Source organism: Micrasema longulum, unplaced genomic scaffold (assembly GCF_059751315.1).
Source record: "Micrasema longulum isolate JH-2025_06_02 unplaced genomic scaffold, ASM5975131v1 h1tg002780l, whole genome shotgun sequence".
Taxonomy (NCBI): Eukaryota; Metazoa; Arthropoda; class Insecta; order Trichoptera; family Brachycentridae; genus Micrasema; species Micrasema longulum.
In genome coordinates this window covers 1-108605 of record NW_028279906.1, presented here as the reverse complement: position 1 = coordinate 108605, position 108605 = coordinate 1, and the positions used below count along the sequence as shown (strand labels likewise).

The window sequence follows — 108605 nt, the reverse complement described above, 5'->3', positions numbered from 1 at the left end:
TAAATGAGTTTAATTATTTCAACTGTTAGTAAATGCCTGAAAATGTTATTTTCAAGGATATTTGCCACAAGGCAAATACAAATATTAAATCATATTTTATCTATAAGCCTTATCCTACCATTCTGAAAAATAAATAAAAAACAATATTTGATTTTATTGTTCAAGGGAAATTCCAGAAATTTAAATAAACAAATGCTTGATGCGAATTTGATACAGACTAAATACTACACTAGGAGCTTAAATCTAATGAATGTTCACCTGGATACTTTGTTTTTTTTAAAAATATTTTTAACATACCTACAAGTTATTTTTAAAACTTTTGTAAACAGCAGCTAGCGGGTTCATTGCTACATAGCAATTTCTTTCAACCAAGGAAATTCTTACAGATCTAAAGAATTTTTTACATCAACCTCAATTGCACCATCGATTCCACTGATCACTTTCTAGGTGAATAATATTTTAACGGTCTATGGAATAGCTCATTAAGAACTACTTCCTGGGGTTAGATATGTACTTTACGAGGGCTATGGGCTGTGTTCATATTGATTTGCTGCGATTTTTGTTCTTAGTGTATATCATATCCAGTAAGAATTTTCTTTGTCTGTTGTTATTCCATTTCAATTTAAACAATATCATCAGCAGAAATTTTAAACGCTGTAAGGAATGGTGCAAATTTTTCAAGATTCTTATTTTGAAAAATGAGGTTCACTGCTACATAAGCTTTTAATATCGATAAAAAATAGAACGTTTTAAAAATCATATCTTATTTTTGTTAGTATTATATAAATTAAAATTTTCATGGTATGTTTGTTCTAACATATTAGCAAAAAAATATATAATGACCTTTTTTGCCTTTTTTACAAATAAATTTTCGTTTATTGCAGTATTTATAATTTCGGCTTTCTTTTTTCTTTTCTATGCACACAAAAAAAAACAATATTATTCTTACTTTGTTTTTTATTTTAATGAGTAAACAATTAAATTGTGTAATAAAAAAATATATATGTACATTTCAGCTGCTATGGTAAGAACTCGGAACACATAATATTACGAGAAATAAAGACTCCTTTTATACAGCTGACAGAAAATTTTATTCAGTCCTTTAAACTAAATACATAATATATACACAAGGTTATTTCTCATTTTTGGAATAAAGATTTGTTTCTGATAATCTTAGATTTTAATACTAGTTTATACAGTCATAGCTTAATCTAACACTAAAGGGAAGAAGTACAAATAGTATGGAAACCTTCAACAAACGTGTACACATAGTTCAGTTATTGTTAAGGATAAATATAATATAGTATATGAGTAAACTCGTAACATAATTATGACAGTCTAGTGTACTCGAATGACACTTTTATGATACATCAAGATTACGGCTGTATACTTTATATAATGATTAGGATTAAAAAATATAATTTATTATGTTACAAATTGTATTTTTCTGAACAATGATTATACCTATTCTAGGGATATTTGCTTGGTCTATTTTCCAAGTCCAAAGTGAGGATTAAACGCAACATTGGTTCATGAGGTTTATATGACTGAATGTTGCGTTCCTTACTTATTATGATCCAATCCAATCCGTATAATGCACATTGGTGTAAAGCTATTTTAATTTTTCTAGTTGTTTAAAGTATTTATCAAATATAGATAGATAAGAGGAATGAATCAATAACGAGATTGAAATGTTTAATGAGAGAGAACAAACAGGAAACCCCAAAGAATAATTATTGTATTGGCTAAAAAAAAAGGGAATACATTTTGATCTCAACAATAATATTTCTTTCTAGTAATGTAAACAATTTTTAAAGGAATAAAAGAGGAGCAAGTGTAGTTTCTCGGACAGCACACTTAAACATTCCATTATCGTAGCTCTCACGACCCATGCACATTTTGTGGCAGGAGATATAAAAGGTTTGGGTGCTTGCTGATTTCATCTTCAAGCCACGTTAATTTCTCCACCCCGAAGACTACTGTTGAAAAAACTTGAATTGCCATATTGCATCTGAAAAATAATAAATTGATCAGTATTTTTATATTTCATATAATTTACATTTCATGGTTTTTCTATATTTCTTAAATTTTGCCATATTCAATTCTGTAAATTATTCGGGTGAAAATTACCTGATTGTCAAAGTCGCTGTCATCTTCGCTGTCAGTTTCAATGTAGTAGTCATCGTCATCTTCATCATCCTGTGGACTAGCAGTATAACCGGCCGCCAGGAGCTGTTCCCGGCCGAGCTGGAAGGCCGTATGGCCGGCGTACGTCCTCGCTCCCATCACTACCAGAGGACACTCCTTCACGAGATACTTGAGTAGACTGAAGTCTTGACGCTCTATGGCCAAGTGGAGAGCTGTGCATCCACTCTTGTTTTCCTGTAAAATAACCATTCTGTTAAGGAATATTGAATGTCATCCGAAAGCCAGAAAATACAAGAAGAGAAACATTATTTTATCAATAGTCTCTTTCGATTAGAATATTTATTTTTTAAATAATTTTAAAAATACATTAAAAGTTGTAAAGTAAAAATACATATTAACAATTAAAATGAAATGTGAAACAAGAAACTGCTTCATAAGTACATAAAATTATGCATGCTTGAAATTGATTTAATAACTTAGATTGGTTTAATTCAACCCATATAAAATATGGCGTAATTTTTGTAACATTAAGGTAAGATGATCAGTCCTACGCTTCAGGTACCAGTCCAGGGACTATGAAATATTCTACGGGTTTCGTCGTGACCGACACCGTCAGACTGGTAAGGTATAAACTATTATAAAATACAAGAAGTACCATAAATATGATTTGTACTCACTGTAGCATTAATGTTGGCTCCATACCAAACAAGCTGTTTTATAATATCAATGTGACCTCCCAATGCCGCCAGGTGGACACAGGTTTCACCTGAAATTAATGAAAAAAAAATATTTAAAAAATTGCAAGATTGAGAAAACAAATTTGAAGGCGTCAGTCGGACAGTAGTAATAATAATTTTAAATATATCTTTATTACTACTGTAGATAACTTTACCATTTTCTTATAATACCCCAAGACATCGTAACACCATTTCCAACTATACTACAATTTTCAAAAGAAAAATTTGTAGACCTATTGGTTTTCTAAATAAAACAAAAGGTGTTTTTGACTTCGATCTTTTCACCACCAAAACATGCTCGGTTTACTTTTTGTTTTTGTATACACTGCTAGTTTAGATTTTTTTTGTTGTTGTTTTTGTGTAATTTATTTAGTCACGTAAATGCCAACTTTTCTATAGTCAATATTACATTTAATCTTATTAATTCGTTCATAGTACCTTTACACTATCGTCTATTTTAATTACCTATGTATTTCCTATATGCTACCTAAAATAAGATTATGAAATAAAATTTGTAACAGATAACAATACGAACATTTAATTGTACGGAAAACATCTCTAAAATATACGAAAAGTTAATTATAGCGTCATCTTTATTCATTTTCTGCCTAAGTTGGACAAACAAACGTATAAAATGACGAAATAATCACACGAATCACCATTCGAGAGATAAATTATGACGTTACTCCTGACATTATCACGCTTCACACTAAATCCAGTGAGTATTTAAAAATGTAAATATTGTAATTCTTTAAGAAATCGTAGCGTCTTTAAAATAACAAAAAAATAAAACCCTTTTCTTAGTATAATGCAGCATATTAAAAATACCTAAAAAAAACAATAAACTTCTTTATAATTTGAGGTATGTAGTCATTGTAACGCTTCAGCCCATAATAAAATTTAAAAATTACGAGTAAATAATTATCGCTTACAGTTTTACCGCCCGCCTTAAAATGTGTTCCATTGATATTGCTGGTTTTATAATAATTGTATAATATTAAATTATTTATTTTACTTTAAATATAAAAGCAGAGAGACCATATTATACTTATCCCTTAAAAACATGTATTATATGTCTGTTTGAATTATTTAAATACCAAAAAATTTCATATTGTTATTATGTTTACATAAAAGCGTAAAAAAAAAAATAACACTAAATATATGATCGCCTTTCCAAAATAAAATATATTTTAAAGAACACACATATTATAACATAATTTCAACGCGTATCTTAGGTAAGTAAAATTGAGCCAATTTAAAAAGATCCTTATTTATCTCGAATACATTTGTACGCGAATAGTGATTTTAAAAATAATTTTACAAAAACCACAGTTAGCAAGTATGAAGGTATTCCGATAATTCTAAAAATGCTTTTAAGTAGCAGTGTGAAAACCTCAAAATTATATTATTGCCTAAAACATTTTCATATTGAATATAAAAACTTTTACAAACAAAATTTGTAAAGTTAAATCGTGCTAATAAAATTTAAAGTACTATTAATATTGATGAATACAACATACATAATGTGTCTATGTGTACATCATAATATGTATGAAGATTTATAAGCTTAATATGTATCTTGTATTTTATTACTTTTTAACTACCTATATTGTACAAATTGGCCGTTAATAAATAAATAAAACCAAAATGAAGAAGCCCTAAACTTTAAAATCACCGGTAAAATATATTTATTATATTCAAATGATGGCGTTTGTAATTAGTGACCGACCGAAGCTTCGGTTTCTTCTTCTTCAAACTTCGGCTCAGCCGAAACCTGCGGTCGGTATGTGTCGGATTACGTTCGGCTGTACTCGGGTGCATCTTATGCCTTAGACTCGGCCGCGTGACCTGTAACCTGTGACCTTTAGCTTGTTTAGGATTTCGGCCGGTGAGTTTTGTTAGTTGTCACGTTATCAGTCAGTCAATCAGTCAGTCAGTCAGTCAAACCAAAACGCGCTAAAAAATAAACAAATGTATGCCTTTTATATCATTGTGTGTTTTATTTAGCACTTATTTTAATGAACTCGTAAAGTTTCACAAAAAAAACGTATGGTTTTGGGCGTTTTAAAGTGACTTTTTAACTTATTTAAATAATTTGCGGCTTTGGTTTCGGCTGAAAATCTTGTTTCGGGCGGTCACTATTTGTAGTATTAATATTGCGCCGCGTCGGTAAATAATAGGCATAGGTAAAATTGGACGATTGAGCGATTTGCCGACCGCGCCCTTTGAGTTAGTAGAGAGCTCTGCCTCTCAGAAGACCACAGACCACATAAGGCAGCAATGGGGGACGGGAGCGTCACGAGGCCGTGAGTCAGGATTCGGGAGTCCGGAGTCCGGATCGGGAGCGCGCTATTTCCGTGGCCAGATTCCTCGGCATTCCTTGAACTATTCCTGGACGGGGGCGGCGCTTGGCAACATTGCCCACCGGGGTTTCCCGTAACACGTCACGGGGAAATTATTTTTAGACGCCAAAAAATAAACAGCATTCCGGAATAGAAAAACCGAGCAAAACAATCCATTAATTTAAAGAATTCAGGCATTTACATGTAACACTAGGTACGACTAATGTACGTCTACTAACCACGGAATCTAGCACTCTATTACCACCCGGTCCCAGAACAGTGAAATAGCAAATAATAACCATCCAGCTATGTAAAAACGAATACTCCTGCCGAGTAAATGACGCCTGCATTTTTTTTCACTGCTGGAGTCGTTTCAAAAGGCTCGATTTGTCTCATACACTATAACACAGTACATCATAGCACAAACTATGGCTTGCATGAACCAATATTACGATTGTGTCGTATTGTAAACTCGAGACAGGATTTGAACAATCATTAAAATAGGCCGATCTTGTCTCGAGTTCGTTATTTTTATGCCCTAGCTTTAATTTTTTTAGTTATATTTTATTTTATTCCTACTTGTACATAAAAATTGGAGCATAACTAAATGTACTGTATGAGTCTGCGAATAAATAAATAACACTAAATCAAAAAATTATATTTTCTTTTATTGGCCAATCGACAGAAGCCCTTGACATTGACGTATAAAAACGCAAAAAAAAAGTATAAGGTTAACCAAATAGCCTAAGAGCCTGTAACACGTAACAAAATATTACAAGATGATTCAGCTCCAGGCAGATATGGTATTGGTGGTTATTGTGCTATATTATTAGTCAGTGGGTAGTGGGTACATATCGGCGGGTTTATGACACAAGTTGGTAACTACGAATTTTGGAAAAATGAGACGTCTTCAGAAACGGCATCGAATAATCTATGTTTAAAAAGTAAATAAAAATATTTCATATTTTGTAAATACAAAAAAATAATATTTTATAATATTGAACTCGCAGTTTTATTGGAATTGTTGATTTAGGATTATCTATGAACGTTAAAAGTGCAATATCTCACAACAAATAAAATGTGGTTACCAACTTGTGCCGGAAACCCGACGCGATATTTACAATACGTTTTCTTAGTTTAGGAAAAATGCTGTATTTTTCTAGGTCGACGACACTATTTTTCATTTTGCAGATATCATAAGCGACCATTAAAATCATAATTTTACTTGGCAATGAAAACTATCCCTACAAAAATGTAGAAAATTTAAACCATTTTTATGAAAGATTGCTAGCAAAAAATAAATACTTGCTTGACTTACAGTACAAAAAGTTATATTTATGTACCTAGTGCTTTCTGAACAGGTTAAATTAGGTAATGCAATAATTATTTTTATTAATACACGACGTCAAAAATCGACCAAATTAATCATACGTCTACCGACCTTCACTAGTAAAAATAATGAATGCTTAACACAAAATAGATAATTAATTCTATAATATTATATTAATAGGTTTATAATGAATTATCTCTAACTAGATTAGAGGTCAACGAGTGAAACTACGGAGGAAAAGTCATCAAATCTCAAAACTAAATATTATTAAATATTATATTATAAATATTATAAACATAAAAATACTAGTTACATAGAAGTGTGTAAGAAATCGAGCAGAAATCCAGTACCGACTCTGCAGGCCCCCCAAGAAAAACCAGGGCTGTCTCTACTATTAAAATCAATCAGTATATTAATAAATTATTATATGGCAAAACCTCAAACGATAATAAATGTGAGTGTCGCGTAATCTCCACAGATTTTCACTCTACATATATATTCAAGGATATCCATCGATAGTTTAAGGATTAAAAATTCAATTATAAATCATTTTTGTTAAAAGTGTGAATCAAACAGATTTTTACTGACTTTTTTGACATTAAAAATTACACATCGGATGGTAATATTTATGTATTTTAAAGGGTAATATTTGCGTTCTTATAATTTACCCAATAATATAATTTTTGGGGGCCATTTTCGACGAGTTGTAATTATCTCACAATTATAAAATAGGAATAAAGTATGGGTGGGGGTGGGTTTCGAACCTCGGACCTGTGATCCGTGAGTCTGCGACACTAGCCACGGGACCACAACCCGATTAACAACACAAATGAGAATAGTAAATAAGTAACAGGAGAATTTCATTTTAATTATTATTACTCAATTAAAAAGGTCAATTTAAATCTTTATTATTTAATACAATTCTCTTAAAATTTAAATAAACTGACTTTAGCTTATATTTAAGAAATTACATCAGTAGTTTGTAGTAGGAAAAATCTCGGGAGAAACATCGTGATTAATTTGTTTTGTTTCGAGCGGAACACTCGTGTACATTATAACGTTTATGTACATTTTTTATTTTTTTTGAAAATTTATTTATAAACCCTTACGGATTATTACATTCATTTTACATAAAATAATATATACATTTTTCATTTATACTCTGTTGTTCAAAATAATATTTTTTACATCTTTTGAAAAGTTTGTCTGAGTCTTTTGTTTAGTTTTGTCTGGTAGTTTATTGTATAATTTCAGTCCCTGGTTCATTAGTCTTGATTTTCCTCGTCTTGTTTTAGAAAGTTGTACATGGTATTTGTCTGATATTCTTGTATTATGTCCATATTGACTACAATTTTTTACTAGTTTTAGTTCTTCGTCTACAATTACATTCATAATATAATTCATAATTCATTGGAGCACATTTTCTGTTGCGGGAAATTCGTGAAACATCGCGAACCCTGATCGGCCGGTCTATTTGCGGTGGCGGTGTGGCGCGGAATGCGCGCCCGACGCTTGTTGCCCGCGGCCGCGGCGGGGTTTTCCCAAACACATTGGCGGGGGAGTGGGTGGTGGCGCGAGGGGGAGGGGGGAGAGGTGGAAGGGGAAGAAAATTGGCGGGACGCGCGCCGCAGTACTTTAATGAATATACATATTCGTAATAAAAAAAAAATACTGGCATTGAAAATTTTATTACCGTATTTTGCGGACGATAAGACACATCGGACCATAAAACGCACCCCAGTTTTTGGTTGAATTTTCGGAGTAAAAAAGTGCGTCTTATGGTCCGAAAAATAGGTATTTTTTTTATTTTTTTAAAATTACTAATACCAATTTAATTGTGAAATAAAAGTCGAGCGGTATCAGGGCCCTGATTACAATGGAAGGTTAACAGAGTTATCTTTAATTGCCTATTAAGTAAAATCAAATTTTCTGTACGAAAATGTGTATATTTTTATGACTTGCTATTTAAAACACGTTCAATTACGTATTACCGACAAAGATCGTACAAATTTCTATACAAATATTCACGCATATCAACGGAATGCTTTGAACGACGTCACTGGTTCATATGAACCAATCAATGCTATGAGAGCTGTGAAGAGTATCCGGTTTGCTTACCGTAAACGAACCAATCGGGAGAACTGACGGAGAAGAACCTCTGACGTCACACGCGGAGTTATTTCAGATATACAAAACTTCAAAAAATCATAGCGCTGATATAAATAAATAAATTTAAACATTATATTGTGTAAAAGGGGAAAAAATGTTTTAACAGATATTCAACAAAGTACATTATTACTATAGATGAGACGTTAAATAATACGGTGAAAATACAAAAAATAATGATTATAAATACGTTTTCAATGTTAAACATTATAAATATCATAATATTCATTAAAGCAGTATCGGTGAGGCTCTTCCGTTTGTACATTATATTATTCTTTACTCATTTGTCCACCTTCGTGTTTGCTTACCATGCAAGAGGTCTAGGGTTCGGTTCTCGACGTAGTTGACATGAAACGTCTATTATTAAAAAGTCTTCCTACACTAGAATATTTCATAGTCCCCGGACTGGCACCTGAAGCGTAAGACTGATCTGATCATCTTACATTTATGTAACAAGAATGATCAGATACGCTGGGGTTGCTGTACCAACACAGTGCCTAGCCAGCATTAGGTACGGAAAGGGAATGATGATAATAAACATATACAGGTTGTTCTTTAAACCCTGTCACATCCGAAACCACGATGATCAGTATGAACAAGAAGACATATTAGCATATAAAAAAACAATTTAGAACAAAGATTTTTTTTAAATAAAATATTTAAAAAACAAATGGTAGCTTACTTCTGCAGGGGAGAAGCGAGAGGGGCGTGGCCGCGCGGTCGGCGGTGTATTAGACTCCCCCCCCCTCCTCGTTTCTCCCCTGCAGAAGTAAGCGACCATTTCCTTTTTTTGATATTTTATTTTTTAAATTTTATTCGTTCTAAAAATTTATTTCAATGTGCCAATATGCCTTTTTGCTCAAACTGCTCATCGTGGTCTCGGATGTGACAGGGTTTTATAAACACCTGTATATTATGAAAAGTTTTTTTAAACTTTTTTTTATAGTTACTTTCCTGGAAAAGACATTTCATTGCTTTACATCTCAATGTGTCGGGTTTCTAGGGCTGGATGAAGGAGGTAGAAGCTCAATTTCAAAAAATAATCTCTGGCTTAACAGAGAACATTTATTTCAACTAATTTTTATAAGGAGTTTTTGTAAATAACTCATTTAGGAATTAGTAAATCACAACATTTTGAAGACGTGCTAACATTAAGCAGACAATTGACAAAGAACGTGAATGCTCAAAAAAGATAATAAAAGTAACGGATTGTTTACTTTATATTAAAAAAAAAAACTTATTAAAAATACCGAATTTCTTAATTCACAGGTTGGATTGGAAGGATTCATATAGTATTTGGAAATTGATAGTGGTTATTGATTATATTGTATATTGATTACACGGTGTAAATGAATGAATGTACGAAATTGACTACATCATCAAATATTTCAATGTTTGTTCAGAACCAGTGGAATAAAAAAAAACAAGTAAAATAATCGAATTGTTATGAGATTGCTTGATATGACTTTTTCCATGCGACCCATTGGCAAAAAAGGAACTTGATTTTTTTTGTGAAACTGGCCCTCAGCAATTTTGTAGCATGATTTTAATGTGCATTCGTATGGGTACGTTCAACCGAGATTGGACATGTTGTACCCAGTGCCCAGTACGCGATATCCGAGTATAGCTCACGGATGGCGTATATTTAGCGCGAGACATCGTCTTGTTGCATTCCCAACATCCCAGCGAACAAATAATAGCTCCCGAGACACGCTGGACCCGAGATCAATGGGGCGGAAGGCGGAATTACTGATGGAATCTTTAAGTAGAAATAGTATAAACGTAAGAAAGGTTGACGCTATATAAATAGGTTTCTTAAATAAATAAATGGGTTAAAAAGACTCGAGAGAAACAGATATTTAGAAAGAAAATGAATATGGAAGTCAAGTTTAGATGGTTTATAGCGGATGATTAACTGGTTAAATTGTTACAATCTGTGTAACTTTTACCATTCTGCCTATGTTTCAACTCTAAATGTTAAATATATAAGACTAGTAAATGTAAATAAAGAAAAGACAGGTGACTTGTCTATAAGAGTTTGGGCACAATAAAGTTAAATTTATACTACTACAACATACTATTTTCTGCCCTACACACGAAAAACATAATTTTGGACGTGTTGATCTCATGTAAATGGTATTTAGATGCATTAATATGTGATATTACGGAAAAAAATACAAAAAAAAAAACGACAAAAAGTATAGCTGAAAAATTACTTAAAAAATATTTTTTGGTGGCCTCCTAAGATACAAAACATAGGTTCTAAAAAAAATCTTTAAGTATCCATTCAAAAATTGAGTCATACCTACCTTAAACACACCTACATAATTAAATATTTTTTCTTACCTCGCAGTCTTGTTAGTACACAATCTGATATTTTTGTTTGTAATAATTTAATTATAAAATTAGTTTATTTTTATCATTTTGGTTAAAATTAGAATAATCCTAAAAATGAATTTTCCGCGAAGTAAAATAATATGCATGCATTTAATATTTAATACTGTTTTAATAAAATAACATCGATTTCAACGCAAGAAGCGAACTCAACCTACCTTAATCAAAATTCAATTAACTTCCATTCCTTCTATTGAAGTTTTTAAATATTATGAACTCTTACATTAAATAAACAATGAATGCTTTACTAATACAACGAAATTTAGAGCAGTGTTTAGTATTTAACGACAATATTATTAGGGAATATTCCACGAAGCCTTAATATGGGCACCGAGTTGACTGTCAATCAACTTGAACGCTGCCGTTAATCACTATAATAATATTTTAAGTAGGTAAAGGTGCCTACAAACATACCCGATTTTAATTGTCGCCGATACGTGACGATCGTCAAATGACGAGCATACTTGGAAGCCATGAGTCAAAAATCAAGCGTATCTGGCAGCAACTTGAAGATCGTTAAATACATATCGTCGCTTCAGATCGTTTTTGTCCAACGGACCAAAACACAAATCTACAGAAATAGAGCTTTAAAGTTTTTTTTTACGAAATAGGAATAAATAATGAACTTAAGACAACATTCGTTAAAAACCCCCCTTAAACAATTAATTTTTTTTTTTTTTCATTTGAATTTTATAAATAAAGGTTTTCTCAGAACTCTGTACAATTAACTCAGTTTCGTTAAAAATGGTCTGTTGGACAAAAACTAACTAAAGCAACGATATGTATATGTATAGAATTAAATCCAATAAGTGTTTTATTTTGGATGCCTTGCCAAACTTTAATATGGAATTCTACCAATTATCTGCATATAAAATCAATAAATACTTATGTACCTAATAGAATACGAAAAGCACTATTAAACAATCATTACAGGAGTAATCAAAATAACTTTTTTTTAAGGAAATACCTATGTATTTGCGTCCTAATAATTTACCCAAATATTTCGATTCTGAAGCTATTTTCAAGATGAACATAGGAAACAGGTTAGGGCAGAGCGGAGTTCGAACCTCGGATCTCCATCACTAACACATGACTACAGGCCGTTTTAACCGTACCTACATGCGGATGCTTCAACATGGTCGGCCGTAATGTTCAAAGATTACAATCACAACAGTCATTAAGTCATTGCAAATTTAGAGTAGGTATTTCGTAGAATAACAATTTTTACATTCCTTTTATTATACGATGGCGTTGGTTTTTATAAAACTCGTATATTTTCTCACGAAAATTAATCATTTTAACCACAAAAAGTACAGTACGCTCGAGGTTTAGCGAAAACTACTATCAGTCACTACATACAGTTACTAAGACTTCCTATTTTTCCATAGTTATGTGAATTTCCAAATGATTAATACATTTTAACTAATTAAAAAAACAATGAAAATATGAAGTGAAATAAATTATACAAAACAGAGAATGTAAGTCTAAACAATACTTCGTAATATGATACACCAACCGCACAATACAAAATTTTTATATTATAGAGATGGCCGAGTCGGTGACATGCGAATGGGAAAGTTCGGTTCGCTGCCGTGAGAAAACTTTGACTGGCTGAAAAGTAACATGATATACGAGTAGTTGTTTTAGTATATCGAGTTGTAAATTAAATTAATACCCACGTGAGATGGAAATTACATAGTTAGATCGATACACATGGTAAAACATGGGTTATGTCCTTAGAGTAATAACCTAATAGACCCCATATGGAGAAAAACCATTATGTGATTATTGACCACGAAAAGTCGCACTACAGATTACAGCAAAACAACGGGCCGTAGGCACTTGGGTTGAGAATTGCGAGCGCAAACCGCAACCGTCCATTACACGTTTGTTGTTAAACTAAAACCAAACCAAAAATTTGGAACGCCTTTGTTCTATGCAATACAGCTTAAGGGCTTCTCTAGAGAATTATTACTCTGAGGTTATGACATTAGTGGTTTTGCAAAATCCCAAGAGAAAATATCACCACATCGCCATTGTCTTGTCACGTCATTGATGGTTCACAGTACAAATACAAGGTTGCCCCAATCTATCGGTAAAACTTGGCGGTTTTTCCGTGACAATGACTTAAATAAATAATAAATGCATTGGCAAACAATATCCAATACATTTTCAATAACCGAGGAGCGTTCTTATCGTAAAATAACATTTTATCATATCGAGGATTTATGGAGGTAAAGGCTTTATCGGGAAAACCCACTATTGCTCAGTAATCACTTAGATAAGGGAATTTCGTTGGAAAATTAAAAAAATCAACTGTTATAGTATCTACTTTATATAATTTATTATAGTTTTAGTATAATGTGTAGTTAATAATGATTATTTCGTCGGTATTAAATTGAAGGATACATACCTACTTACATTAGACTACGATAAAATAAAATAAAAATTACACTTTTTTTATTCGGAACTACAAGTAGCATCTTTCAAAAATTTTCAACAAGAAAATATTGTTAATATTGGCACACAAGCTTACCATTATATACATTATTTATGTAGGTTCCATGTATCTCCCGCTAAAATAAGCAAATTTATCGATTTTAAGAATATAAATAGCCAGTTGTTGGCAACAAAGGAACAGGTTGTGGTTTCCAAACCGGTCGACATAAGTAAAGTGATAAGATATTTATTATAAGATTAAAATGGAAAACTATCGAGTGAAATCTTCAAATACGGAAATATATTGTTAAAATATAAAGTTTATTAGTACATGTTAAAATGTTTCCATACCCAGTCGTTGATGGCAGAGACTGTAGATTATTGTAGGTCAGCTAATTTCGTGAGGCCCGCTAAAGGAAAATAGCTATAAGCTGGAAGGTAATGCGAAATATGGCACACTATTTCATACAATCTGGCGGAATGTCGCGGCTTGCCGATGAGGTCATTACTAGAAATATCCAGAAAGCCCGTTTTTTTGCGATTTTTCATCATGGGAATGCGCGAAGCCTCAATAAACCTCGAAATTGTTTTAGAATAAAAAGTGCTTATTATTGGCCAGATCAATACCTACATAATATAATACATTTATTATTTCATGTGTTTGATGATTGGCGTCTATTTTGGTTTAGTTAATATGAACACAGAAAAAAGGTTCATTCGCAAACATTTGTAGAAAATTCAGATATTTTGAAGTATGTGAATATTTTACTTTAAAAGCAAAAATATAAAAGAGTACTTAAATACTATATAGATTGAGTGTGGACCATTTTTTAAGTGATTAAGTAACGAACACATGAATTAATATGTTTTAATCGTGATTTCTTATTTAAATTTAACAAATGTAATACAAAATTGTACAACATAGGTTGTTCATAAGGATGCCCATTGTTTTGTCGAATAAACAAAAACGGAAACTAATGAATAATTTACCCAATAGATTATCTTATGTAATACATTGTTTTTAATTTGGTGTTCGGTATATTTTTTACTAATCTATTATTCTTAAGACACGCCGACACGCGAGTCCTTAACATATATGTAGATATTTACGTACGCGTTTCAATAAAACGCGAGCAGAAATACGAGTATCTAACAGGTGAACCACAGTACAAAGTGATTAAACTTAATTACATAACAATATTTCGAGTTTGTCCTAGTGTCATCGAGATTAACATAATCGCAACAGAGAAGACAATTGGGAAGGATCGTTAGGTAGGTTAAGGTTTTGGCCACGTAAACCAGCAAACGGCAGGTCACGAGCCCTGTAAATGTCTAGACATTCATACCCTCATCTCTTAAATGTTCTCCGTCTCTTATAATATATATAATGTTGATTTTGATTTTATATGTATATTTAAGGTCTGGTTTCAGAATCGATATCAAGTAGTCGGACACGCATTGATCTGTTAATTCCCAATTGACAAACACCTACGTGCTACAGGACACGTATTCACGTGAAGTTTTGTATAATTAAAGCCGGACGCATTTGATTATGTTATCTCTGGCAATTTTATTAATGAAAGTAAATAATAAATTGTACAGAAAACGCAAAAATTCATTTTGAGTGTCAATTAATAACAACAAAAAGTAGTCTAAACTAAAGACTCGATAATCGACTGTGTTAGAGTTATGTGATTTATAGTAACGATGCTGTCTTCATTATCACCCCTATATGTATATCATTTTTGAATAAACTTATTAGTGATACTTAATAATTTATAAATATGTATTTTAACAATTGTAAATTGAAACTTTAATCTGTTTACTAAATTATTAAATATTGTGCCATTTAGTATTACTATTTTTTTTTTAATCAAAATTAATTACTAAATTGAATTACGAAATTAATAAATAATTGAATTAAAATTTTAGATACATGATCTTAACTTTGCTACACACGTATTATTAAATAACTTATTTGTGTTATATTTCTTGATTTGTATAAATTTTAATTACGTATTTTGTATATTGATGTGTAACACATATATTGATTTTAGTATAAAGAGTCCCGACTTAACACAGAATTTTCTAACAAGTCGGGACATGAAAATTAATAATTGTTCTATAATAAAATGATGTATTGTGTGTATTAAATAATAATTAAATAGTCGGGGTCTACGTTCAAGGCGCACGGAAGGAATGCGGTAATGTGTTTCGACGCTGTTCAGTCGAATTTCGATAAAATTAGTGCCCCGATATTAGAGAATACGAGTTTAGATAAAAAATAACGAGCTCTTTTTTATCTAAACTCAACCGGACAGCATCACAACTTACAACCGCATTCTTTCCTTGCGCCTTGAACGTAGACCCTGACTACATGTACTAGGTATCCTATGAGTAAAATTTCCCCGACGAGGAAAATTCTAAGAAATGTTTTTTTGGAATCGGTAATACCTCCCCGCAAGAGGAAAAAATGTGGGAAATACATTTATAATGGATTTGAAACCTTTTTTTTTATTCAAGACATTAAGTAAATATTTTTCATAATTTAATTGGAGTGATCAGTAACTTAAAACATTTAAATATGATATAACTAATGATAAAATATAATATTACTGTCGTGAAATAGGCAAAAAATTATGCCAAGCCACACGATTATTGAAGGCGATTTAATGAATGTTTCTAGTGTTTTTCGTCGTCTGGGAAATCCCAAAGTACACATTAAAGTAACGTTGAAAGTTCTGTTCATTAGGTCACCTGTTTGCTTTTGCATATGAGCCCACTCAGGCGGAGTGAACTGACATTTTAAAGGTGAAGTAAACTAATTGCTTATGTTACATTTCTGTAATCATTATAATCTAAAACCTTTTTTCCTGGTTCTTTATGTAAAAATCTTCCTAGTTAATTAAGAATATCAAAACAATTTGGTAAAAAAAATAGGAAAAAAGCTCAAGAGTTAAAATTTTCAATGCAAAGGTTTTCAAATGTTGTCAGTTGGTCCACATCACTTGCAATGTGCTCGCAATATCATATTACAGTAAAACGTCGCGAAGTAATATGTTGCAACATTAGCCATCGTTACAAAAGAGTCGATTAAAGATTTGTTTACCTATCATATTGGCGTGATTCCAAATATTATATTTTTTAAATGTAAAATATGATATTTTTTTAATAATTAAAAAAACATTAATTGGCTCTTCTGTAAAGTTGGCTACATGTCGCTTAGTATTTTTTGCCTTTCCACAGTTGATTTTTTACCAAACCCATTCTTTAAAAAATACTAAAATAAATCAAATATGTCCGTACATACAAAGGTACATCGGCATCTACAAGGTGAACCATATTTAATTGATTTTATTGTTATTACAACTAGCATGCGGGGAAAATACGATAAATAAAATTTATATCCGTCAGTGGCTTGCTACAAGGACGAGGTACAAATAATTAGAACCGTCATTAATGATTCGCGGTGGGAGTTTTTCCGAGTGACGATGATATAGGTGTAGAGATAAACAGTCTAAAACCTGGCGATCGCAACGGGACGGTTTCGTGGAAAACGACACCAGCTAATCACTCTTAACCTCACAAAATTCCCACTGGGTCGACAGCCGATAGATGATAGACCGACATTCCATTTGGCGGACGGGGGCAGAGCAGAATGGGCTGACCGCAACTCTCATTTCGGAGAATTAGGAAACGCCGCGTCGTGAGGATCGAGGAATCCCGCATGATTCCTCGACTGGTAACTTCGGATGATAAAAGCTACAACCACGGAAGTCGGTGTATTCCAACTAGTTCCGTGTAAGGAGAACCGACGAACATTTCTGACTAATTTATCTCCACGAAGCAATCAATATGATAAAAAACAGTCAATCCAACGCCACTGGGTTTCCGAATGTTGGTTATTATACAAAGCAGAAATACCAATATTTTAGTCAATTTCGTCGAAATAAGTCTACTGCAAGGCAAGACTACTGGAAAAACCTCGGTTTTATAGCCATTATAATATTTCCGCATTTTCCTCTTAAAAAATGTTTAAATTTGGTTTATCCAAGTAACCAGGAAAGGATGTCAAGTCAATAGATAAAAAAGAGAATAAACATGACTTTTTATTTGAAAGTTACCAGGAAAGAGCATTAAGTGACGATACTCGATGCTGTTAACTATGCACGACATAGATATAAAACAAACTAAGAAATGACTGATGTAAAAACTATGTTAATTATGTACGTAAAAAGGCTAAACGCAATCGAAAATAATCATCATAATCTGAGTTTATTACGTGGAAAACATTTTTTGTAAAGAACATTTTTTATAAAATAAATTGCGTGAATTCCACAAGACGATCTCACTAAGACTCAAAGAGGCTAAAAAATCAAAGGTGAACATTTCCATATAAAGATTTTTGTTAGGTAAAGCATGAATGCAAACAAAACAATGGTTGTAAATGGCCATCAGTCATCATAAAATAATGTGTTCATTCGGTGAAAAACTCGCTTCAAAAGTACAAAGAACGATCGATACATGGCATGCCACAGTACTTATTAAGAAAAAACATAATTAAAATTGGTAGCGGTTCAAATCAGCCGTGTTTGGAAATATATAAGCGTATAAACATACATTATTTATATAACCGCGATTTTCTTCTATAATCAATTTATTAGGATAGGTAAACAATAGTACTAAGTCATGCATAGGACCTAGAAGCCGCATCATGATATTTATTATTTCATGTTACAATAGTACGCGCATTGAATTGAAAATATGTTTTGGAATAGATAATCGAGAGCGTGAAAGTCTTGAACATTTAGTCCCCAGATATTCTAATTTTCGCTTACATAAATACTATTTAGTAATTTATTAAAAATATATTTACAAGAGGTGGAAAATATTTTATTTTATACTCTGCATACAAAAATATTTCTTTTATTATGTATCGAGTATTCATTATACCTATTATTTCGTCGGGGTCGTAGAACAACGACGGATGTGCTAAAAATGCGACATTGACTTTCTTTTAAATTTGATCTTGAATATTAGGGCTATATATTCCGGGTTTGAAAAAATAAAATATATTTTATAACTAACCCAATTTCAAAGGATATACAGAGGGTAATCTTATTGATTGGGCATAAGATAACAGTAATATAGTCAAACAAATTAGATTTTTCACTTTTGTAATGAGTAAGTGTGAGTTCATTATTTAAAATGGAAATTTTGACAACTCTGATTTACTAACCAATGTGAAGTTAGCAGAATTTCAATGAAATATTGAGATTTTGGTCAGTCGCTTTTGAGCCATTATTTTGTCAGGTAGTGTTTTGCTTTATGGGTGAAAATTTTTTTTATCATTTTTTTTTTTAATTAAAAAGCAGAACTATACATTTATGCATGACTCTGCTCTATGTCTATGTTTCTGCATATTTGAAATCAAATAAAGTTCTAGTTTTACCTTGGGCCGGGAACTCACCAGATTTAAGCCCTGTTGAAAATCTTTGGGAGTTTATGAAGAGGGGCATCGCAAGAGACATGATCACAAAAAATGTCCAATTAATAGAAATGCTTATGAATGTCTGGCATACAAGAAAATGCCATAAAATGCATAGAAAGTATGCCAAAAAGGATTGAAGCTGTCATTGCTGCTAAAGGCGAAATAACTAAATTTGAAATAAATTGACCATAATCTCTAAAACGTACAATAAAATAAAAAGTATACGAAATACATATGTTAAAATGCCTTAGTATTTAAGTGATATTGAACCATTTGTATATAAAAAATGCAAATAAATCTATACAAACCTATAAAATGACTTTTTTTAAAAACCAAATTGAAAAATGTGTAAATATTTCTGCATTCATAATAATAAGATCACCCAAAAGTGTAAAAAAAAAAACAATTAAACCGCTCTCATGTAAAAGTGAAGAAAATCACATGCTGGTAAAAGCTAATTTTAAATACGTAAATCTGGTGCATACATATGAAAGTACCCAATAAATATGAACTTAAATAAATTTAAAAACATTAAGAACTGGATAAGATTATAATGACGTAAAAAATATTCGACTTTTGACATTTGTGGATATATTACAGATTACAGTGTTATAATATTCATATTTCTACACAATATTAACTCATGTTTGTTGTAGATAACTACGTACCTAATTAAATTTTATAAATTAAAAAGTGATAAATAAATCACATTTATTATCTACGTCCATTGTTCGAGAATTTGATTTAAAATTGTTACTTTTTAAGCAACAAATAAGAAATACTCATAAAATCTAGGAATTTTTCATCCTGATTTGCGCACAAAATACTTGATCAACTACACAGAGACGGTATGTTCTTGGCAGGTTTGGATTTTCATTGACTGAAAGGAAAATCTCAGATGGTAACTGGAGGTGTAGATTGCGTGTATTAATGCCATGAATGCGGATAACACGAAGTTACAGCTCCGTTTCCAGGGGGATTTTTTACTCAGTCTTTTGAGAGTTAAAACCGAATTTCCTAACATTTATTTACGGTAGCGAATTTCGGGAAAGATTACACAATAATAATGATCGAAAGGTCGATTATTCAAACCAGTTATGCGCATCACTATTATTGGTAACTGTGTATTCTGCGTTCACCGAGGAAGTGATGCCAAGTGAAGCTGAAGGCCGTCAGTGTCGGCGTATACCACTACTACTACTACCTAACTTCTAACTACCTGTCTACTCTACGTTTGTTTGGAAGAAAACTAATTGATCCAGGCGGGGAATGGCGAATGCTAAACAGTGGCCACGAATCAATTTTATCGTCTATAAAAATTACGCGTATGAAATTCTAACTAGTTCCTTAGTAACGATATTATTTGTTCATCAATAGCTAGACAGTATTTATTTATTTTATTGGGGAATTCGGGAGAATAAAATCTTTTGAATTCCGGATACACAGAAAAATGCTCAAAATCGCTTGTAGAGGCAGTTCGAAATAAGATCGTTCTACGACAACGCATTAAAAATAATCTAGAATTACTTGGCATTTGAAAACTAGGAAGCTGCAATACTTTGACCATTGATTGAGAGGATAAAAATATCAGCTCCTATAATTAATGTTTCGAGGAAGATTACAAGTTAGAGGAGACCACCGAAGGGTTTTCTGGCTTCGGAATTTGAGGCAATGGTACGAAAAGAGTACCACATCACCGTTTAGGGCTGGAGATGACTATAAAGATCGCCAACCTCCGCAGAGGAGACGGCTTTTGAAAAAGAATGGTAATTTAACAAATAAACATACTTTAAAAAATGTACAATTTGTAGATATTTGTCGATACTATTCCAAATGCATATATCGTTTACTTAAAAATTACTCAGGATAACGCATAGTATCATAAAATGTTATAATGCGAAATAATTTTATTTCAAAGAAAATTACATTTTGTGTTTGATTTAAAATAAATAAAATGACATCATGAATCGTATTTCCGAGATTTAAATTAAGAATTGGGAGATTCAAACAAGTTGAATATACCTAACAGACTGCCGCTGGCTGCAGCATTCACAGTATTCCGTACCTACTGCCTACTGCTGCCTATGGACAAAGGTCAACATCGCAGTCATCTACCGCTATAATAGAACTATGAATGTATAGACGGGGTGCACGTTCGTGACGTGCGCGGTAAGAGGTGCTCGCGGGGTAGAAACTCCCCGCTCCCGTGTCCGTGTCTCACACTCGGTGGGCCCTTACCATTAGTGCTGTTCGTACTGCTTTAATGCGCGTGATCCATTTCTTATTTCTAGCATAGTTCATACGAGTCCTGTTCTATTCTAAATATCAGAAATATGCAGTTATAGTATTGTATTAAAATAGGTACTATAAATTAATAGTATTGATCAAAGAGACAAAGGAAGCGGGAACAAATATACGGAAAAAAAGTAATATATCTAAAACAGCACTAACAGTGTAGCTATGCTTTTAAATAAATAAATAAATAGCTAAATATTCTAGCCACGATTTTGTTTTATTATACATGAAATTAATATTTATGTATACAGTATGTAACATTATTTACGAACATTTATTAAATTATTTGACCTCAAAATTCGTGCATTAAATATTAACAATATGATATTGTTTTTTGTCATTATAAATGTATACATGAAAACGTATGTATTTTAATAAATTCAATCAATTTTCAATAATAATCAAACATGGAGTCAAAAGTGTTTAAAAAGTAAAAATATTAACGGTTTCGCTAAAAAAAGTATTTTATAACACTACTAATAATAATAAATCTTTACTAACCATATACAATGTGATAAATGCAAAAATAAAACAAAGGTTAAATGGCGGACTCGTATAAGTAAAAAAGGTTAAAAACAGTAAAAGAGAAAAAATAATAATTATAAAGATATCTTTGGATGAAAAAAAATGTCAGGAAAAAAAGTGCACAATTCGATTATACGTAATCATTATTATCCTCTGACACAATAAGCGAATATCATAAGCATATATTCGTGAATATCGATGTCCTCTTTTTTATTGAAACTCAACCGGGCAGCGTCACAACACTACCACATTCCCCCCGTGAGCTATGAAGGTAGACCCCGTCAATCATACCTTGAATAGTTATGTATTATTTATTTGTCATCAAAATTAAAATTTAAAACCCTTTAATCATGGGTAGGTATTCTTGTTAGTAATTAATGTAATAATTACATTTATCGTTTAGTATAACCGAGTGCAATAATCGGCCTGAACAACATCTCCTTGGACGAAGAGCGGCGATCGTAGAACAATTATCTGCCTAGAGGTGCATAGCACCATTCGTCGAGGCCCGAGTGCAAACCTAACGGATAGCGAAGTTATTACGCCATCCATCGCTAATGGTTTAGGAAAAACCAATGATGGCGATGTGATGAGGATTACAAAGGCTACAGCGAATTGTATTATTCTACATGAACAAGTAAATCGCCAGCTGCTGCTGCTGCCAGATGCCAGAAGGTAGAAAGTTGCTAACTAGGCGACGAGGGATCGTATAACCTCGCATTGTTGGTTCGTTGGTTTCTTTACTAAGATAAGTTGGATTTTCCTAGCGCGCTGAAAAACTAATCCACTAAACGCAATTCGATATTTATTAATAAAAAACTAGGAAAACAATAATTTGAATATTATAATATTCCAAGTTCCAAGGAAAAAATCATTGATAATACTCGTGCTCACAATATTATATAGCTCGATATATTTTCCGATACTATAATTTTCACGTTACGCGCGCGTATTATTTACATTATAATGCAATTTATTCACGTAGATACTTAAGCGAGTGGTGAATGCCGCTATATTTATTTAATCATAATGAAATAAATAACTCAGTACATTCAATCATACATGTGCGAGCAGTAAAGTAGCCGTAAGGTCAGTACGGTGGAATTTCCCGAAAAGCCAATCTGAGAGCGAGGTCGCTGGTCTCTACCGACTCTACTCTACTAGTAACTAGTAACCAACTGAGCGTGGTTTATCCGTTGAAGTTCGAACGATAGATAAATTATAATATCATGTTATGTCGCGATTACTTAACGAAGAGAATGAGATATGTCGTCATTCGTCATCAGAGAATATGCAATGTCGAACATGAACACGTTGGATTATGACGTTCTACAGAAAGGTGTCTTTCAGCGTGACATTCAAGCGAGTGGTTGAACTTGAAATGGAACGGAAGTAAAAAGTTTATTTAACGTACCGGACCCGGTTTGGTTAGTGGAAAATCCCGCCATAACTTGGCTCGACTCGGCCTGTGGCCTGTGCAGTTTGCTAGAGATACCAACTATTGAATATTGTACCTACACTACACCTACCTACAGCTTCTCACACCGGTGTGGTCCAAAGGCCTCCTCGTCGGAGAGGAGTGAGGAGGGTGCGGCTTGTAGCCACATTACCTCTGTTCTGAGCCGACCACATCATAGGTAACAATGTACTGACGATACCACTAGTACAAGAATGTGCCTACACGATCAAAATATAGGTACGAATGTCTTGACTGTTGAAAAAATGGCGAGAATAGTTAGGAAAAAAGTTGACCTTGTATAAAAAAATGCTAGTAATAAAATACACAATGTTGCAGTAATGCTCAAACACAAAAAATAGTGCCAAAAAAAATAAAACTTGGTGCCGGAAAAATAATTTAACAGTGGTAGGATTGGCTTGGTGTGAGTGTTTCAACAGTTTATAATTTATCAAAATAAATGAAAATGACAGAATACCGCCGTCATAAATCGAATACAAAACTCGCCACAGGGCACTATTTTCTGGTAATATCGATACTGCTTTATCTGTTCTACACGGCAGACGCGATCGCCACGGCATACAAAAACAATTCTCGCATGAGAACGCATTAAAAAGAAATTTTACATCACCACAGAGAACAAAAACAAATATGTTGTGATGCGATATGAAAACGTTCGGTGGTAATATAAAAAACATTCATAAGTAGGTTTCGCATCAATTCGAACGGTGAAAGTATTCCGCAATACCAAGTCGGTGGACAGAGACGGGCGAGGAGCGCGTGCGGCGCGTGCGGTGCGGGCGGTGCGGGCGGTGCGGGCGGTGCGGGCAGTGCGGGCGGTGCGGCAAGCGCGTGTCGCGTCGTGGAAGCCGGGCTTTACGGTCCGGTCACTTATTTCATTTCCACTAATGGAAAAATCATTGTAACAATAATGATCCGAATATCTGAATATGTGCCTTTAAAAAAAAATGTTATTTAAGTCCCGAATTGAGTTGTAGTAATTCCTGGGAATGTAATTCAAATATATTTTTACTTTGTTTTATGACTTGTAAATAAAAAAAAATATTTAAAAAGGCGATTTTGCACTAGAATATTCTATAGTCCTAGGACTGACATCTGAAACGTAACTTGATGTAAAAAAAATGGAAAGGGAATAATATTATTTTATTGAGTGAATAATGAACAATAAATAATAAATAAAAATATTTTTAATGTTTTGTCTTATTAGGGGATTTTCAAACTACATTTGTTAGTATTTTTGAGTCTAACTTTCCGTCAGCAATTCTAGAAGAACACTTGCAGACTGAAGCTTGTTCCACTTCCACAAACGTTTCAAAAAACATATTTCTAAAGAATTCCCGTCTTATTCATAAAAAAATATATTACTGCAAAACAAAATACTTCTGAGACCTTTCTAATGACTTAAACTATTCAAGGTTTATCTTCCTCAATAAATTTAATCAAATGTGACATTATGCGGACAAAAAACGATAAGCTAGTCTTGGCTCTTGCTACTAGAAACTCGAGTGTGGGACTATTGCCCAGTTCTTTGAAACATAAGAAGTAGTACCTACAATGGATGCAAAATAAAATAAACATCTCAAAAGTATTTGAAACAGCATACAATAATTCACTATAGACGACACTTACAAAAATATTACAAAATATATTATGTGCATGTCTTTGCAACGCAGCAATGCAACACATTTTAAAATTACGAGTAGGTATTAGGTATACAAAAATAAATAGTAAAAATATAAAAGGCATTATTTTTAATCTTTCATACCTGAATTAATTCCTGTGAAATAAAAAAAATATTTTGTATTATGTACTCACTAAAGGAATTATTTGAAATTTTTTGTCATATTTTAAGTTTGTTTATTTATTATACTTTATAAAATATTTAACATTGACTTTCAATAAACAATGGGTCTTATACTGATAATGAATCCAAAGAGCTTATGTAACATTTGTTATTATCTTACACTATATGTTTATTCGAGTAAATAAGCCAAGCTTAAATATAAGCTTGGCTTAAATATCATTTGAAAGGACGACAGGAATTTGCTACAAAACAAACAAATCAGTCAGAGGCCAGCTGTCAAACTAAAAAATGAACTTTTTCGTGCAATGTCGATTACCAACATAAGCATAAAAAATAGAGACGTACTTAGGGACACCAGTTATTAAAAAAATAAACTCGGCACTTTTTGATTTCGGTAGGTATGGGAGTAAATAAAGCTAAAATATCGTGTATATTTGAATGAACACCCGGGCTGAAAAAGTTAACCTGCCAAATCCTCTGAGCGAAGTTGATAGTGCTTCGAAACGGTTCTCTACAAAATATATTTAATTCAATAGATTAAGTTTTGTTAAATTTAGTTTTGGCCCAGACATATTACTACATTAATAATTCAATACCATTCCGATATTAATTTTTACTTACGTTGTTATGTACGGTTGGAAAATACCAAAAGGTAGGCGGGAAAACACGCCACTTATGTCAACAAATTTGACAAGGCTAGATATCACGAGTATATTGTATTTTCCTCAAATAAATACACTAACAACATATTGTTATTATGTATTACCCATCTGACATCCCCGAGATTATTGTATGGAATATAAAAACACCGGTATCAATTAATTAGGGCAATCCTATTCGATGAGAACACTTGTATCATTACAGTAATAAGCGGCGTTACGTAAGTTTGGAGAATCCCAGACATATTTTAAAATAATTAGTTGTCATATAATATTTAAAAAATTAAAAATAATGTTATTGAACTTTCAGTGGAAGTATCGTGGACTCACGGATCAGACATTCGAGGTTCGATCGCGCTCCATCACACTCGATTCCTCGAAACGTTATCTTGTTTAATTTATTTAATTAACCTCTTCATGCACAGTGGCATCATACACGTGACGCGAAATAAATATTTATTCCATCTGCCGGACTGTAGCACTGACTATGCACGACACTCTTTCCTTTAACGGGACACAAAATGCCGTGGTCTCTTCGAGTGAAACGGGAGGCTTCTGATATCTATCAATAGTCCGGCTTCTCTTGAATGAGTTTTCTGTGGTTTTCTCTTCACTAAGCAAATGCGGAGAAGTTCCAATAAACGTACACAGATGAAATTCTCTCTCTTTTCCAACACTTCTTAGTTAGCCAGGAAACAAAATCCACTTGTGAAATAAAAACCTAGTACATTATAACCAAGGTCAATAATACTGTTACTCATATTATATATAAATATACAGGTGTTCTTTAAACCCTGTCATATCCGAAACTTCGATGATCAGTATAAGCAAGAAGACATACTGGCACATTAAAATAAATTTTTAGAACGAATAAAATTTACAAAAATAAAATATTTAAAAAAACAAATTGTTGATTACTTCGGTAAGAGTGAAGCAAGGAGAGGGGAGGGGGGAGTCTGATACACCGTCAACCACATGGCCACGCCCCCCTCGCTTCTCCCTTGCAGAAGTAAGCAACCATTTGTTTTTTTAAATATATATATTTTTTAATTTCTGCCTTCTAAATTTTTTTTTAATATGCTAATATGTCTTCTTGCCCATACGGATCATCGTGGTTTCGGATGAGACAGGGTTTAAAGAACACCCTGTATACGCAAGCACACATTTAAGAATGTACCATAATTTAATATAATGATTTTTATTTTAAAAGTTCGCAGGTCTGTCTTTCAACCCTATCTTTAACGTGTTATTTAATCATTGTTGACTGCATGTTTTTATCAAATAAATAAATACGATACCGGTTACTTTTATTTTTTTTTTCCAGAAGTCCTACAATTTTTTTTTATAAATGCATAATGGTATCATTATGATTTCTCTGAGATTTTTTTAAAATATCAACTAAATGACGGCAATAGCAATATTTTTTGGAAGGATTCATTTTGTTTGACAAGTGTAACGGTTTTGTGTGTTTCAGTGTGAATTTATATGGGAAATCACAAACAAAAAAAAACTGTTGGAAAATGTTGAATTTTATTTTAATGTTGTTTATATTAAGTAACTAATAAATTAACAAAAGAAAATTTTATCTAAATTGTTAATTCATGCATGAAGAGGTTAATTTTTAAAAAAATGTTTACGTTCTTATGATTTACCCAAATGTTCCAATTTTTGGGGTCACTTTCAACGAGTCGTAAATAACTTACTATTAGAAAATGAGAATCAAATTGTGGTAGAGTGGGGTTTAAAACTCGGACTTTTGGTCTATAAGTCCGCAACACTAGCCATGGGACCACAACCCAGTTCTATGAATGGTGTTTTTTTTATCTTCTCCGTTTCAACAGAGCAAGTATATTAATAATCATAATCGTTTCTGTTTCCATTTTCATTTCTGCACCCAGTGGTGCTTAGGGCACTCCACCGGAGCTCCAATCGCGGAGTATCTTGATAATTTTTGTTAAAAATAGAAGGCGAGGTGAAGCTAGTTAAAAAAACAACGCAATATTGCAGTGTAAAATCACCTTCAAAAATAATATTTAACGTCCACACTGCCAGAAATCGAACCTAGGACCTCAAATATGGTAGGTAAATGCGCCAACCACTATTATACGTGGCGGACTTATCTCCACTCGATTTCTTTTTAGGGATTTTTACCCGAGAGTCCCACTCTCGGGTGAAATATAGTATCTCTCTTATAGGGCAAATAAGAAGAACCCTGCACGTGAATAGTTTATTTCAAAAAATGCATTATACATTTTCAAATATACGAAAAAAACTATCAATTAAATGGCACGCAATATAATGATAGCATAAATGAAATCAACCATAAGTCATATCACAAAATAATATAGGTATAATGATGTACTAATTATCGAACATTTAGTTAATGATATTCTGACGTATATGGTATTTCCACATTCTACCAACGTCAACTTTCCTCATTATAAATATTTATTTTCATTTTATACGTGTTTCTAGCCGTCACGAGCGTTTATTTTCTTAATTATTAGAAATGCGGCACTAATCAGAATAAGTTATAAACTTAATTTTATAATAATTCTTAATTCGTTTATTAAAGGGTACAACAGTGTTTTTCGACTAGTGGATCGCGAAGCTTTTCTACGGGGGGTCGCGGGTCCATGCAAGGGTAAGAAAAAAAGTAAGGGATGAAAAACTGGCATCCTTGGGAGGGGGGTACCGCCAGATCTTAATAAATCGAAAAAAAAAGAAAAAAATATATATGGATTTATATATTGTTAATATTTTCTTTTAATTTTATATTATCATATTTGTGAAAAACTTTAAATGGATGTATGAACTACTTTTTAAACTTGTTTATCTACTTATTTATATAATTTCTGTTGTTTTTCCCAATATATAGTGGTATTTTTCTAACCAAAATCTTCGACGTTCTATTCCCTCTGACAACCCCTATTTGAAAATAGCGTGATGATAATAGTAGTAGATCATTAATTTTACTAATTTTATGCAAATTTACTGGTCGATTAACTAGAGCTGGCGCGTTCGCAAAACTTTTTTGCATACAACGCATTTTAAATCTACAGGATTTTATATTCAATTTGAACTAAATGTGCTATCTTCAAAAAAAATCTTTGAAGAATTAGATGATTTTTTATATTTAAAAAAATACAATGGGTTAAGAAAATGTAATATATTAATTTATTTTTAGACGAGTAAATTTTTATTTAATATTTCGTGTTCATCACTAAATAATAAAAACGCTAGTTTTCTGTCGCCATGTTCGGCAGAATTTTTTTTGGGAGCGACACGTTGGCCACGCGCGATGGTGGGGGTAATCATTGTTCCGCGGAGATAGCCTGCCTGTCTATCTCGGTAGTGATGTCACAGGACAACGCTTTGTCCTACAAATTTTTGTTTACACGTAGACAATGGTTGAGTCCTGTACTGAGTGTCGTATCTGTTAATAAGCGCATGGTATGACGTCGTACGGCATACACATTATGAATTACACTTTGTCTCTCTCGCGCTCAGACACCCTTATGAGCGTGACAGAGACAACTACAGCTTTGTTTGTTGCTTATGATATGATTATAAAATATCCAGATCGCTCCTGCGTTTGTTCGCACCGATCAGTAATCGGCCATCGATCAACCGACGCGAACTTTGATTTTGGTGATCCGTGTTTATTATTTATTGGTTTAGAATAAAATAATATGTGTTTGTGTAAGTTTTGCGAACGCGCCGGCACTTGTTAATCGACCTATTCATGATTAGATTAAATGAAAAAAACATATTTATAAACCAGTGTTTTTAATCTATATACCTATACATTGAATATATATTATTATAATTTACTATTAAGAATCGCAGCAAAATTCAGACGAAATTTATATTATTATAATTTACTATTAAGAATCGCAGCGAAATTCAGACGAACGCAAAAACATCCTGTGTATATTTTATTACCATATCATTAGCAACTAACAAAGCAATAAGTTGTTTATGTCACGCTCATAAGCGCGAGAGAGACAGGTATTATTTTCATAATGCGTATGCCGTGTGATGTCGTACTATACGCTTATTCAGATACTACGCAATGCGTTTGTGTAAGTTTTGCGAAGATGCCAGCTTAAATAATCGATCTGTAAAATATATTTTTTTAAAGCATTGGAATGAAAAATTATGTTTTTTTTAATCTACATTATTATGTCGGCCGCATCTGGCTCGTAAACTACAATGTGTCAATCATGTCTTGACATACCTTGGTATAAAATCGTCAACGGGAATTTGAAATGCTGTAAGGCAAACCGTGTAAATTGTTCAATAGAGGGGTAAGAAAGTTGAAAATATAATTTTTTTGTTTGTCAATATGTAAATACATAAATCCAAAACTATTGTTATTTTAACAAAAAAACTATTTTTTTAATCTATAGAACAATTTGTCCCATACAGCACTTCAAATTTCCGTCAGCAAAATAATTAAGATCAAAAACTAGGAGAAAACTCACCATCGTAATTTTTCTGGTCGAGGGCGTGCGGCAGGGAGCGGGCCCCCGACAGGGGGGGAAGAGGGGCCAGGGGGGTGGTGAGGGCCAGAAGAGACTTGATGTCTCCCGCGGCCGAAGCGAGGTGGAGTGCGGTGTTACCTTCCGCATCGCGCGTGTTCACCTGTCGTGTTAAGATAAATAATACAGTTATGTGTGTGAAATAGAACCAGAACTCTGGACGAGACTTGAGTGTTTTCGACTCGATGACTACTCTAGAATAAAAAGACTGAAACATAAAATCGAGTAGACAGAAATCCGCCTCGTAGTGTAGCTGTTGGCACGTTTGCCTATTTATTTTTTTATTTATAATTTTTTGCATAATTATGTATATACTTATTACCAGGGAATCTATATTAAAGTAGTGAATGCAAAATAAATACGGAGCGTCCTCTGGTTGGGACAGTTTCCATCTAACATAACTCAGCCTGATATTCAGCGGAGATTTCTATTTATTTATTTATTTATTTATTCACACTCTTTATCAAAATACAATTCCATATTCACTATGAAACAGTACTTCATAATTTTCTTGTTATATTAATTCTCCACAATATTTTATTATTTAATTTATTTTAAAAATTATTTTAAAATTAATGATTTTGTTAAAATTATAAATAAATTTATCAATAAAACTTCTTGGTTTAGTTTTACTTATTTATTCTGTTTACCAACGTGCGCTTTCGTCTAAGTAGGCATTTTCGAGATTTTAAAGTTTTATTATTTCTAATTTTATCAAGAGGATTTATACTATGGTGTTTTATCAAGAAATATCAACAAAAAACATCAATATTATTTTTTAATGGTTTTAAAATTCTACTGAATGTATTATATAATTTTTAGGTTAAATTTTTGTTTCTAAATCTTGGGTAAAAAGTAATGCATGTTTAAAAAAAAAAACAATTAAACCGAATCGGGTTGTGGTCCTGTGGCTAGTGTCTCGGACTCACGGATCAAAGGTCCGTACTTCGAATCCCACTGTAACCCAACTCGATTCCCATTTTCTTATAGTGAGTTATTTACAACTCGTTGAAAATGGCCTATAAGTTTTGTAAAAGGCAATTTTGGCGTATGTGTTAATAAAATAAATAAAGTCGATTTTAAATGAATAAAAAGTACTTACACATTGTTTACGAAGAAAACCCTTCAACACAATTATATTCGTTCACAAAATCATTAACTCTAATAAAAACACAAAAAAAAACTTCTTTAAAGCCAACCCGAATACGATTACTTTTTAAGAGCCAACTTATCTGCTACACGCATGTTTTTTTACTTCCATTTAAGTAAAATTATTTTTTCGTTCTCTTATTTCTAGTGGTGTTTCCTTATAATATAAATGTACAGCTCGACGCATCAACGAGTGTCTTTGTCTTCTTGGGAAATAGCAGCGATATCTATACTTCATATTTATATTTTTTTTATTCCATTCCATAAGGCGCTACATGCATGCTTATGGGATTTGTCTCTCGGTGACTTATATGATGGGCGTCGGAGTTATTAAAAAATAATGGTAATAATAATCTAATGTGGCGTTATTAAATGCATAAAATTACTATAATGGACGTAGGCTATTTTGCGATACAAGTAAATACAGTTAATGGTACTTATAAGGAAGAATACCGATATCCGACAAAGGCCCTCCATATAATTTGCCAAACTCACGGTGAACTTAGCAGAGTTAATTTCTATAAAAATCGCGATACATGAAATAAAAAAAATGAAAATTTAGTAATTCGTATATTATTAATTTTTTCATACGTTTTCGAGAAACTTCGCTATACAAATGAATGCTCTACTTTTTACCGCGTGTGAGAAAACATTTTTTATATCCAATTTCCCGTAGCACCGAACTTGCTCATTGACAAACTGACAGCGTAGGTACAAAAAACGCCGCATCATAATAATTGTAAACGAGTATTAGTTGAGGTAGGTCGGCAGGTATTGTGGTGTGGTACTGTGGCATTACATTTTCAAAGACTTTTTGACAATGAAATTCATTGTAAGGTTAAATCATAAATAAGTATCTAGTTATTAATTTTCCGAGAATCCGGCGATGGAATTTGAACACTCGCTTATAGTACTTGTTACAATCGCAAAATATAGTCCCCAAACACATCTGACCTTCCGAGAATAATTTCAATAGGATTTAAAGTCTCGGATAACAGAAGTTGAAAACCTACTGGATCGAATTAATATGACATCTCTTTCCGTGTGAAATGGAACCATAATTCTGGACAAATGCAATTCACGAGTTGGCTACTTTCAGGTAAAAATCCTGAAAAAGGAAATCGAATGGAGATAAGTATTCAAAAAACGAATTGCTCTATTGATGGGCGAATTCTGACTTGCATTCGTACGGTTTCTGTGTACGTAAAATAATGAATGGGATCTCGATCTGAGGTGCGCCCTGAGCCCTCTCGTGGGGGTGGGGTAGAGCGTAATTAGTACGTAAATTACGTGCTGGCAGAGCCTGTCTACCCCCGCGAGAGCGTTTACAATACCAGCCTAGTTGCTCAACCGCAGATGTTTATCGACGTGGTTAAAAGTCCTTGAACAACTTGACCGTTCACGATGAACCATGATTAATTTAGAATTTACACGTAGGAAAACGTAAATATTTTGAATTATAATATTTAATACTGCTGTAATACTTTTTTAAAAAAGTGGCAATATTAAAAAAAAAATCCCGATCGATAAATTTTAATCAGAGTTCCATTAAAATCTCTAAAACGATGAACAATCACAGTGGGAATTTTTTTTATCGCGTCGATATTTACCGGCAAATGCAACCATTGTGATTGAGCAACTGAGCCCGTATTCTATTAAGTTTTCTGTATGAATTAAAACTAGAATATATTCACAATATTTTTCCGGATTTTCTCAATTACAGGTTACCGACGAAGATACTTTGAACTTTCATACAAATATACACATTTTCGTTCATAAATACCGTCTTGATATGTACCGATAAAGATAGCGTTCATAATCGCGGCGCAGGTATAGTTTTTGGGAACATACAAATATACATAGATTATATAGATTACCTGGGAATAAATATGTAAGTATATGCAATAAATACGTGAATGTTAGACAGTGTGTTACGTGGCCACTTAAACCAGCCAATGGCATGTCATAGCTCTGTAAATATTTAGACTTTCGAATTTTCTTCTCCATCTCTGTTGTAATACGTTGGGTTTGTTTACCTTGGCCCCCGCGATGAGCAGTCTCCGGGCAACGTGCGACTGGCGAGTCAGCACGGCCAAGTGAAGGGGGGCCTGGCCGGAGTCGTTCCGGATGTCCAGCAGGGCGGCGTGGGGGCACACGTGGATGAGGGCGAGAATGGCTTCAGTCATGCCGTGGATGATGGCTATGTGGAGTTGCCTGCGAACAGCGAAACGTAACAAACTGTGAGATATGATTGGAGAAGATCCGCACTCTCTTCAAGTAAAATTAAGTTTTCTATATGAAAAATAGAATATATATACCGTATTTTTTGGACCATAAAACGCACGTTTTTGTACTGAAAATTCAACCAGAAATTGGGATGCGTCTTATCGTCCGCAAAATACGATACATTTTTTTCTAAACATGTTGTTCAATTACAGGTTACCGACGAAGATGCTTTAAATTTTCATACAAATATACACATTTTCGTACATAAATATCGATTTTACTTTATGCCGTCTCGATGTGTACCGATGAATTTCGTTTGTAATCACGGCCCAAAATGACTAGCCATTATTTTAAATATAACTATGCAAAATTACCAAATAAATTTAATCGTCAACCGGTTTCGTGAACGGGGCCGTTCCTTTGTCAAGGGTTAAAAATAAACTTGACAAAGGAACATATTTAACATGCAAAATCACAAAGTCAGTGCTTCAAACATTAACTTTTTTTTATTCAGAAGAGTTTTAGAGAATTTATATCAAAATGTTGTCAATTTTTTTTTTTTTTGGAGTACAACAAGTAAGCTAAATACTACATTAAAATGATTAATGAGGGCTTAGAAGAAAAAAAACATTGGTAGATTCGTTTGCCACAGACAAAATTAAAAAGATTAGTTGTAATTATTTTTTGTGACGAACAGCAAACGTTACTCGTTACAAGAAGTACCTACTTCGTTGTAGCTCTAAAAAAAGAAGTGAAAAAATAGTATTTTGGTGTTCAAATGTCAGTTTAGTCAAATTTCATGCCTTTTAATCTTAGTTATTTTCTTTGACAATTTAGTTAAAAGTTATTATATAAATTAAAACACAAGTTTCTTCTTATCGTTCCTTTCCCCGGCGGAGGTTGGATATCATCGCAGCAATGAGAAAGTTCAATGTTTTTATCATTATTTTTTAATAGACTATCAAAAAAATAAATTTTAAATATATTTTTACGTATCGTATTATCATTTCCATGATGTTTAAAAGTTTTGTAATTTTGAAATTACTCCGCCCGTGAAGTCACAGGTTGTCGTCGGTAATTTGTGACGTCACTTAAAAGTAGAACCCCGTAGCGTCAATATACACTCGCTAAAGTTGAATAAAACGGCTACCCGGACACCGGAAATCTATCACAACACATAAAAACGATGTAATTGATTTATTGACTCCCAAGAACCTGTGAGGTAGTTTACTTTTATTAAAATCATATTTTTTTACGCATTTTTGAGAAACATCACCGCACAATTAAGTGCTCTAATTATTACCCCGCTAAGAAAACATATTTTATACCCAATTTCCCGTAGCACTGATTTTCCTCATTCTTACTTTGTTTCCAGCTGACCTGAACAAGGGCCGAACCAGTCTCGCGAGTTCTTCTGCCAAGAAATGCGCTAAAAAAACTTTATAAAATAAAAAAAAGAATCTGATTGGTGTCCCGGGGGCGCGGTAGCGTCGCGAAGTCACGGATCAGAGGTCCGAGGTTCGAATTCTGGCCTGCAACTTCTTTAAAGCAGATTAGCATTGATAATGAAATCAATTTTTGAGAAAATGCCTTTATCATAATAAATGACAACTTAAATTAATGTACGTATTCAAATATAACCAGAAGCAACGCGCAAGTAATTAGAATGAAGAGGATATGCTGTGCCAGACAATTTTGATGAACATTGTTTTTCTATCACTCTCTCGCAAATGCCTTTCTGATACTGTGCGAAAAAGACAACTGCACGTTGGACTGATAATGCCTATCAAAAATCGACAAAATCGACGTTTCGTAGTCCCGTTTTCCGCACCTCAAAACTGAATCGATTTTGTTGTTTTATTTTTTAAGAAAGTTAAGTAAGAGTATCAGAATTAAACTTTTTGTGTCGGTACCATTTGCGTTTTTCAAAAATAGTTCAAATAATATTTCTGTAATGAACTTTCGAAAGCGGCAGATAAAATTGGGCGCTTTTAAGGGTCTTTGAGAATGGTTTAAGAAAAGCCAGACCGCGTTTCCTCTCGAGTCCAAAATTAGTTTGGAATCCTATTGCGGGTACCGCCAGCGGGTATTGGTTACAAAATCGTATGATGGTAATGCGCACGTATAGCCCAGTCTGCTTCCCGGCGATAAGATAATCAAAACCTGTCTGGGAAAACCCGGAGAAATAATGGGGTAGTGAGAATTCGCGGGCATTGCCCTTGGCTCCTCCGGAACGCTCGGCAACAGGCATAACATACCTACCACCTACCCACCACCTGCCTACTGTAGCTGCTAACACAATGCACAATAGTGGGAACTGAGAACATCGCCACGGTCTGCCAATTAACACTGCCGAAAAAACCCAACCGATGCGCGTGAACTTTACAAGCAGAAGAAAAAACTTTCCAATTTTGTATCATAATACATAATAAAATATGTACATACAAAATATACGACTACAACATCTTGTATCAACTAAATGAAGTTTTATTCTAATAGCGAGTATGTATACCATTTAGTTTTATCCTCAATTGAACATAGTTATGCAGAAAGCAGCCAGCCATATAAATATAAAATTGAGATAATAGCACTTTTGTGAAATGAGCGAATTATCAAATCTAAACAACAGTTGGAATGTTTTTGACTTTAAGAAATGATAAACAATGAATACATAAGTTTTTTTAAATATTACAAACAAGAATCTAATTATGTATTTGACCAGTTTTCATGGTTTTTAAAAAACCATAAGATTTTTCCAGAGATGTGGGTGTTTTCTGCAAATTGAAAAATGCTTTTTCGTGATCGACACCATTTTCATAAGGTGATTAATACAGTTTTTTGTACGAAAGTGGTCTGGCTGTTTTTAGCAGAACATAGAATTGACCTTCCTGCACCCGATAACATCAATATATCATTTTCAAAATTGTGGACTGGCTGCTTTCTGCATAACTACGTTCAATGATAAGTCTTTTTTTTTTTCACGATCCGGACCGACCGACCGAATCACGACCGGGAAAACAAAGTTGTTTTTTTTTTAATGCGTAGGTAGGTACTTGTATTTGCGTAGGTACTTGTAATTTACACAAATATTTTAATTTTGAGGCCATTTCAGCGAGTTGTAAATAACTCAATATTGGAAAATGTAATCAATTTTAATTTTCGTAATAGGAATAACGAAGAACAAAACTGTCATTTATACACAGCTTGATAAAACAAAAACATGAAATTTGTGTATACTAATAAAAAACCTTAATATCAATATTGTCACCTTTAAAGTAATCACCATTGGATATAATACATTTATGCCAGTGTTTTTCCCAATCCTTGAAATGATGAAATCAGGCGAGTGTGCACATCTTAGTCAAGTATAATTGATAAGAAAGGGTCTCCGAGATGGTTTGGTCACATAGAACGAATGGACGGCGAAAGAATATATATGCCAGGATAGACGTGTGTGGCGGTCTATTCTCTCTGCCTACCCCTACGGGTAAATGGCGTAATGGTAGTAGTGAAACATTTCTGGAACGCACATTTTGGTAAGACCTTCAGTCGTCTTTAATTATTAAAAAATTTATATATAATTATATATGTGTATATTTTTATTAAAATAACATAAATTACTTAAGCCACATATCAAACCAGGGTCCCGATTACAATGGGAAGTTAACATATATCTTCAATTTTATCTACAAAGTAAAATTGAGTTTTCTGTGTGAAAAGCAGAATATGCATACAATTTTTTCTTCTAAACATGTTCAATTATAGGTTACCGACGAAGTTTAAATGTTCATGCAAATGTACTCACTTTCGTACACAAATATCGGTTTTTCTTTATAGACAGTCGAAGATAACTCTGTTAACTTCCCATTGTAATCGGGGCCCAGGAAGCCTCGAGCTATGGTTTGACATTATCAAGGTATAATACACTCCAATAGCAAGAGTATTTTTGTCTTCACTGAAATTAAATATGTCAGTTTCCAAAGTGACAATGTTCAGCTGCCTGACTGCTCTTCCAATCGGCATAACCAGAGGCAGAATGGTTTTGGAAGCTGGGAGATAAAACAGTATGTGGTAACGCTGGCGGAGATAACCACCAGGAACATAAAAAATGATACGCTCTAAAATGCCTGAGTTCTCGATGAAACCCCTTATCATTCTGAAAAAATAAGTCCGTGTGAACCCGTCCCTTCTAAGTTGCAAAGGTTCAAAATTTTTTTCTGAACCTTTCTCAGAAATTTTGTCTACTCTAAGTCGCGAAATGTCGTCCTTTTATAGTCCTCTTCATATTTGGGAATAGGGAATAGTGGCAAGCCCGGTAAATGCGGTGGCTGGGCATTGCGGTCTAGGTTTTTGTCAAAAAGTCGCGAGGCGTGAGCAAAAATTCAAATTATTATCATAAAAAAACAGAGTTTATCAATGTAGATAGAATTTAGGCTCTTACAATGATGTGCTTAAATTCAAATATTTCGTGTATTTTTTGATCAAATATCATGTTGTTTACCTTTTCCCCTCTTGAGCAATTTACACCCTTACAGCGATTCATATTCTTGCCGACGATATTTTGATAGATATATTTTGTTTTCATGAAATATATTTTTTACTTATTACACCAGCGCCGCGATTATGATGGGAAGCCGAGGACGTCATACCTTCACCACGACGGTATAGTTGATATAGATAGATAGATATAGATATAGATACCCTACCGACCCCCCCCCCCCCCTTAAAGTTTTAGGTAGGTACATCGATATGTAGTAACAAGGGAAAACGTTAGTCACAGTATATATATATTTACGCACTACAGTGACAAAGATTCATTATGACGTCATAGTTGAAGACAAATTCTTCCGAGCGATTACGAAGATACACTATCGACTCCCCACTTTCAAGTTTTGGTGTGAGTACATCGGTTTATACCGACGGGTCCGGTACCCTTCGATACGCATATCTACGTATTAAAAGTGTCAACAAATTTATTCCACCGAGCAATTTTTCCTTTTATTACGATTTACTTCAATTTTTAATCGTTCTAAGGTTGGCACGTTTTTTTTTAAAAGCCTATTAAACATATGAGAGAAATACGTAAATTTCGGATTCTAATTGAATTCTGACATAACTGTCAGTTTTGAAAACGAACGCCTAGATGCATGGCTAGATTCTGACTTATTAACGTATAAGAGCATCTAGGCATAAAATGTTGCGACTATAAAAAACAAATTTAGTTATTATATTTTTCCCATCTGTTTTACAATCTTCCCGAGTGTACGTCCCAAGACGTTTAAGGAGCCGGCTTTGTAATCGCTCGGTAGATAAATACAGACGATCGTTAAGCATCCCGTCTTGGTAATTGTCAACAGTCATGTTCAAGCGAGCATTTTTTGCTTGAATTAGGATTTATTGGAGTTAATAAACGCTTTGAAGTTGGCTCTTTTTATTACAGAAGCCTATTTAAAATATAAATAAGAAATATTTTAAAATTTAATGAAGCAAGGAGAGCGGACTGAATTTTTGGGGTCATTGATTGGTTGGATTCGATCATATGACGTCGAGATGACAAGTTGGTAGAACATACCGAGGTAGATAGAGATAGTAAAAAAGTTAAGTGTACCGTTTCGATATGTACAGATGAAGATAGCATTCATAATTGCGGCACTGGGCCCGTATTACAAAGGGTAGTTAACATTTATCTTTAATTTTATATTTTAAAAAAAAAATAGTTTTCTGTATGAAAGATAGAATATGTGTACATTTTTTCGTAAACATGTTACATACAGGTTATCGACAAAGATACTTTAAATTTTCATACAAATATACACATTTATTATGGACGGTCGAAGATAACTCTGTTAACTTTACATTGTAATCGATGCCCAGAGATGGGAGAACATTTTAAAGAAGAAAATATCATGACCTGGCGTTGCCTAGTTTAAGTGATCATTTAACACATTGCGTAACATTGACCATTTTGCCCATGTTTATATATTTACATTTTTCTGATTCTTCCACCGGTTGAATTTTGTTAATACGTCAATCTTGAAAACTTCCTAGGAACTACAGGCCAGTAGGTACTCGTCTACAAACATTTGTCAATTTTTATCTTGATAAAATCCACTGCTCTCGTGTCCATCGAATAGTTTCCGTATTATTATTATTCAAAATCTTCCTCAATCAGAATAACTTCCTCGTTACAATAAACGAATAAATTAATATATTCAGAAACAAAAAATCATGGCAAAGTCAATAACCATAGCACATTATGTACATAAGCAAAAGTGGGTGGCAGATACTTAACTTGAGTTCGATTCGCCAATATTGATTTAAAGTTGTGTTTTTACCCTACTAATTTTAATCATAAAGTACGTATTACATACAACACAATACGCACCCCCAATAGAAGACATAAAGACAGTTTACACTATGGTATATGTATACGCACCTAATTTAGTTAGGTGGAGAACAGGCGGAACGCGGAACACACACTGACAAGGATATTATAGCTACGTTTATTATATTATTTTTATAAATGAAAAAACATATATTTAAAAAAAAACATATTGAAAAAAAACAGTTACCCGAACACAGACGCAAGACGAGAATGGCAACTAGGGAACAAATGAATATAAATAATACATTATAAGAAATAGGTTTCGAGAAATGTAGTAGATAGTATACTGTTACTAAATATGTTGAATTATGTATAAATAAATTAAAAATGTATTATTAGTTTTTTTGTACTTCTGGATTACCTTTTTTATGTGCAAAGATGCCAAGGCTACCAAAAGTGGCAAGAGATAGGTGCACGGTATACCTAAGAACATACAAAACGAAGGCATGGGATGCTAAGGGGTCTGAAAGTTAAGACTTCTCTTGTTCTCATGTACCGATAATATATCGAATTATCGAGATACGCTACAAATTGCCTATGCAGTGTCCTATGCACCTGCGTGCGGATAAGGGAATGACAATATTTATTTATTACGAATTAAAGGTGCTATTTATTTCGCTTTCAGCAGAAAGTGCTTCAGGGATTATTCGTCGCTTTGCCATGCCTAAACAAAAATTTAATAAATATAAAATCATTTAATATATATTTTCTTAAATTGTTTAATAATTAAGTGATCAAAATATTTTTGAAATGCATAAACTGCAATATTTCTTTGTATCTGGACTGGTGCCTGAAGCGTAAGACAGATCGCCTTACATTTCAGATAACAAAAAAGATCCATACACGCTGCAATTGTAATTTTAATGCAGTGCTCTATGCACCACCGGGATAGGGAAATGATGATGATGATGAAACATAGAGACTCTATAAAACATTGGATGCAAATTCAGACTTGTGAATTTATAACCGAATTTCTTAAAACCAGTATAAATTCATTATGCACATACACCTTTGTAATTTAAAACAAAATAATGCAATTTCAATCAAAAGTAAATAAATATTTTAGGTACGTACCATAAATAATAATTTTCGAAACAATTTGAAATAAAGACGTCCATTTTTCGAACGCGGTTTTAGTTTTCAGAATTTTCAAGAAAAGTGAAAAGTCTATCACAGCGTACGCGACGCGCTCAGCACTGAATGCGAGTATACGTTGTAAGTAAGTAGCTAGGTTGTACTCAGCTGAATGCAAATATTCAAATAAGTCTGTGCGAAGTACATTACCAGTAAGAATATATGGTTTCATGATTGGTGATCTTGGAAATACCGATGTCAAATTAATTATTTATTTGAACAGCTCACCAGAGAAAGTTTCAGAATGATACACAATATAACATTATAAACAATGCTTGGGAAATTTTGACGCCGCGTTATGTGATCAAACGCCCGCTTTTTAAACAGTATGAGTATGAACACCAATATTTACATATTCGTGAGTTATAAAACATTTTCAGGAAGGAAAAACCACGCACAAACATTATCCACGATATACTTACATGTTAGTACTCAGTACTCACGCATTTTGTCAAGAACCTGCTCTGTTATCAGTTGTTGCTTGTTGCTACCTTTAATATACCTACATACTATGTTGTTTTTTAGTTTTCAAAACATTAAAAAAAAAATTAACTAAACTATTGCTGTTTGTTTGTTATTTTGTATCTTGAAATAGGGCACACATAAGCATATTATTATGTGTGCTTTACAAATTATCAAATATTATAATATGAAGGATCAGAGGTTAAAAAAAATATACGATTTTTAAAAAGAAACAGTAAATTATTATTCTATACTAAATTTAATCTATAAATGACTAATTTACTTTTTTGCTAATGGGTTTTTAGATTACTGATTTCTTCGAATTTGTAATACGCTTGTAAAGCTCATATTTACTATGTTTTTCCAAAGAAAATGATTTTGTTAAATTTTTAAATAGTAAACATAAGTTAAGCCAAACATAATTACAATAATTATCATTATTTTTCAATTATAACTCAAACAATAAACAAACAGGCAAATAAAGTAGGCATTCAATATTTTAGAAATAAATTAATTTCTAATGTATTTAAAAGCCAAGTATGTAGTTTTAGTAACTGAACTATCGCTGACTATTACATGATAGAAAATTCGGCCCTCTGGGTCTTATGTTATCGGCCCTTCGGGCCTCGATTTACTGTTTGTTGAGAGCAATCTAAATGTAATAAAGAAGAATCTGTCACTCAAAATAATGCTACCAAAATCACACAAAATAAACAGATATATTAAACATCTACGCAAAAAGTACGGTTAGAAAGCGATTAACATTAAATAGGGAAGAATTTATAATTTAAAATAAAAACAGTCAGCTGTTGGTGACTATTACACGCTAGTATATTCCTCAATGGCCTCATTTGATTGGCACTACGGGCCTTAGTGAATCTGTTATCTTCAAGATTTTTCTTATCCTTATTAAATCGGCCCTACGGGGCATCGTTGATCGGTTCTTCGGGCCTCGGTTAATCCTAATTATCCGAGATCCTAATCTCGGATGCGCTTATTGTTCATAAATACGATTCATTTGAATTTTGTCTCCAAAATTTCCGAGTAATTTATTATTAGTTTAGAAATAGACATCGGACGTCGCGGTATCGCACATATGCGCGTTTAATAGGTACCTATAAAAATATAAAAATAACCTATAAAAATTAAAAAAATGTCATAAAGTAGACGCTTACATAAATAATGAACGACGAACTGAAATTGAACATGTTAAATACTTAGGACTAACAATTGACAATTGACATGGACAATTCATATCAACAATTTAATTAGCAAAGTGGCAACTTTATCGCTATTTTTTAAAATCAAAAACTTTGTTCCAATAAAGGAAAAAAAAATAATGTATGAAGCATATGTAAAAACTAAAATATGTTATATGCAACTACTACGGGGGACAGGATATCAAAATGACATAAACAGACTACAAAGACAGCAAAATAAAATATTAAAGTTAGTATATGACCTTCCCTATCTAACAGCAACTAAAGAACTTTTTGAACAAACTAAACAATCAAACGTAACTGAACTCTTTAAACTAGAATCTTTAAAATTTATTCATAAATTAGCCACTGATGTAATTGTAGACGAAGAATTAAAACTTGAAAAAAATTGTAGTAAACGTGAACACAATACGAGAATATCAGAAAAATATAATATACAATCTTTTAAAACGAGAAAAGGACAATCGAGACTTATAAACCATGGACCGAAATTATACAATAAACTACCAGACAAAACTAAACAAAAGACAAAAGATGTTAAAAATATTATTATTAACAGTAGAATGTGAATTTTAAAAGTGAAAACATTTTGTTAAATGTATGTAACCCGTAAGGGTTTATCAATAAAATTTAAATAATATTTTTTTTTTTTTAATATATATTTACTAATCTGTAAAAAGGGTCAACACATATCGCTAGAAAATATTACGACTGTCAAACTTTTCGACTAGTTGTTTTGCAGTAATATCTATGTATCTTTAACGGTGATAAAATACAAAGCAAGCAAATGCACCGAATCACCAGATAAAACTTAATACGGGAAGATAATAGAAGAAATCATACCAAAAATTAACCTTTTTCATTATTCAAGTGAAACAGAGGCAGCAGACGGGCAGGCCTCTGATTGAAATAATATATTGATAATTTATTCTACTTAATTCTTCAAATTTATATTTCGGCAACTTGTGAATATTTAAAACGTTTTATATTGTACTACAGTGGTCTCTCGGTAATCCGGCAGATATCGGACCAGAGCACTGCCGGATTACTGAAAATCACTTATAATGCTGCGTTTGAATGGCAGAAGCTATGTTTTATTGTATCCATGTATGTATGTAATATTGTATTATACACTACATTAATACATGCGCGCAATTGAAGTGTTAACTTGAAGTAAAACTTTTTCATTTCCACATCCGCTCCTAAGTGGAGTGTGTAGTGTGGACATCACCAGTTGCCTCCAGGAGCATTTTTGCCTCTTTCCACGTCAATCCAGCGCCCCTTAATTCTGCCGAATAAAGTCTAAAGATCGCCATTGACGGCCTTCCAGGACGGCGTGAGCCCGCAGGCTTGAAGACGAGGCAATTTGGGTTTAGGTTCTCCCGAGGCATGCGCGGCACGTGTCCAAGCCAGGTCCACCGCTGCATCCTCAAGACGCTCGTTATAGGAGGATACGATAACGAACAAATCCACGCTCGAAATTACCGAGCTACGCGCTTGTATAAAAACGCCGGATTATTGGGAAGGGCGGAGAAGTGAAGTGCCGGGTTATAGGGGGATTGCTGTATTTAGATTCAGATCTTGCATTGACATAACGTGTAATCAATCATTGACTTATTACTTAAATATTTAGAGTAATAATTCTCCCTTAAGCTCTATTGCATAGAACAAAAGTGTTCCAAATTTTTGGGTTGGTTTAAGTTTGGTTTTTAGTTTAACAACAAACGTGTAATGGACGGTTTCGGTTTGCGTTTGCAAGTCTCAACCAAAGTACCTACGGTCCGTTTTATTGCTGTAATATGTAGCTAACTTCGCGATCAAGTCATGTTATAATATTTTATAGTCACGGTCCCAGTCCGAGACTAGAATATTATAATTTAAAAACAACCGAGTATCGTCTAAGTCGGCTTCGTGGTGTAGTGGTCAGCGCGTTTGCCTACCATGCAAGAGGTGTTTTTACACTAGAATATTTCATAGTCCCTGGACTGGCACCTGAACCATAAGACTGATCATCTTACCTTCATGTCATTGTACGCTGCGATTGGTGTACCAATGCAATGCCCTTTTGATGACGATGACAATCATATTATGTTGCACGAAGTCAAATGGCCAGTCTTACGCTTCTGATGGCAGTCCAGATAAAAAATATTTTAATGACAAAACACCTGAATAAATATTTCAACCATTTCGGAATGTCGGCAATCAACATCGAACCCGCGACTATACGCGGTAGCCAACAGACGCGTTTCGCTTCAACATACTGTGGATGCGGCGCCATCCCCTGAATATTTGGAAATAATATGTACTTTATTATTAAAAATTATAAATTTGAAAAAAAAATCTACAAATATTCCTACAATGGTCACAAAAAATATTCAAACGCACGTGATTGACAAATTCAAACAATTTTTTCAGCATACATTCCTACCTACGTATGCGCATTTCCTATATCAAGGTACCACGGCTTTTGAATCTGGATACTACTCTTCATTTTGAGTCCATTCCTATTACAAATGTTCGAATTTTTGCGCACGCGCATTAAGATTCATAACATTGTCATATTGTTGTACGAGCATCCAACTCGTGTAATGCAAATAAAAAACGACTGAAATAACATATACTATAAAGATTTGAATAGCATATTGTTGAAATTTGGCCATTTTGGTACTGTGCTAATGTTTATAGCTTCACCGCTAGACGCGCCGGTTCCCGTGCTCGGTAAATTAATAGACGATTAGATTAATTATTATTATTATGTGAAACTTATCGTTTTCGTAATATAATACCTCGAGCGCACTTTACAAAAGTGATTCTATGCTACTTATATTGCTTTAAATTAGATGCCTTATCATCTATCATGCCTACTAAAAGTAAGACTTCGATTATTTTTTGTCAGCATCCCTATGATAATATTCACCACACGCGCCTGGTAGCCAAACGTGTTTATCGCTTCAATATATGTGCATATGGCACTGGTACTACAATCTAAGCGAATCTCGATCGTTTATTATATATCATGTAGGTATACATGAATACAAGACGATCATTCTTATGTTTACGGTGACAGTCAAGAGGATAAAACAATATTGCGATGTGAAGACATAAATTCAAATAAATATGTTAATCATGTAAACCCACCGGGAATCGAACCTTATAGCTCGTGCATGGTAGGCAAACGCGCTAACCACTGCACGAGGCGGCAACGATATGAAAAAACAAGTGTTAACTTAATTATTTTATTATTAATCCCAATAAATTGGTTCGTTGTGAGTATATTCGCTTAATTAATAATAGTGTGTGTACAAATATGAGAAATTCAAGCGATTTTAGAGAAAACGCGTTATGTCATATTTTTATTTTGGAAACTTCACCTTTTCGTATTTTCAAAATAGTTGGAAATACGAAACAATTTTCTCGAAAATAAAACATAACGTAGACTAGAAATAATGCATGTTTTATTGAACTTAGAAATTAAACATTATTTCCTCAATCGAGGCATTGTATCTTGGTAACGAGTTTTGCAGCTAGTGCCAAATGTCAAAGAGGTTAGGTAAAACGTCACTTACGTGTCTCCTTCATCATCTTGTTCGAAGTAAATCTGCCACGGCTCGGGATCTGTACTGTTTTTGTGTTCAGGTCCTATGATATTTAATGTTGGAACATCCTTGGATATGTCTGTGAGTCCGAAACTTAAATCATTGCGTTTTTCGTTGCGTAAATTAATGCTTGAGAATGACTCTGAGAGCAGAACTACTCCGCTGTCTAATCTCATGGAATCCCTATCGTCAACTTCTTCCTGAGCTTCGTCTACGATCAGACCAGAATCTTGTGGTGTTTCTAATTCTTCAGTGGAAAACTGCTCACTGATTTGACCCGAGAGAATTCCCGAATCTACGTTACAATCCTCATCGATGGTGCTCTTTCCATCATCCAATGAGGTTTTTTTAGGATTTGATTTAATATAAGCACCATATCCCGGTTTATCACACATCTTTTACTACTTCGAAAATGCGATTATGAGAAATACTTTACCACAAAGACGTAACGTTTTTACAAATATACAAACATTCAAAGAATATTACTGCCTAATATAGGCAAAAACTAAACGAAACTTTGTAATGGAACAAAATTACGTTAAAATCACTTTACATATTTTATATTGAAAATAAAATGACACTTCAAATCAAATTAATAGCAGCTGTTTCGGAAAATAATTCGTTCGATCTCGACGACGCGCCTAACACCTCGATCCTCGTTTTACTATTGAAATTTCAGTTTTGAAATACGACAAAAATAACACATAACTGCAAGCGAAACACCGATCAAAGCATTTATCTCTTTCACACGGTAGGGATGTGCGATTGTAGAATATTGTCGATTATCAAAAATCACTAACACCAACATAGCGAACCAAATTACACATAGGTAGGTACTGTGGGTAGGCAAGTAAAAATACGCGCCAACACGTGATATTTTATTAGCAGAATTTGGACATATTGTATTTTTCTCCTCCTAAATGTGATATAATATCATAGATTCCAGTCATCGACTGATTAAAAAACTATACTGATCGTCTGCGCCGACCGCACTGAGTTTTAGAATGTAGAGTTTTCTCTAAGACATATACTATGCTAAGATATATTATGTACCTCGGAGTAATAAGGTGCTACCGCTGTAGTCACCTACACTAACAAAAATCATTCTAGGATTATTAATCACGAGATTAGCAATAATTTACAGCAAAACAATGGGCCTCAGGTGCTAGTTTGAGAATCGCAAGCGCATCGCGGAACTACCCATTACACGTCTACTAAACTAAACCGAAAATTTGCAACACTTTTGTTCTACACGATAGAGCAAAACAGCTGTGGCACGTGGCACTCTGAGTTATGCATCTAACATTCATGGATATACTTTCATTATTTAAAAAAAATCGTGTTTCCTTACTGGGTAGGCGCGACTTCAAAAAAGATCCGGGTAAGTGGCTTTCAATGTAGCCAAGTGTTGAACCCCTAATAAAGAAGATTTAATTTACTTGCGGGTTCGGCCTTCGGCTATACCAGGAAAAATATAGAATAGACTGTATTTATGTGGTATTTTGTCTTTATTTAATATGTCCATATTTTATATTGCTGTATGTTGTGCACAAACACCACTATTTTAGATCTAAATTTGTTGTCTGGGCATTTACATTTACTATGGCGAGTACATCCAAGAAGCAGTTGTCCTGGCTGAGGAATATAAGAGTAAAGCAGGACCAAGATGCTTTCGCTGTAGTGGTCGCCAATGTTGAGGAGACCTGACAAGGCACCCAAAAAGAAGGCATTTACAGGGCTTATGACCTGTCATTGGCCAATTTAGATCTGAATAACTCCCTAGGGACGAAATCCAGCCTGTCTGCAAATATTTGGACATACTCAAAACATTGTTGGACTACTATTTCATTTTATTACTATAAAATATTATTAAAACTAAAAATAGAAGTTATCACTTAGAAGAGAACCATTTAAAACTAGAATAGGGTATTAGTTAATTATTTCGTTAAAATATAGTCATTTTATGATATAAGTTCTTCTAAGACTCCTTGGCGAATCAGTGTTTGACATTCTGTAGTGGGTAAATAGTGACGACTGTCTTTCTTTAAAAACACAACATCTCCATCTTCTAGCTCCAATTTTCCATAGTCCGTAAGACAGAGTACCTCAGTGTAAAGAGATTTCGGAGGTTTAATATTCTCGGTAAGATCGATCCCCCAATATCCAATATCCTGCCCAAGAGATCGCATAAATGTTGCCAATGTTGAAGAATATTTTGAAAACCATTTAAATTCTTCTTCCGATAACATTTCTTTGATTTCAGGTGGCAACACCGGTCCAAAATCCCACCTCATGGACTTGATTTTCATCAGCCTATTGTACAGATATGCAAGGAGACATCTTTTATTTCGCTCCAGGGCAGTGTGTCTGACTTGAACTGTGGACCATAAAGCTCGATTGTCTGTGGTGGCATTTCTGAAATTTAGAAATATCAAAAATTGCATTATATAAATTGTAATGTACACCTTAACTACCGGGTTGTGGGTCCCGTGGATAGTGTTATGGACTCAGGGATCAGGGGTCTGAGGTTCGAACCCCACTCTACCCCAACATGATTTCCATTTTCTTATAGTAAATTATTTACACTTTGTTGAAAATGGCTACCAAAATTCAAATATTTGGGTGTGTATTATTATGTACCAATTACCTATATATAAATTGCTTCCTTAATTAAAACCTCTTCCCGAAATTCTTAACTTCTTTCGTTCATCATACCCTCAATTTTAAAATCAGTAAATATAATATGTTTTGTTAGCTTAGTTAGAATGCGAGTTTAACTATAAAATTGTAAAGCACACTTGAGGCAATTCTTCACAAAAATGGCGTAATATAAATCAGCCAAATCTTATTATTGTTATAACGTATACAGACATTCTGCAATCGTTACAACTTATCGAGCAGTTCAGAATTAGCATCATGGTAATACACATATGTATAGTCAAGGGGTGGAAGAAGTAAGCTCTGGGCTGGTACTCCAAATACAATTGTAACGCGGTATAGCACATTTTTACATACTAAATACACATCACAGCGTGCTGTAAATGCGTTCGAAATACTAGCCCTGGACTAATGTTTGCTTAAAATTGATTGGCAAGAAATTATGCAATCTTTTAAGTGAGTGCAAACTGCTATAAAGTTTACGACTAACTTCGTTAACCTGATTGCGGCACCCTCAATGCTTATTTTTGAAAATATCTAAGTTTTTAACTAAAATCATGACTGAAAATTCTGTGCCATTTATTTTGAAAAGAGGGTGTGAAAAATCCACTTTCGAATACATTTTTTTACTATCAACTGGTACAATTTGGGATTTTGTTGGATTAATGAGAAGTCCATTATTTTCTGTCCATGAAGAGATATGCTAGAGTGCATGTGACATTACTTCATATGCTTTATCAATGTCATCAGGTTTAAAATGAATATATAATTGCAAATCATCAGCATACAAATGGTACGAACAGAGGAGTATTGGGGTTATAAATTTGATAAAAAGGGAAAATAAAAATGGAGAAAGTATCTCTCCCTTGTGGCATACCGGCGATAAGATCAATTCAATCTTATATCGTGACGCACTGCTGACGGCAACGTAAATATGCTGAGATTCAATTATCACGGATGGAAATAGGTTTGAGGAATCGATTCTGGCAAGAAGCAGGTCAAAATCAAGAAAGTCAAAAGTACTACTAAAATCGAGAAGGACCAAGAGCGTAAAACGTTTATCATTCATTGTTGTCTGATATTGTCAGTTATTTAAACTAAGACTATAGAAGTACTGTGTCCAACTCGAAAACCAGATTGCAGAGGGTCAAGTTGATTATGGAGTGCCAGATAAAAATGAATTTATTTTTAGGCTATTCGTTCAATAACTAAAGGCAGACTGGAGATGGTTCTATAATCTTCTTTAGATGTTAGGGAGCCATTTTTAGGAAGTGGAATGATAAAAGCAAATTTCTATTGGGTTGGAAAGTGACCACATGTGAGGGAATAATCAATAATATGAGTAATAACAGATATAATAAAAGGCAAAATCATATGGATCATTGACAAGCTCAATTCTTCGCTGCCGGAGGATTTAATTTTGATAGAAAGCTTCATCGACGTCGGAGAAACGAAACTGAGATTTGTTGGTATTTTGAGAATTGTTAATATTACATAGCAAAGAACATTTTAAAGCTTCGTCAATTACCACAAGAGGCAAAGAAAAATGCAAGTTGTGTCTGTTAAGGTCCAACCAATTATTTTTATCCACAGTGGAAATAGCTTTGCCCGCCCCGAGTGAATATAGGAAGTTCCAAGAACGTGGGAAAGATTGATTATTAAGTGGTGATTTAATGTCTCTTTTTTTAGCATTCCTATATAATTTATTGCAACGGATTCCGAAGGTTTGAAATTTTTTCCAGCCACGGATAGAATTGATTGATTTGAGTTTGAATTTAGCTAGGTCGCATTTCGCCATCAGTTTTAAAATGTCATTGGTAAGCCAGGGAGCTGGAGGATATTTCAGTTTCACTTGTCCAATAAGGGCGTGCAACGGGACAACTATCGTACCGTTCAAAGAGTTGACTTTTAGATCAAGGTTGTTTGTTTCGTAAATATTCTTCCAGTCTATGTTAGAGATGTCAATCTCAAATTGTTCTTTGTTAATATTGCGAAAATTTATAGGAAGCAATATCTTCAAGTGATGTCGTGGACAGTCTTTTTTATATATCAAATAGAGGATTTCGTGATTCGAAAATCCAGAAGCAGTCAATTGGCTGTATTTATTAATTTTATGAGGAAAGGTGGTAAAAACAACACCAAGAAGTGTATGGGATGATACAGCGTGAAGTGTTGGTTTAAGAGGAAGTATAGAGAGTATTTCCTCGAGCTGTTTGTTTCTATGGTCCCTTTTGAGAAGACAAGTGTTAAAGTCATCCATAGTTATAGTATGATTGTAAGAAAAGTGATTATAGCAGTATTTTGAAATTCTAAGAAATAATTCATTCTGGTGGGGACAATACACAAAGCTAAAAAGAAGATAGTTAGGTTTGAAGTTTGCTTCTATAAATATGTACTCTGGACAACCTTTTGAGGAAGAAAGCGATTTTGTGATGACAGAATAATAAATACCACCACTTAAGTAGATGCCAAACCCCCCTCTGACTCTATTTATGTGATCATTACGCATTAGACCTGGTAATGGGTACATTAGTACTTTTATGCGTTTCAATTTTCGCGCATAAGGAAACTTATGTGATGTAACTATTATTTAGTCTGTAGAGCTGTATAAACGAGGCTCTAACTGGGAATCCCAAACATAAATCGAGCATCTTATTAATGTTCATTATAAACTTTGGGAAGTTAAATTTAATTTGAAAAGATCTTTCTTTTTAGTCAATTAAATTTATGGAAGCAACTTCGTTTGTCTTATTTACAGTTTAAATATTCTTTTAAATTCACTATCCATGCAGGTATCATATCGGCAGAAGCGTGTATTAATGCATCCATAATTCAAACAAAGAAAAGAAAATTAACACAGTATACCATAATAATATTATATAAGTGAATGGGGTCTAGAATTTCAACCGTCCAAGCGCTCAGTAACTGCTAGACTTGTAATCTAACTTCTATTTTAATAAATTTGTTTTTTTTTTTTTTTTTAATGTCTCCAAAACTCTCAACTTCATTATCAAATAAAAAATGTAAATAGGGGCTAGATTTCTTACTGTCCATGCGCTCTGTAGCTGCAAGGCGTACTGCAATCTAGCTCCTATCTCCTATACCTAGTCCTGCTATAAATACTGTAACATGAGTTCAAAAATTCATAAAATGTAAACAATAGCAGGTAGCGACCCGTAACCTTTTTTCAGGTAAAGTACAAACCCTTATGCTATTGCTATAGTTAGTCAGTCGTTGAACGTCAATGAGTAAACATGGTGTGGGGTGTTAAAGAAAACCGAATCGCTGTAATCATGTTACACAAAGTTGGGAAGAAGCCGGGAGACATTTTTAACAACCTAAAATTTAGGTATAAGTAGCCAGTTTGTGTATCAAACTATTAATCGGTTCAAGAATATTCAAAGTGCTGAAGACCGACAAATATCTGGACGTCCTCGAACTGTGCGGACTCCAGGAGCTATTAAGGCTGTCAGAAGCAGAATTCATAGAAATCCGCTCCGTAAACAAAAAATCTTGTCCAGGGAGATGAATATATCGACTCGAAGTGTGTCTCGCATCATCAAATCTGACCTAAATGTGGGGACTTACCGAAGAAGCACTGGTCATACTTAGTTATCTAAGTGAGGACAGCCACCTAACCAAATTTGTATATAATGTTTTCATACAGAATTGAATAATGTTTTTTGGGGACAAGTTGCTGATTAACAATAAATATTGAGATGCATGCTATTGCGTAGTGTATTTTACAAATGGATAACCATTATTTGAAATGGATGTAAATTTTTTCATATTAGGAATTGCAATTCCTTAAATCGAGAATAAATAGTAAAATAGATACATACGCATCAGACATGTTAGATTTGAACAAAATATCCATCTCCTGAATAATATTCCGCACAGCATCATCCTAAAAAGAAAAAAATATTTTCTTTTAAAACACAAAAATCTGTATACCTACAGATGTGAATCAATCTTTATTTTTTAATAGTGATAATATCCGAAAAATATTACATTGTACGGTGGTATGGCATCAGCACATCTTTCAGTATCTTTTAAGAGCTCGATACCTCTTTCAGCAAACATTTTAATCGTAGATTACAGAGTACAGGATCTGTAAAAAAATTATAGCAGTTAACTAAATAAAAAAGGTAAATACATAAAATTTAAGCACAATCGATCAATGAGTTATTTTATTTCCGAAAAAAATATATTCATGTGACTTGAAGTTTCGATGTTTGACGTTTTTTTGACAATCAATTCATATTTCATAGTCAATTTATCAGATTCGCGGGAAATTTTCTGTACTTGCGTTTGGGGCTGCGTTCATCATTCCAGTACCACAGACAAAGAATCAGATGAGGAGAAAACTGGGGATGTTAGGATAACATTCGTTTTTAGAAAATAATAGTTTTTATAACATTATGGAACTTTTTGATATCTGAGATCTTTGAAATTCTACTTTCCAAACATTTTCCTCTTGAATCACCGTCATTTACGCAATTTTTTTTATTTCGATATTAGGTCTACTTGTTATGACTCGTGTTGCAATGGAAATGCTAAAAAATGTACGGTATTTAAAAAAAATGTTTGTAATCTAATAAGTCTACTCCAATCATTCGGAATTGTAAAGAGGACTTTTTTTCAAACAAATCTCATATAAACCAAAACCAGAAATACACATTCTTCGATTGGGCTCATCCATATAAAGCAATATGTAGATAAAAAAATACCTTGATTGTGATGTTGGTCTAAAATCGAGTGAATGTGTCAAAAAACACATAGGTGAAGACGACGACTTCCAAAGAGTGTACAAATTGTACAATAAAACATATCGAATTTCCTCCATCCTCTTTTCCCAAAGACGATCTCTGTGTGGAAATTTGATTTCTTCTTTCGTTATCAGAGGCATCCAATAAAAGTATTGTTATGTCTTCGATCCCTGGCCGTTGTAGTATTCCCAGCAGTGAAAAAGTGGACACGTTACCAAAGGAGGCGGTCTACAGATCCTGCCCATAGTAATTTATTACCACTGAGTAATCTCTTCGCTATGATGAAGAATAAGCCACTTCTCATATAAAAATAATATTGGGTAGCCTCTTCCCATGCCAAGGGGAGGTTTTATTTTTAATTGAAACCAAATATAATAAAAAAATCTTGGTTTTCCAAAATGATTTCGAATAACTTTTAAAGATCTCCTCTATATTAAGCAGAATGCGAAAGAAGAAAGACACAAGGTAAAATCTTAAAATCTCTGGTTACAAGTAAGAATGCAACTTCGTCTAAAAAAGATTTATACTTTGGGATGTCTATATTTAAAGTATGAACATCGTTAAAAAAACATTGATGTTTTTACGATTTTCAATTCAATTTACTTATTTGAAAATCACATGTAAATCAAAAACTATAACTAAAATTTAAAACGTACATATTTTAAAAATGAAAAATACATAAAAAAGACTCTTGTCAGAGTAATACGAGAATCCTGATTCGGAAAACCCCTTCGGATACATGGAAGATATCAACATCCAGAGATATGTTGTTCAGCATAGTGGTAGCTTTTCCAACAGGCATAACCATCGGCAGGTTGGTCCTGTATATCGGGATTTGAAATAATCTATGCTGACGCTGTCTTAAGTAATTATCAGTAACATATACAAACCAATGCTCATCATAATCTCAGAATTATCGACCATACCACGCAACAATCAATAAAAATGTGTACCTAGTCAAATATACATTCCTTCTAGTCTCTAAACTGTTGTAGTCAAGCATACCCTGGAGAAACTTGGCCGGGTAGAGCCAAGAATAATATCCGCTACACGCACTCGTTCATGTAGAGTATCTCAGAAATATCTTTTGGATTTTCTCTATCATAAGAGGATACTTCAGTTCATGTGGCCCCTAAATTATTGAGCCACTCTCGAGTCTACTTTGCACATAGCTTAACTTTTCTAAAATAATCACAGGCACTTGCCTAAGTTATTTACGACTAAAAGAAAATGGCCCGAAAATGTAAAGGTAAATTATAAGATCGCTTACATTTACTTTTTTTTATACAGCGCCCTTGAAGTGATCAATCACGAAAACGGGTCTACAACAATAAACAAAAAATATTATTATTATTATTGTTTAAAAAACGCGATGTTTTCGCTTTAAATTAAATAAATGAATCGCCAAAATCCAATGTTTTTAATACTTGATTCTGCATTTGAAAAAGTTAGTTTAAAGTACCTAATACTTACAATAAATAGCAACATGTAATATAAAACTAATATGAAACGCATGAAAGTAACAAATTTTTGTTGTAGTTTTAATAGTTTCCATCGATAAATAATAAAACTGTTTCTTTAGGAATACAACGAAATCCAACGATTTATCGTTTTTATTTCCAAACTAACATTGATATTTTATCTGACATTTTTCAAAGGTAAATCGATGTTTTAAAAATATCGATGTATCGTCATCCCTTGATACAAGTTTTTCGGTTCTGTTTGGGGTTCTGAGGTTCTGTCCATGTTAATCTCTGGTCCATGTGATCCACAGATTATATAGTACATGTGATCTATGATTCTATCCAGCTAGCTTATTCTGTCATAATTTCGTTTCGTAAGCTTGTTCGTTCGTCATATATCTATCTCATTCTAACGTAATCATCAAAATCGTATTTCGCTCAGAGTAATAATGCGTGAACCTATAGAGAAGCCCTATCACTATGTTTCGTAGAAAGCAAGCGATGTTGGTTTGTTGCTTAGCAACAAATTGGTGGCCACTTTGTTTTGTTTGACAACATAAACATAACGGTTCGATCGATGGCTTTGTTTGTAAATAACTTGGATATTTACGTTATAATAAATAAAAATCGACTATGGTGAATTGCAGTATGTTTGGTTGCAGCTGTAGGAGCGTCAAAGGTGTTAAAGGAGACAGTTTTCGTAGATTTCGAATATTTTTCCATGATTAACATTGATTTTTGGCATTTATTTGTCCCGACACATGTATTATGTTGCTTAAAAAAAACTTTCAAATTTTACTCGAAAATAGCTATGTTAACCTTGAAATCGCATCTAAAATGACGTGTTCAAATTTCAGGCCGATATGACTCGCCGTTTCGGAGATGTGACGGACAAACAAACAAACTCAACACAGGATTTTGGTTCGATGGAGTTGGGATTTATGTATAAATAAATGTAACCTAAGTATATTGTAAATAAAATGAATAAATAAATAAAGAAATAAACACACCCATGTATTTTCAGTTTAATAAAATAAATATAGGCGAATTACAGAAAAATAAATTGGGATAACCCTGCAACCATACTTTACCCATTTTTAGGTTCTTTTTAAAAAAATAAATCTTTGGTAAAAGGAAATTTATGTTTTAAAAATAAATAAAATATTATTACAAATATATGTATTATAAATGTTTGTAAAAGGCAGATTTGTCGTTTATGTTAATAAAATAAAATAATAAATACAAAGGTACATTTTTAAAATATTTACAATGCAAATTAATAACCATTTGGCAATTCTCGACCCGAGTACAGCCCATTGTTTTGCTGCGAACTGTGGCCAACTTAATACCCAATAGTCATAGAATGGTTTTCCTACGTTTGGGCGCCTCTATAGCTTGGCGCATTATTACGATACGAATGAATTTACGAAACGAATTAGTTACAGAATAAGGCCACAGTTCTGTCGCGTATGGTCTCTGGTTCTGTCTTCTGTCGGATTTTCGGTATTGGTATTTTGATTGGTATTTTATTTGGTAATCAACAGTGTCTGCTTGTTTTAATGAATGAACATTTAATTATTTAACCTATGTTCATAAACATGACTACTGGAAGCACAGGAAGTTCGTTCCCCAAATGGCAATTGGCAATTTTGCTCGGAGCACCGATCGCGATAGGTTTAGGTTATCTCTATTTAAAAAATAGACATGAAGACCCCGAGAAGAAGCGGTTGGCAGAAGTAGCAGCCAAAAAAACTATTTCCCTAGATGAAGAGCAATCCAAACCCGAAACGCCTCTTGATCGTGCAACAAAACTGAAGGCCGCTGGAAACCGCGCATTTCACGCTGGAAACTATGATGAGGCAATCGTTTTGTACAATGAAGCTATCGAGGCATGCCCACCAGATCATCCTATCGATCTTGCTACCTATTATCAAAACCGCTCTGCATGCTACGAGAAACGTGAAATGTGGGATAATGTGAAAGAGGACTGCACAAAGGCTCTTTCTTTGAATGAAAAATACGTACGCGCGTTTTTGCGCCGGTCCCGAGCTGCAGAGAAGAGTCTCGATCTAGTTCTCGCGCTAGAAGACGTTACTGCCGCTTGCATCTTAGAAGGTTTTCAGGTTCACGGCTCACTAGTAATGGCAGACCGAATTCTGAAAGCTTTAGGAAAACAGCATGCTAAAGAAGCCATGGCTGATAAAGTCCCTATGATGCCTTCGAACCACTTTATTAAAACATATTTTTCCTCCTTTAGTCAAGATCCCATTATGAACATTCACGGAAGTGAGAAGGAAGACTTGACCTCAGGACTCGGTAAAGCCATCAAGGCGTTGAAAGAACAAGATTATGATAAGATCATTCCTCTGTGCACCGAAGAAATAAACGCAGGTACTTCTCGTAAACTAGAGACCATGTTATTAAGGGCGACATTTAACTTGCTTCTTGGTCAGTATGAAGAAGCGCACGCCGAGTTTACTAAAGTTATAGATGACGAGTCTTGTTCAGTAAAGCTCAGAGTCAACGCATTAATTAAGAGGGCGTCTATGTACATGCAGGAAGAAGACATCGAAGGCTGTCAGGAAGATTGCGAGCTCGCTTCCAAGCTGGATCCCAATAACCCTGACGTTCACCACCATCGTGGCCAAGCGTACCTCGTAACGGGAAAGGTACGCGAAGCCAGTGAAGAGTTCGCTAAGGCTGTGGAGCTTAACCCTGAATATGCCGTAGCTTGCATTCAGAACTGCTATGCCCAATATACTGTCATGAAATTTATTAATAACACGGAAGATCTTTCCAGTGTTTTCCAATCTTTCGAGAGCGCCATAGCCAAGTTTCCCAATTGCTCCGAAGCTTACATACTGTATGCAGAAGTTCTGTCGGATCAGAATGACTTTAGTCGGGCCGAAGCTTTGTACGACAAAGCTATAGAAGTAGACCCCCAGAATGCCAGCGTTCTAGTTAACCGGGGGATCATGGTGCTCAAGCAATCTAGGGATGTAGACAAAGCAGTTAAACTTATCACTAAAGCTATTAATGCTGATAGTAAATGTCTTTTTGCCTACGAAACATTAGGCACCATCGAAGTACAAAGGTATTTATTCATATTAATTATTTTTTTTTACATCTCTTAGAAATATATAAGTTTACAATGTGTCCTGGTCTCAAATGACCGGCTGTAGTCATATGAAAATATATTTTTAAAATATCAACAAAAAATTTAAAAAGTCTCTCTTAAAAGTAAAAGTATGTAATTTTTCTGTGAAAATTTTTACTTCCATATTTCTTTTTTCCTAAAACTGAATTTTTTTTTTTGCTTTTAATAATTTAAATAATGCAATAGCAAATTTATGAGTTTTTTTTTATTACCACGATTTACTAAAATCTTAAATTTCTCAAAAGACTGTTAGAGCTATGACTTCAGTGATATATTTTTATTCATATTTTTTCCTTAAAAGAGATAGACCCCTCTCGTTAAGTTTTTTGTTGATACTTTTTTACATATCTTTATATGGCAATGGTCGGTCACTCGAGCCCGGGACAATTAATAAAATATATTGATTTCAGTGTTCTCCATTCATTGCAAGAAAATCCTCCAGATAAATCCTGTTTAAATCACGTCTGAAGAAACATCTCCTTTCTCTTCCTTAATCTCTCCTCGTTTCCCTTTTCCCATTGAGTAATAGTTTTGATTTAAGGTAATTTATAAACAAATACGTTTATTTATATATCTAGCTTTTTAATCTTTTTTTTCTATTGAATATGTTCTGTAACTTGAATTATAAAAATAAACTTTTATTTTATTGGTTGGTTGGAAGAAATTGCCATTTGGCAATAAGCCCGCCAATGTACAAATAACATTATGTACAAAAAGTTAAATAAATAAAAGAAATAAGGATCTGCACCTAATTAATTAATAGCATTGAATTGGTGTAATATTTTTAATATAATATACCTTAATCATTTATAGCATAAAATTTAGTTTTCAGATACCAGTCAATGAATTATTTAAAATTTTGTAGTAAAAAAATCACTATCATAATATGATATTATGTGTATAACTTTTCTTCCGCTGTTTTCCTGTAGATGGCTTTAGCGGTAAGTAGTGGTCTAAACTCAGAGTAATAATTCTCTAGAGAAGCCCTTAAGCTCTAATGCATAGAAAAAAAGTGTTCCAAATTTTTGGGTTGGTTTTAGTTTGATTTTTGGTTTTAGTTTGATTTTTGGTTTAACAACAAACATGTAATGGACGGTTTTGGTTTGCGCCTTGAAATTCTCAGCCCAACTACCAAATTGTATTGCTGTAATCATAGAATGATGTTTTTCTCTGTATGGGCAACTCTATTAAATTATTACTCTAAGGGTCGAAATAAATAGATCATTCACATCATGCAATAAACTCAGACATCTGTCAACATAACCTCATATAAACATTAGTCGGTTTGTGTCTTCATCATAAAGCTATTCTCGATTGAAAATGTCTTTCTTGGAAACATTAAAATGGGAAGTCCTGCCTCACCCGCTGTATTCTTCAGACGTTCCCCTCTCTGACTATCACTTGTTTCGATCAGTGGCACACGGCCTGGCTGAACAGCACTTCTATTCTCATGAAGAAGTAAAAAATTAGACCAATTTGTGGATCGATGGAAAAAGATTACCAGTTTTTTTCAACGCGGGATTCGTACGCTGCCTAAAAGAGGGGAGAAAGTAGTGGCCAGTGTTGGACAATACTTAATAATCAAAGTGATAATTTATGTTAATTTTGTCGGCAATTAAACCCATAATTTTTATGCCTATTATTATATATGTAGTGCAATGAAAGTATTTCTATGTAAAATTTTAACTATTTATTCTGTATTCAGGTGAGTCACTAACAATATGACTTTTTCAGACCATGAACACAAAACTAATAATAATTTGAAAGAATACTCGAAACTAAACATAAAAATAATATATTATACACATAATATATTATGTTTGAACTGTAATAAATTGAGATTATCCACTGTATTGATTGATGAAAGTGTGCAAATAAAAATGTGTGTAAAAAATTTTAACCACGTCTTTTAAAATTACCCGATCAATGTTAAAAGTGGTAAAGCTAAAATTTTTACATGTTTTTATTTATGTATAATTATCATTAAGTTTATGATAATTTAAATTACTGCTCTATACAAATTAAATTACTCTATAACGCTCTTGGTGAAACCATATATGAATAGTACCTTTTTTATTTTCTAGGAAAAATTTAAAGAAGGCGATTAAACTGTTCGAGAAGGCAATAACATTGGCTAGAACTGAACCAGAGATGACCCACCTATTCGCATTGAAAGACGCCGCAGTCACACAACTGAAGGTCTCCGAAAGATGGGGACTTAACCTCACAACATTTACTCCGACGTAGAATTGTTCTTAAAGAATAATAATTATTCCTCGAGTAGATAGTTTCACAGTATTTGTGGTTATCTCTTAGATTTGTTTAATTCCCGATCCAAGAGTTAACATTATCTTTGATTTTCAGCAACTCGCTTATTGGTCACATATTTTACATTCGGAGCCAGAGCCCCTAAATCTTGTGGGAGAACTTAAGTACAATGTTAGGGATTCAATCTTTAGTGTATTTTCAATAATATTTTTGGGTTATTTTTTAAATTTATTGTCCAAAAATGACTTCCGAATGTGTTTTTTGAAATTAATTTTGTTCAATTAGTAATTATTTTATATTTATATCATTGAACTTGCACACAAAAATATAATTATTATTATTCTAGGCACTAGCCTTTTTTTAAAATTTAATTTATTATGACTTTTATCATTCTTGGTAATATTAGCCAGAAACAATTCTTTAAGAATTTATACATACATTGTATAGTGTAAATTTTAATTTACCCAAATAAAATATATCATCATTCTGTATTTTAATATTAAAAGATTGCCATAATTTGTGGCTACTCCTTAATTTTATTTAATGCATTAAAGCACAATATTATTGCTGAAATCATATTACAGTTTTTATTATTATTTTATTTTAAGAGTGGCTAGAAACTTTACGCTATTGGCAGTTATTTGTTGATTTTTATATATATTATGTTAAATTAGTTTTGTGATGTCTAGTCCATTTTAAAAATTATCACTGTTACAGGTAGATATAAATTCTTATGATAACTAATGCAAACTATCAACAAGACAAATGTTTGGATGAGTTTAGGAACTGATTATTAGTTTCAATTTAAAGTAATCATTTTGTAAACTCAGTATTGTGGAAGAAAAATGTTTCTTAATAATAAAATGTTACTAGTACTATTTGCATTAACTACAGTTCAATTTAATAATTATATACAAATAAGCTTGGAATTACACAAAGAAAGATAGCCTTACAGGGTAGGATTACAATATAAATATTATAAGGCAGGCTAAATAAACTAAACAGATTTTTGTATAGATATATTGTGAAACACTACAAAAATAATGTTACAGTTTTTTTCTTTTTACATTTGCTTTCAAGTTGTACCTAATAATTAAGGGAATCACTATAAATGCAAATTATTTTTTCTCGTGTATAATATGTAGTTAAAAATCTATTGTACCCGCATAGCTTTATTCCAAATTTAATATTCATCTAAATAAATTTATATTTCAAAAAAGAAAATACAGTTTCCATTTTATTATTTCTCCAAGTTACAAGTTTCCTCAAAACATCAAAGAATTTTACATGCGTAATTATTATGGTATATATCAATACAATTTTATGAATGTGTTATTGGGTTTTTTTTGTATTATTATCAAATTATATTATTGATTTACTAGATTGTAAAAATGTTGATTTTAAGGTCATTCATTAGTGGTGTTTTTTTTTTCCGAAACTTTTTTTACAGAAACTACACTGCCGAACTTATGTGATTTCATTTTCACATTAGACCTCCACTACAGCACACCAATATACTTATATTTATACTCCAGAATATTTTAAAATTAGGTTTATTTATGTTAAATAACATGTATTTATTGTATTTTTATTTGGTACTTAAATTATTTTAAAATAGACAACTTTAGAATCCAATTTTTCTTGAATTTTCAAAGCTAGAAAATTAAAAATCTGTTTTATGAAAAATCCAACATATATGTACAATCTGTTTATAATGATAGTTATGGTTTATTACGGAATTATATAGCTATACTTTAAAAGGTGAACTTTGGACTTGAAAACTTGATTTTATCTACAGATAACACCTTTATCAATGAGATTTGGTTATTTGTCTAGTTTGCATTTTATGTAAAAATGTTTCGGTTTAATATCTCTCAAATTAATACAATTATTTCAAAGAAACATGTATCAAATTTTTATTTTAAAATATTATTTGAAAAACTACATAAAAAAAAAGATTTATATGAATTCTCTATTTGGGGTAAAGTTTTCAGCAAATATCTTGGCACCTTTATTCTTTATATGCAAAGACATTTATTTATTGAACTAAAAATGGTTGATACCAGATTAGGTTGATATGGTTGGTTTGACACTGAAAGAAAAACAACATACAGGAAATAATAATTTGTAAAGCATTATACATTTGTATGTAGTAAATATTTTCACTTTTTGTTATAAATTTAAGCTCGAAGAAATGTCAGGATAACATCAGCTAGTTTAGTTGATAGAAAAGTTAGCTGAACATTATTTCCATTGTTTGAATTCAGAATTAGGGCCTTATCAGTTATATTTATCTAGTATCATAATTGATTTTATTTAAAAAGTGCATAAAATTTTAATGTTTCATTGACCTTTAAACTATGTAAATTTTTTGTTGTTGCTATTTTTAAATAATAATAATATTTGTGTTTTATTTCAAATGGAGTAGCCACATCAATTACTTCAAAATTTCAATTTGTTGCTTAGAATATTAATAAATATAGATACTTTAATTATTGTAAAAAAGTTTTATATCTTTCTTTCTGCATAAACAAAATCAGCATAGATATTACTATTATAAAAATTAAATTTTCATTTATATATTTATTTTTCGTACTAGTAGAGCCATGGAAATTAATATGCTCCCAAATATCGTGGATTAATGCAGATTACATTAAGATTAATTTGGACAAAAATATTAAATCAATAAATTCTTAAGCATTATAAAATGTACATAATGTATTGATTTAAAAAATGCCAAAATAAAGAAAAAAAAAAATCTTTAGACTAATTTGGTTTAAATTGTTTGTAGCTTCATACAAGTCGGATGATAAAGAAAACTTGGGCATTTTCAGATTTTACATATATATTTAAGGCACAGATTTTTTAATTTGTCTTTTTTATTTTCATTTTTTTTGCACCACAACAGGCCAGGAGGTGCAATTACAGTGGTGAACTACATCACAGAACACCCAGGCTTGAGAAAAATCACATTTTATTTTTTGTGTTCTCACCGGGAATCGAACCCGGAACCTTTCGTGTGTGAGTCAAGCATCTTGACCACTACACCACGGAGGCTGCATAATGATTTTTCTATAACATTTCTATGACTATGACTACTTAATGATTTTTCTATGATAACATTAAGTTTCAATCCCTCTGGAAGAATCCTACCCACGTCATTCTCATATTTATGCACCTTTATTTCCCACTTGTGATGTCTTAGTTTTAAATTCAACATTACCTTCGCTTTAAAACCGTTAACTTTTTATTAGTCATTAAAATATTTTAAAAATATATACTATTGGAAGTTTTATTAGGTACGCAGGTATTTAATAGGTTGATGCAAAAGTTGTCATATACATTGTTTTACATAGCATTGCATTGTAAAACTACTCTGGTTAAATGTTTTTTGACAAGTATTTTTAGCAAATATTAAAATACACAACAGTCCCGTTTCACCGAATTTGATGGGACCGATGAGGTTTCGATTAAACGAAAGTTCGGTTTAACCGATTGGTTAATAGCCTTTAGTTTTTTTTGCATTGTCACAGAAACTCGTTTTCTCTTTTCTGCCATAACTACTGCAGATCACTAAACAATATTGACAAACTAAACACAATGTGAAAAACAATACAGTAAAGACTCTTTGCGGATGATGCGTGAATAATCGGGTTGCGGTCCTCTGGCTAGTGCCTCGGACTCATGCACTGAATGTTCATGGTTTGAATCCCACTCTACTCCAACTTGATTCCAATTTCTAGTTATTTACAACTCGTCGAAAATGGCCCTCAAAATGAAATATTTGGGTAAATAATAAGAACGCAAATATTTCTTTTTTACAAAAAAAAAATACATATATCAGGAAAAAATTATAAAACAAAAATGGAGAAATTGAATCATGATCTAAATAATGTATCTCTATGGCTAAAAATTAATAAATTAAAATTAAATACAAACAAGACAAAATATATGAATATAGGAAACAAAAGTATAGAAGTAGATAATGAAAAACGGAATTAAGTTAGTGAAATGAAATGTTTGGGTGTAATGATGGATTCCAAGCTTACATTTCATCAAAATACTAAGATGGTAACGAAAAAGATTGCAATTTTTTTTTCAATTTTGGGAAGAATTAGAAGATTTATTATTGGCATTTATTGGACGTAGTTATGCAGAAAGCGTCCAACCCTCAAAAGGCTAAAAATTAGTTTAATGCCGGTTTTGATAGCATACCTAGAGATGCAAGGCGGTAAAATTACCGCGGTATTTTTCGGTAAGAAATGAATTTTTAATTTATATTTTTCAAAGATATTACAAATACGAGTAGCTTTGTTTTAGGACACTTAACATGACTGCAAAAACCAGGTTTAGATCCATCTGGTGGTTGTCGAGATTTATTAGAAGTATGGGACGTTCAAGGTCATTCGGTATGTACTTTATTTATAAAAAAGGTTATTATGTTTTGAAACTTAACAGGATCGATGGACATAGGGTCCTTAGTAAAAAAACCTTAAGTTTGTGAACTTGAACGAGCACCGCTCATGCCACGATTTTGAAAAAATGATGCTTAAAATCAGTTTTTTGTGTATAATTACGTCCCTGAAGGTTTTTTAGAAAAAAATATACGAAAGTCCGAGAAAATAAAATTTACTTAAAAATCGTAATATTTTTTTTTCGTAGAATCAATACTTTCCAAGATACACGTTTGAACATCAAATACATTTTATCAAAATAGCGGAAAGCGCTATTTGCACTAACTTTTTACTAATTGTTTGATAGTTGACCTACCAAAAGTCATCATCATCATCATCATTGTTCCATGTCCGCTACCTAGTTGGAGCATATGGTGTTCACAAAGATCCTCCAGGCATCTCGGTCGGATGCCAGCTCCTGCGCATCCTCACAAGTCAGATTCGCATCTCGTAGTTGTGACATGAACTACCAACTAAATTAGCAGCGGAGGTCTAAGACGTCGAGAACTTGATGATGACTTTTGGTAGGTCAACTATCAAATAATTAGTAAAAAGTTAGTGCAAATACCGCTTTTCCGCTATTTTGATAAAATGTATTTGATGTTCAAACATGTATCTTGGAAAGTATTGATTCTACGAAAAAAAAAATATTACGATTTTTAAGTAAATTTTATTTTCTCGGACATTCGTATATTTTTTTTCTATAAAACCTTCAGGGATGTAATTATACACAAAAAACTAATTTCAAGCATTATTTTTTCAAAATCGTGGCATGAGCGGTGGTCGTTCAAGGTCACAAACTTAAGGTTTTACTAAGGACCCTATGTCCATCGATCCTGTTAAGTTTCAAAACATAATAACCATTTTTATAAAAAAAAGTTTAAAAAGTACATACCGAATGACCTTGAACGTCCCATACTTCTAATAAATCTCGACAACCACCAGATGGATCTAAACCTGGTTTTTGCAGTCATGTAAAGTGTCCTAAAACAAAGCTCCTCGTATTTGTAATATCTTTGAAAAATAAAAATTAGTACGTCAAATTCGTTTCTTACCGTAAATTACGGTATTTCTCCGCGACTTCTGGTAAAATTACGTAATTTTACATCCATAAGCGTACCACGATATCTTTGTGCTGAAAACGACCAAGCTCTAAGTGCTATACTTTTTTGCCTATTAAATAAATTTGGACGTTTTCAGCACATAAAGATATTGTAGTATGCTATCGAAACCAGTATTAAACTCATTTTTAGAATTTTGAGGGTTGGACGCTTTCTGCATGACTACGTCCAATTGAAAGTGTGAGCTAACTCAAGAAATCAGAAAAATGATTGAACCAGTCATGTGGGAATTAGGTACATCGACTTAGAATGGATAACATGGTCTATGCATGAATGCCCCATAAGTAAATAGGGAAAACAATGTAAGACCACAAACGCCTTTCTATGTATTGAGATGTTTTTGAACATCCATCATACTCCTGACATTGCATCTCCTCAACCACCATCAAGAGATTTGAAATAAATTACATACTTGAAATACATAAAATTAGTTTTTTTTATCACAGATGTTCTATAAGCACAGAATGCGACTACTGGAGATGAAGAAAGGTCATCAAATAAAATGGCACCTATTAATTGTATTGGAGTAGATATAACTTTCAGAAAAAAAATTTTTTTCTTATAAAAACTTAACAAACATTTTCATCAACCAATAATTATTGATTTCTTGTATATATTATAAAAACTAGGATTTAGTTACGAAGCCAGAAACCAATCGTGTCCTTTTATGTATTCATTATATAATAGGTATCTGTTTAACTTATAACAATTTTTACATGCGCTATTTTAAAAAAAAGTATTTTTCCTGCGAGTGGTATAATAAAGAAAGCAAAAACTAATATTGAGAGTACAGTTTATAAAATGTAGATTAAGATTGATCATGATTAAGGTGATTTTTTGTATCAGACCTTTGGTTATACCTAATCTTTATGATTGCTTCTTATAATATTGTGCTTTTAAATGCAAATTTGAAATAGTAAAATAATTCTTGTAAAACTTTTATTACGACATATTGTATTTACTTCATAGTTGTTTTTGTATAGATCATTTTTGTTTTAGAATAATACAGTTATTGAATTTTATTGATAACATTTGTTTTCATCATTATTTCCCTATCCACACCTAATAGTGCATAGGGTACTGCATTGGTATACCTGCAGCGCATCAGGATAAAGTTTTGCTACATGAAGGTAAGATGATCAGTCTTACGCTTCAGGTGCCAGACCAAGGACTATGAAAAGAATATAGTTGTGCAGAAAGCAGACAGGTCCCAATTTCTTAAAAAACAGATATTGATGCAGTAAGGTTAATTCTCAACTTCAGCAATAAAGCTCAAATTACAACAATTCTTACAATCAGCAGAAAACATCCATAACTATCGTCTGTTTCCAAGATTACTAACACTACACGAGGCATACTTATCTCCGCTCGATTTTCTAGTAAGGGATTTTTACCTGAGATGGAGTGGGAAATACTCGTCCAGGGTTTTGCACACACAGAACTGAATTCTTCATCCGCCTGGACACAAATAAAATGTATATCATTTGAATAATGATATTTTAGTTGAGTAAATAAATGCACATGGTTGTGTGGTATGCCAGACTTTAAAAATTCTTAAAACTGTTTAAATGCATATTGTATTATAAAAAAAAAACGAATGTATGCATTATTTATCATTTTCCAGAGTAAAAAAAAAAACATTCAACCTGTTGTAGCGATTTAATTATTCACTCTTTTCACAAAAGTGCTATTATCTCTGTTTCACATTCACTCAGGCTGCTTTCTGCATAACTATGTTAAAATATTCTAGTGTAACAACACCTTTTTAAGTGAATATTGTTTTTTTTTTTTATTTATTAAGGAAAAACAACAGTTGTTATATAAGAATACAAAATATAAAAAAAGTACATACAATCCAATTAAAGTTTTTCACAAATATAATGAGAGCACATGTTACACAGTAAATAGAAAAATAATATATTATATCAGACATGAGAAAAAAAAAGGAGCTCTTAAGAAGGTTAAGGGATGAGGAAATAGAGTGGAGATGGATTTTCATATTATAGTTGAGCAATTCAAAATTTTGATATTATAATAAAATAAACATAATTAAAGGAACATAAACTTATTACACACTGACAAATGTTTTATTTTACAGTGTTTCATGTCAACCATGCCGAGAATCGATCCAAAGATCACTTGTAAGGAAGGTAAACGAGCTAACTATTAGACCACGAGACGGACAGGAAAATTGGATTTATATATGTGCAAACTTCAACTAGCAGCTGCAGCAGAAAATTTTACATTCATACTCCTATTTTGTTTATACGATACGTAGGTATGTAAGATACGTGTTATTTAATAATAAAATAAGCTACCTTCTTGCCCAAAAATTTACTGGAATAATATTTTTTAGTTACATTATTAAAAAATAACAATTTTATGCTTGAAGCACTAACTTTGTAGTTATTCATTACAAAATAAATAAAAACAACTTGGTTTTTAATCACTTATTTTTTCTATTAACCGGTTTCAAAGCTATATAGGCTTATAATTAGAAATCAAACACTGATTTGAGTCTACTGAACACTTTATTTTATTTTTACAAATATAAACATATAAAAATAAAAACTTCTTGACAATTGTTTCGCCTTATTAGGGCATTTTCAAACAAAACATTCGCAGCATATCTCAATCAATTTTATTACATGAAGGTAAGGTGATCAGTCTTACGCTTCAGGTACCAGTCCAGGGACTATAAAAATATTCTAGTGTGAAAACACACTTTTAAATAAATATTTCATACCAACCATGTCGGGAATCGAACCCGAGACCTCTTGCATGGTAGGCAAACGCGCGGACCATTACACCACGAGGCCTGACCGACTATAAATAAGTGGTTAAAAACAAAGTTGTTTTTATTTATTTCAATTAAAAATAGTTCGTTTTTAAAAAACATTTCCGAAGCTATTTTTCCATAAGAAAGATTTATTTTCGAAGATATTACATTATGTAATTGGCGCTATATAATGGCGCTCATAATAATAATAATATAGAAAAATATTCGAATCCTTGAAACAAAAAATACTAAAGTGGCACCACCACCTGCAAATAAATTATCACCATCATTCCCTTTCCGCACCCAATGGTGCATAGGGCACTGCATTTGTACACCAACCGCATCGCATATTGATCATCTTTACATGAAGGTTAGATGATCAGTGTTACACTTCAGGTGTCATTCCAGGGACATTCTAGTGTGAAAACACCTTTTTAAATAAATATTTCATGTCAACCATGCCAGGAATCAAACCTGAGACCTCTCAAATGGTAAGCAAGCGTGCTGACGACTTCACCACGATGCCAACGCAAATAAATACTTACAAAAAAATATATTTATTTATATATAAATAGAGGTATTTAGAGAAATATTAATGGGTTAAATAAATAAGATAATAGAGTACAAACTATTTTATTCACACCATTTATTTATAATGCAGTGGTAATTGTAGAAGTTAGAAGAAGTTAACATGAAACAGAGTTTAGACTTTATATCCAACAAAGTGTCGTTTACCAATGCATTCACCAATATAGAACCAGCAAAATACTTCAACTCCAACCAGAGTGTTGAGCCACGCTTCTTTCACTGTCAGTTCCTTCCACTTGCCTGACTTGGCGCTGCTCATCAGTTTCCCTAACCCCGCCTTGATTTGGGGAATATCTCCTGGAGATGGCGGTGTCAATTCCACTTTGGCATACCTCAAGAAAACATTGAATTTTGGTTTTCCCTGAGCGATGAGATCTAAAGTTACAATAAAAGTGTTAGGGATAATGTTTGAGTATGTCCAAATGCTTGCAGACTGGCTGGATTTCCTCCCTAGGAAGTTATTCATATTTAAATTTATTTCAACAGAGAGGGAAAACATTTTTGAGGTGTTAGGGATAAACTAAAATTTACTGACTGCTAAAATGACAGACTACTTATGGTTTGATTACATTACACCAATTCAAATTTCAGATTTATTGTCTTCTATATTACGGTGAATATTCTTTCCAGAATTTTCCGTCATTGTGGACAAGCTTTATTTCCTAGGTATGCCTATAAGCACTTGTAACTGTATCCCAAACAATTTTTGAAATTCCAAAGAGGAAATATTTCAAGATTATATTATTATATTTTAAATTAAGAGCACATATAAAAACGTTTGAATGACATTGATTAATTAATATGTTTTCCTCGGCTCTATTACTTGTCAAAGGGAATTCTCAAGACACCATAAGTATCCTGACAAAACGAGTAGAAAAGATATGGGTAATATAGATCTAAATTAAATTATCTAGACTTAGGAAAGCGTGGACGTTGATTTTAAAATAATACAAATTTAATATAAACAGCAAAAAAAATAAACTTTGAAATATAAAGCAGATTACATAATTCTTTTGATATCTTAAAATAGGTAATTACAGGTTTCATTGATACTTACTATTTACCATCCCTGGAAGTTTTCCAACAAGAGATGCCATTTTAAAGAAAACGATGAGAATTCAAGTTATTTGAAATGGGCAAAATATTACCGAGGTTGAAGTTGAAAATTTTATCTTAACCTAAGCGGCCATCGATTGACACCGCACACCAGGATACGGATTGAATAAGTTGCTTGTGCGCCCGCATGAATTGAATACCCAAATTTTATTTGCATACACACAAAAAATATATTTTCATTTTCTTAGTAGAGTTTTATTAAGTATGAGTTGTTATTTCTTTTTTACTAAGAACTTATATTTTACTAGTCTACCATCGACAATATCCTGCACATGAATAATATAATAATAATAATATAATAAATAGTTACCCATGCATAAATTTTCTTTTCTTTTCAAAAAAATTAATAAGAATAAGAAAAACTAAAACAAATTTTGTTCAAAGTTGGATTAGGTAAACTAGGAGAGAATAAAGATATAAATTAAATAAATTGTCTATGTTTTATGAATGTATGTATGTACGTGTATGCGCATGGGTGTATTAACATGTGTGTCTATGTATGTATGTATACATACAGATGTTCTTTAAACCCTGTCACATCCGAAACCACGATGATCAGTATGGACAAGAAATATTAGTATATTAAAAAAAATATTTAGAACAAAGATTTTTTTTTTAATAAAATATTTAAAAAAACAAATGGTCGCTTACGCAAGGGAGAAGTGAGGGGAGCGCGGCGCAGTATCAGACTCCTCCTCGTTTCTCCCCTGCAACCATTTGCTTTTTTTGATAATTTATTATTTTAAATTTTAATCGTTCTAAAAAGATATTTTAATGTCCCAATATGTTTTTTTGCTCATACTGATCATCGTAGTTTCGGATGTGAACACATAATAAAAAATATCAAAAAAAGCAAATGGTCGCTTACTTCTGCAGGGGAGAAACGAGAAGGGGGGAGTTTGATACACCGACAACCACGGAGCTGTGCTGCCCTCACTTCTCCCCTTCATAAGTAAGCAACCATTTTTTTTTTAATATTTTTTTTTTAAACATTTTCTTTGTTCTAAATATTTTTTTAATATGTCTTCTTGCCCATACTGATCATCGTGGTTTCGGATATGACATGGCTTAAAGAACACCTGTATAAATAAATAAATTTAATTTAAACTTTTTTAATTTGTAATTTAAGAAAAACAATGTACTTTGTCATCACATGCTAAGGATTTATTCAAATGATTTAGAAAACAAGCGGGTTTTAAGTTTTATCCGAAACATCACTTCGAACGTTACTTATACGGGGCCAAACACATCCACTCCACGGAAGGTAAAAAGCCTTACGTGGTGGTCGAGTCGGCCGACGGGCAGCTGTCCCACGAGCGGAGGCTGCGGTCGGGTCTTCTGTATTCGGAAAAAGCGGCACTCGTATATAATTTTCCTTATATTAATTATAATTATATTATCATGACGGGGAATTAAAATAGGAAAAACAAATGGTGAACCAACTTTCCATCCCACATATCCGATATGGCACGATTATGAACGGCTATTTCATCGGTATATACTGAGACGGTGTAAACTAATATTGATATTTATGTACGGAAGTGTGTATATTTGTATGAAAATTCAAAATATTTTCGTCGGTAACCGGTAATTGAACATGTTTAGAAAAAAAATTAAACACATCATATTTTTTACACAGAAAACTTAATTTTACTTTGTAGATCAAATTGAAAACAATTTTTAACTTCCCATCAGAATACGTACCGTGGAAGAGGCGATTTTCTTTTTAATCTCAAGTTTCTACTAATTAGCGAATTTTCCCGCTCACTTTGGCGGAAAAACGGACAACTTCCGTCTATTTATACGCGCGAACGCGGAACTTGATTTTACAGACTCCGAGATAATTAAATCTCATTATTTTTTCTTGATCTCGCCACCATATCTAAATAACAAACTAAACTACCAGACAAAACTAAACAAAAGACTACAAAAATTACAAAAGATGTTAAAAATATTATTATCAACAGTAGAACGTGAATTTTAAAAGTAAAAATATTTTGTTAAATGTATGTAACCCGTAAGGGTTTATCAATGAAAAATTTAAATTTAAAAAAATAAAAAATAAAAAAACTACCCCACATATGATAACTTTTTTCGTTTCTGATTGATTTCCCCCGTGATAAAGTGTTGGTTTTACTAACCGAACTTCATCATCATCGTTCCATGTCCGCTCCCTAGTAGGAGCATATGATATCCACAAAGAGCCTACATGCATCTCTATCAGCTGCCAACTCTTTTACGTCCTCCCAAGTTAGGTTCTCATCCCAAAGTTCTGACATAAACTGCCGATGAATAGTCAGCAGTGGACGTCCAGGTCGTCGACAACCGGGTGCAGTAGATAAGCGTGGTTAAGGCTTCCAGGAGCCATCCGCAGCATATAGCCTAGCCAACCATGTCGCCTCCACTTGATGACTATTGTCACTGGAGTTTGCTGCGTGTGTCTCTTATTACTTATTTACGCACAAAGTCAAAACACCACAAGCCCAAGATTCTTCTAAGACACCTATTCTCAAAACTCAGAATTTTTCTGTTTTGGGCTCTAATGGGGTGTCACGATTCGTATCTGTAGAGGAGAATAGGTGTTATGTAGGCGTTATATAGGCGGCATTTGGTTTTCACTGAGTAAATATCCGATCTCTAGACAGCCTTCATACTGTTAAATGTGGCGCCTGCTATTCCTAGCCACACTCCCAGTTCTTTTTGAAAGCTGTCATTTTCCGTAACAACTCTCGATCCTTTCAATGACATGGTTTGACAGAGTCAGGGGATTTGGAGCATCAAGGCATGAAGTGTTACACAGTACATGGGTTTTTGCAATATTGATTTTTAAACCCATGCATGCGAAGTACCTATTTAGGATATCTACTGTGACCTGAAGACCCCTGACTGAATCGTTAATTATAACCGCATCATCGGCATACTCTAGGTCGCAGAGTATTCGGGAAGAGGAGACGGATATTCCTCGATCTAGTGGAATTGACTTCCTTAAGATGAAGTCCTCGAGGATTATAAAAATGAATGGTGCAAGGACGCAACCTTGACAAACTCTGGTGGTGATCTTAAACCAACCTGGGACAACATCGTTGATTCTGATTCGGCATTCGCTATTTGAGTGAAGGGCTTTGATAAGTTCGACTAGTTTTAGAGGTACCCCATATGCTTCTAGTAGTTGTGGATATATGATCCGCGCATGATCTACCAGGTAGGAACCCTGCCTGGTTCTCCCTCAATACTCGCACAATGGGTCCTCGAACTCTTTGCAGTATTATATATTATTCAACTTTAATTAATTCACTTTTACCGGTAGGTACACTAAATAGCGTGATTCCACGATAGTTATCGCAGTTTAATGGGTCACCCTTTTTGTGCAATGCGGTGATCTCCTCATTTACCCGCAGTCTCTCGGGCACCTCTCTTGTACCCACTCCTTTGTCGAGTTGTTGATTTTTCCAAATTAATTATCCGTTTAACGTTGCCGGGTCGGGTATAAGGGATACCGGTGTCCGGTGGCAGATCCTGCCTATAGTAATTACCTACCACCTTGGTGATCTCTTCATTATGGCAAAGGAGAAGCAACTTCACACATGGCAAGAATTTTGGGTAGCCTCATCCCAAGCCAAGGAAAGACATATTTTCCAATTGAAGCCAAATGTAACAGAAAAGCCTTGGTTTTCCAAAGTGATTCTGAACAAATTTAAGACATCTTCAGAATGCGTATTGGACATTGTTGTAATGGTTCTCGTCTGTCCTGAATCCATGTCCGGGACTCTGCCATGTGCAAACGTCAGCTTGAGGAGGAAGGTCTAGATCATGTTTTTTTTTTTATGCCCCATTAATGATTGTTATCCTGAGTTCCTATCCGACCTCTCCAATATCAACGTCCCGTTCCCTATTTATATTCTTACTCTCCTGTCCCCACCCAATAAACGTGTATTTAAAATTATATGTAAATATTTAGTTATAAATGGTGTTAAACTGTAAATATGTTATATTATCATATGTATATATTACATTAAATACTAACTTACTAACTTGTAAATATTATATTACTAACACATGCGTAAATATGTATATAAAAATAACAAAAAATTCGACACTGGCCAGAACACCCGAGTTGAGAGGTGAAAAGGTCATTAAAAAACGAAGAAGAAGTAATCTAGTCTCTGGTATAAACTTCCGTTTGTTTTTGAAACTGACGTTTAATTTTTAATTTTTAGGTTAATGCCACAGACGGCACAGAATAGAGATACGACGCAAGCAATAAATGGTTATTATTATGATTGCTACACAATCTGTTTTAGTTACCAATCTATAGGATATTAAAATGTGATATCGATATTTCTTTTGATTTTCACACAGTTTTACAAATATGAATGATGATTATCAAGAAAAGAATCCGATTGAGCAGTTATCTTTAATCAATAAATTTGCTACAATAAAAACTAAATGTACTTTGCCTTTACATGGATTAATTAAGGCCATTGATCCAGTATCAGAATGGTGGGTGTTATGAAAAGCTTTTATTTTTGAAGTACTGTGCTGTTTATGATTATGCATTTTAAAAGAAAATACATTAATTAATTACAAAATCTTACATGAATATAAAATCTATCTAGGCTGGCCAACTGTATTATGTGGAGTATAGGTTGTATTATACCAACGTCTCGTTTTTAAGCCACTATTTTGACCATGTCCTGTATAAAATTGTGCATTTAGAAGAATATGGTATAATAAACGAGGTGTTCTAGTATTTTTTTTTTTATAATAGTGTATCGGTATATGAAAATTTCTTCCAACCAACTAAATTCGCCCTTAATTCTGTAATTTTAGGTCACATATTATTGCACTGAAACATGTTTATAAACATTGCACTTTTATTTTTAGTATTATCATAAACACACTGGATGACACGTTGGGAACTGTCATTTTGATGGGAAACTATGTCAGTGAAATTAAAGTCAGTCAACCCCCTGATGGATACATGGAGTGTATATCTAACGAGATGGGCTCAGAAACATTGAATGATGGATCTCAGAGGAAAAATGAAGTTCACAGTTGGCTGGTAAAGAATTTATTACCAGTAGTTGACATAAATGGAGTTCTCGACGTACATAATGGTCAGTTGCGTATCACACCTCCATACGGGCCAGACGATTGTATTAGTAATAATTCTATAATTCTAGGGAGGATTCAACATTTACTCAAAAACATGAAAACCTAAATATACATTTTCAGGGTGATGAACAGTATTTTGATCTATAATATTATTATGAACCTCTGCTTTTCTGGGCAATATGTAACTGATAAATTTGAACTAGATATAAAAATAATGGGAGTTATTTATGAATTTATTTAGTTGTGTTTCCTTGGGTGATATTCCAAACGCTCCCGTGACTGTAGAAAAAGCTCTTATCTCGCGTATTTACTTACAAAATATGCAAGATAAAAGTATTTTACAGCCGCGAGAGCGGTTCAGAATAGCTGAGCATGTATTTTGATAATTTATTTTTTTTACATATTGTTATAATAAATTAAACATACAGAAATGAATCATGAATTTTCTTTTTAATGATCAGAATTTTTTTTTTTAATCAGTACACAAATATATAATTTTTGCTATAATCTGACTTTATATCATGTGCACATCCTTTTATACTTTTATGTTCTCAAAGAGTGTAAGTTCAGCAACGTGGATTCTAAGGGAAGTGTTAAAATAAAATGGATCAGTTTTCAGGAAGCAATCCCTGTCCTGAAAGGTTTGACACCGCTGCAGAAAAAAACTAGTTAAATAGTCTTATAAAGTATACTTGAGGGGGTTAAATGCAAAACCGCCACTGTGCATGATCACTATTTATGGGAAGATTAAAAAAACCAGTAGCCAAATGACTATTTCTTTTAAATTCAATGTGCATATTCAGCTTAAAATGAATAGTATTTTCGCTACCTGTTATACCACGCACAAGTTGCACATTGAACTTAAAAGGAATAGTCTTTTTGATTCTGGTTTTGTTGGTCATCCCAAAGACAGTGATCATGGACAGCGGCGGTTTTGCATTTAACCCCCTCACTTGTAGTCTTCAAAATTGTGCACAGGAAAGAGGCCAATTTCATGCTAACCATAGTACCAGGTACTTTGTTTTATGCACTAAAACCTTTTTTTTATTTTGGTGTATATACATTAGACACCTCACTAGGGCCCAAAGTAGCAACATTCCGAGTTTTGAGAATAGGTGTCTCAGAAGAATCTTGGTTGTGCGGTCGTTTGACTTTTTGAAGAAATGAAGTAATAAAGGTGACAACGTCATCAAGCGGAGGCAATACGGTTGGCTTGGCTATGTGCTGCAGATGCCTTTTTAACCACACTTGCCTACTTTACAAGGCATCAGGTTCTCGACGGCCTGGACGTCCACTGCTGACTGTTTGTAAGCAGTTCATGTCAGAACTACGAGACGCGAACCTGACTTGGGAGGACGTACAGGAGCTGGCAGCTGACAGAGATGCTAGGAGGATCTTTGTGGACACCATATGCTCCAATTAGGGAGCGGACATGGAATAATGAATACAGTAGAACTCCGTTTAACCGAACTCCAGTCATCAGGATTGTCAAATACCCAGATTGTTATTAGGAAATAAAAAATAAAGGAGATGTTTTAATTGTGTAATTAACTTTGCTGGGTATGTTAAAGTAAGTTTTTTATGTAATTCCAATTCACTGTATTATTTCAAATGCGATAAAATCGGACACTCATTAATCCGGATAATTAGAGTTTTACTGTATATCAAAACTGTGTTCAGGCAGATGAAGAAAATAGTTATGTGTGTGAAATAGAACCCAGGGCCCGTATTCTAATGGGAAGATAAAATTTATCTTATATTTTATCTAAAAAGTTAAATTAAGTTTTCTGCATGAAAAATAAAATATGTTTGTAATTTTTTGTTCTAAACGTGTTTAATTATAGGTTACAAACGGAGATACTTGGAATTTTCATTCAAATATACACAAATTCTTAAATAAATATGGAAGTTACTTTATACAGTCTCGATATGTACCGACGAAGATGGCGTTTATAATTGCGGCCCTGGACATGTTTTCGACTATGGCTACTCTTAGATAAAAACCCTTAAAAAGAAAATTAAGTGGAGGTTAGTCTGCCTTATTGTGTAGTAATTAGTGCGGTTGCCTATAAAGTCCTAGGTTTGATCCTGGCAGGGCACAAAAGTCCGAATTGGAATATGGGCTGACCAAAAATATTTACTTGTAAACAATTTTTTTTTTCTATATTTATAAATATGAATAGTTTTTAAATATTTTAAACATCTTTTATTTAGTAAAAACATCTTTAGAAGACAAAAAAATATATAATATTTAATGGGAAAAAAGACTCGAGAGAATTTAGATTGATTTAAAAAATAAACAATATGAAAAATTGCTTTAGCGGAATATTTTAATAAGATTTTCCATTTTTATTTGTCAAAAAGCTCAGAGCCACTTTCTTAAGTCACAATACCATATACCTTCGGTTCTATAAGTAAGCTTAAAGTGTCTTTATCTGACTTTGGAGATGTTTTCTTTTCTTCTTCTATATGTTGGACATGAGTGACAAGTGATGTAAATTTTCATAACAATCTTTGAGCGAGGTCCTCCTTGAGTACCCTAGTAATCTAGTATTGTTTTAAAATCTTTATTCAGAGACTCTTAGGCCTCTTCAGTAAATTCCCCAATGTGCAATATTGCTGCATTGCAATCTCTGCACCATCATCATTCCCTTTCCGCACCTTATGGAGCATAGGGCACTGCATTGGTAAACCAATCGCAGCGTAACTTTTTTTCTTACATGAAGGTAAGCTGATCAGTCTTGCGCTTCAGGTACCAGTCCAGGGACTATGAAATATTTTAGTCCAAAAACCCCTTTAAATAAATATTTCATGGCCCTGGGAATCGAACCAGAGACCTCTTGCATGGTAGACAAATGCGCTGACCACTACATCACGAGGCCGACACCATGAATCATTATTTTATTCACACTAGCTGAGCTGGCATATAATACCATTTGTAAAGTTGTACAAATATTTTCGCAGTGCAGATGCATAAGATTTATATGCCCTAATATTTATGCCAAACCGAAAGAAATTGTTTGAGAGTATGTAAAAAAAAAAATTTCAATGACTAATAACTTGAAAATCTCAGGATGTTAAATATACGCCTTGCAGTGTTACCATCGTTTGTAATCCCACTAATAGCTTTGGTTGGTCTACCGATAAACCCATTTCCAAGCAAAATTTCCTCAAAATAAGCTTTTTTTTTCTGTCATTTGCTTTTCTTCATGTCTCTGCATTGCCATTTTCTAATTAATTAATTAATTAATTATGGATAACTTATATAGCGCCATTTTCGTAATAAAATACCTCAAGGGCGCTTTACATGGTGATTCTATTGTTAAGTTAATTTAATTGAAGCTTTTAAATTTGTAATTTAATTAAAATAATTTATTTTGTTGTCACGTGCTACGGATTTATTCAAATGATTTAGAGAACAAGTGGGTTTTAAGTTTTTTCCGAAACATCACTTCACTTTCACAGCCTCGCACCTCTGCTGGGAGAGCATTCCATGCCATAGGGCCTGCGACCGCAAATGCGCGTTCACCAAATTTAGTGCGCTGTTTGCGTAGAGGTATAATAACTTTTCCTCTCGCCGTAGACGTAGCTGATCTAAGCGTGAGACGCCTGTCAGCTAGTTCATCTGGAATGAATAGTTCCCTTAGATATTCCGGAGCCGAGTTGTGCAGTGACTTATACATAAGCCAACAGAGTTTGCATTCAACCCTCTGTGGAAAACGTAGCCAGTGTAGTTCCCGAAGTAGTGGAGTGATATGACTGAACTTAGAGATTCCGAAAATAAGTCTCGCTGCGGCATTCAATACAGATTGTAGGCGAGTCATTTTGTTCATTGGTAGACCTGCATAGATACCATTACAATAATCGACTCTAGACACTACAAACGCATTTATTAATTGACGGGTGGCATCAACCGGCAAATTTTTGCGTATGCATTTAATTTGTCTCAGCTGGTAGAAGCATGAACTTATCGTTCTACTAATTTGAGCGTCAAGAGATAGGTCAGAATTGAGTAAAACTCCCAGTAGTTTAACGGTGGGTAAAGCAGTACTCCCTACATTAGGTAGAGCCGTATCCTGGATCAAATTCTGTCGTCTGGCTGAAGCCACCCACAGTTGTTCAGTTTTTGATGGGTTTAATGTTAGTCTGTTTTCTAATATCTATTTCTAATTGCTAATATCTATTTTGCCATCCGCCTTTTCAGAAAACCACGCGGTCGGGTGTAACAATTGATTGTCCTTAAGAACCGCTGCGATAGCATCAAAACATAAACCTATGTTTAACCATTTTTCATTTCATAAAAGTGATTCTGAACAAGTTTGAGACATCCTCCATATGTAGAATGCGCATTGGGCATTGCTGCAATGGTTCTCACCTGATCAGAATTTATGACTGAGACTCTGCCATTTGCGAATGTCAGCTTCAGGGGGAAGATTTAGACCATGTTTTTTTGGACCCCCACAAATGATTGTTATCCTGATTTCCTATCCGACCTCTCCGATATTAACATCCCATTCCCTATTCATATTCTAACTCTCCTGTCCCTACCCAAAAAACATGTATTTAAAATTCTATGTAAACATTGGGCTATAAATGGTGTTAATAATGTAAATGTCTTTAGTTAAGTAGGGACTCCATACTTGATATCCATATTCCAATAAAGGTCTTACATATAGTAGGGCCAATTTAATAGGTCACATTTGACACTTCATCAAAATTCAACAACATAACCTTGTAAGGGCGGTAGTAAAATATTATTTATTTTTTCGAATTTAGAACTGCACAATTGCTTAACTTTTTTCAATTACGATTACATATTTTTTGTAATAATGACAAAAGAAGGTAATTTTATGATTTACTTTCACTAATAAACCATTCTTAACATAATAAACTTTATCTGTTCTTAATCGTTACAATGTTGCATCAGTGAACCCTTTTTCTTTTTAAACACTAGGGATGTTACCCAGAAAAATCGAATGTTGATAGTTTTGTTAAATTATGTACATATCTTATTTTGTTCCTTAAATTTAAGATAGAAAATAATAATGGGACAGGGATTCGACTTATGATTTTGAAAATAAAATTACAGTACCTATAAGTACTTTTTCATAGCAACTGAATTCAATTGACATAGATTATGTTTGAAGTCCGAATCGATTTATTCACTTTAATCGATGTTTTTAAGCAGGTTACCTCACTATGAAGCTAAAACCGACAAATGTCAAATGTGACCTATTAAATTGGCCCTACTATAGGCCTTTTATATTTTAAGAAATATCTCTGGAGTAATATTTTGGAATACTTTTTAATCAAATAAATTTGACTTATTTTTCTTGGGAATAGACATGATGTGAGCTTCCCATTTTAAATCTATTGATATGATTATGCCGAGATCTTTTTGATGATTTAATGAGATTTGCCAGTTTTTAGTCCATTCATTGATGTGGTCCAAATCCTTGAGTGGTTGACCAGAGTATAGAAGGGGGTTTGCAACAGTTTGGTGTCATTTGCAAAGATACTCGATTGAGATTTTATGACTGTTTTGAGATCACTAATGTACAGGATGAAGAGGATCGGGCCAAGAACTGAACCTTGCGGAACACCGCTAAGTACGTTATGTTCTGTAGCTAAGGTGTTGCCTATATTTACTTGAAAGATACGATTGTTCAAGAAAGCTTCAATCCATCCACGGATACCCAAGTGCTCCAACTTCTTGACCAGTATTTTAATTGGAACACAATCGAATGCTTTTTCAAAGTCAAGGTATAGTACATCCAAAGGGTTGTGATTGTCATTCCTCAGACCGGGTATTTTAACACCGTAACAAATTGGTGACATTAGATCTCTTGGGGACAAATCCGTGTTGTTCTTGAATAATTTATATATATAATTTCTCACACAATTTTCCTATGCATTTATCTAGATACCTTGAGATAAAAAAAAACAGGCACAATTATGTATTTGAATGTTTTATTAAAAATATATTTTGAAAAACTAAAATATAATATAAGGCACATTATTTCATTTATACAAGAAATAAACCAACTGATTTAGTTGGCAACACAAAATAATTTCGTAAAATAATATTTTTTGCATAACAAATTAAAAAGGGCATAACAAGGTAACTTGGGGATTATAATACACATTTTCATAGTTCAACTTTTAACAACAAGATCTTTATAACCATTTTTTATTAGAAGAAACCTTCTTTTAAATTCTAAACCACAGCCTTTAGAAAGACGAAAATCTATCAATAGTTTATTATTCATATCTATAAAGTTAGCTTTGAAAACTAATTGCATTTTTCTGCTGTCTATTGTAGTAATGGTGATCTGGAAATAATAATAAAAAAAACATCAGTAAAAAAAATATTTCACGCAGTATGTGAAATGAAACAAATAATGTGAAATGAAACAAATAATGTGATCACCTCTTTTCCCTGTGGAGCCTTCCATTGACATTGCATGGTTTGTAAAATACTTTTGAGTCTATCGGTAGCTTCCTCAAATTCACAGCCAACTGAGAACCGTGTCATTCGCCTCACAAACCTCTGGAACATGCCCTGCGAGTAACACACAAATGTAAATATACTAGGAATACAAGGTGGGGAAAAATTACAGCCAGTAATGTTAGTAGCGCATACCTGAGAACATTGGGTGGCATTAAGCTGGGTCGCAAGGAGCAGATCTTCACCGATGGCGGGTTGAGAAAATGGAAGCACCGAAGCCCCACATTCTCCATCTTCCTGTAACAGCACACAACGGGCTCCCGTGGGAAGTGGCTGTGAGAGGCAAACCTCTATATCCCGGGAACCGCTTACTGTCGCTACTGCGAATCATTCAAGTTTATTACTAATTTTAACTAGCATTATTCAACTGTATGTGCAGCGAGTTCTATTATTGTACTAGTGCATGTTGGTGAACCAAGTAAACTTACAAATTTGATTTGCTTTAGACGGCAAATTAGAATATTTTATTTGAAAACGTTCCGTCACAGACATACAAATGAGCAATGTTTATTAATTGACTGCCCAGTCAATTCTAATACTAACACAAATTAAATTTGTATGTTTGAGCCGGGAATACCTGCCAGATTTTGTTTCGGATTGTCTGATCAGATTATCGGATACGACAATTACCGACGTTTTTTTGTGGTTCAGTCGTTTCCCAGGAGTAGGAGTGTCAAAGGTGTTAAAGGAGTCAGTTTTCACAGGTAATTGATTTAGAATATCTTCCCATGATTTACATTGATTTTTGGCATTTATTGTCCTGACACGTGTATTATGGTGCTTAAAAACTTTCCTTATATCAACATATTTACTTCCGATACTGTTTTTTCTCAATTTAGGGGCTAAAATTGTGAATTAAAGTATGTTTACTGTTGATAATGACAGTTGATTACGGGCAATATGTCAGGCCGCACCAGGCATCCATATAAAGTTCGAGTCTTTATCGAGTAGAGGTCGATTCAAATTTTACTCGAAAATAGTAACATTAACCTTGAAATCGCATCTAAAATGACATGTCCAAATTTCAGGCAGCTACGACTTTGTAATGGACAAAAAAAACTCAACACGGGACTTTGGTTCCATGGAGTTGGGATTTGTCTCAATAAATGTAACATAAGTATATTGTGAATAAAATGAATAAATAAAAAAATAAACACAAGCATGTATTTTCAGTTTTATAAAATAAATACAGGCGAATTATAGAAAAATACATTGGAATAACCCTGCAATAATAAATATACAGGTACATATTAAAAAGTATTTACAATGCAAATAAATATCCCTTTGGCAAGTCTCGACCTGAGTACGGCCCATTGTTTTGCTGCGTAACTTAATACCCAATAGCCATATAATGGTTTTCCTAGGCTCGGGCTCCTCTATAGCTTGGCGCATTTTTACTCTTGAGGTTTCTACAGATCCATGGTGCGAACACCTTACAATCTGATGTCTATTTCCAGCCCTTCTTGGTTCACTGACAGGCAATAACACGTTAACATAGGCTTATTAAACATTAAAACGCACTGTATGTAGAAAATAAATGAAAATGTTTAAGTGAGTTACAGTGATGATTGTCAATAAAGTAAAAATATTTTGTTTTTCTACAGATGAGAAATCAGTCATACTACTCGTATATCCTAGATATTTGGAAGAAATGTTTTGCTTTGAACTTACTGAGATAATCCAGTGAAGAGACGAATATATCAGCAGCTATGCTTTGGTAATCTAGCTTTATGATCTATAAACAGTCACATAGCTAAATCGCCAAAGCGTAGACACTGACAAAGTTTTCGGTACCTAGAATGGGATATTAATTGGTTTCATCTTGAATATACATCAACAGTATTCCGAGTTTGTCTAAATTTTTGTAAACAGCCAATGACAAGGTCATAAGCCTGTACTTTCATATTCCTTTCTCTACAATGTTCTCCATCTCCGTTGTAATATGTTAATTTGAATGTAAATTAAAACTGAGTATGATGTCAGTTGGCGAGGTTTCCACCCCACCAGGACACAGGGCGATTCTGAAATACAGCATCACTCAGAGTCACCTAGTACCTGATGAGGAAATAACCCTTTACTTTAGTCCTTATGAATGGAAAATATTATACTGATTTAGTAAACAAATATTTTCAAATTTTACCACGGAAAAATGTTTAGGGTTATATTCTTGATTTGAAATATACCATGAACTCATACCCACCAAAGATGGGATTCTCAGACCTTATGAATACAAAAATTATCAATTACGCGATAAATAAATGTTATTCGTGATTTTCGCTAAGTCTAATATTTAAAAAAAAAAAATTAGCTTCAATTCGAGACATAAATGAAAATTATCAGACCAGATTAACAGAGTTGTCTTTAAAAAAAAACACAAATAAAATGTAAAAAAAATTATATTATTTGTTCGAGAGATGTTTAGAGTCGCCACCGACCGTCGCCTTTTGTATTTACCGCGGACATCAACTAACATATAGATAAGAATTGAGATATATTATCAACCTTTGGCACGTGCTATCTTGTCGGCCTCGAGGTGTAGTGGTCAACAGGTTTGTCTAACATGCAAGAGGTCTCGGGTTCGACTCGAAATGACATGAAATATTGATTTAAAAAGGTGTTTTAACACTAGAATAGTTCATAGTCCCTGGACTGTACCTGAAACTTAAGACTGATCATCTTACTGTCATGTAACAAAAAGGATCAAGATACAACACAAGTGTACCAATGCTGTGCCCTATGAACCATTAGGCGCGGAAAGGGAATGATGATGATCTATAACTGCCGAGTTTGCATAATAAACTAATACCAAATAAAATCTAATCAATAAAAGAATAAAGGACAATAAAACAATAATGACTTTTATTCCAGTAAAATGGCTAAATAGTGCAGAGCCAATTTTACCATACATAAAAAAAAACATAATTTTCATGCAACACTGTAGAAATAACTTGCATTTATACTAATAAAATTTTAAATAATCTGTGATAACGTAATACCTAATACGCACTTACTGTCCAAGGAGCGGCAAGGAGCAGGGCAGACGGGCGGTAAGACGGTAGTCAAACAGGCAAAATTCAACAGATAGCACGTATTAGTAGGCTATTTGCTTTCCTTTGATATTTTAAATTATAATTAGAAAATTTTACTGGGTCTATTTTGACCTACTTCGCCACCTGGTTTTTTTTTTTAACCATCAGGCTTTATGAGTTAAAATGAGAAAAGCTACATAATGTCTAAAAGTGGCATCTTTTTAGTAGATACCCAATATAAAATATCCCTAAAATGAGGGACCTTCAATAATGTATAAACAGGAAACTAATTCTTACATAGCCGTCACAAAAAATTAAAATAAAGTAAAACTCTAATTATCCGGATAAATAAGTGCCAGATTTTATTGCATTCAAAATAATCACATTAAAAATTTACTTAAAACATGTCCAGCAAAATTAATCACACAATTAAATTAAAATTAAAAACTTCTTTATTTTTAATTTCCTGATAAAGATCGGGATATTTGGCAATTCGGATGACTGAAGTTCCGAGAAATGGAGTTCTACCGTATATTACACATAATTTTTTAAAATATATTTTAATTTGATTTTTAGGTTCTCGATTCTTGGCAACGTGCAATTCTTCTAGACCGGCACCTAAGGCGAAAGACTAATAACCTTAACAAATGTTCTAGATATGCTGTGATTAGTGGTACCCAGGAAGAGAACAGGAATTCATACCGTTGTGATCAGTGAGCCAGGAGTGGTTCTTGAGATCAGCGAGGGAGATGCGGCGCCGGGGGTCCGGCTGTAGTAAGCGCCGTAGGAGCGCCAGTACTGCAGGGCCCATACACCGCCAGGGGCCAGCTCCCGCCACGCTGCCCCCACACCACGCTATATAGTCGCTGCACTGTGCGGACGGCTGGTCCCATGGCAGTTCTATATCCCAACAATCCATTCACACTTAAGATTAAAAATTCTTCCACTATTTTAAGACAATTAAACCGTAATTGTGTTCAGTCGTGCGTGTAGACTTGCTCATGATTTTTAAATCTGTTTGGCAGCGCAACCTACGCAGCATGGGTTGGCAAAGTTTTAACCACTACGGGCGACCTACTTTTGACATTTTTGGTAGAGGTCTGTCTACTAACACTGAAAACAGTAATATAAAGCTAAAATTAATTTTCAGCTGAAAATAAACAATTTTAACATATAACAGACATGAAGAACATTTTAGAGGAGGTAATACAGAAGTCTAGACATATTCAGGGCTTATGACCTGTCAATGGCAAGTTTAAGTGGCCACTTCACAATGTGTAACATTCACCATTCTGCCCATATTTGAACATCTATATTACTTCATCTGTTGATTTTTGTGAAGTTAAAGAGCTGAAACATTTATTTATGCGGGTGAGATTCATCTAATTTAATTATTTCACCTACATACTAGGCAACGCTTGAAAATTTTATTTTTCAATTTCTATACTTCTTCATGGACCAGGTTGATTTATCAACAATATTTTGAGTTGGTCTATATTTTGGTAGACAAGGACTTGATTCAACTCCCTGGGGAGCTATCAATATTAAAATATAACAACAGACACGAAGAACATTTTAGAGGAGGTAATACAGAAGTCTAGACATCTACAGGGCTTATGACCTGTCAATCATCAACAGATGAAAGAATTGAAGAAATATAGATGTTCAAATATGGACAGAATGGTGAATGTTACACAGTGTGTAAAGTGGCCACTTTAATCAGCCATTGACAGGTCATAAGCCCTGTAGATGTCTAGACTTCTGTATTACCTCCTTTAAAATGTTCTTCATACATGTTGTTATATGTTAATATTGACAGCTCCCGGGGAGTTGAATCTAGTCCTTGTCTACAAAAATTTGGACAAACTCAAAATATTGTTGAAAATAAACAGGTAATACCAATTAAATATCAAGTTATTTCAATAAAAGCAATTAATGATGACTTCACACAAACATAAAAATAGTATATAAATAAAACAAGATGCTATTTTATTTTGGCTATATTGAAGCAAGCAATATGCTTTACAATTATTCGTAAATATGAATTATTTAAGTAGTGACAGAGGGCGTGATGGAAATGTGACATTGCATATAGCTTTTCGTAAACACGCTGTTAAACGGAGGCAGTGTTTAGTTTTGGTTTATTGTAATAATATAGATTCACGGAGGACGGAGGAAAGTGGCCGCGCGATGGTGCTTTCGGAGTGGACAAAATCATCATGAAGTTATTTATATGAAAGGTTAACAAAATGGATACGCTTTTGTAAATTGACCACTGAAAATCTCTATTTTTAAAACCAATTGATTCTTGTCTGACGCATCAGACTGGTGGACAACTAGAAATTTATACGCGGTTGGAGCTTTAGCCACCCATGCTATGTAAATTATATATATAATTCAGATCAAATTTCGGTCCCTGCTCTAACGCAACTGGATTCATATTTTTAACATGTGTCATTATTTTTAAGACTACTTGAAAATATTTTTATGAAAGTTATTCATTTATTGCTAATTCAAAATTTATTTTACATACAATTAATCTTCTTATGACTATGTACATAACTCTTGTTTTAAACGCAGAAAAACAATTTCTAATATATATTTTCCAATATTACCAATTATCCAAAGAATTTCAAACAAAAAAAAAACTCCATTTATGCATAATATATACTTTGTAATGTAAGAATTAAATTTAAAATAAATAAAATATTTGCTTACTTTAAATAAACGTTTTTCTTAAAGAATGTGACATTTTAAACAATTTGTTGAACTTCCCACATATGAATGTTTTATAATAATACAGATGAAAATATATATTTAGTTATTGTATTTCTGAAAAAATTAAATAAAACTATTTGCAACAAAAGGTATATTTTCAATAATGTAATTCCATGTAAGTTGTGACAATAAGTAAACAGATATGACTCAAGAATCAACAAAATTCAAGGGCAAAAATAAATCTAATCAGAAAGCAATAATTTAACTACCCAAATATAAAATGCAAGCCACACAAAAATAATACTTACCAATCATAACACAAAGTGCAAAACAAAAGGAAAATAAAAGATGTGCTTAACAAGATAGTTTGTGACTTCGGTACCATAACTTTAGGATCTAATAAATGGCCTACAGCTAGGATACCAAAGACACAACCAACTCGATGGTCCATTCAGCCACAAGCAGCTCCAATCAGCTGTAGATGTTACTTGCATTTCTTAATCTATATTATACTGGCATCACAATTTCCAGTATTTACAGACTAATTGACATGGCAATACTGTAATATTAGCTGCTGTTCACTCACACTTTACAATGTATGTTTAACTTCCAAGAAATTAATAGTTTGGAAAAAAAAGTTTTTTTTTAGAATTAGGTCAGGGTATTTTTTTTTATTTCTTACATTTTAGTGGACACTTAATAGTAGAGAATACAAAAATGATAAAACAGAGTTAGATGATTGTTGCCTTATAAGGTTGAAATAGAATAGAGTTGAGGCAAACAACTTGATAGTTCAACATTTGCACCTGGTTACACCTGATGAGACAACCCTCATTCTGTCACATCGGGTTAAGGTATACATATAACACACATGCATATCGATGGTAAAAAGGCCAAGTGACTGATTCACTACTATAGACGAAATTGGGTTATATATTGTCAGTATATGATACAACCCACTTAAATTACAAAGTGTTTTATTTGAAACATATTTTTTTTTAATTCCACAAAGTGAATTCTTAAACAATTCTCTTATAATAACAAAATTTGAGAAAACAAGTTAAAATTGAAGTTGTCATTTTTCAAGCTTTGTCAACTGATAAAACCCTCTAAATTCTCCGAGGTTTAGTTTCAAAGTTAACGTGTACAAAAACCCACTAAGTTTTTATTTTATTTTTAGTGACTAGTGAAATATAAACAGTCTTCATTTCAAATTTACATGTGTAAATAATTTATTTTTTTTCATTAAATTCCTGTTAATTTATGACACAGTACGTATATTGTTAATTATAATTTTTAAATATTTTTTAGTCTAGTATTAAGTATTCATTATATTATTACTGTAAATGAATAAAATCAATGGATCGTATCCTACAATTGGACTTATTTTTACAGATTGTCGTTTAGATTTACATTGAAATGTTTTTGGTATTTAGACCTTACAGTTTTTCTTGCCTACATTGTTTTGAAGTTGATTCAAAATATGAAATCTTTGATTATCCTGCAAAATGCACATTGTGGCGCATCGGTCACTTGGCCATTTTACCGTTGATATATATTGTGATTACAAAAATACAATATTGCATGCTTATCCACGACAACACAATGTGAATCAACAATGACTTGATCATACATACTATTATAGCTCAAAAATTTTCATACATAATCCAACTCTACAGTCAAGGTGTTTAGCACTAATTACCTCAAATGAGGTTCCATCTCAGACTAGGAAAATAATTAATTTAATTTTCACTATCACTAAGAATTTACTATAAAATTTTATTTTTCATTTGTAAGTTATTTCACTTTCTAGAGCATCACAAGAAGATTGTGACTGAAGGAATCGTAATAAACAAATGAGTTATCTCTTTAATTGGTTAATCAATCCAATGCACAGGAGAAAAAAAAGAGTTTTTAAAAATATTTACAAAAACATTTGGATGTATCTTTAATTTATCTAACATCAAAAGCAAATTATAAAAATAAAATTTAAAATAGCTTAAGCGGTAAATACCTCCAACCAGCATGGCTACAAGGATGATCCCGCAGGACCACAAGTCAGCAGGGGCCGCGTTGTATGGAGACTCCAGGACCTCGGGGGCCACATAGGGCAGAGTCCCACATCTTCGGTCTAGCAGGCGTTCCACTCCCTTCAGCCTGTGCATTTCCGAACATGTCAATACACTCTCTGCTTAATCTTCGCTAATAATGAACGTAACCAGACTGCGTATAATAGAATACAAATATTTTTTAGGTTGTTCTATGGAGATATTTACTGACTCCTAACTACCAACTGCCAGTAATCAATATAATTTTTAGTCAAACCTAAAGTTGCCAATTAGTTAAAGTATTATTTTTATATAATTTCATAAAAATAGTAAGAGTTACTACAGCAGTTATTCAACAAAAGAAAGAGTTACAATCATTTTGGTATATCTTTTTACTCTTCGCAAATAACTTTTCTAACCTTCTTTCAAAAATCAATATAGACCCTTACTAAAAAATCTAAAAAGAAAAAAAAAGACATAATTTATAGTAAAAAATAACCTTTTCATAACAGGAAAATGGAAAATATAAAGTAAATCACAAAATATACCTAAATATTGTAGCCATCCCAAAGTCAGATATTTTAATATTATCACTGTCATCTAACAGCAAGTTTTCTGGCTTCAAATCGCGATGGGTTACACCCCTCGAGTGGAGGTATTCCACTCCTGACAATATCTGGAGGAAATATCGCCTCGCATCACCAACCGCCATACCAACATCAGGTTCTGCTCCAAACAAGAGAAAATATCTCAATTTACTAAAAGTTCACCTATCTTCAGTATCTAGTCAAAAGTAGCAGTCTTCAATTGTTATAACTCACACGTGAAAAGTAGATTCTATTTTTACATAGGAACCTCTGCATATTAATTGTAACAGACAAGGGTCTGAGTGGTCTACAAACTGAAGACCATTGTCTAATATGGCAAGTCTGTTAGCAGTCAATAATTATTTTCATAGAACATCTAAATTAATATTGCATTTTAATCATTTTTATAAATACGTAAAACTTAAACTTTTAAATTAAGAAACAAAAATTGTACTATCACCATACAACTAAATTTGGAGAGTGTTTTGCATATGATCTGGTTAGAATAAACGTGGCATAATTCATGAGTCATATTTACGAGAGATAATTTGTATAAACTCTCGACTAGTTGAATAATGTAATAACAAAAGGTCACGTGGAATCGAAACAGGCTATTTTTGAAATAGAATGAGTTGTAAAAGTGATTTTTAGTAAAAAATATTGTTATTTATTTACTAACTCATTTAGTCCACTAAGTCACAATAAAACACATTTTTTATATATGAATAAAATTAACCCTTCTCTTACTGTGGCAAAAACATCCTCGCGTTCTGGCGCTGTATAGTCATTACACGCGCAAAACAGAGATTGTAAATGGAAAAAATGGAATATTCACAGGCAATTGCTTCAATTACAGTCGGACTTGGTTATAACGGTCACGGAAATAGTGAGATCTTGGATGTTATGAGGAAACATTCATTGACATATGAGTTTATGGTTTTCTCAATACATTTATTCACTTTTATAACAAGTTACTTTTCGGACATACCAAACAAAAATATTGTCAACAGTTGAGCAAAAACTCTTTAATTGTTTAAAAACATAATTTTAATAAGAACCTACACATGGTTGAAATTGCGTGTAAAACATCCAAGCTTTGTGAACTCAGTAAGTTACCGGCCTGAGCTGAAACATTACAATTTACAACTTCTTTAGTAGTTTATGAATGACATTCTCATTTCGTGGGTTTTTACAATGTTTCCCAGTTTTTTGTTTTAAATGTTCTATGGTCACTGCATAATAAACATTATGAGTGGGTGATGTTAGATTATAAAAAACTACATCCTGAATTATAAACATACCTAACAAGAGGAAGTGTCTCTTAATTCCTGAAAAAGTAGCAATTATTTGTGAAATATAATGTGGCGCGAAAAATGTTGAAATGTGTAAAAAGTTTTCTTTCACGGTGTTAATATTGTGGAAAAATAATGTTTTTTTAAGAGCATTTGAAATTTAGAAAGTGATATGTTTGTGAGCATTTATTATAATTTACCTCAATAGTTTTCTTTTTTAATTATCTGTATGAACTATATGTATATTTATTTGTTAACTAATAAATAATATGCAATGGCAATTGGATTTTTAAAAAAAACCTCCCTGGTATAACAAGTAATGCTTAGAACGGACAAATTTAGTCAGTGCCATCTTCCTCATAATAACCTGATTAGACTGTATTTATAGTTTAATTCAAAAGTGATAATATTTTTTAATCTGATTGCTAAAAACATGAAAACATCATTAGCTGACACTCTTGGTGCAAGCGAGAGGACCACCCTTAACAAAGCTCGGAGAGCTACACACTACACGTCTGGCCGTGTAGTGTACTGGCTGTTGGTTATTGACCTGCAAAAATTGTCTCACTCGGGAATATACCTGTAGCAACCAAAAGAGTGAAATGTAAAGAGTGTGTGAGACAACGGTATGTTTGGCACTCTTTTACTTCATACGCCACGACTTGTGACACATTGGTTATACGTAGGTACTTGCTCGTGGTTATTGGCCTGCAGGATGCTTAAAATTGTCTATCACTTGCGAATATATCTGTAGCACCAAGAGTGGGATGTAAAGATTGTGTGAGACAATCATATGTTTAATACTCTTGACTTCATACGCCATGACTTGCGATACATAGGTTGTATTGGTCATTTATCTCTGATTTCTGATATTTAACCCTTTTTCGTATTATTTAATAATAAATTATTTCAACCGATGCGTAAGTGCATAACGGAGGAATACTGAAAATTTTAACGCAGTATTTATTATATTTATAGAGGTATTAAAGTTATTAGATGCAATGTGCACTAGCTACACATCACCGGGAAGAGAGGGTTAAATACAAAAATATATATTTACATATATATTGCTACAAAGGTAGTGCTATACATATATGACACTATCTAAATAAATTAATAATCTTATGGTCTGCAATTGTCTCATTGTGTATTCATTATATTTTTATGCGATATATATAAGCTAAAGATATCAAATTTTGAAAGTAAAAGAACATAACGGAATAGTCATTACCTATTCGATCAAACAGTTCACCACCCGAGCAGTATTCCAGGAAAATATATTCAAAATGACCATGAGATCTCTTCCCGAAGTACTGCAGCAAGTGGGGGTGACGGAGTGACTTCTGGATTGCAGTTTCCTTCTTCACGAGTAGAGCTGCATCGCTGTGTTTCCTTAGGTCTATTATTTTCATAGCGACTGCTTCATCCGTGGTACTGTTCACGACTAATTTCACTCTGAAATAATTTGCTAATTAATACAATAAACACAACAATTTATACCTAATTATTAAACAAGTTAAATTTCGATAGAGCTCAGTAATAACAGAAAAAACAAATACAGCTGTGTTCACTGTTTACTTAAATGGAGATGTACATGTCGAGTGTCTAGATAACCACTCATTAAATGGCTGGAAAGTCTTCAACGCTCGAGCTGCTGAATATGTTGCGGGAAAACTTTCAACCGGTGTTAGCTTCGCTTTAACTCGTATTCTTACACGAGTTGATTTTTAATGTTTTATTTTAAGATTTTAAAAAGCACCATGAATTCTATTAATGTTTGAAAAATTCTGCTATCATAACAAAAATAATTAACCTGATTTTAAAGTATTTAATAAGTGAATAGATGAACTATGATGATAGCTTTCTCATATAAGGGTGTTATTTTTCAGAGCCGCAAGCCATGTTATTTATTGTATAGCACCCCTGAGACGATTTAAAAAAAATGGCAATATATAAATTACCCTCTATCCATCTATCTTCTAACAGTTCATAAAAAAATATTTACATCATCTACAAATAAATTGTATCTGCCGTGAAGTGCCCCAGAGATGATTTATCATAAGACATAGTTTACAAAAAATATTATGAATATTTATACAAATCCATTAGAAAACACCACTGAATATAATATAAAATCATTAAAAACGAATGACATTAGATGTACGGGGATCATTAGTAAGAAGCATGCTGGAAATCGGCAAAAAATATTATTTTCATTGCAAAAATTAAAGAACTATATCAAAAGTAAAAGAATACCGTAAATGAGAAACATTTGTCAAAGAAACTACAGGTACAACTTGAAGGCACTGTGTTATCCATTGAAATCTGAATTTGCTACACCCCACATTTCGATAATGGAGTGGTTAAAATGTATAAATTGCACAGTAAAAAATCCTAAATAAAACAATGCGTCAGTTAATCTACATAACAATAAACAAAAGAATAACGAAACCGGCTAATGCTTACTCTCCATAAGCTCCCTCGCCTAATGTCTGGCCTAGGACCCAACCTTCTACAAACTCGTTGCCAGCCATTGTAGCCGGCGTACGAAAATCACTACCTCATGAAGCAAGAAAGAGTCATCTCAAGATCCTGAAAATACGGGAGAAATTAATTATAAGTTCCAAGGACAAACATGCATCTCAATGACGCCGATTTTTTTCCGAGATCGCCATTTTTCGAATAAGAAGATTCTGCACAAAATGCTTAGATTAAATTTTTTACCGCAGGATATTTACCCATTTGCAAATAAACACTTAAAACAGTCACGTAAAAGGAAAAATCAAGATCCATTTTACAGAAAAACACGTGGATGTTTTTGAACAAAAGCAACAGAGGCTTGGATGCAAAGCGCGTTACCTTTATCGAACGGTCGTCCGACGTACATGTACGTCGGGTTATCAAATATACCATACAATTAAATTAATAAGAAAGGTTCAAAATAGGACTAGGCGGATGCAAACACTTTCTAGACGATAATTATATGCTTGTTTAAAAGTAAACTACAAACGTGCAAACCATACCACGAAAAGATTGCAGAAAACGAGGCCCCGCCGCTAGTCGCCGCCGTTGCCGCTAAAATTGCCTAATTGCCCCGCAGCGCGCCGATGGCGCCACCGTCACAAATTTTAGATCAATTTAAAGCATAGACTATATAAAAATGTAATTCTTCTACTCGATGAAACCATAAATTCAAAATATACAGAAGTTCCTCGACAATCCGGACAAGCAAAAATCAAGACTTCGGCGGATTACCAAGGCGTCCGGATTGTGGTCTGCAAAACTTAAATGGTAATAAACTAATGTTTAATTTCAGTTATTTCTTTAATGATCAAAATACATCAATAACAAAATGTTGGAAGGCTGCGGATTTTAAATTACACAAAAAATACACAACACGTCAACGATTGACAACAGACAGCTTATCGCGGTGCTCGATACAGGTAAAATGCCTCTCGCCTCCCTAGCGAACGCCACGCTCCATCCATCTGGATTACCGCGATCGCCGGATAAGCGAGGGTGCGGATTAGTGAGGCCCAACTATATTATAATTTCCCAAAAAGGGTAATTCGTGTTTTTAACGAAAATAGTTTTAAGAAAATATCGTCTAAATTTATTTTTTAAATATATAAATTGTAATGTTATGTTTTTCCGAAAAAAAAATTATTCAAGTATCCAAACTGTAAAAAATAGTTTTAGGAAACGTTCTCCTGAGATAATGGATTTCGACAGCACTCACCTGCCTCCTTATTATTCTTAATGTTTCTCCTCTGGATCTCTATCTCGTTGTGGTGAGGAGGCTTGTTGCCCGCGGGCCCGCGAGATAATTAGCTAGCCCCCTTAAACTAGTAGATGGCAAAACCAGTACAGATCCCTTGGACACCGGCATCTTTCAAAACCAACTCAGCTATGCTAAAAGGGATTTGAATTCGGTTACAAGTAAATGACTCCTATCCAATAAACCTTCTTTGCGCATTGATAGATACGTACAATGTGCACATTGTGCAGGTCCTTGGCAAAGATATACCGGCAACTCGTATTATAGACTATACAGAGGGTGTTCATTAAACCCTGTCACATCCGAAACCACGATGATCAGTATGAGCAAGTAGACACATTGGCTCATTAAAATAAATTTTTAGAATGAATAAAAAAAAGAAAAAAAAAAGCAAATGGTTGCTTACTTCTGCAGGGGTGAAACGAGGAGGGGGGGAGGGGCGCTCACTTCGCTTCTCCCCTGGAAAAGTACACAACTATTTGTTTTTTTAAATACTTTATTTAAAAAAAAAAAAAAAATATCTAAATATTTTTTCAATATGTCTTCTTGCCCATACTGATCATCGTGGTTTTGGATGTGACAGGGTTTAAAGAACACCTGTATAATCATCATATTTATATTATCATCTATTATATATAGTCATCATATTTGTTTTTATACCTATTTATTTCTAAATTTACCGTAGATATTTTTTTTACTAAAGTTGTTATGTTTGACCATAAGCATCTCAACACGTCTTGCCGCTGCATATAGCACGGTGGCGGCTGGGATTCTAATTCGTAGTTTCCAATTATTATAGAATTAAAAACAGATAGGAACTAGATTATAGTATGCCTTGCAGCTATAGAGTGTACAGACGTATAAAATTTAGCCCCCTGTCAAGTGTTCCGAGTTCGATGTCCGGTGAAAGAGAAAAATAAAAGTTTTTTTTTTACACCTGCGGTTCTATTTTGAACCGCTCTCGCGGCCATAGAAAACCTTTATATATTATTAAAATTAATACGTTTGGGTGTAATTATATTAGTAACTACATTCGTACAAATATTATCGATTGGTTATTTTTTCAAAATATTTTGGAACTCTGAACATTATTTTATAAATTGTCTGTGGTGCTTGTTTGGAGTTATGGTTGGATTTTGATGTTTGTCAAGTTTGACAGTTCTTGTTTTAACGTTTTTGGGGTGCTCTGGACGTGTTTTTGTGTATGTATAATGAATACATACGCGCGAATTACTGGCTTAGCTCGGTTTTATATCAACTTATGTGTATTCACAAAAATAAAATATATAGTTATTAGCGCTCGATAGTAGAAATCTACACAAGTATTGTGGATACGGTCCAGTATGATTATAGAACTATAGTCATGCATACTGCTTTGATTCACGAAGAATGTTTCCCCATCGTAAATATACAGAGTGTCGTTGAATTGTTCAAAAAGAATTTGGTGTCCGAGTCGGAGCCTAATTTAGCATTATTATCTATTGTTGTGGGTGCAATAGAAAACAATCTCACTGGTGTAACTTCTCGTTCAAATCACGGTGATAAAGACTCTTCAGTGCATTTTAATAAACTAGTAAAAGTAGGGTTTCCCGAACTAGTTTTTGAAGAAGTACAAACTCTTTATGCAAAATTCTCATCAGTTATAAAGAGTGCTTTCGATGCCAAGTCTTTAGCATCTGGAGGTTTTGCAACTCGAGAGATCATCAAAAAAGTATCAGATGTTATATGGAATTCCCTTACCAGGAGCTACTACAAAGATCGAGCTCATTTACAAAGTATATTTAGTTATCTCAATGGGAAAAAGTTGGATTGTTTTGGAGTAGCTTTTGCTGTAGTTGCGGGCTGTCAAGTACTTGGCTTAAATGATGTTCATCTCGCACTTTCAGAAGATCATGCATGGGTTGTTTTTGGAAAAAATGGATGCGAAACAGCAGAGGTATTATAGTTTCAAAATATTACTTTATAATATATTTTTTTGAATTATGATCATTATCCTTATTCGGAATAGCTATAATAGTGATATTATAGCATGGTTGAGTGAGTAGTTAGATAATTCACTTCAAATTTTATTTGAATGATGCTCATTTCATTCTGGATATTTACAAATTATTTTGTTTGTACTCTGATCATTATTCAATAACTTATATTTGAATATAGATAATTTATACACATGATCTTTATACTGTACAATATTTACCAGTCTAAAGATGCCTGTTAAAGGGTGAAAGTACTAATCGGTCAAATAAATCAGTGGAAGTGTACCAAGTATTTTTAATCTATAACTTACATTTAATATAAGTTATTATATTATAAAAACAATGAAATCCGATCAAGAATTGTCAATAAATAAAATAAATCAAATGGTCATTATTTATGCAAATATAAAACTTAAAAGTCTTTGTCTACCATGTCTTTGTCAAACATTCGTCTACCATGCAAGAGGTCTCAGGTTCGATTCCCGACATGGTTGATATGAAATATTTATTTGAAACGGTGTTTTCACACTAGAATATTTCATAGTTGCTAGACTGGTACCCGAAGCTTAAGACTGATTATCTTACCTTCATGGAGCAAAAAATTATCAAGATACGGTACGATTGGTGTACCAATGCAGTGCCTTATACACCATTATGTGCGGAAAGGGAATTGTGATGATGATGAAAACTTACATTTTTGATTCTAGGTTACTTGGCATGGCAAAGGTAATGAGGATAAGAGAGGACAGCCTATCGCAGCGGGTCTCCTGTCAAGGTCTTGGTTGTACGTGGCGGGTTACCCGGTTATCTGCACAAGGCACATGGAAGTCGCTGCTCTAGTTTCATCCATTAACCCATCTCTCACATGTACATCTGATGTATACGAAGTAGCTCTTATGCAGCAACATCTACTTTGGCAGCTTTATGATCTAGGTAACACGATAATACATTTATTTAACGTTTGTTACATATTATTTAAACTAGCTGGAATTTATTCTTTAAAGTGTAACTCGAGTTTCTATATTGATAAAACAAATTGAAATTTCTTTACTTGACGAGGGAACAAATTGTGCTTCAATAATACTTACAAAAATCAGAACTGTTACTGTAAAATATATTTCGATGCTGGTACACTAAATGAAAATCTTGTTTTGTGATTGGTTTAGATCACAGGTCCCCAAACTTTTTTGTCCCGTAGTCCACGCGCTGATTTTTTTTCTGTTTTTGATAAGATTTTGCTTTGATTTTTCACATATCCGTCAACTTCTGTTTTTAAGCTACACACTGATAGGATTTATTGTGAAGTGGAAAATTTTATAAAATAAAAATTATGTTCTGGATGAGCATTTCTCCAAACCAAAAGCCATTTTCAGGAGAGGTGTGCAAGTTTGGATTTTGTCTAAGGGAAGAGACCATTGCAGGAGACTGCTGTGAGACACTGCATAGATTTATATACTATTAAGCGTGTTGTCCAGATTTATATTTATGTAATAATTTATATTTTTAGTATTCTTTAATAATATGCATGCTTCCACTTTTCATTATGTTGTATCCCAACTCAACACAGGGCTCTTGGAATCATAGAGTTAGGGATACGTTATTATTTTTTTGTAAAATGTATCTTTATATGAATTAATAAGTAAGTATGTTAAATTTTATAGTTGTACAAAAAAAAATATAATGACACAAAATGCAAATCTAGTAACATTTTTAAAAGTTAATACACAAAAAAATCTATTCATGGCATGAAAGGCCATGGCAGTTTATTATGTTTATGGGAAGCCAAAATTTTGTTGACGGCCTGCTTAAATGGGATCTACTTTCGTAGACCTCCATTTACATCTCATGCACCCCCAATTTTTCATTTCACTGACATGGACCCCTTGCAGGTTAGAAGTCGACCCCAGGGGGTCGATTTAGACCACTTTGAGAACGACTGGTTTTAATGTACTGTTATTTTCCTATTTCAGTACTGCTATTTTTAAAGTATTGCGATAAGAACACCAGCCCCAACTATTTGCTACTTTTTGACAGACTGTGTGATGAATTTTTTGTAAATCAAAATCGTGCATGACACATAATCTTTAAAAAAAGGATGTGTATCCCGTATAGGCATATTATATATTAAGAGTCTTGAATGAAATTAATATCAATATAAATCTGTCTCACCATTTACGTAAATTGAAGCGGTTACCTGTATTTATTTATTTTATTTGATGAAGTCTAATCATAGCTCTGTGAACCCTGCTGCTTGAAAATGTTGATTTTATGTGTAGAATATGCTAAAATCCATATTGTTTACATCCATGTTGTTCCATCTTTAAGTGATTATGTGTATATATGTATGTATGAGTTATTTGTATTGACATTCAGGTTACCTGAGTGCATACCCCATGGCTTTGGGAAACTTGGGAGAGTTAGAGGAAGCATCTCGCTATGGAGATGATAAACCCCGCCCAGGTTGTGCCGAACTTTACCTAGAGGCTATCAAGTCTGCTCGTAAATATTACTCCAATCGTCATGTCTATCCATACACTTATCAAGGAGCTTACTTCTTCAGACATAAGATGTACAAGGAAGCTTTTGGGAGCTGGGCAGATGCTGGTGATGTAATTAGAATGTGAGTTAATTTATTTGAATTTTTTCAAATAATACAAAATATTTAAATTAGTGCATAATGTTAATAATTGTGATTCAATCAATATTTAAACAGTTAATTTATACGCTGTATGATTTTATATTGAAGTTTTGAAAATCAATTGAAATGTATATGTGAAACATTTAACAAGAACTAGCAGGCAACAGTCAGCTATCGCCGACAGTTATATGCTAGGAGATTCGGCCCTTCGGGCCTCGCTTTATCGACCCTGCGGGCCTCAGTTGATCGGCCCTTCGAGCCTCAGTTGATTAATTAGAATCTCAGGCACTGTGAAATTTCACCCTTTTGAGCCTCACAATTTATCTTTTGCTGTTAGGAGCAATCTAAATATAAAAATGAACCGGAGTGTGATCCCGTGGCTAGTGACCTAGGGATCAGAGGTCCAAACTTCACACCCTGCTCTACCACAACTTGGTTCTCATTTTCTAATAAATAAATAGTTTGGGAAAATCATAAGAACACACATATTTATTTAAAAAAATAAAGTATTTTTAACTTCTCATTAAGATTTCACAATTTTGTTTCAACAAAATATAGTTAAATATTTTGTCAAAATAAAATTACGTATTTTTCCTTTTTGTCATGAATAAAAATGCATTTCAAAATAAAATCCATCACCAAGATACATTGTTTAAATTATCTCCTTAAAAAAATTCAAAATGTCACTTAACAGATATTGCTGGCGCAATGACGAAATATTAACTTTTTCTGTTTTCTCAGCAAGCTATTGTTTCTGCCTGTCTGTTTTTTTTTTAATTACACCACAACAGGCCAGAAGGCCCAATTACAGTGGAAACACAGAATAGTCAGGGTTAAGAAAAATCACATTCTGAATTTTTGTATTCTCACCGGGAATCGAACCCAGAACCTTCCGTTCGTGAGTCAAGCGTCTTAACAATTAAACCACAGAGGCCGCCTATTATGTTATATTTAATACTCCTATATATATCTGTACCTTAAAGCTGAAACACTAGAAGCATGTGAATTCCTTTCCAAACTACATATGTCTTCTGCTACTACTGGCGCGCTGAAAATTGACAAGAACAATGAAAGAGCATTGGGTGAATTAATTAAACATTATTTTTTAAATTATTTTATTTATCAATAGGCAGATAAAAAAGCGAATTAGTACACCATGAGTTTAACTAATCTCGACTCTATTTCTTTTAGCAAAATTTTCATCCGCGACTAGAAACTAGTTAAATAAAACCGAAAAGATAAATAATAAATATGTGTCAAGCACCCTAATTTTACTGTACCGAGTGAATTTGCGCGATACGTGTGAACGGGCATGACAGACTCAATATTATAGATTTTAATAGTCCAGATATATTTTACACTCCATAATATAATAGGTACAGAAGAGAACTAATGGAATTGATTCAGGATAACGGAAAATAGGCGTTTTGTCTTTTTTTTTTCTTTATTTCTCGTCATTAAATCAAATCAAATGCAATTTTCCACTCCTACTTTTCTTCATTCATCCTCCACCATTCCTCATCAATTTTCTTCTTTTTCCCACTATCTCCTTGTTTTGTCCATATTTGTTTTATTTTAATTTATAGTATATTATTTTTTTATACAGTTTAAACCGTCGTCGCTTTATTTTAGTATAATTAATAACTTCCTCCCATATCCTTTCTTTCCCACCTGCTGACAAGCCTCTACAATAGAGGCTTAGCGGGTTATTCCTTAAAAAAAAAAAGAATACGTGTTATTGGATGGCAGACCTTACTATTTTTATATTGACATTTTTTATAGTTTCTATTTATAATCATTTAACCTGTTTGTATTCTAAATAAAAAAACAAAACGCCGCAAGCTTAATTTCTCAACTGTCAAATATATTGAACTTTATCTTTTTATATTATCATTATTATACTATTCAATAATACAGGTGTCCGCCGGCAGATTTGACACTTTCAAAATTATTAAAAATTTTAATAAGACTAGGCAACAATTAAAAACCTTTTTTATTATCTATGAAAGAAATATATGTGATTCTGATAGTATTTTTTCTCCAAAATTCAAATACAATATTGGTTTTATCCCCATCTCGCAAAAGAAACTGGCATTTATGATTTCAAACATTGATGCTCTAGCGGTGTATGCTGTAACTTAATCCCGCTGCAAATGGCTTATGTTATTCAAATCATTGTTACTGAAGCTACGGTATCAAAAATGTTATGCACCATCGCAGAATATCACTCTCAAGTCACTGTTTCGCGATTACAAAAAAAGTCCTAACGAGGAACTTCAGCCCTACGGGAAATTGGATAAGAAAAATGTTTTCTTGCGCGCGGTTAAAATTAAAGCATTAAATTGTACCGCAAAGTTACTTAGAAATGTACGAAAAAATAATTAAAAAGATTTTAGTAAAAACACACTACTTTGGTTGACGTCACTGGTTCATATGAACCAATGATATGAAAGCTGCGAAGGATATCCGGTTGGCTTACCGTAAACAAACCAATTGGAAGAACTAATAGAGAACAACCTCTGACGTCACACGCGGAGTTATTTTAGAAATAAAAAAACAAAACAAACCAACCATCACGCCGTTTCCCCGTAAGGGTAGGCAGAGAGGATAGAACGTCTATCTTTGCATACAGATCTCGCTTCCTCTACATTCATACATCACTGCAATTATTGTGAAAAAAAGTACAGATATTTATTTTTTTATGTAAATAGAATTATTTATCTATATGTGGAATAATGAGATAAATAGTACCAATTTTACAATATTTGAGTTTGTCCAAATTTTTGTAGACAAAATACTGGATTTCACCCCCTCGGGAGTCATAAGAATTAACAAATTACAACAGGGATGGAGAATACTTTAAAGAAGGGAATATGAAAGTCAAGGCATTTACAGGGCTTATGACCTGTCATTGGCTGGTTTAAGTGGCCACTTTACAGACTGTGTAACATTCACCATTTTGCCTATGTTTAAACATCCATATTTCTTCATTTCTTCTATCTGTTGATTTTAGTGAAGTTAAAGAGCTGAAACCTTTATTGTTGACTAAATTATTACAGTTAAAATCAACAGATGGAAGAATTTAAGAAATATGGATGTTCAAACATGGGCAAAATGGTGAATGTTGCAGTCTGTAAAGTGGCCACTTAAACCAACCAATGACAGGTCATTAGAATTTCGTATTCCCTTTAAGGTATTCTCCATCCCTGTTGTGATTTGTTTGCACCAATTTTGACAAATATCAGCTAGTGTTGTATTTCTATCAAACCTAATCATCCAAAGAGTGGAAAGTTTCTATACTGTAATATAATATATATGCATACATTTCTTTTTATTATTATATCTTTAACTAAGTATTTTTGTTTTTACTATGTATTTTAATGGGTTTCTAAATATGTTTTTTACTGTTTCTTTTACTACATTTTTTATTATGTTTTTTTTACTATGTATTCTACTATGTTTTTAACTATATTGTTACTATGTCTACTACCTTTTTTGTATATGTATTGATTACTGTTATTTTTTATGTATTTTTTTTACTGTCTTAGAACGAGGTAAATAACCCTAGTTAGACAGTCGAAGCAAATTTTTTATTGCGTTAGAGCGAGATGGATATATGACGAATGAACGAACTTACGAAACGAAATTGTGACAGAATAAGCCTACTGTTTTTTTTGCATGAATAGTTGTTATACAGGTTTATCAAATATGAGTTTTTTTATTTATTTCTTTGTATTGAAAAAAAATCCCCTGTAAATGATATTTTTTTACATTATTATTATTAAATTATTCTTAATAAAGCAATTTTTTATTATTTTTGTTTCGTTCCCGCAAAAGTGTCCATTGTATTTTGTATATAAATACATGTATTTATACATCCATCTCTATTGTTGTATGTTTTCTTATATTTGGTGACCGTAATTCTCTATATACCTGTGCACGTATTTTGTAAAATAAATCATGTAAATACGATAACCAAATTCCATTTTAATTATGCATTAAAATGAAAAATGCGTTGTTACTTAAAAATTTATATGTGTTTAAATAGGACTTTATAATAGGAAAATTGAAAACGAGTCAATCTTTAACTGAATCTATGTATGGTTTTATTTTGAAAAATACATACATTTTCAAAAAATTAAACATAAAAAAAAAACTCTATAAAGAACGAGCATGGAATTTAAATTTCAAAAGTATTTAAATGATTAGGGTAATCCAATTTAATTCTGAGTTAGAAATGATTCATTTGCCAGGTAAATATCTATGCGACCCTCCGTGTAACGTGAAACAGAGTGTGTCCAAAAATTGCGATTGTATGCGTTAGTAGTCTGGAACCATTTTGATGAAATTTATTTTCCCACACCTGGGCGATGTTCCCTTAATGAGAAATTTAAAATACTAATAAAAAAAAATCACTTAACAGATATATCCGGCGCAACGACGATATATTGTAATAGTTTATCTAAAAAACCTATGTATATCTTAGTAATTATCTTTAAACCGTCATTTATAATATTCTGTGAGTATCTGTAACGGAAGTTAATTTATAAAAGTAATATGGTTGAATGTTTAAAATTTCAGGTATAATTATTCCCGAGACGATGAAGAAATTTATAAAGAATTTTTGGAAATAGCAAATGAATTGATTCCTCAAATAATGAAATCAGAAAGCTCCGGTCACTCGGCACGTTCTATACTTAAGGACCCACAATGCTTTGCACATTTACTAAGGTAAAAAACAAATGATAAAATATTTGATTTTTTATTTTATACAAAATATTTGCATTCTCATGCTTTAAATTGAAATATATATGGACATAATATCTACTGTGTATAAGACTAAGGCTAACTAAAATTTCTGTTTTTTTTATTTATTTAATAACGTGGGTCTTATACACATTCTGGCAAAAGGATTGCGCCAATAGGTGTTTGCAGTTTAAATACGACATGCTAGAATTAGTGACGTATAAGACCTAGTAGTTGGAAAATAATTGAAAAAGTTGAAAAATGTTTAGAATAATGAAACTTATAGCACCTGCTTTAATCCCAATACATTTTTTCACATATTTATATCCTACTCTTACAACATAGTTATGTATTTACCACTCCTCTAACATGTGCGGTAGGTTTGCATACTCTCGCATTCCAACGCGATGCTCTTCTGACATCCCTTCAGCTACCCGCGCTTATCCTATAGCCTGCGAGACCCCTAAATTAGTCATCCCCCCTTAATTTTGGCCTTTATAGGGCAAATTCTTAGCTCCAGAAGTGAGAGTAATCCGGGTCGTCTTCTAACCTTTATGCTTACCCATCTTCTTGGTAAATACACTTACTCAGGGCTCTCCTAGCGAACCAGCTTGCTTTACTTATCTGGAATTCTTTGGTACTAGGCTACGCCTTGGCTCTCATCCTGTAGTCATATTATACTGTCAGCCCTTGCTTACCTTATTTGGTACAGCCGGGTTCTTTGGCCAGACATATAATTTGATTAATCCAGATCATAGTAATTGATTCCCGGTACCTACTCAGTTAAGTATGAATGCTGGCTGTTAAGCCCTTTGTCAACTTCTGAATACGGTGCGAGACATCAGTTACTAGGAAGAGATAGTTTGGCTGTCCGAGGCACCACATGTTTCGGCCACCCGGAACCATAAATCAACCCCGTGTCGTGAAACAATAACTCCACCGCCCCTTTAAATCTGTTAAGTCAGTGCTTGTCAACCCGCGTAACCAGTGATATTGTATTTCTTCCATTCATATTTGAAATATAACCGGACATGTTATAAACTGCTTTTTCCAGTGGTGGTTTGAAGTCTTTGTACCGAATACAGTAGATATGTGCATATTTCAATTTAAGAAAAATTTCAACTAGTTGTTAATAACTTTATACTACGGTGGGGATTGAACCCACATACACTAAATTCTTGCGCATGTTATAACAATGTTTTTTAGGTGGATTTTTTTTATTTATAGGTTTTATGATGGAATTTGTAAATGGGAAGAAGAGAGCCAAACTCCAATTTTGCATATAGGATGGGCCAAACCATTAGTAAATACAATCTCAAAATTTGATGCAGATGTCCGCGCTCAAGTCAATATCATATGTTGCGAGCAACCAGACATTCCAGAGAAGGGCAATGTTACTAATTTAACTGAAAAGGAAGTCAGCAGTACAAAACAAGAAGCTTCAGACCCGACGGTAAATTTAAATTCAGAAGAAATTACTGCAACATCACCACTTAAAACGTCCAAAAGTGATCAATCTGAATCCCATGATAATAATGACGCATCAAGTTCAAAATTACTGAGTGATGCAAAAATTATTGAAGATGACAAAAAATATTTGCCCACCAATTCTGAAATGAAAAGTGAAATACCTCTCAGTGAAGAATTAGAAGCTGTTGTCAACAGCCACCCAGTCAGTATTCTTTACAGCCATAAAATGAAAGGTCTTAAGAATTTATTATTGTCAGAGAAATTAAACACGCATGCAATATCTTTGCATTTAACAGCGCAGAGTCAAGTGTTTATTAATAAAAAGAATCGCCTCGCTGGTGATGCTCAAGATCAGGGTATCCATTGCAGCACACGACCTAAAAGGGTTAGACGAGAATAATGTTGAAATTGTATAATATACATATAATTAGAATAAATATTTTTTTTTTATATTTATTTAAAAACCCAAATACCGTGCAAAAGTAAAATCATTAAAATAGTGTGTCTAATATCTATGTTAAACAAACTATTTTATTAGGGACTTTCTTCTTCTTTCTTTTTCCACATCCGCTCTAAGTGGAGTATGTGGACATCACCAGACGCTTCCAGGAGACCCTATCGCCAGCCACCACTCTCCAGTAGCGAGCGGTGAGTTTTTAGATCGGTATGCTGCAAAAATTCTGATAAACTGTCCATAGCGGTAGTATGGCACATCTAAAAAAAAGCTCTATTTTATATTTAAATGTTGCTAGCGGCCAATTAGCTAAAATATTTTCTATATTAACACAAACATTTGATTAACAAAAAATGCATTTAAAAAAAGTAATTGCGAAAAATTGGAGAACCCATGAGGACTCAAACCCCAACCCTATTTACTAGAATGCAAATGATCCATCCACACGGCTATTTCATCCAGCCGTCAAAAAAGTGATTCATAAAATCGTATTATTCATTGGAGTACCGATTCTTATTCTTAGAAGTGGGGGTCAGTGATTGCGACCTGTGAAGATCTATTGTGACGGGTACCCTTGAATAGTTCTCGCCCTCTAAGCCCAGGTCTATAAAGGCCCTGGCTACTGTGTGGAAGGCAAGAGTTTACATTATGCCAAATCTCCCTCTCCAAGCCCAGATCCGTGAAGTATCAGGTTATTAGGTAGGGGGCGAGCTTTTTGATATCCTCAGGTTTAACCAGTGGTCCCCCGAGGATGAGGCTCCTTTTATGATGCAAAGCATCACATTCACATAGAATGTGCATAGGTGTTTCTTCATCTACACTGCAGAACCTACATCTAGAAGTTTCGGAAAGGTTCATTCTAGCAAGGTGTTCATTTAATCTGCAGTGCCCTGTAAGAGCTCTAGTGATAACCCTCACTTGATTTCGGCTGATTCTTATTAGGTCGAAGGCAAACCTTTGCGAGTACTCTTTTAAGAGTTCCTTCGCATGGTGCTGGCCGGGTACATTTTGTCAGAGCATAATGCTCTGCTTCCTGGCCCATGACCTAAGCTCGTTACGAGGAGCACATTTGGGCAACACACAGTAGGGCTCAGGGCCTATTGGAGCTGTCTCAGCTCCCAGCCTTGCCAATTCATCAGCTGCCTCGTTACTCGATGTTGGGATTCGTTCTGCGTACTGCCAGGGTTTTTGAAAATACCCGCGTACTGAGAACTCTTTACAACTCCTTGGTGCGAAGTAGACTCGAGAGTGGCTCGATGATTTGGAGGCCACATGAACTGAAGTACTCTCTTATGATAGAGAAAATCCAAAAGAAGTTTCTGAGATATCTCTACATGAGGGAGTGCGGGA

At 33.3% G+C, this 108605-nt stretch overlaps 6 protein-coding genes across 9 annotated transcripts; 2 read left to right on the top strand and 4 right to left on the bottom strand.

The window, feature by feature from the left end:
* Window positions 1–1067: 1067 nt before the first annotated feature.
* cact (NF-kappa-B inhibitor cactus) lies at window positions 1068–47189 on the bottom strand. Its single transcript, XM_088241212.1, has 6 exons — window positions 46494–47189; window positions 33537–33714; window positions 30295–30454; window positions 2826–2914; window positions 2131–2382; window positions 1068–2011 (listed from the first exon to the last, which is right to left on the bottom strand). The coding sequence occupies exons 1-6, from the start codon at window positions 46916–46918 to the stop codon at window positions 1946–1948; spliced, it is 1170 nt and encodes a 389-aa protein (XP_088097338.1). The 5' UTR covers window positions 46919–47189; the 3' UTR covers window positions 1068–1945.
* An 823-nt stretch (window positions 47190–48012) lies between these two features.
* LOC148271583 (DNA replication complex GINS protein PSF1-like) lies at window positions 48013–55344 on the bottom strand. Its single transcript, XM_088241213.1, has 4 exons — window positions 55221–55344; window positions 53193–53292; window positions 53024–53088; window positions 48013–48938 (listed from the first exon to the last, which is right to left on the bottom strand). The coding sequence occupies exons 2-4, from the start codon at window positions 53262–53264 to the stop codon at window positions 48485–48487; spliced, it is 591 nt and encodes a 196-aa protein (XP_088097339.1). The 5' UTR covers window positions 53265–53292; window positions 55221–55344; the 3' UTR covers window positions 48013–48484.
* Window positions 55345–56848: 1504 nt separating this feature from the next.
* Tom70 (translocase of outer membrane 70) lies at window positions 56849–67439 on the top strand. The gene is made up of 2 exons (XM_088241205.1): window positions 56849–58507; window positions 60655–67439. Exons 1-2 carry the CDS (start codon window positions 57000–57002, stop codon window positions 60815–60817), a joined length of 1671 nt encoding a protein of 556 aa, XP_088097331.1. The 5' UTR covers window positions 56849–56999; the 3' UTR covers window positions 60818–67439.
* A 2370-nt stretch (window positions 67440–69809) lies between these two features.
* ATPsynG (ATP synthase, subunit G) lies at window positions 69810–70975 on the bottom strand. Its single transcript, XM_088241211.1, has 2 exons — window positions 70838–70975; window positions 69810–70155 (listed from the first exon to the last, which is right to left on the bottom strand). The coding sequence occupies exons 1-2, from the start codon at window positions 70875–70877 to the stop codon at window positions 69896–69898; spliced, it is 300 nt and encodes a 99-aa protein (XP_088097337.1). The 5' UTR covers window positions 70878–70975; the 3' UTR covers window positions 69810–69895.
* A 10988-nt stretch (window positions 70976–81963) lies between these two features.
* grp (serine/threonine-protein kinase grp) lies at window positions 81964–95316 on the bottom strand. Of its 4 annotated transcripts, none has more exons than XM_088241206.1 (9): window positions 95217–95312; window positions 94660–94785; window positions 93425–93648; window positions 90863–91040; window positions 90281–90423; window positions 86251–86448; window positions 82655–82839; window positions 82442–82573; window positions 81964–82343 (listed from the first exon to the last, which is right to left on the bottom strand). In XM_088241206.1, exons 2-9 carry the CDS (start codon window positions 94725–94727, stop codon window positions 82167–82169), a joined length of 1305 nt encoding a protein of 434 aa, XP_088097332.1. In that variant the 5' UTR covers window positions 94728–94785; window positions 95217–95312; the 3' UTR covers window positions 81964–82166. The 4 variants fall into 4 exon arrangements, with proteins under 4 accessions (XP_088097332.1, XP_088097334.1, XP_088097333.1 ...); XM_088241208.1 differs by having other exon boundaries at window positions 82655–82836; XM_088241207.1 differs by having other exon boundaries at window positions 95053–95237.
* Window positions 95317–97090: 1774 nt separating this feature from the next.
* Mnn1 (menin 1) lies at window positions 97091–107238 on the top strand. The gene is made up of 5 exons (XM_088241210.1): window positions 97091–97907; window positions 98655–98880; window positions 100321–100567; window positions 105167–105316; window positions 106559–107238. The coding sequence occupies exons 1-5, from the start codon at window positions 97335–97337 to the stop codon at window positions 107199–107201; spliced, it is 1839 nt and encodes a 612-aa protein (XP_088097336.1). The 5' UTR covers window positions 97091–97334; the 3' UTR covers window positions 107202–107238.
* The last annotated feature ends 1367 nt before the right edge of the window (window positions 107239–108605 follow it).

Coding starts and splice junctions, on each gene's coding strand:
- Mnn1 (XM_088241210.1), top strand. CDS start 97,335: ATGCATACTGCTTTGATTCACGAAGAATGTTTCCCCATCGTAAATATA. Junction 98,881..100,320: donor TTGGCAGCTTTATGATCTAG/GTAACACGATAA, acceptor ATTGACATTCAG/GTTACCTGAGTGCATACCCC. Junction 105,317..106,558: donor TGCTTTGCACATTTACTAAG/GTAAAAAACAAA, acceptor TTTTATTTATAG/GTTTTATGATGGAATTTGTA.
- cact (XM_088241212.1), bottom strand. CDS start 46,918: ATGTGTGATAAACCGGGATATGGTGCTTATATTAAATCAAATCCTAAA. Junction 2,915..30,294: donor CGACCAGAAAAATTACGATG/GTGAGTTTTCTC, acceptor CATTAATTTCAG/GTGAAACCTGTGTCCACCTG. Junction 2,012..2,130: donor ACAGCGACTTTGACAATCAG/GTAATTTTCACC, acceptor ATTATTTTTCAG/ATGCAATATGGCAATTCAAG.
- ATPsynG (XM_088241211.1), bottom strand. CDS start 70,877: ATGGCATCTCTTGTTGGAAAACTTCCAGGGATGGTAAATA. Junction 70,156..70,837: donor ACTTCCAGGGATGGTAAATA/GTAAGTATCAAT, acceptor TTGTAACTTTAG/ATCTCATCGCTCAGGGAAAA.
- LOC148271583 (XM_088241213.1), bottom strand. CDS start 53,264: ATGTTTGCTGAAAGAGGTATCGAGCTCTTAAAAGATACTGAAAGATGT. Junction 53,089..53,192: donor ATGCCATACCACCGTACAAT/GTAATATTTTTC, acceptor TTTTCTTTTTAG/GATGATGCTGTGCGGAATAT. Junction 48,939..53,023: donor AAATCTAACATGTCTGATGC/GTATGTATCTAT, acceptor TCTAAATTTCAG/AAATGCCACCACAGACAATC.
- grp (XM_088241206.1), bottom strand. CDS start 94,727: ATGGCTGGCAACGAGTTTGTAGAAGGTTGGGTCCTAGGCCAGACATTA. Junction 90,424..90,862: donor GGGATGGCTACAATATTTAG/GTATATTTTGTG, acceptor GGAAATGCACAG/GCTGAAGGGAGTGGAACGCC. Junction 82,574..82,654: donor ATGCCACCCAATGTTCTCAG/GTATGCGCTACT, acceptor TGTTACTCGCAG/GGCATGTTCCAGAGGTTTGT.
- Tom70 (XM_088241205.1), top strand. CDS start 57,000: ATGTTCATAAACATGACTACTGGAAGCACAGGAAGTTCGTTCCCCAAA. Junction 58,508..60,654: donor GGCACCATCGAAGTACAAAG/GTATTTATTCAT, acceptor TTTATTTTCTAG/GAAAAATTTAAAGAAGGCGA.